Here is a 126,513-nt window from a genome sequence, read left to right on the forward strand (position 1 = left end):
ATGTCTGAAGAGGTTAAATATTACATGGCCATTCTACAGCATTGTGTAATTACTAGAAAACAACATTCGTTTGACACGAAAATTCCCATTGATTCTTTACCTAATTCAATCCCTACGAAGATATATTGTTGCAAAGAGAAAGCTGTAGCAAACAACCGACACATTTAATCTCTACTGCTGTTTGCTACGTGACGTAAACGAATAATATCCGGTTAAGAAGAATTGTCAGATATTAAAAAAACAAAGAAAAAAATATTTTCTATCATTTCAAGTTTTTTATTTCCTTCTTAAAAGTGTCTGATATATTCGAGATGATAATTCATTCATCCAACACATAGTGAAGTCAAGTCCCTCCCAACACAAAATCTCTCGCTCTTCTTCCTGTATCTCATCGAATAATTAACTAAATTAAAATATTTTAAAAGTAGAATTAATAATATAAAATAATAATTTATTTTTAAAATTATTATTTAGTTATAAATTTATTTAAAGCATTTTAATTCTAACTAAACTGTAATCTTAGATATCAGAGAGAAATGCTGAAATTTTTTAAAGTTTAATGTATTTATCGTTTATTAGCGTAAATAATTTTCAATTATAATATAATTTAAAGTAAAATTAGGACGTTTAAAATGAGAAATATGATTTATAACACAATCTAAATCTTTTACGGAGCATATATCAACGTACAGTCAGTTAAATAACTAAACATAATATTCGTTTGCACAATTAATTTAAAATGAATTTTAATATATAAATAATATATATTTCTATATATATGTATATTAAAATTTATCTTTAATTATCAAGAAGTAAAATTTATGGAAGCAAATTAATAAAATTTATGTTCGAAGATATATTATCTAGAAATATATTTTTCCTTATTTTTAATGTGTGTATAATTTAAAATCGTACAATTATTATAATAAAGTAAAAAACATATAAGGTTTTAAATTTTATAGCAATTTTTAAGATATACTCATTATTTATAATGAAGAATTTTTTAAAAGGATGAGTTTTACATCAAAAAATGATACACAATGCAGCGCTGTGTTAAGGAGAGGATGACTTTTGGAGGCTTTCTTTGAGAAACTAGCCCTTATTTAGATGTCAAACACGTGAAGAAAACTCGGAAAGATCCAGTGACCACCTGTTTAGCAAGGCACAACCTGCGAATAACTCAGATGAAATTATTATTATTATTATTATTACTGTATTGGGGTAGAACCTGCTTAGGGTCCTAGAATGAAGAAAGAAAGGAAGGAAATGAGATGAGAAAAAGAATAAAAAAAGAGGAGAGAAGATTTCAATAGGGTACTGAGCATATAAGGTAAATCAGAAAGTACAAACGAGATAAAAATAAGAAAAAATTTTTAAAAAGTAATAAAAAAACACGCATTAATTTGTTAAAACATTTATTCCACTCTATAAAAAATTTTATTTTATTTTTGTCTTCGTAGATAAAACAATATTTCACAAATTTGCATGTAAAACTCCATCTAATATACCATTACAAGTATGAATTTTTACCCCCTTATTCGCTACTTCAATAAGATTCTCACAAAAGCTTACTAATCTCTATTTAAAGCTTCATTCAAACAAAAAAAGGAAAAAAAATTGAAATCCTATTTGGAATATTTTATGTCACGAAAAGGATCTCTACTGGGATCTACATTTTATAGCACGTTGCAACAGTCCATGAATATAAATTCGTGTTCAAAATATTCATTATTTAACATTCAGAAATAAGTTCATATTTATTTAAACATTTTATAATAGCATAAAGGAAAAATATATATAAAATGAAAGTGTAATCTCTTATATATGTATATATAAATATTTCTAGAATAATAATAATTATTATTATTTTTAAAAGTAGGTCAAGCGAGTAAAGTTATAATCAAGGTTAAGTTAATATCAAACAGTTTATAAATAGAGGAAAAAGTTAAGAAATGTATCGTATCATTAAAGCATTTCACTCCATCTGACTCACTTGGGAATTAATGTGCAGTATTGTTACATGTAGCTACTTAGCGTGTGAAGGGAGCGAGGAAGTTGTCGTGTGGTTTATTTGCATGTGAAAGCACGCAAAGCTATCTAACACGCACGCGACTTACTTCTTTTTTTTATATTTTTGCTTTATTTTATTTTATTTTATTTTTTTTACCTTAACGTTCTACACGAAAGCTGTGGTTGTTACTATACTTTGCTACGGGTTCTTCTGCTTCGAAATGTAGTAGTAATGTAAATAGAGATACGGGATTGGTGTGAGTCAACCAGATGGTCTGTATAGTGAGAAGCCATTGGGAGTTGGTAGTAGAATTTACAATGGTAACATTAGAAGAGAGGAAAAAAAAGAGAGAAAAAAGAAAAAAAAATACAGGGAATGAAAACCCGCGAGGATTACATATATCAACACAAAGTTTCATTATTTATTTTGGTGTTGAATGACAAATGTAATGATTTGTCTTTCATGACTATGATTACTGAATATTTCATTCGGGTCATTCTATCGATTTATATATTGTTTATTCATATTTAATAATTTATTTGAATTTTACGATCATTGATATAATCGCTTTATAAAAATTTCAGCACAGCTTATATTACTTTTATAAATTATTAAAATGAATAACAAAAATATTTTTATGGATTTAGCAAGACTCGTAAATGTTCTTTGTATTGCTCTCGAAATTGTTTTAAAAAATATAATAATTATATATTTATTTTCATTTTATAAATAGAATAATCGTAAATTTTAAAGTATATGTTACAGTATAACCTCTGAACAACGGCCACTGAACGGAGCGTAAAAAGTTGACGTTATAGGAAAGTAGCTTTGTATTATTTCTACCTACCAAATCAATCTATTATAAGAAGATATTTCTTTAAAAGAATTCCCTCAAAGAAAAATGTCTGAAGTTAACACTGTACATGGCCTCCTAATTCAAATTTGTGTGAGCTCTATGAAGCTATAACGCGCAACTGCCTCTAAAACAGTGTTCCTTAACCTTTTTAGTAATCTGCACACTCTCGAAACTCAAAATACGGTCTTACACCCCCTTGAAAATTGTATTCAAGGTGTAAAAAGGTACAGAGAGTAGTAGTGGGGGTCCCAGACATCGTCGCAGTGTTTCCAGTTTATCGTGGACTATGAGAGTACCCAGTAAGTAGAGCCAAATTTAAGTAGCACAAGACAGTTTAAAAATTTTATAATTATACATAAAGGTTTAAAAAAAACCTATAGTTACCACTCTTTACAGCCAAAGAGGTTCGGCTGTAAAGAGTGGGCGAAAAATCAGTTTACTACGCGATTTACTACAATATTAATATACCTGGGTTAGTTATTAAATAAATAACCTGGTGTATTAACTATAACGAACGTTAGTTACTGAATAAATAAATATACAGTAACAGGAACTGTATTTAGTTACTAATTAATTATTATACTGTTTGTTCTGCAGTAAATTAAAGTAAAAAAACAATGTATAATATATATTAACAGATACGTGAAAAAATTCCCAATCAACAAAACTCTAATGAGTAGATCTCGTTCACTCTTCATATCGCGTGATTTTGTAGATTAGATTGTAATTATTTTGTTAGCGTGTGTATATATACAGAGGGAGGAGGGGTGGAAAAAAAAGGAGGAGAAGTAATTTAGAGCTTTACTTCGTTTGCATATAAATGTAAAGCAATTGCAAAATTTATATCTCGTTAAATTATTTTTCCATGTTAATAAATAACCTTCAATTTACAGACACTAAAGTACTAATTTGTGAATCCTTTTGGACACCTTAACGCAATCAAATGGATCTCTAATTAACAAAGTTAATTTTCCGATACCTGATGGAATTCACAAGAGCAAGTAGCTGAATAATAAAACCATGATTTGTCAGCGATAAAAGTTTTTGAAGAAAAATAAAAATTCCTAATAATCTTTAACGTATGCAAGAGGTGATGAATTTAAATGACTTTAAAACAAGGAATATTTTATAATAATCTCTCGGTTTTTACTTCTAAAAAATTAGGAAAAAAATCAAAATAACTATTAATTGCAATTATTAAAATTTCATTTTTATTTATGTATTTTTTCCTTTAAATCAAGGATTATTTTTCTTTCTAAGACATTAATATTCAGCGACGTTATTTAATACAGTTTAAGAAGAATTATATCTTACTTCATAAGCTTTATTATACTTGCTTTTTTATTTTAAAAAATATATCTATATTTTTCTGGGTGAATTCCAATTAAACAATGCACATTTTTTTTAAAAAAAAGCGAAAATTTATGATGTAAAATTACTTGATAAAATAATACTGATAAATATCAAGAGACGTTCTGTCAACATCGAATGTTCTTTCTTCAAACCAAGTGAAGTTGACGATAGTGAAGATGTCACTGAAAGCTTCTCTAAAGATCACCATTGACATCTTGAAGGCAGATGTTGGCCGGAGGTTCTTTAGCAAAGGACTGCTTGCCATGAATGGAATACAAGAAGAAAATTGAAGTTAGGAACATGGGGAATGTTTCTACCCACGCTAGACAGTTTCTTTCCATTCAAAGATGATCGTTGGAGTAAAAAGAAACGGATTACACTTTGGGAAATTTTATACAGCTATTAAAGAGTTGTATTCCTTTTTTTCACCGGGAATTCTTTACTATAACTTTAATACAATTTTTTTCTTTTATAGAAAATATCCAAATAAAGAAAAGTACGCAATTCCATCTCTTTCATTTCGACCACCGAAATCTACGGCAAATAATGCTCACCCCCTTTAAGAAATATTTAAGAAAAGCACTCGAGCTTCTTCCTCTTTTACTGTATTTTAGTTTAAATAATAATAATAAACTTTAGAATGCACCCTTTTATTCATCGGTGAAAGGGTTTTTAGAAGAAGTCATTTACCATTAAAATGTTAAGTATGAGTGTATGCAAATAATAATAAGTTTAATTAAACAGTAACATTTCTATGCAAGATTTGGATTGTGGGGCTACCTTTAGCCTACTGAAGGTCGTTCGTTAGCCTATGGGAGATTGCAACTTCGTATATAAGACGCAGGGCAATTTGTTTAAATAGAAATTTAATCTACATAATGGTTAATCGACTTTTATCTCATCTTGTTTATGTTTATATGTTAATTTCTATATAGGTATGTTAACTGTTGTAAAGAACCTCTCGTTTTGTAACTAAATATACCCGAAATTGGTACAATTCTGTACCAATTTTGTGTTAAAACTCAGTTTGCGTACGATTGACGCAAGACGTGATTAAGTGATTTTGGACACCCACTGCGTACGCGAATGCACCTGAAAATGCTTAATTAAAATTTCAAATTATTTAATTTTCTTAATTAAAATCAATACGTAATGTACGAAAAAAAATTAATAAATAATTCATATTTATAAGCATTAAAAGATAATTACTCCAATGAATTTAAAAAAAAAATTAAATTTCATTTTCCACAATAAAATAGTAAAATTTAAAAAAAAAGTCGATCAAAAATGATGAATATTTGTAAAATAATTTAATTTAAATCTTCTAGTTGAAATCCCCGAGATATTTACTAAGAACTTAATTATCAATTATAAATATTCAGGAGAAATTACGTTTATTTGGGAGTAGACCTATTACAAATTTAATTAACGAGATAAGTATCAGTTAAATGTGTTTATTATATTACGGAAACGGGTAGTACCAGATAAATATCTAAATATTAATTCCAGCAATTAGAGAAAATCAGCATTAAACGTGCGGATATGCAGACACACGCGCATAAAAAAAAGAGAAAATTATATTACAGTAATTGGATCATTTCATCAATTTTTAATACAATAGTACGGATAATTCCACGTTTTAATTGCTGAAATTCTTAACACGTGAACACACCAGGAAACGTACGCCCTCTAGAGATAAAAATATGAATTAAAAATGATTACCCCCTCTGTCTGTTACATACGAGCATCGTAACTGATACTTTAAACTAACAATTTGCATGCTTTAATGTTAAAGATATACATCAATATGGATATATTTGAAATTTTATCTGGAATTCATGTTGTATTCTAAATGATTAAACTAGAATTAATGTTTGTCTGTCTGTTTAGATGTAGGTAATTATTTGAAATGTTTTCAAACTAATTACGTTACTTAAAAGGTGGATTTACAATAATAAATAATATAAAACACTAAACAATTCTTTCAACAAATTATCTAAATATGCCAGTAACGTTACTCGAATGTAATTATTTTTTAATTAATTACGTGCTTAGTTTAAGGGGAGGGGAGGGTCTCGTAAAGTACATCATTGTATACAATAGGGAGGGAGAGGGTTGAGTCATTATCTACGTCATATACGAAAATTTGTTCTTATTAGTCTCGTGAATGAACTACAGAAACATTTGTGGAACCTTTGGAAGTCATTTCTTCAAAATTAGAAGGGGTTTACGAACTATTTTACACATAATAAAAAGGGAGGGAGTTCGTCAAAAGTATATCATTATATACAATAGCAAGGGAGGGAGTTAAAAGTGGCTGAAAAACTGTACAAGTAATCGATGTATGTCGTCTAATTCAAGTAGAACATTCCAAATAATTATCTAAATCAATAGAAAACAGGATAAAAAAGTTATTGTGACATCGTCACAATGCTGGGCTGCTGTTTTTAATCCTAGTTTTAATTTATTTAATTTAAAATATACGCTCTCGATCTCGAATTACTAGTGTCTTGCCCCTGTACATCATACTTTTCCTCATAACAACAGAGTCATGCCGGTTATCCATGTAACACCGTTCTCGAGATTAAGGAAAGACAGACAGACAAACAGTGGGAATTTATAGGTCTACGATTTTTTTCAAATTGCAGCCCAATTACTCAAATGTTTCCCACTTTTTCTTTAGATTTAACTAAACATCAAATTGCAAATTTATAATATCTGCTACCGAAAAAAACTTGGACATTAATTATTTTTCCAGATGAAAATGAAGATGAAGTAATTTACAAGATTTTGTTTAATTGTATTTCTATATTTCCATTTACTGTAATGATTCAATGAAGCACATCTGTTGTTTTAATTAAACATTAATATCCCATTATATTGTTGGGTTTAATAATTCTCTAGAGACCCTTTTGTCATTGTCTATTTTCCCATTGCATTGCTAACACTTTCTCTCGATTGTTCTGCTTTAATTTGCCATGGACCAAATTACTGGTTGTCCCCCAAGGTGAATTCTTGTCTTTGACCAAACTCGGTCCTATTCACTGATTGGGTCACTTGTGATCCTGCTGGGGATATCCTTTTCCTTGGTCGATATCAATAATAAAATTTTTATATAAATGTATACTGCACCCCTCTGGGATTTTCTTTTCTTAATTTCTAACACATTATTCTATTATTATTGTTGTTATTGTTTATCAGAAAATTTTACAAAATTTGCCAACTTTAATTGCTAATTTACATAAATAAACAATTCATTTATCTTACTTTATACAAGTAATTTAATTTTCTTTGAATTTTTAAGCTATTTTCGTTGTATAAATATTTAAAATTTATATATATAAAGTATTAAAATATGTAATTTAAACTTTATTTTCTATAAATTTAATTTATTTAAATATATTTATATATATAAAAAAATAATATTAAAAAAACAAATCAAATTAATTGTATTTACTTGAAACATTTAATAATATATAAAATTATTTCTTAAAGTAAATCATCTACTTATTTTTTAAAATAAAACTGTACAATATAAAATATTTTAAATTAATTTTTTAAAGAAGAAGCTTAAAATATTTTATAAATATTTTAACTTATAAGGGATTATGTATACTTTATATATATATAAAATTGCTGTATGTAGTAAATTTTTAAATATAATCTTCTTAAAAATTCTATTCAAGTATTTAAAATTTTATAAAATTAAAACAATTTTATTAAAAAATAAAACTAAAATTAAAGAAAAATTATTTTATTTTATTTATAAATAAAATAATAGATTTTAAACTTAAAATATTTAACAATAATATAATGCTTAGAGCTTACCTAGAGGCTACCCTATATAATAAATAAATACAGTGAAAGCTGTGTAAACCGAAATTGCACCTGTACGGAATATTTTTTCCGGTTTGATAGGTCCGTTTTGAACAGGTTTTTTTTTGACACAAAATCACTCCGTTCCGAAGAATTATTTTTTCCGTTTAGGCAGGTTTTCTTTTCTGCTTTGGGCAGGTTTTACTGTACTCTTGAACCTCCAACAACGACCACTTCTAAACAACAATCACTTATTTATTTATTCATTTAAGAAACATTTATTTCGAACAAAAAAATGCATATATAACCTTTGAAGAACGGACATTTTTAATATTCTAGTCAATGCGCGTTGTTGTGAGGTTCGACTGTAATATAACAAATATAAAAAAATTATTCCGTTTAAAATTGTAATAAACATTATAAAACGTAAACTTACTCACGCAAAACGTTGTTATAATGTGATTCGATCCAACAATAATAATTAGTTTTATCATCAAACTACTGGTTAGAAATTTTTTTTAAAAAATTGATTATTTGTTAAAGCAGGAAATCGAATTATGTTTTGTAAAATTTTGAAGGTTTTTTCGATAATAATCTTTCAAATAATCGATAAATATTCACGAATTTATCGAATTTTACTTCATTGAGAAAAAAAAATTAATAATTGTCTTCTTTGATTGATTAATTTTGAAAAATTTCAACAATTTTTGGTTTATTTTAATAATATTTAATGGTAAAAATCTATATAAATTAAATGTATAAATAAGTTCTGTATTTATTTATGCCTGTGTATAGAAACGCTGATTTATATCAATATCTTCACTTATTTATTATTTATATATACCCCCTTTATAGTGTTATAAGTTGGTTTCATCGTTTATAATCGGTAAATTTACAGCATATATAACGCTATTTATCCTTAGTGCAGCTTATCAATTCGTTATGTACGCTGTATAACACTAATTTACTCTTGAAGTGCTGAGAAATTCATAGAGTTGTATTTTATAGGTTAAAATGAAATTTTATACATGTTAATTATCGCGTATATAACACTTAAAGCGCTTGGTAATATATTGATAAATGTTAAATATAGTGTTATGTATGTGGGATAACACTTATTCACACAAATAAATTAATAAGTGATGCAAATATACACTTAAAATAAGTGTTATACCGCATATAATGCGCTCTCTTACCTTTTTACCTTTACATTTTAATACCTAGCAGGAATTACTAAGTAATTTCCGGAGTAAATTAGCGTAATATACATGATAATTAGCATAAACACTTACTAAGAAAGTTGAGTAGCCAATTAGTGTTATGTATAGTGTTAAATCGCGTATATAACACACGTTTTCTAAGCTGCAACGTAAATTTCTAAGCACACTCGAAGAATGAATAGTATTATATGTGCTGTAAATTTACAAATTATATTCATTTCTAAGCGATATAATGGACTTATAACCACTTCTTACAACGTATAACGCGCACGGGAGGGGGAGGATAATGTTAAGCATCCCCACTTTAACTCTCGTTTCTAAGCAGGAAAGTAGTTAGAAAAATTTTTTAAAATGTCATACGTAATTTCCTGCCTTTATAACATTTAAAAATCTAATTAGAAATGGGTAATAAAATATTCATTTACCATAAAAAGATTAACTTGATTAATATTCAGTTGATATGGTAATCATCAGGTTATAAATAAAAATTCATATTGAATAATTACGAATATATTAACCTATAATTAAATTTTTTTATAAATCATAAAAAATTTACATTAAGAAAGGTACAATTTTGTACAGTGTATTATTCCTTGAATATTTAACTATTCTTTTCGTTTACAGTAGAATAATTTAAATAGTTTAAAAGGCTTATACAATATTCTGGTAACAGAATTTTATATTATTCATTTATAAATAATTTTTTCCCTTAATTATTCACGAATGAATAAAATATTTGAATAACTGTTCACACCCGATACGAGGAACAAAATCCTATACGAGCTTTGCTTCTATCGCCATCTAGCGTTAAATATTCAAATTAAATGGAATAATTAAAAGACATAATTCTTCTAGAAGTAATTTTCGAACTAGAATTGATTGTAGAAAATTTATAGGAATATAAAATAAAATTCTACAAACTTTTATTTAATTTATAGCGTTTTAAAATTAGCGTTTAAACATTAAAAAATATATGTAATTAATATACTGCATGAAGTGAAACCTCGATTTAACGCTACCGTTTGTTCCACTTCGAAATTGGCACTAAATCGAGTGATGCGTTAAACTGAAGTACCTCACGTATAAGAATTGTATGTTATAGCGAGGATTGATTTTGAGTTTAAAAGTCACTTGATTTGATGATAGCAATGCTGTTCAGAATTCCAAACAATATAAAACATTTAATAATAGGAAAATACGTTAACGAATGGCGCTTTATAAGGGAGACGTTATTTCGGGATTTATCGCAATCACTGCGGCGATACAATTATGATGTGCCAAAGCTTAAACTGTTTTAGGGACACTCTGTAACTATCAACAATAGAGCTTCAAGGTTCCTCAAGGATTAGGGCCCTGAAGCTTTGAATCCGTTAATGAGTGGCGTTTTACAAGGGAGACGTTATATCGAGAAGATTTGTCGCAATCAGTGGCGGGCATACATTTTTGATGGCCCAGAGCGTAAACTGTTATGGGGAGTCCTTCGCAAAAAGTAACAATAGAGCTTCGATTCCCTCCGGGATTGGGGAAGCTCTATTGTGACGTTTCTTTACTGGTGACATTAACTTAACGTCCTTACGTCAATCTGACGTCATTTCAATAGTTTTATAATTAAAAACAAGCAGTAACGGCAACAATCTAATGCTTGGTATTCTACAAAAAGTAAAAGTAGGTAGGAAGAGGGAAGAAACTTCATAAATTGTAAATTATTCTTCACAGTGTTTTACTAATGACTTGTACAGGAAAATAGTATAAAATATCAGTATCGTATGCTTAACATATTATTTTATTTAAAAATATAATAATAGATAAGGTGAATTTCTTTAGAAGCCATCATTTCCAATCGACCATAAATGTTCTCGTTAACATCTCATCCCTCCTTTGGGCATCATTAACTTTGTTGTTAAGTCTTGCGTATCAAGAGAAATCTATCTACATACTTTTTCATTTCCATTGATTCATAAAACGTAAATTGAAATCAAGGCGATAAATATAAAAGGAATATATCAGTTTTGTATCATGCTTTTAAATGAAATTCTTTCCTTTTTTTAAACTTAAGCTTCTATACTTTATTTGCTAATAGGTAGCAGCAGTTTTGTAGTAATATAAATTTTCTAAAGTAAAAATCACGTGTATTTAGAGAAGAATTTATATATATTAAATGGATGGAAAAGACGATATCCTCTGTCAAATTTAATGACTTCTCTAGCAATAAACTAAATAACTTTTTAGTAAAAATGGTTTTCTTTTTTTAATATATTTTTTTTATGTAAAAAAAGTCTTTCAACTATCCATCATGTTAAAAGAGAAAGTTTATATTCATGAAAAGTTGAATACCTTGTATTACATGAAAAAGAATTGCTTCCATTTTGCCATGCAATTCAATGCTAGTTGCTCTTGTGAATGAAACACTATTACATTGATTGATTATGGAAGGTAATTCTTTGACTTCAATCTTATTACTCTACTTATTCCTGTATTTGCTGATATTCAATTTATTTTCAATGGAATTTTTTTTGTTCTTTCTATTACCTGTATGCTAAAATGTAAGTAAAAAATGCTTTCATAATTAACTAATTTATCTATTCTGACAGTTTTTTGAAAGGCCAATCTATGTTAGAATTAAATTAATCCATAACGCGAAGAAACCATTATAAAGATAATATTTTCTTCTTCTTTTTTCCCTTCTTCTTCTTACTTTACTCACTTTTATTTTTGTTAAACTGTAAAGCATGAATCAAAAAATATATATCTGACATGACACGATTTTCACCAGAACGTGTAGAATATTTACTGAACTTATAGTCAGGGGGTGTATTTTGATAGACAAAAATCTTAATAATTTCCGTTTTTTGGGTTTTTGGATCACTCTAAAAAATCAATAGACGTCATCGCGTGAATATAAAGAATATATTTTTTTTTTTTACATTAAAGTCATTTTTCTACGTTAGACCCATTTAAAAGATATGAAAATAGAATATCCAACGTGTACACTTGAGTATATAAGCATTGGAGGGAAATGAATATCACTTTAAAAAATATTTATTTATTTATTTATTTCTTAAATTAAAATCGAATTATTTTCTCAGAAATAAAGGGGAAATAAGCTATTTTTAAAATCTTTATTTATGTATTAAATTTTAATTCAAGTGTAATTCAACGTTTTATGTATATTCATCAATATAAGGCAGTGATTTAAAGAGGTAAATTATGTTTAATATTCGCGTATATTGTTTAAATATACATAAACGCAGGCCTGTATAGATATTTAAATATACGTAAACTTATATAAAGGTGTGTTTTTACAGGGTTTAAATGTTACATCAATTATAATATACAAGTGTTCACCGTTTATATGTATACGTATAACTGCATTGTACATATAATTAATGATGATATAAGCATACATAAACATGTAAAGAATGAAAAAAAAAAGTCACGTATATTACGAACAATATAAGGCATGTGTACCTCGTATAAACATATATTTAAATGTGTACGTATATATGTGTGCATATAATCACGTATTTATTGAAACACTATATTCTGCACACTTCAATGTTTAATTTCAAACAAATGTAAAAATAAAATATTCAATTAACTCGAATTATTTAACTAATAAACTAGAAAAAATTACATCTCCATCAGAAAATTTATCAAAAAATGATAGCACAGCTACGATGGTAGAGATAATCTATATATATATACATATATATAAAATTTAATATTATTATGTTAAATTAACAAGAAAAATCAAGAGAAGTGGTAGAGTAATTTGATTTAAAATCTTTATTACAACAGAGAATTTTTTTTAGAAATGGGTCAATAATGCCGGTGACAGAAGTAAAGAAAAGGATAGTGTTCTCTATAGTTCCAGACAAGAAGAACCAAAGTATCAAGTAAACTATACTGAAGATTGATACTGAAATATCCAAGGAACAACTCTGTCTCTTCAGTTATATATATATATATAATATAATATAATATAATAAAAAATGACAATCTCCGTAGAGTGCAATCAGTCGAGAAATTTCAAAACAGAACTGATAAATGTTCAAAGAAGTAGAAACCATTAGTCATTTGGACAAATAGACTAGAAATCATCAATATGATCTATCAAAGTAACTTTCTATCATTTAGTTACATTAAAAAATATAATATTATATATTTTAAAAGTTTAATTATAATTAATGGAATGAAATCTTTATCTTGATTTTTATACAGGGTGGCTCACAAGTCAGTTAACCATTCTAAACACTAAACCGCTGTTTTGTTCGAATGGTTAAACACTTATTTTAATATATTATATTTTTACTTCGATATAGCGCCGTTCTCGTTGCCGGTAAAATACTATTGAACGGAACTCCCCCCATAAATACTAAATTACAAAATAGTAAAATGTAAAAATCTAAAATTTTGCGTAGACCACGTTACTAAATATAACTCTTAATGTTTAAAGTTTTTCAGTTTAGCGCTACACTGAATTTAGTGAGAATTTTAGAGGCGAACAAATGGTTGCGTTAACTCGAGGTTTGAGATTATACAGTCGAATCTCCAACAAAAGCACCTCCAACTGCAGCCATTTGTTTTTGAAATGCATACGAAATAATCTTCAAACAACGGCCATTTTACTTTCCCGGTTCTGTTATAAATTCAAAAAATAAGATTTTTACATTTTTGGACTTAGGACACTTTGTAACGTCGAGAAGCATACACACACACACACACACACACACACACACACACACACACACAAAAAAAAAAAAAAATTGGGAGTAATTTCTGTATGTATAGATGTTACTGTGTATGTGGCGGACACAATATTGTTCACCCTCTTTGAAGCTTAATAACTTGTACTTTTTGTCAAAAATTTCTGAAATCTTGCAGGGAGGTTGGGGTATTAGGAGCATTGATTCTATTACAGTTCGGTGGTTAAAGATAGACGGGGTGGGGAGATACAAGAGAGGTCGTGTGTTGTATCTCGAGTATGATCGGACTTAATAGCGGTTTTACTCGTTATTAAAATTAAAATTTTTTTTAATAAAATTCATCCCTCAAAATTAAGCTTTTTGTTGTTTTATAATAATTAAAAATATAAAAAGAATTTTTAATAAAATATAGTAACAGATGGCCCCACACGCAGTTTTAAATGTCGCCGAGAAAGTTATGCAACTCGTTATGGATTTTTTTTATCTTCCTGTTTACAGGTGTGTATATTTATTATACTATTGTAGATTGATTTGTATAATGATGTGGATATTAATGAATTTTCATTAACATTTCTCTCTCCTTTCTTTCCCTCTTTCCCATCTCTCTTCTCTCGCTCTCTCGCTCTCTCTAAATTTTTATAATAAAAATTAATAATAATTTATAATTTTTCCAGATAAAATAAATTTTCTATTGACAATTCGATTTAATAATTTCGTAAAATAAAATTTTAAAAAAATCCAAAAATTCGATCGATAATGTCATCGATGTGTTACATCTGCTGCCTTTAAAGCATTAATTTTCTTTTCTAGAAAATTATTATAACTATAAATAAAAACAGTATTTCTTGACGCGTCGCTAACAGCTTGAAAGAAAAACAATATGAAAATAATTCTTTTATAAATTTCTATAAATAAATATCACTAAAAATACAGCATTTCGTCGCAATTTTCATGTTGAAAGTGTAAGCAGAAGTAGAAATTAATAGCACATAAAAATATAAATGTTGTATGTGTTTGTTTGCGCAAAAATTATAACGTAATTCTTCTAAGAGATGGCGATGTAAGTAAAGTGTTAGAGACGTTAATGTTGTCCCAACACCTACATAACTTTACATTGCGTGTGACGTAGATGACGGAATAATGTAGCGTGACGTAAGTATTTGGGTAACAAATGCGTTCCTATATATATATATATATATATATAAATACACGCAATCAAACTTCAATTTAGTGTCATCATTTGTTCGCCTCTGAAGTTGACACTAATACGATATGGCGCTAAACTGAAGAATTATAAATAATAAGAATGAGATTGAAAGTTTGAAAGTCACGTGGTTGGGATGACGATGTTCACCATGCAAAATCATACAATTTATAACATTTATGAAGAAAAACCGTTCATCAGCATTCATCGAGGATTCAAGAGAGTGAAGCTATTTAGAATGGCGCTATATCAAAGTTTGATTGTGTAGCTTTATATGTAAAAATCTTCATACAAATTTACGGATAATCGAATTTTCAAGAAAATCCATTGAATCTATTGCTGAATTCAATTTCAGAAATTGTTAAAAAATTATCTATTTTGCAGTATAAAAATTTGATTAATCATTTCTAATTCTTTTATTTAAAAAAATCTTAATTTAATAATGAATAAAAAAATATAGATCGAAGAATTTTTATTTTCCTTAATTATACGCAAATAAAAAAATTAAATTACTTAATTTAATATTATTATTAAATAAATAAATATTATAAATGTTAAAGGAAGCAGGCATTTTTAAAATATTCTTAAAATAAATACTAATAATTAAATCTTTCAGCATCTTGAGAAGAGAAGAGTTTACTTTTCTAAATTTAAATTGAGAAATTTGAGAAGAATTTAATGAATTTTTCTACGAAATTCTCAAATTTCCGTTAATAAAATAGAAACAAAATTATATTTTTATTGAAAAATTTAATTTATAAATCAATTCTTATGTATCTTAAACTCATTTCAACTACATTATCTCCCTCGAACACTTTTTTAAATTATGAAACAATTAAAAGCTTTCCACAAAAAAAATTAATATATTTTTAAAAAATTTATAATGAGAAATCTTCATTTAAGACTGAAAATTTACTTTACTAATTGACATTTAATTAAGAATCAATCGAGTAAACGAACTTTTAGTAACAAGAGCTTCTTCTTAAAAAGGCTATTAATTTAATTTTACTTTAATGAATCATGTTATAAATGGAAAAAATATGAATAATTTTCACGAATGAGCTAATGATTCACCTTAGGATTTATTATAGAAGTCATAAATAATCTGAGAAGCTTAACTTACTGATCCAGCAAAGAGTATTAGTCATGATATGAGAAAGCAAAACTTTGTCGTCAACTAAGTCAATTATCTTTAGTCAGGAAGGAAGGTTGTTGGAGTCAGGAAGATCCACTCTCTAGGTCCACTAATCCACAAACTGCTTCATTTGCTTCTTCATAATATTTCTTTTTCTGTTTATTGAATATTCTTACTCGTTTCCTACATCAATAAATTAAATATAATTGAGTTCACTAAGTGTGTTTTGTGTATATATGTTACAGTAAAAACCCGTTTTTAGTTAAAACGCGTTTTAACTAGTTGAAACTAGTTTTTACTAGATGTCACTGTTAAAACCCGTTTTGTCTAGTTAAAACTAGAATTTACTGCTGTACATGTTTTGATTTTAGATAAAACTAGTTTTAACTTTTAACATTAGTTAAAACTAATTTTAGCTACATAAATATGTTTGAGAGAAATAAATAAAGTGATGATTGGGATTAGAACATTTGTATTATTTAATACGATATTTATTGAAAATATTGGTCACACATCTGTGTTATTAACATTGATTAACCCTTTGTCCCTGAAGGCACCGATCGATCGGTACCCTAGCTTTTTAAGCAAAACTTCGAGGGTACCGATTCATCGTTACTTTGGTAAATATCGATTTTTGTAAAACTTATTAACAACAGATATAATCTCGTTCGATATGAAGTGAATAAAGTATAATAATTCATTATATTAGTTGATAGCAGTATAAAATTTTGATTTCAAACAAATGTTTGATATAATGTGCGATAATTTCACAACGAATAAACATACACGCATAAGTGTTATATCGAATTGTACAAAACAATATTCTACGTCTTTCTGGCTCAGTGACAGCAAACAACTATGTAACTAGACAATGTTAATTTTCACAAAATGTTACAAATTATCAAGTTTATGTGTCAGTTCTGATATATATTATTTTTTTTCTTATAAATGTTTCTAATAAAATGTATTGAAAATATCGTATTTAAAAATAAAGATATTAATAAATGTAAGTGATTTTTTTTTCATATAGATATAATGATAATTTGATTTTTGGTGACTTTTTAAAATAATATCGCCTTACTGACCTATATTGCCTTAGAAGGGATCGCAAATTAAACGTAAACAAGATGTCGGAGGAAAAGGGTTAAAGCGATACGAAATTCATCATACACTATAGGAACGTGTTAGCTGAATGACCTTGGTCAAAACAGTTTTTACTAAGCCATTTTGTTAAAACCCGTTTTGTCTAGTTAAAACTAGTTTTAACTCAAATTCATTTTTGACTAGCAGTAAATTCTAGTTATAACAATAACATCCAGTAAAAACTAGTTTCAACTAGTTAAAACGCGTTTTAACTAAAAACGGGTTTTTACTGTAACATATATATCTCAAAGAAGTTTTAGTGTTCTCATTTTAAAGTTGAGTCATTATTTAGTTTTATATTTCTGCCAAATTCTCATCTGCATAGATTTAATTTAACATTTACTGAAGAGAGCAACCTTCCCATAGAAGATCAACATTACGGGGAAGATCTATTATTTAGTAAACGTTCATTAATTATTATGGAAATTTGCTATAAATAAACAGAAAATAATCTTAATATAAAATATAACTTATGTTAAGTAACAAATTTAGTAAATATTCCTAAATTAATGTTGAAATATCTATAATGAATTTGGGTTTAGTTGCATTTTATAAAAAATTCAATTGTGTCAGATTCAAGAAATTTTCTTACAAGATAAAGAATAATAAATATTACATTTTGTAATAAAAATTTAAATTTTTGAAGCAATTTTTTCCTACTTTTTCAAGGTGAGAAATTTAAAAAAAAAAATAATAATACATTCCAGAAGAAAAAAATATACTTTATTATAATTTTCTCTACGTTAATGGCTATGAATTATGCAATATATTCTATTTACAATTGAAAATAACTATAATTATAAAGTTTAAATCTAGAATAAATTCATTTATTTTATTTATAAAGTGTACTGTACTAATATATAACCTCGTTTATTTAGAATTAGCATATAAAATCTTGAATCAGGTTTGTAGAAATATATTATAATTATATTTTTTATACAGAAAATATTATAAAAATCTTTAATTTTTTTAAATAAAATGAAGAGAAATTAATAAATTTGTAAGCATAAAAAAAGTATAAATATATTTAAATTATGAAATTAAGCTTTAGTTGTAATTGACTCGCCTCATTCATCCAGAATTTAATCATTTTTCTATTAATTTTCGCGTAGAAATTAATAATAAATATACAGAGTAGCCTAAAAATAAGTTTACCATATACAGCTTACATATTTAAGTACATTATTACTTATAAACTTTTAAAAAATTGCTGTATTGCTCTCCAGAAAAACCGTTAATAGACTATTAGGCCATTCTTTTTGGTTTGTATAGGCCTATAATTAATTATTTAACACAATAAAATTTAAATTTATAAGAAATCCAATACATTTATATCAATAAACCTAGAGAAGAAGGGGAGGAAAAGTATATATTTTTCTGCAAATGTTCTGCATTTTGTCAAAATATTTATACAATATGTATTCAAAATAAACCATTAAACAGAGGACATATAGGTGTTCGAATGCACATCTTTTATCTACAATATATAACTACACTATGAAAATAAATAAAGATATATCATTCTAAGAAAATCAGCATCAGTAGAGACATCTGAAGAAATGCACAATTCATCATCTTACAAAAAACAACAATTGATAGACTATACCATAAAGAAGCTCAAATCAAATAAATCAAACTACTCCTTTGTTTCAATAGAGTTATTTATTCAAATTTTATATATAAAATTATATACATCCTTAACTATTTAAAACTTTAAGTTATTCATAAATTTATAAATGTCTATTAAACTTTTTAAATTTTTATTTAATTATTTTAAATTTTTCTCCAAACTGGTAATAAAATTTTTACATAATTTAAGCTTAATTTAATAATCTTTTTTTGCATATGAAAAGTGTTTAATTTTTTTAATTTAAATTTTAAGTACAGTACTTAAATAGTTTTACAAATTATTAAAAGTTTCTTTAAAAAATAATAAAAATTTAAATTAATTCTAAAAAAAATTAAAATATTCAAAATATTTTTTAAAAAAAAATTAATATAGTAATGATTACCTGTATTCTATCTGATCCCTTTTAAAAACTAAAAGCAATTTTTAACATTATTGATATCTGGCAACATATTACTCCATTTATTTTATTACTGGGAGATTTTAATTCATGTATTTCTAACTTGATGGATTCTTGGTATGATGGTCTTAATTCCAGCATTCAGAACATTCGTGTTTCTAAAGATCAGTAGGCCTATACTAATAGACTTGGAATCAACTTAATCAAAATAATAACAGATAACAAATTATTCATTCTTAACGGACGTATTAAACCCGATTATCCGAGTGAATTTACCTGTCTGCAGCATAATGGAAAATCCACCACACACACAATTTGCTCAGAATACCTACTAGACTGTTGTTCCGAATTCATCACAACAATTGACGCATCTGATCACTTCCCAACTATATCTAAATTTTTAATATCCTCGCAAAAAGAAGCTATTAAACCTCCTAAGAAGTATCAAAAATTAGCTACAATACTTTAAGATATTTAACAGAAATTGAGAATCGTTTTTTTTAATATGACTATACTCTATTAATCGAATCTGTAATATTTCAGTCTATCAACAAGGATCAAACAAGTTTAAATCAGAATAAATATCATCCCTGGTACACCAATCTGCTCCATATTCCATCTTCACAACAATATATATCTAAATCAATTAATTTAAATGTGAAAAGATTAATAGCAAAAATACGCCTTAATAAATATTCTATTTACACCAACAACAGTTATATTAATTTTGCAAATAATCATTGTATTTGGTGCAATTCCGAAAAACTCTCACTGTACCATCTGATACAGGATTGCCAAAGCTTAACAAATGTGCGCGACTCACTCGATATCAAACGAACAATTCAATGTAAATCACTCCTTGAACTTAGAATGAGTATCAACAAAGATAATAAAAAAGTTTTATATAAACTATACAATTACTTTATCAAAATTACAGAAATGTTAAAAAACCTAACACAATAGTTCATTGTTTATTACTACTAAATAACTGTGATTTTATTTGTATTAATAACTTTAAGGCTTTGATTGTTATTAGCCAACAAAAATTTACTTGTAATTAATGTTATAATGATTATTATTTATATATGAAAACTGTTCAAGCGTTTTTATAATTTTCCGTATTAAATGTAGCACCCCCTTAACAGGGAAACTCTCCCTTTATGTGAATAAACGTTTATTATTATTATTATTATATTTAAAAAATTAAATAAATATTTTAGATATTTTTGAGTAAATTTAAAATTTAATTTTACAATATTAATTAAAGATGTGTTTAATATTTTCATGGATGTAAATTGATATAAATATTTAAATTAATTTATTAATTAGAGAAAATACAGTAATTTAATTTCCCATAAAGTAACCATTTATAAGAATTATTTATAATTTTTTTAGTATTTATTTCTATAAGAAAATTAATGATAAATAATTTTAGTAATTGGTTTCTAGTTTAAGTATTTATAAATATAATATAATATATAGAGTCATATGATAAATATATAACATATTCCATTAATATAAATTACATCAACTCAAAACTATAAATCTCGTATTGATCAGTTTTATTTATAAATATGAATTCTTATATTTTTATGTTAATAAATATTGGAATAATTTATTTAATTTATAAACTAATAAGCTTAATGATTAATATAATTATATTAAAATATTTATTATATTGAATAATATATAAAGTTGTATTCTAATATATAGAGATTTATCTAGAGAATTATTTTAATACATATATAATATACATAATAAATGTTATTTATACTATTTTTTAATTATTATTCTAATAAAATATAATATTTTTATATTTTTAAGCTAAAATATTGTGAAAAAAATCAATATAACATGACAAAACTGTTACATTCCAAGAGGTTTTCAGTTTTATAAGTCAACTTTGACCTTTATCCAACAGTGTTGAATACCGTTTTTTAAGCTGTCAAACTGTTCATGAAGGCATGAATTTAATTTAAATAATAAATAAATAAATTACTGTTATATTGTTTTAATTATCATCAATTCTATTTTAAAAAGAATTAATAAATTTATTAATGAGAAATGAAGTATTGCATTAACAGGAAAATAGTAAATGTATAATTAAAAAATCAATAAAGCAACAAAAAATATTCTCTTCATTTTTAAATTGTTTAAAAAATAATAATGATTAATTTTATCTGAGGATTCCAAAATCGATTCTCCGATTATCAGTTGTATTATCTTCTAAATAATGTGAATTTTAATGAGTTTTTCAACTATTATTATCAATTAGCCGAATTGTAAACATTAGATATTTTTTTGTTAATGCTTAAATTCTTTGTGTTCATTACATAATCAAAGAAATTGTTCGTATGCATGGAGAATTTATTAAATAATGTGTTGATAAGTAGGACCTAATTTCTGGTTTCACAAACAAGCATTCAATTTCTGTGGCAAAGAAGCATTCAGCCCATTGATTCTAATTTGGTGCTGCTGTCCTCTTAATATCTAACGAATTTCGGGCCTTTATTTGAATATTTGTTTCGTTAATAGAAGAATTTAACAAGAAACGTACGATCAAGCAAATTGAGCCCATGACTCTTCGTTTTTGGAAGAATAGTGAAAAACGTTATAGACTTCGTTTATACTCGAAATTCATTATATAACATACATATTAAAGGGACAACAGCGCTAAATTTCGTCCTAGTAGCTGAATTTTAAAATAAATTTTTTTCTGAAAATTACTCAGGACGGTATATATATCAAATTTGGTAGAGATTTGCCCAATAATTCTTTCTACAAAGAGCTCTAAACTCCTAATCTTTAATTATGATCTCACAACAATTTGATTTTTATTCAATCTGATTTGTATGAAGAATTTTTTAAGCATTGTAAGGCAAATTTACAAATAAATAATCATTAATATTAAGAAAATTTCTCAAATATTTTTGTTATTTGGGTTACTTCACATATATTTTTTTTTTTTTTTTGTAGGATTGATGGGATAAGATCTTATCAGGAATCGCAACATGTAGGCGATCTACCAAAGGAGGATGCATCCTTGGAGGACTTTCTATAAAAAATGGTCCTTATTTAGGTGTTACACACGTGAAGAAAACCAAAAAACTCCATATGGCCGCGGCGATGAGGTGCGTACCCAAGGCTAGTGTTCAGTGGTTTAATCCATTCTATCACTAATGGGCTCTGATTAAAAAAAAATTAATTTATTTACAATTTTTTTAAAATTTTGCACAATTCTTCAATTTTTTTAATTAATAACTTCTTAAAAATTTCTGAAATAATATTTTTTATTTAAAAACTGTTTATAAATTTTAAGTGATCCTACGATATAATGATAAATTTTGTATATTATATTTTGTATATTTTATATTTTAGTTTTTGTATAAAAATATAAATATATAATTTAACGAAATTTTATATCAAAATTTAAAAAAGAAATTTTATTAAATAAAAATTATACTTTTTTGGAAAAATTGACGAGTGGTTTTATTTTCTAATACAAGAGGGCGTTACAGTAAACTCTTGCTGGTAGAATGAAAGATGCTGGAGGGTGATATTTGGGCATGGCAATCGGATTTTCACAATCAAAACGAAATTGCTTGGGGCTTATCAATAAAAATACGATAAGTTATCTGCTCTGTTAATCTATCGAATAACTCTTATACAATTTCTTTAATCCTATTGTATTTAATCTCATCACAAATACTGTTAAAAAATTGATTGAACCCATATGACAGACTAAGTTATAATCGCTTATATTCTTCAAATTTAATTTTTTTTTAAAATAATAATAATAATAATAATAATAATGGCTTATATAGACTACAGAAAAGCATTCGACAGTGTTCCACACAGTTGGCTGCTACATATTCTACACATGTACAAAATACATCCATCACTCATTGCATTCTTTCAAAACACTATGCAGCACTGGAGAACAACACTACATCTCAGGGTTCAGTAACACTTCCATACAAACAAACCAAATTTTTATTAGGCGAGGAATTTTTCAAGGAGATTCCTTGAGTCCTCTCTGGTTCTGCTTAGCCCTGAATCCATTATCCAACATGTTAAACAACACGCAATATGGTTACAATATCAGACACGAAAAAACAACACAGTTTACACTGTCACATCTCATGTACATGGATGACATAAAACTTTATGCATCCACACAAAAACAACTTCATCAACTCCTACAAATCACACATTCATACACCAAGGACATACAAATGAAATTTGGCCTAGATAAATGCAAAACAGTTCACATAGAAAAAGGAATCCTGAAGAAAGAAGATTTTGCACTTGGAAATAGAGACATTATTGAATCCATGAAAGAGGGCGAGTTCTACAAGTATTTAGGATTCCAACAGGCCAAACTAACAGAACATACACAAATAAAGCAAAGATTAATTAAAGAATACCAAAGTAGGTTAAATGCTATTCTCAGAACACAGTTAAATGCAAAACACACAGTTAAAGCAATAAACACATATGTCATCCCAGTACTCACATATTCTTTTGGAGTTATACATTGGACTCACACAGATCTTGAGCAACTCCAAAGGAAAACAAGAACAACACTTACTAAGCATAAACATCATCATCCTAAATCCGCCACAGAAAGATTAACCCTTCCACGTAAAGATGGCGGACGTGGCCTGATTGACATAGTTAACCTTCACTACAAACAAATACAGTCACTGCGAGAGTTTTTCTACAAAAAACAATAAACATCACAATTACATAAAGCAGTAACTCTAGCAGACTCGAATAACACACCATTAAACTTACACTCACATCATATAGACACAACACAACATATAAAAAGCATAGACACCATTAAGCAATCGTGGGCTCGAAAGGCACTCCATGGCAGGCATTCTTATGATCTGGCCCAGGATTTTGTTGACAAAACTGCGTCAAACAGCTGGTTAGCTCAGGGATGCCTCTTTGGGGAGACGGAAGGATTCATGATTGCCATGCAGGATCAGGTCATAAATACTAAAAACTACAGAAAACACATACTCAAAGATGCAACACTCACAAATGACACAAGCAGAAAATGTCACATTGTAAAGGTCGCCTTTGGCGGCCTGAGTCAAAGAAATCGCCCGACTGAGATAATTGCTCCCACCTGGAGCTGGGGCCATAAACGGCCGGAAGGATCAAAGGTGGAGCGTCCCCACTTAAGGGTCAATGTGTTGGCCACGTGCCGGCCAGCTTGAGAAAACAAAAATAAATAAAGCACGGACGCAAATGTGAGCTACGTCGGCGGGAGATAGGGCGGACGTCTTGGAAGGCTCTAAGAAGGGGAAGGAAGTGATTGGTCGCAGGAGGCAGTGCCAGAATCCCTTAAATTGGAAGGGTGGCAAAAAAGCGAGGAGAAAGGGCGAGGGACCTGGTACGTGGCGGTCTCTAACAACAGGCAGACCTTTGAGGCGGATAGAGAGAGTGTTCTCCTCTTGGAAAGTCCTCTGGAGAAAGGTTGTTGTAGAGACGGACGGCCACGAGGTTAAGCCATCTCCGGAAGAGTGACTCGTGTTCCCAGGCCAGCTAAGTCGACGTGCTGCATCACAGCTTCGATACTGTAGTGTACGTAATGCTATTGCATAGTGTATATCTTTGTAAATATTTGTAAATAAACTGTATATAACTAATCATTGAGTGTGGAGGTGTGACTTTCCGACGGACCTTCTAACGGAACATTTGTAAAGATCACGAGACGAGTAAGAAGGATCTTCACTGGCGCAGTCTTCGACAGGATATTCTTGCAAATCTTCAGGAGATTCTCGCAAGACGACAGGAAAGTACTGAGCCCACATTCGAGATTTGGATACTTACGGAAGGAAGAGTAGCCGGAAATCAAGGCGGAACAGAACTCAACATTGGTAAGTTGTTCTTGATTAGTTGTATTCAGAATGCCGGGACGCGGAAGGACTCAAGGGTCAAAAAGGGGTATGCCATGCTCTGAGGATCAGGCAGGTCGGGCTGATCTTAGTCAATCCCAGGAAATGGATACGGAGCCGGAAAGGGAAATTTTGGACTCTGAGGTCGAGGTTACGGACAACCAGAATGAAATAGAGGGGCGTGAGTCTGACGAGTTAGAGAAGTTACGCTTGCAAATTAGACTAGCCGAAATAGACTCTAAAAACAAGGAAATTGAAAGGACGTTAGAAAGAGCGAAAAGGAAATGGAAACGCAAATTAGACTAGCTGAAATAGAAGTTAGGAAGAGTGAAATAGAGTTAGAGAGAGATCGTCTACGAAGTGATTCTAGGACTAGTAATAACTCTGAGCTGGGAGGTAACTTGGATAGCCTAGCTAGAAAACTCAGATGGGCTTTACCTAAAATGCCAGACAAGGAGGCGGAAGTACCGTCGTGGTTTCGGGCCGTAGAAGTAGTTTTACAAACGTACGATGTGCCGGAAGAACTTCAGGGGCAGCTAGTTTTAACGGTGCTATCGGAGAAATGTAAAACGGCGTTAAATAGGCTTACGGCAGACGAGATCAGGGATTACCAAACCTTAAAACAGTTCCTACTAGACGAGCTGAGACTGTCTGCTGCTGAGTACCTCAAAGAGTTCACTTCCGCTGAAAAGGGAAGCAAAGAAACGTGGCCCCAATTTGCAGCTAGAATGGAGGATCTGTATCGGTATTATCTAAATAGTAGAGGCGTAGATTCTTTTGAGCAGCTAACAAAATTAGTGGTCTCGGATCACCTTAAGACTAAGTTAGATGCTGACACTAAGCGTTACGTTTTGTTGCAAGAAGGTAAAGGCTGGTTCCCACCGGAAGAGTTAGCCAGATACGCAGATAAGCATGCGGAGGCTGTGGGAAAGGGTGACTTTAGAGTTATATCTGAATGCGAAAGGGATAGAACAGTCACTAGAACTGGAGGTATGAGCGCGAACAATGGAGGATCAAGAATGAGATGTTATGTCTGTGACCAAATGGGTCATCTCAGAAGGGATTGTCCTCGGAGACATATTAAGGAGGAAGGACCGAAGTCTAAAGCAACGCGAGTGGTTAAAATAGACGAAACAGTAGAATCGGACGAGCAGCTAGTAGCTAGGGTAAAGGTGAACAGGGAAACGATCAGCGGAAACGTACCCGTTAGTGTAAACAAAAATCTCCTGCTCGCTTGTAAAGGTAATAAATTTTCTGCAATAGTGGACACGGGGGTAGATATGACGGTTATTAGGAAGTCTGTAGTGCCTGTTTACGTGTCGCGGGTAGCGAGAAAGGTTAAGTTAATCAGCGCATTTGGGCAGCAGATATCAGCAGTGTTAGCGACAATACCTGTAAGACTAGAAGGGAGGTCGAGTAAAAAGAAAAATGATTACGCTCCAGCCTTGATAACTTGCGCATTAACTGACGAACTTAGCTGCGGTACAGATGCATTACTATCGGAAGCCGATTATTGCGTCTTGAGGAGAGTCGAACGGACGAAAGCGAATAGGCGACGGAAACCAGTCGTGAAGGTTACGGTTGCGAAAGAAAGCGGGGAAAATAGGACGAGCCCCACGACAAATAAAAAGAGCGATGCTAGAAAATATTGTAAGGCGGGTCATAGTCGGCAGGCAAGCGTTCCCCTTCGGCTAGTTGACCTCACGCCGCTTAAGGAACAATCGGTCCCTAGGGCATTGGTAGCGCGGGATAATAAGGCAAAAATCGCGCACAGAAGAGGGAAAAATCGTAATGAGATCGACGTACTATCCAGACGGGAAATCAGGAGCAATCCGGAACCCCCAGATCGTGCAGACAAGGCAGTTTAATTTCGGTATTAAGTCCTTCGGATAGATGTAATCAGTATCTACCAGGCGATTCTGAATGCAATGTGACGGGACAATTTGCCGAAGATGTTATTGACTGTGTAAAATATCTTTTTCCGTGAAATATTAAATACTGTATATTGTTAGTATAGTTTATTATTTGTAGTAACTTGATCCTTGTAATAAGAAAGGAGGAAGTGTAGTGTAGCAAAATAATTTGTACGGTAAAGATTGCTGTGTGTCGTGGCAGTATTGTTTAGGTCAAACCGGCTTTTGTTGAAGCGCAGTTTGAACCTTGTCAGTGGGAGGTGTAAAGGTCGCCTTTGGCGGCCTGAGTCAAAGAAATCGCCCGACTGAGATAATTGCTCCCACCTGGAGCTGGGGCCATAAACGGCCAGAAGGATCAAAGGTGGAGCGTCCCCACTTAAGGGTCAATGTGTTGGCCACGTGCCGGCCAGCTTGAGAAAACAAAAATAAATAAAGCACGGACGCAAATGTGAGCTACGTCGGCGGGAGATAGGGCGGACGTCTTGGAAGGCTCTAAGAAGGGGAAGGAAGTGATTGGTCGCAGGAGGCAGTGCCAGAATCCCTTAAATTGGAAGGGTGGCAAAAAAGCGAGGAGAAAGGGCGAGGGACCTGGTACGTGGCGGTCTCTAACAACAGGCAGACCTTTGAGGCGGATAGAGAGAGTGTTCTCCTCTTGGAAAGTCCTCTGGAGAAAGGTTGTTGTAGAGACGGACGGCCACGAGGTTAAGCCATCTCCGGAAGAGTGACTCGTGTTCCCAGGCCAGCTAAGTCGACGTGCTGCATCACAGCTTCGATACTGTAGTGTACGTAATGCTATTGCATAGTGTATATCTTTGTAAATATTTGTAAATAAACTGTATATAACTAATCATTGAGTGTGGAGGTGTGACTTTCCGACGGACCTTCTAACGGAACATTTGTAAAGATCACGAGACGAGTAAGAAGGATCTTCACTCACATCATGCCAGAAACTATACAACACATCACCTCTGGTTGCAAGCTCTTGGCACAGACAGATTATTTACACAGACATAACCAAGTAGCAAATATAATACACCAAGAGCTTGCAAAGAAACACAAATTAGTAGACATCCACAAACCATACTACAAATACATTCCACAGACAGTATTGGAAAACAACACGCACAAAATGTACTATGACAGAGCCATAATCACAGATAAAACAATTTACCACAACAGACCAGACATCACACTCATTGACAAACACAATAAAATCACATACATTATAGACATATCCATTCCAAACACTCACAATATACAAAACGCATGCACTGAAAAAATTAGCAAGTACACAGAACTCGCCCAGGAAATAAGGTGTCTGTGGAGGATGGATAGGATGCTTATTGTACCTGTTGTTCTCTCCTCTACAGGTGTCATACCACACACACTACACAAAAGCCTGGGCACATTAGAATTGAATAGAAACACATACATCACACTACAGAAGGCCACTATATTGAATACATGTCATATTGTGAGAAAATTCCTGAATACAGACACACACACTGATACACTTCTTTAATTTCTGTTTTGGTTACTATGCCTTGACTTTGGTCCGGCATAGTACACAGCCACTGGTGTTAACCGAGTATATCTCACTTAACCCAATATAATAATAATAAGTACATAACTCTCCCGTAGTCACCTTCTGGTCGTGGTGATCCATAGGGAAATGCAGGCTGGAGCACAAGCTCCTGGTAGGGACACCCATGCCATTAAGGTCTATGGGGAGAAATGAAGCTAAGAGTGACCACACCCACATTCTGTGGAGATATTTATTATGGTTGTAACCAGATCTAACTAGGATACTGGCTCGGACGTCGCCCGGGTTAACAAGGTCCGCGTTCGTAGGTTAGGCAGAAGCTCACGTTCGAAAAATATGCCACAGTCTCCCTTGGTTACCGATGGGGAAAGCAGCACCAGCCCAAGCGTGGCTACTGCAATGACCTCAACAGATGTGAGGAACTAACCTAGCTTTGGTGTTTCTGTGGCAATGCATCCACAAACCACAAAGGCTGGAAAACCACGCCAACGGATGAAATGGACAATAGAAATGAACGAGTTTATCATCCGTACTTACTACACCATCACAAAATTCAAAACAAACATGACAGCATACAGACAACATACAGACAATATAGATTCACACAACAATATCCTCATCTCACTGTCACCGAACAAAGGGTTGTTGATCAAAAAAGAACAATTATGTACAACAATCTTATCTCATAAACAACACTTGAACTTATCAAACAACAGGTGCTGATCAAATACATCAACAGACAGAAACATTTAACATTAATGAAGATCTAGTAACCTGCCAGGATAATCAGTAACAAGCATTGATAATAACACACAAACAACAATTACCAGTAAGGACACTACAGATATTTCCTCATCCTTTACTGATAACATAGTCATAGATTTAGTTAATACGCTCTCACTTATATTTCAGGAAACACTCACTAAATATACAGGTACAGATGCCACACGAAGACCACGAATACCAAAAATCAACACGTCATAGGTAGTAGAAAAATACTAAATTATGTAAACACTCACTTACTACCACACTACATTCATTCAATTTCTACACTCTCAGACATTCATACATTAGTTTATGCTGGGGCAGTCACAGTCGTAACACACCATGGACTCAAAATACAATCACAGACAGATACACAAAAAATACAGTTCTATCACAAGCCTGCCTGGCAGAGAAGAATAGAAACCCAAATAAATGACATTAGATAGCAATTAGGCAGGCTGACACAATACACTAAAAACAACATAACAACCAAATTAAAGAAACAACTCAAAAATATTTTCAAGAAAATCAAAACACACACATTACAGAATACATCGACACACTAAAACAAAAACTCGCAGCCAAAGCACGTAGACTCAAAAGATACAAAACATGTTCACTACAAAAACAACAAAATAAATTATTCACAAACAATGAAAAACTCTTCTACAGACTAATCAGTACCAAAACAAACAGTGATACACAGCACAGTGACACACCAACAGAAGAAGAACTCACAACATATTGGTCTTCTCTTTGGTCCAATGCTGTTACTCACAATGCTGATGCAGGCTGGATCGAGGAGGAGAACAGAAACTTGCACAACATACCAACTATGCCCTGTGTTGAAATAAACATACACGAATTTCCAATACACTGTTAACAGAACACACAACTGGAAGACACCTGGTGTAGACAACATTCACAATTTCTGGTACAAAACGTTTACATTTCTGCACCAGGAACTAGCTAAACATCTAACACACATCATTATCAATCCACAAGACATGCCAAAATTTCTTACTCACTTACATGAAACCTAAAAAACAACAATACCACAGACCCACACGATACAGACCAATTACATGTCTTCCAACACTCTACAAATTATTGACATCCTGTATCACAAACAAAATATACAAACATGTTGAAGAACACGCCATTCTCACGGAACAACAAAAAGGTTGCCGTAGAAATCACAGAGGATGCAAAGAACAGTTATTCATAGATTCAGTCATTCTACGCCAAGCACACAAACAACACAGAACATACACATGGCATATATAGACTACAGAAAAGCATTCGACAGTGTTCCACACAGTTGGCTGCTACATATTCTACACATGTACAAAATACATCCATCACTCACTGCATTCTTCCAAAACACTATGCAGCACTGGAGAATAACACTACATCTCAGGGTTAGTAACACTTCCATACAAACAAACCAAATTTTTATTAGGCGAGGAATTTTTCAAGGAGATTCGTTGAGTCCTCTCTGGTTTTGCTTAGCCCTGAACCCATTATCCAACATGTTAAACAACACACAATATGGTTACAATATCAGACATCAAAAAACAACACAGTTTACACTGTCACATCTCATGCACATGGATGACATAAAACTTTATGCATCCACACAAAAACAACTTCACCAACTCCTACAAATCACACTGTAGGGTATGGAATCGCCAAGGCGCGCGATTCCCACCCTGTTTTACTATAACGAACTTTCTTGACGGAAAAACCGTTAGAAACGGTCGTTAGAAAGAGCCGTTAGAAGATCCGTTGTGGTTCAAATCGACGACAGACGGACGATTGGCTGGCGGAAAGTGACCGTTTGCCGGATGTTGTGGAAACATTCGAATTTGGTTGGCGGAGGATTTAAACGCCGACCGCTATATAAGCAGTAGTTTCGGATCGGATAGGATCGGATCGGATTCGGATTTGGATCGTTATTATTGAAGTTCTGTCTCTTTCGTTGGACGTACGGAAATCTGGTGAAAGTGAACTCCAGTGGTTTATTACGAATTTGTTCCTGACTCGGATGTGTTGTTAATTATAAGTCTGTTTGTGGAGATCGTAAGGAGTTTTTCCTACGAACTTGTACGGATATAGTCGGTTGTCGTGTGGATTAGTGTTTGTGCATAATTAATTGTAACTCTAATTTGTATTATTTTGTACATTTACATTGTAAATATAAACTTTTTGTTGTGTTAAACCGACTGGGTGGTTATTTTGAACATTACTCACACATTCATAAACCAAGGACATACAAATCGAGTTTGGCTTAGATAAATGCAAAACATTTCACATAGAAAAAGGAATCCTGAAGGAAGATTTTGCACTTGGAAATGGAGACGTTATTGAATCCATGGGAAAAGGCAAGTTCTACAAGTATTTAGGATTCCAACAGGCCAAACTAACAGAACATACACAAATAAAGCAAAGTAGGTTAAATGCTATTCTCAGAACACAGTTAAATGCAAAACACACAGTTAAAGCAATAAACACATATGTCATCCCAGTACTCACATATTCTTTTGGAGTTATACATTGGACTCACACAGATCTTGAGCAACTCCAAAGGAAAACAAGAACAACACTTACTAAGCATAAACGACATCACCTTAAATCCGCCACACAAACATTAACCCTTCCACGTAAAGATGGTGGACGTGGCATGATTAACATAGTTAACCTTCACTAGAAACAGTTCCACAGAATTTTTCTGTGGAACTGTTTCTGCGAGAGTTTTTCCACAGAAAACAAGAAACATCACAATTACATAAAGCAGTAACTCTAGCAGACTCAAGTAACACGCCATTAAACTTACACTTGTGTCGTACGGACACAACACAACATATAAAAAGCATAAACACCATTAAGCAATCGTGGGCTCGAAAGGCACTCCATGGCAGGCATTTCTATGACCTGGCCCAGGGTTTTGTTGACAAAACTACGTCAAACAGCTGGTTAGCTCGGGGATGCCTCTTGGGGGAGGCGAAAGGGTTCATGATTGCTATACAGGATCAGGTCATAAATAGTAAAAACTACAGAAAACACATACTCAAAGATACAACACTCGCGAATGAAACATGCAGAAAATGTCACGTCATGCCAGAAACTATACAACACATCACTTCCGGTTGCAAGATCTTGGCACAGACAGATTATTTACACAGACATAATCAAGTAGCAAATATAATACACCAAGAGCTTGCAAAGAAACACAAATTAGTAGACATCCACGAACCATACTACAAATACATTCCACAGACAGCATTGGAAAACAACACGCACAAAATGTACTACGACAGAGCCATAATCACAGATAAAACAATTTACCACAACAGACCGGACATCACACTCAGTGACAAACACAATAAAATCACATACATTATAGACATTTCCATTCGAAACACTCACAATGTACAAAATACATTCACTGAAAAAATTAGGAAGTACACAGAACTCGCTCAGGAAATATGGCATCTGTGGAGGAGGGATAAGGTGCTTACTGTACTTGTTCTTTCCTCTACAGGTCTCATATCACACCCACTACACAAAAGCCTGGGCACACTACAATTGAATAGAAATACATACATCACACTACAGAAGGCCACTATATTGAATACATGCCATATTGTTAGGAAATTCCTGAATACAGACACAAACACTAAAACACTAATTTAATTTTAGTTTTGTTTTGGTCGCCATGCCTTGAGTCTGGTGCGGAATAGTACACAGCCACCTGTGTCAACCGAGTATAACCCAATAAACACAACAATAATAACCGCATAAATCACAATTTACTTTCAAACGAAATTTTAAAAATAATTTGTCTTGAATAAGAATTATATTTCCGTTATTCCTTTATTTTTGAGAAATTATAGAATATGTAAGACTACAAAAAGTGTAAGAATAAAAAAGATGACCCAAAAATCGATTAATCAATCGATTGATTAACTGGCTTTTTGGTCACCTGTGTGTGTTATAAAGATACAGGTGTTACAAACTAGTTTTAAGTGTTCTTAAAATAATCCTTACAAATATATCTAGGCTAACTGAATTTTGAGCACTCGATACTTTAGTTTGATTCATAAAATTGCGCATCTATTACCATTTCTTAAATAATTTAAAATTTAATTTTTATTAAACTGATGACAATGCTTTAATTTCAAGATAATTCAGCTTAAATTGATGAAAACAGTCATCAATTTTTTATTTTATAAAGCTTAAAATCAATTTACTTTGTAAATAACATTACAGAAAATACTTTCAAGATATCTTTTAATGAAGAATAATTGATTTAGAATATTTTTAGAATATTATCAAGAGAATTTTTAGAATACTGTCAAGAGCTTTTTAATGCTTAAAAAATAGGAATATGATTTATTTTTAGAAATTATGTTTTTATCTCAAGTAGAGATCTAAAATAATAATATCAATCAATGCCAAAACGATGGGATGTCAATACGTTTTGTAAGTCACATCACTAAGAAATTTGACTATTTATCAGAGTTTTTGAGAAATTTTACTCAATTAAATAAATCTGTAAGATATTTTTAAATTTTAAGATGAATATTTTAAAAGGAAAATATAAGATAAGCTTAAAATTCTTGATGATTCCTAGCTTTAAATCCAGCAGTTAATAATGATTTGCTCCGGATTTATCTTTAGGAAATTTATTTTTGAGAGAGAATTTAAATGTTATAAATGATTGAAGCTACTTAATAAATTTTATACAAGTTTCAAAATTTAAATAACTTTGTAATATTTTTCATTAGAAGTTATAATATTAAATAAATTAATCTTCTTATAATGCATGCCAAAATTGATAGAGTCATATAAATGAGTCATTCGTATGAAGTATCACATGATTGTTGTGTGATTCTGAAAATATAAAATACATAAATAATTCAAAGAAATGATAATATATATTTATATATATTTTTAATAATATTTTATTCAAATTAATTTAATAAAATTAAAACTAATAATAATATTTTTAAATCAAAAATTGTGATGCTGAATCCTTCACATCGTTCTGTAAAAAAATAATTAAAATAAAGTACACTTTATTTTAATTATTTTTTTTAAGAAACTTTATTTCTAGGGAGTATGTGTTGTCCGTTAATGAAGTGCTTAAAAAATACACGCTTCTCTCAGTTCTTATATCTAGAATAAATAAAAAATATTATTTTTCTAATTTAACTCTTTAAAAATTCACTTAATTTATAAATATATTAAGTATTAGTTGTATTATATTTATATTAAAAAAATTCTTAAAAATTACAAACACTTGACAACTGCAATTTAAAGTTTTGATATTTCTTATGCACAATATTTTTTTAATAGAAATATATAAAGAATTTTATGAAATATTATACTAAAATTTATTTTTAAAAATCTATAATTTTAGAATTTATAATAAAACAAATAAAAATCTTTTGAGAGAATATTTTCTGTATTATTTTTTTTTTTCTAAATTTTTATCTAAAAAATCTTAACTGTTCCGTAAAAAAATTATATATATATATGTAATAGGTAAATTAAGCTTATTAATTGAATAAGATTCTTAATTATTATTAATGTTTATATGTGAGAAAGACGATCATTATAATCGCACGTCGATTAAGAAATTTATAAATTTAAACATGTTAATTAATTATTATGTAAGATCTCAATGATTATGCCTCTAATTTAGTTTTTTTTTAATTTATTACGTAAAGAATATATTAGTTAAATATTGAATAATAATAATACTTTATTAGTATTAGAGGAAACCTTGTTAGAGGGAGTAATTACAATATCCTTTTAACTTTTTTAACAGTAAATCTTTCTTGTACTATTTCCAATTGATCAATTGATGATTATATTTTCATTTTATTTACATATATATGTATTTTTACATTTATTATCCATCAAGTATTTTAAAATCATTATGTTTACACATATTACTTTACATTATAATTTACACCAATAATTTTAGAAATATTAAATAATTATTTTTTTATTTTTATACACCAAGAAAAAGGCTTCGAATCGAATGAAACTTTATTAGTGTAAGCGAGTAATAACGATGGTAATAAGTGATTACAATATTATAGCAAAGAGGCAATTTCTTAAGTGAGCCAAGGCGGTCGTCTGATTCCACAAATGGGCTCTATGGGCTTCAAATAGGCTGCATAGACGACATATCTGGACACCAGGAGGACAAAAATAGTGTAGCAACGTGACGTATACATTCCTGGAAAACTAGGATAATATCTTTGACTACGTGGTACGCCTGGCATTCGAAGTTGTCTAAACAACAGGTGTACTGAAAATTCTGGATACATTGACCCTCTTCGAGCTTTTTCATAGGTTACTCAAGAAGCGATTTTAAAGCACTCTGTTGGTATTATCTGGAGTGCAATAGGACCACAACTGTAATCACTTACATACCTGTATCAGTCATATCTGTATACAAATATTTGTTTAAATTTATTTGTAAATCAGTATAAAAATTAAAATGTAATATTGAAAGCAATGTGTATAACTGATGAAACTCATGTGAGTTTGAACAGGAAATGGATAACATTAAAATTTTGGAGTTGATTTGGTTGTGTCGGATGGATTAGAGAGAGAAATAGGTTTGAGAAAGTCAAACTGTGACACCAAAAATTTATTGATTAACTTCTGGAACATTCAAGATCTTGGGGATAGACTATATAATCCCGCTGTTAGAGAATTTATAAACTCGAATTCAATTAATGCAAGTACAGAAACATGGACGACACACTTGTCTGAAGCAGAAAGTAACTATTTAGAACACGAAAATAGAATAATCATAAGTATAGCCCAGCGGAAAAGTAGGTTTGGTCGGTCTTCTCGTTGAATAAGTTTAAAATGTAATAAACTACTACCTAAATTCTACATTTTTGTGAGTGTTTCAAAGCAAAAGAAATTTCCCAAAATTTAGAAATAAGTATATTATCTAATTTTCCAATGAAAGTGAACTATATGAGATCTTCGATAGAGCGAATAAGAATATTATATTTAAGTTATATAATTACGTGAACCAAAATTCTAAAAGTTGGAACAATTTTAATGTTTAAGTCAATACGATATGTACTAAGTGTATGTTCTAACGATCATTCCTAAAGAAAAAATATATAAACTACTAGGGATAGTAACCCAATAACATATATTAAAGGGTGAAATCATATTTGCTATACTGTACACTTTAACTAAGTTACTGTTTAATTTTATAAATCTCTGATACATAGGCAGCTGAAATAGTGCTATTTAAATTTACTCTTTGTGGACTATTTTGTTAAGCTCCAAACCACGTCCCTTGTAACAGGCGAAAGCCTTTTACGTTAATAAAGGTTAATAATAATAATAATAATAATAATAATAATAAACTAATTCTCCCGTGGTCACAACACTGGTCGTGGTGGGAGAGCCCAGTAATTTTACTGATCCATAGGGCAATGCAGGCTGGAGCATAAGCTCCTGGTAGGGACACCCATGCCAGTAAGGTCTATGGGGAGAAATGAAGCTAAGAGTGACCACGCCCACATTCTGTGGAGATATTCATCATGGTAATAACTAGATCAAAGTGTGATACCGGCTCGGACGTCGCCCGGGTTAACAAGGTCCGCGTTCGTGGGTTAGGCAGAGGCTCACGTTCGAAAAATAGGTCACAGTCTCCCTTGGTTACCGGTGGCGAAAGCAGCACCGGCCCAAGCATGGCTACTGCAATGCCCTCAACAGATGTGAGGAACCAACCCAGCCTTGGTGTTTCTGTGGCAATGCATCCACAGACCACAAAGGCTGGAAAACCACGCCAACGGATGAAATGGACAGTAGAAATGAACGAGTTTATCATCCGTACTTATTACACCATCACAAAACTCGAAACAAACATGACAGCATACAGACAACAACTACACCATAGATTCACACAACAGTATCCTCATCTCACTGTCACCGAACAAAGGGTTGTTGATCAAAAAAGAACAATTATACACAACAACCTTATTCCACAAACAACACTTGAACTTATCAAACAACAGGTTGCTGATCAAATACATCAACAGACAGAAACATCTAACATTAATGAAGATCATGTAACCTGTCAGGATAATCCAGCAACAAGCATTGATAATAACACACATACAACAATTACCACTAATGATACTACAGACACTTCCTCATCCATCACTGATAACATAGACTTGGATTTAGTTAATACGCTCTCACTTATATTTCAGGAAACACTCACTAAATATACAGGTACAGATCCCACACAACGACCACGAATACCAAAAATCAACACGTCAAAGAAAGTAGGAAAAACACTAAATTATGTAAACACTCACTTACTACCACACTACATTCATTCAATTTCTACACTCTCAGACATTCATACATTAGTTTATGCTGGGGCAGTCACAGTAGTGACACAACATGGACTGAAAGTACAATCACAGACAAATACACAGAAAACACAATTCTATCACAAACCTGCCTGGCAGAGAAGAATAGAAACACAAATAAATGACATTAGACAGCAATTAGGCAGGCTGACACAATACACTAAAAACAACATAACACCCAAATTAAGGAAACAGCTCAAAAACATTTTCAAGAAAATAAAAACACACACAAAACACGAACATCACAACACACGCATTACAGAATACATTGATACACTAAAACAAAAACTTGCTGCCAAAGCACGTAGACTCAAACGATACAAAACATGTACACTACGAAAACAACAAAATAAATTATTTACAAACAATGAAAAACTCTTTTACAGACAAATTAATAACAAAGCAAACACTGATACACAGCACAGTGGCACACCAACAGAAGAAGAACTCACAACATATTGGTCTTCTCTTTGGTCCAGTGCTGTCACGCACAATGCCGATGCAGGCTGGATCGAGGAGGAGAACAGAAACTTGCACAACATACCAACTATGCCCTGTGCTGAAATAAACATACATGATTTCCAATACACTGTTAACAGAACACACAACTGGAAGACACCTGGTGTAGACAACATTCACAATTTCTGGTACAAAAAGTTCACATCACTGCACCAGGAACTAGCTAAACACCTAACACACATCATCATCAATCCACAAGACATGCCAAATTTTCTTACTCAGGGCATCACCTACATGAAACCTAAAAACAACAATACCACAGACCCCACACAATACAGACCAATTACATGTCTTCCAACACTGTACAAATTATTGACATCCTGTATTGCAAACAAAATATACAAACATGTTGAAGAACACGACATTCTAACAGAACAACAAAAAGGTTGTCGTAGAAACCACAGGGGATGCAAAGAACAGTTACTCATAGATTCAGTCATTCTACGGCAAGCACACAGACAACACAGAAACATACACATGGCATATATAGACTACAGAAAAGCATTCGACAGTGTTCCACACAGTTGGCTGCTACATATCCTACACATGTACAAAATACATCCATCACTCATTGCATTCTTTCAAAACACTATGCAGCACTGGAGAACAACACTACATCTGAGGGTTAGTAACACTTCCATACAAACAAACCAAATTTTTATTAGGCGAGGAATTTTTCAAGGAGATTCCTTGAGTCCTCTCTGGTTCTGCCTAGCCTTGAATCCATTATCCAACTTGTTAAACAACAGGCAATATGGTTACAATATCAGACACAAAAAAACAACACAGTTTACACTGTCACATCTCATGTACATGGATGACATAAAACTTTATGCATCCACACAAAAACAACTTCATCAACTCCTACAAATCACACATTCATACACCAAGGACATACAAATGAAATTTGGCCTAGATAAATGCAAAACACTTCACATAGAAAAAGGAATCCTGAAGAAAGAAGATTTTGCACTTGGAAATGGAGACATTATTGAATCCATGGAAGAGGGTGAGCTCTACAAGTATTTAGGATTCCAACAGGCCAAACTAACAGAACATACACAAATAAAGCAAAGATTAATTAAAGAATACCAAAGTAGGTTAAATGCTATTCTCAGAACACAATTAAATGCAAAACACACAGTTAAAGCAATAAACACATATGTCATCCCAGTACTCACATATTCTTTTGGAGTTATACATTGGACTCACACAGATCTCGAGCAACTCCAAAGGAAAACAAGAACTACACTTACTAAGCATAAACAACATCATCCTAAATCTGCCACAGAAAGATTAACCCTTCCACGTAAAGATGGCGGACGTGGCCTGATTGACATAGTTAACCTTCACTACAAACAAATACAGTCACTGCGAGAGTTTTTCTACAAAAAACAAGAAACATCACAATTACATAAAGCAGTAACTCTAGCAGACTCAAATAACACACCATTAAACTTACACTCACATCATATGGACACAACGCAACATATAAAAAGCATAGACACCATTAAGCAATCGTGGGCTCGAAAGGCACTCCATGGCAGGCATCCTTACGATCTGGCCCAGGATTTTGTTGACAAAACTGCGTCAAACAGCTGGTTAGCTCGGGGATGCCTCTTTGGGGAGACGGAAGGATTCATGATTGCCATACAGGATCAGGTCATACATACTAAAAACTACAGAAAACACATACTCAAAGATACAACACTCACAAATGACACATGCAGAAAATGTCACATCATGCCAGAAACTATACAACACATCACCTCTGGTTGCAAGCTCTTGGCACAGACAGATTATTTACACAGACATAACCAAGTAGCAAATATAATACACCAAGAGCTTGCAAAGAAACACAAATTAGTAGACATCCACGAACCATACTACAAATACATTCCACAGACAGTATTGGAAAACAACACGCACAAAATGTACTACGACAGAGCCATAATCACAGATAAAACAATTTACCACAACAGACCAGACATCACACTCATTGACAAACACAATAAAATCACATACATTATAGACATATCCATTCCAAACACTCACAATATACAAAACGCATGCACTGAAAAAATTAGCAAGTACACAGAACTCGCCCAGGAAATAAGGCATCTGTGGAGGATGGATAGGGTGCTTATTGTACCTGTTGTTCTCTCCTCTACAGGTGTCATACCACACACACTACACAAAAGCCTGGGCACATTAAAATTGAATAGAAACACATACATCACACTACAGAAGGCCACTATATTGAATACATGTCATATTGTGAGAAAATTCCTGAATACAGACACACACACTGATACACTTCTTTAATTTCTGTTTTGGTTACTATGCCTTGACTTTGGTCCGGCATAGTACACAGCCACCGGTGTTAACCAAGTATCTCTCACTTAACCCAACATTAATAATAAACTCATTGCATTCTTTCAAAACACTATGCAGCGCTGGAGAACAACACTACATCTAAGTGTTAGTAACACTTCCATACAAACAAAGCAAATTTTTATTAGGCGAGGAATTTTTCAAGGAGATTCCTTGAGTCCTCTCTGGTTCTGCCTAGCCCTGAATCCATTATCCAACATGTTAAACAACACGCAATATGGTTACAATATCAGACACGAAAAAACAACACAGTATACACTGTCACATCTCATGTACATGGATGACATAAAACTTTATGCATCCACACAAAAACAACTTCATCAACTTCTACAAATCACACATTCATACACCAAGGACATACAAATGGAATTTGGCCTAGATAAATGCAAAACACTTCACATAGAAAAAGGAATCTTGAAGAAAGAAGATTTTGCACTTGGAAATGGAGACATTATTGAATCCATGGAAGAGGGCGAGTTCTACAAGTATTTAGGATTCCAACAGGCCAAACTAACAGAACATACACAAATAAAGCAAAGATTAATTAAAGAATACCAAAGTAGGTTAAATGCTATTCTCAGAACACAATTAAATGCAAAACACACAGTTAAAGCAATAAACACATATGTCATCCCAGTACTCACATATTCTTTTGGAGTTATACATTGGACTCACACTGATCTTGAGCAACTACAAAGGAAAACAAGAACAACACTTACTAAGCATAAACAACATCATCCTAAATCCGCCACAGAAAGATTAACCCTTCCACGTAAAGATGGCGGACGTGGCCTGATTGACATAGTTAACCTTCACTACAAACAAATACAGTCACTGCGAGAGTTTTTCTACAAAAAACAAGAAACATCACAATTACATAAAGCAGTAACTCTAGCAGACTCGAATAACACACCATTAAACTTACACTCACATCATATGGACACAACACAACATATAAAAAGCATAGACACCATTAAGCAATCGTGGGCTCGAAAGGCACTCCATGGCAGGCATCCTTACGATCTGGCCCAGGATTTTGTTGACAAAACTGCGTCAAACAGCTGGTTAGCTCGGGGATGCCTCTTTGGGGAGACGGAAGGATTCATGATCGCCATACAGGATCAGGTCATAAATACTAAAAACTACAGAAAACACATACTCAAAGATGCAACACTCACAAATGACACATGCAGAAAATTCACATCATGCCAGAAACTATACAACACATCACTTCTGGCTGCAAGCTCTTGGCACAGACAGATTATTTACACAGACATAACCAAGTAGCAAATATAATACACCAAGAGCTTGCAAAGAAACACAAATTAGCAGACATCCACGAACCATACTACAAATACATTCCACAGACAGTATTGGAAAACAACACGCACAAAATGTACTACGACAGAGCCATAATCACAGATAAAACAATTTACCACAACAGACCAGACATCACACTCATTGACAAACACAATAAAATCACATACATTATAGACATATCCATTCCAAACACTCACAATATACAAAACGCATGCACTGAAAAAATTAGCAAGTACACAGAACTCGCCCAGGAAATAAGGCATCTGTGGAGGATGGATGGGGTGCTTATTGTACCTGTAGTTCTCTCCTCTACAGGTGTCATACCACACACACTACACAAAAGCCTGGGCACATTAGAATTGAATAGAAACACATACATCACTCTACAGAAGGCCACTATATTGAATACATGTCATATTGTGAGAAAATTCCTGAATACAGACACACACACTGATACACTTCTTTAATTTCTGTTTTGGTTACTATGCCTTGACTTTGGTCCGGCATAGTACTTAGCCACCGGTGTTAACCGAGTATATCTCACTTAACCCAACATAATAATAATAATAACTGATGAAACTGTTTTTATACTAATATTAGAGACATCATCTACTCGTAATTACATTTTAATAAATGATAATAAATGCATTAATATTATAAAAGGTTTATTTGAATAACAAAAATATTTCTATAAAGCTGAATAATTTATAGAGAACAAATGTATGTATTGTTTTCATTAGTTTATAATGTTTTATTTGTTTGAATTTTTTTAAGATATTGATTAATCAGTTAATCAATATATGCACATTAAGGATAATTGAACATCAAACTTGTCCACGTGAAAAATCCTGATTATGTTTCCTTTATTTAATATATTTCTCTCCCTTTCATGCATTTTAGTGAGGCGATATTTTCCCGGATTAAACAAAACATTAGACTTTTTATAAATAGAATTTAATCTGTGTTTTTTCGGGAGATTTGGGGAGGGACGCATCTCTAGATTGCCCACGTGTTGGGAAACTTGCCCCTGTTAGTTGTACAAACGTGTAAAAAAAACCTGGAAACTTCACGTTGCCAGACCGTTGGTAAAGTGCGAACTCACCAGTGTTTAATGGTTTTATCCACTCAACCACTACTGAGCTAATGAGTTTTACAGCGAATGAATAATTATAAAAATTTAACTTTTAATAACACTGTATAATTCTTATGCTGTATGAGAGAATATAAAAATATATATGAAAATACAACGTAGGACAAATTATTGTGTTTCACAAGAAATCTTCAAAGTAGGATATCGAGTCTGAGAAATCTTTTGAATTGAAATAACAACAATAAAAGAACAGAACCGCAATTACTTTTAAAAGTAATTTTTCTTAGTTTAATATCCTCGAATATTCTTTGAAATTAAACAAGTTACTTACTACACAAGTCAGAAAATTGGTTCAATAAATGCAATTTGGATAGCCTTTACTCATCCATTGAAACGAAAAACAATGAATAACCATTGAAATTAATTCAATTCGCGATATTTTCACCTTATTGTGGGCTATATTGTTAGCTTCAATTTCATCCACAATGAATAATTGTGATCTTAATAGATCGTAGTTTGAATGATGGATGGAGAACGAAGCACATTACAAATTACGCATGGAAGCTTACAAGGCTCTAAGTACAAATTCCTGATGGCAATAGAAAATGGCAGGGTGTGTAGCTATTTTGAAGTGAAACAGCTATTTCAAGAGAGAAAATTACTCTTTATTACATGGAAAAGTTATAGAACAATGATGATGAATTTTGTATTAACTTAAGTGTATTTTATATTGTTTATTTTAAAAATTAAATCAAAGATAAATTGTTTTATTTATAACCGAATTGTAAAGGTTACAGACGTAGAAGTTAAATGGAAAACATTTTTCATAGTCAAAAATTATAGATAGGATTATTGAACATGCTTCATCACAGAGATTAATAATTTATCCTTGAACATAAGTTTACAAATATCAGATAAATTTTTCCTTCCTATATTACAAAGAGACAAATAAAGAATAAAATTATAATATTGATAATAAAAAAATTAAGAAATTAAACAGGAATTTATATAAGATAAGATTAATCTAAACTATTATTGAAATGAGGCCAACAGAAAACAGATTTAGAGAATAATTAAATTTTTCAGTTTTTTACTTAATATACTTCAAATTATTCCTATTTTAATTAAATTTTTAAATATGCGGCAATTACTTTTTTATGTAATTAGTTTTAAACTTATAAATCCTACGAAACCAAACTTATCTTAGGAGGAAATTTTATCTATTATTTATATAAATATTTCAGAAATGTTTACAGATAAATAAAATAAAATAAAACATTTTACTTTATACGTAACTTCTTTTTAATTTTTTTTAATAAAATAAATAGAATAAAACATTCATTTATTCTATAAAAAATATTAAAAATAAACCGGATATAAAGTACAGAAAATTTATTAAAAAATTATAATTGTTAATATAGTTCAAATAAAACTTAGAGAATATTTGTATAAAACATGATAAACTAAAATAAAAATATTTTTAATATTAAATTGAATTTATACATAAATAAATAAATTGTTATTTGTAAATCCTGAATTTGTTATTAGAATAATTAAATAATAACTAGAGTCTCGAAAATATATACAAATTTAGAATTTAAAATATAATTAATATTACTTAATTAAATTTATATATAAAAAAATTAATTCAAAAGCATATATACATAATTTCTTACGTGTATATCGACGTAGCATTCAAAAAATGAATTTCTCCTGTAAATCCATTTTTCCTGCACAACGCATAACATGTTTTGCAGAGAAGCTGACATGCAATTATTTAAATTTTTAAAGATGAACTTCGTTTCTGTTAATCTTATAAATTTTATTACTATATTTTAAATCTATTTTTTAAGTAAGGAATATCTTTACGTGAAAATTTTATTTTATTTAAATATAATTTGAAGTTTAGTCATATAAAACTTCCGTTATGCTCAAATGATCTGAGAATCCTTTGAAGAAAATCATTAAGTGAGAAGATAAAATAAGATGGACTATGACGAGATGCTTTAATCAAAGCAGAAATATTCCAAATGATAAAGATTTTCGAATGGAAATTCCTTGTTTGTAATCGGATAAACAATGAATTTAAAAGAAAAAAAAAACTGCATGGATAATTTTTATAGAAGAGACGATTAACAATTATTTTAATTCTCAAAAGAATTAACAAGATTTGTTCATTCCGAAATTAACATTCCGCTTCTATAAATTTAATATTAATAATATATACAATCTTTATGTTAAGCACAACATAGAAATAACTTTGTTTTAATCAGAATTGTGTATACATTTACGTTAATTTGACATCATACCTTCATTTTTTGTGTAATAAATTGTAATTAATGACGTCAACTTGACGTAGATTGAAATTAATTCTGAAAAAAACAAATGCATCTGAAGAATATAGCATAAAAAATAAGTTCGAATATACTAGAATGTAAGAATTAACATAATATAAGAACAAACTTAAGAGGTATTTTTAGATAGGAATAAAAAATTAATATGAGTTGAAAAGAATTACTAAAATTAAAATTACGATCTTCAGAATATTCTGGACAAAATAAAGCTCTTTATAATCTCTTAGGATTATTTTTAAGTCTAAGATTATTTAAGATTAAAATATTACTTAAATATATATACCCTTATAAACACTGATGTAAAAGAGTGTCCGATTGGGATAGGATGTTAAAGGAAAGGCCTGACTCAATGGTATAGCCTTGGGAAGGAAAGGAGGATAGGTATGGGTAGTAGAGAGTGGGTGGAGTGAGGTGAGGAGGAAAAGAGGGGGAAAGGAGAGTTGTAGGACGTCAGCCGGAAACCAAGGGGGATGCAATTGAAACAGAAGGGACCGCAAGTAGAAAATAAACAAATAAGAGGGTAAGACGCGACAGTAACCAATTAGGGGGAGCGAGCTAAAGGAACAACCATAGCAGCAGGAGACCGGAGAGAGGTGGTAAGGAACAGTAAGGGATGGATGTCGGAAAATAATGCACCAAGATACAGGGTAAGACAAGGAAGTTACGTAGAACGGATGATAAATATAAAACAGCAGAAATTCAAAGACCCGTGGCCGATTGGGAGATAAGAATTGCTCCTAAATAAAAAAGATTTTAGCCTTTAATAAAATATATATATTTTAATTAATAGTTGAGGAAATAATATCGGGTTTTATTCTGAAATTTATTTGTAAAAAATATTTCTACAGACAGAAAATGATTCTAGAATTGAAGATATATAGAATAAAATTTAAATATTCGAGTATCAAATCCAAACGTACACTTTGATAAATGATATAATCCTTTTATAAATGTTTATATTTAAAAAATACGGATACAGATAAAGATAGTTTTTATTTCTAACATGAAACTTATTTTCATCCAGCAACTAAGCGTGAATATCGCTTCAGTAGACATCATAACTTCTTGTTCTTGAAGAATTTCTTTCGAGAAGGAATTTAATATTATTTGTCGGTGTTTTGCTGTTAAAATATGATTTAAATATGTTTATTTTAATGTATATTTTAATATATTACACACACTAACTCATAAGAACTCAAGTAAACAAACCAAAGTATATTTTACTTTACGGTACAATTAATATCAAAGTATATAATGAATGAAGTGTGTATTATTTAGTTTTCATGTGAACTTTATGAAAAATAATGAAATTTGTGATTAATTTTACAATACTTTAGTTGAAAAATTATTTAGATAATTATAAAATTTAGTTTCCTCTTATCCGCTTACTATATATCTTATGTATACATTTCTAATGATCCTATGAAAGTGGAACACCTTAATGGCCCTACATTATTTCCGGATTTGATTTCACTTTATAGAATAAAACGGTAAAATTTGTTATAAAATAAACAAAAATATAATCTTTGATGACTTTTTATTATATAATTAAATCATCAAATTTAAACTCTTAAACTTCACATTTTTATTGCTTCAGTTGAGATTTAATTCTGAATTTTTATATAGAAATAAAAATTTTAAACAATTAATTATAATGTTTTAATGATTTAAACTGGAAAATTATTCTTATAAATTAAAGATAATATTACAGTTAGAGTTTCCAGATAATTTAATTTAAACCAGAATAATTTTATATATTTTACTTTGAACAATTACTCACTCTTTAATTGATTCAGTTTAAGAAAGATTAATACATTTATATTTCTGAAACTTTCTGCAATTTTGTTTGCATCTAAGCTGAATTTTCTTTAATTCTAAAGTCATTATGCCTTTAATTAAATGATATTTATGTAATATTGAATTAAACATAGGTCTTTAACATAAAAAATCTATTCTTTAATGCTTCACTCATCAATTATCTCTATAAATTTCGAATTATATAGTGAATATTTAATATAAATTTATATGTTCACTAACTTCTACTTTAGTAAAATTGATTAATAAGTAGGAACTAGCGATTCAAAAAGCAAGCTTTTTACCTTCTAATAAGTTAATATTGACATAAGATCATTGATATTAATATTGATTTCTAGGATATTCAAGAAATAGGAATATTTTCAATGATACTTTATCATCATTCATCCAAAGAGTAATAACTGAATCATTAAATGAGGATAATATTAATTATTTGTATAAGAAAATAGAGAATGAAGCTGTGAATATCGCTACTAAATGAAAATCAATATAAATTAAATTAAAAAATAGGGAAATTTTAATTTTTTCTTAATATTTTACTGAAATTAAGCATAATGTTTAGCAGAATAACTCCTTCCAGATGTACTGGATCAGTTTAATTCATTATTTGAGCAGTTCAGAAGATGAGGAAGAAGATAAGATGATGCTGTAATGAGATGTTACATGAGATAAAATATGCTAAATTATTTAAGTATTAATTATGTTTACTTTAATTATAGATATATTATGAATAAAAAGTAAGTTCATTTACTAAATTTAATTAGCACTTTTTTTAATGTAAAAAGCAAGTAAATTATATTCATTAGCAATTTAAGTGTATGTGTAGAGTTAATAAATGTATTACTACATCCCTTAGATTTTATTTAATTTATTCTGCTCATAATTATTAAGAAAAGCAGTTAATATTTAAATTATCCAACTGTAAATTTTTGCATAGATAAACACAATATCTCTGTCATTTTTAACATGTATTTTTAGACATGTAAATTAAATGTATTCTTTGAATAATTCAATTTGTACTTTTATAAGTTCTGGTAACACATTCATGTAAAAAATACGTTAAAAATAATTGAATTCATGAAAAAATACATAAAAAAAGCATTAAATTTTTTTCAAAATTTATATTAATAATAAATTCAATGTGTATCTTTATAAATAAATAATGTTATATTATTAATATTTAGTGGTAAGCCATTTAATAAAATTTATTTTTAAGAAAAATTCATATAAATAAAACTAAGTATCAATAAATTTAATTCATATACTTTATAAAAATATTTAATAAGTAAATAATGTACAGTAAATTAATGTTTTATTCAGTAGATCGCGTCCTACTGATTGGGAAACCATATTTGTCACCTCTGACTCTTCTTTAATATGTAAAGAGTAATGTTTTACATTTTTCATATCTTTTAACGTTATTTATTATGTGACAGAGTTGTTTGTAAGCGTAAAAAATATGGAAAAAAGTAAATAAAAATTTATATTATTATGATTCTTGTTTCCTGCATTTTAAATAATCTTCTTATGAATTCTAACACATTTTATATAGCAGAATTCCAATCAATCTTGAATTCATAACAACAGAAAAATCCTGTGAATAATGAGAATAAATCGGGGTCTTTTAATATATTTATAAATAAATAAAAAATTCAAAATTAATGTGTTTATTTCCTATAAAATTATTATTAATTAATTAATGTAATTTTATCAATTTAAAACCTGTCTAAAACAACTTATTTATAATTTAAACATAAAGAATTCCAAGTTAAATTTTATGAGATTGCTACCAATCTTAAGGTTAAAATAATTTTAAATATATATTTTGTAGATAAATCAATTTTTATTTTTCCTTCTGTTATATGTAACAGAGGAAAAGTATCACGATCAGTCGAAAAATGACCCCTCAAGACTTTTATATTTTTGTACTCAGGGCACCTTGAAACGTCAAGAAATGCAAAAATATTGGGGAGTTTCTGTATGTTTAGATGCTAGGGTGTGTGGGGCACTATTTCGTTTACACTTTTTGAAGCTTAATAACTCCTGTGCTTTTTGTCGAAAATGTCTGAAATTTTGTGTATTAGGGGCATTGATGCTGTTAAATTTTCGGGGTTAAAGGTCGACAAGTGAGGAAATAGAGGTCATGTGTCATATCTCGAGTGGGCTCGGACTTAATGAAGATTTTACTCGTTTTTAGCATTTACAATTTTTTATAAAACTCATTTCTATTTTCAAAATCATGCTTTTTTCCATTTTATAATTATTAATAACATAAAAATTTTTTGAAAATAAAATCTCATAACAGATGGACCCACGTACAATTTTAACATTTTTTTGCCTGGAAAGTTACGCAACTCGTTGCTGAATTTTTAAACTATATTTATAAATTATTAGATTTTTAAGAAAAAAAATTAATTTTTTTTTGTTACCAAAACACTAATATTAATTAATTTATTGATACTTATTAACAAAAATAGGTGTGTCTAACTACTTATTTACAATAAAACATTAAGGATTTGGAATAAATTTTATAAGTTTATAAACTAAAAAAAGTGTTTTATATTAATTAAATCGAATTTTTCTAAAGTTTCAAATCATTATACGAAAGACTTTTGTTGAACAATTCGTAGAAAAATCTAAAAGAAGAAACGACTTTACTTTGATGTCTAAAAAAGATTTCGAGTCCTTTTCATACCTTCAATTCTATCAAGCAAAGTCCTTTGGATTATTAAAGAGAAAACCATTACGAATGCATTTTATTGGAGATAAATTGAAGCACTTACATGGATTGCAAATCAAGATGACATCTTCACAACTGAATAGAATTTTATCTTAAGAGGCTAATGAAATATTATATAAGTTAACTTGCTACAGACAAAATTCACTTATCAGCAAAAATTTTTTTCCTCTTTAATGCTGCTTAAATTATTAAAACTCTGCAAATTTACTCTTATAAAACTTCATTTTTAATTTTAAATGAAACGTATTTTCTGTTTTATAATTTATCTGTTTTTTTCCTATTAAATATACTTAATTATTTTTAAAATTTAAACGTATTTGTGTGTAATTAATAAAATAATAAATTCTTCTTAATTTAAAAGCAATTTAATGAAACGTGTCGGTAGGCGTGGGTTCGGATCTCAGTTTATTCAGGAATGCGATGTGAGATTTAAGCTCAGTTACTTCAATAATTCAGTTGTTGATTCGAATTTTTCTTCTAATTGTTCTTAGATTAATTAATAAGTTTATTAAAGGATGTGATTCGGATCTCAGTTGGGATCCGAACAAAATCCTTTTATAATTAACCAATCAATTACTACATAACTCGGTTGCTGATTGATAAAGATTGTAGATTTAGATTTTCTTTCTCATTATTCTTACATTAATTAACAGTTTTATTTATTTATTCAATGCAATTCTTAAATTAAATTTAATAAATTATATTTACAGTCAGGAATTAATATGAAATAAAAAGAAGCACAATAAATATTTAACGTGGATTTAATACTGTTTGAAATTTAAAAATTTCCTTTTTTTTAAATTTTAATAAGGACTCAAATACTCGAATATTTAATATATTTTATTGAATTAAATGTAAAAAGAGCAGTTGCAACTGATAATTTTCTTACAATTTACAAAGAAAATTTATAATCGATAAATGATGTTTACTGTTTTTAAATAAATAATTACTTATTTGAATCATTTATTAAAACTTTAATGTTTTCGATGAATTACAATAACTGATATTTAGAGAACAATAAGAAGAAAACATTTATACAAGTATTAGAGCCCTGTAAGTAAGAAGTTTTTATTAATGAACCCCTCATTAGAACTGAGACCTGTAATGAAGAAGGTTTCGCTGATGAACCTCCATTATGTTGAGCCCTGTATTAAAGAAGTTTTTGCTAATGAATCCCCATTATAAAGCTGTGACGAAGGAGTTTGTACTGATGAACTCTGATTATGGAACTGTAATAAAGGAGTTTTTACTGATGAACCTCATTACACAGCTATAATTCCCACGTTATCTCCTTATTATTAGAAAATAAAGAAAGCTGTTTATATAGATTTAAATGAATTTAAAAATATAATTTACATAGAAATCTCTTATATAATGTAATTTTTCTTGGCAAAAATCTTTGTTTATATCTATACCAAAACGAAGTAGAAAAAGTTCCAAAGTGCATGATCTTAGATGAGTTGTGTCTGTAATTGCATCCTGTTTGCCTCTTCTTTCTGAAGTGTTGTATCGATTGTAACATCTCTTCTTTTTTTCCATCAAATCCGTTCAATGACGCATCTTACTTTTGTATACTACCTCTATATACTTTCGTACAAAACTTTTACTTTGTTAACTACAAAACAAGCACTTCTATAAATTTAAACAACTCAAATTATAATTTAATTTATCCTTTTACTTATATAAAACAAACTAGAATTGAAAAAAATTTAATTATAAACTTTATCAATTACTTACTCAAATTTTGTCATTAATTAAATTGATACATCAATCTAAGAGTTAAAAATTGAAGTTTAATGAATGATATGTCACAGTTTATCTTACAATTAAATGAATTAAAACGTTATAATTTTTACTTAAAAATGGAGTTTTTTTATTAATTTAAACATTAAATATAATTATATGTAATGTTACAAGGCGTAAAATAATTTATTTATTATATAATATATATTTTTATTAATATTTATAAATGTTTATTAAGAGAAAAGGTTATAAAAAATCTATAACATTCTTCCACTTTATATCCTGTACTACTCGATATATTTGTGTAATAATTGGAGTAAAGATTGAAAATGTCAGACTGTCGATTGACTACTATTCCATTCTCTAGTAGATGCTCTTCCTTTCTCTTCCTCATCTCCCCTGTTTTCCAGCATCTTGGTATAACCCATTGCGTGTCCGCCATTTATCTCCACCTCTGCTTGATCACTGCAGCATGGCTGCTTGCTTTAACTTTTAACTATTAGCACATTTAAACTCTATTATCATCGTATAGTAACACGTTTATATTCACTAAAACTTGAATTATTTATTTCACAATATATTCCCTATTGAATACAACAGTTTCATCAAATTACTATACCTTAGAGGTAAGGTTTCCATAATTTTTCTACTAATGAACAATATACATTTATACGTATATACTTTTTAAAAATATCTTTTATTTATAGGGAAAATATATTAGAAAATAAATTTAGATATATTTTTAAAAATAATTAATTAATTTTACCTGATTAATTTCGTTACAAATAAATTTTTTAACCTATTTATTATTCATAAAAGTAAGCAGCTGAAGATAATTTTTGTGATATTTGCGGAATTTGGAACGTTTTTGAAGCAATTCTTCGAGTACTTTACATATTAAAATATATGTAAATCTTATTCTGAATATTCGATCAAAATATTTTTAAAAATTTTATATTTAAAATTATATAAATTCCGTTGATATATACTAATTTAAATAACAAAGCTCTTAGCCATTGTAAATGTACGCGATCTGAAGGATTTATAAATTACATTCAGTTAATTATATCAAGGATTAAGTTTAGTTTTAAAATATATTATTTATAAAATTATAATAAAATATAATATAAATTTATCATTGAATTAAATATAATATAGATTTACTTAATAGAATTTTAATATAAAATTTTAAATCAAGTTATAGGAAGTTAACAGTTATAGATCCTGCTTTGTATATGGATAATAAGTTATATGTATATACATATTTTTTTATATTTTATTATTATTTTTTCTGGTTTATTAACCTTCCAGTCAGTTTTTGGAGTTGTCCAATTGATCCTGTATAGTGATATCTTGGATTGTTTCCAAATCTTTTATTTCTAAAACTGAAAATATCAGGATACTTCTGCATTGGTATCTCAAATATTGTAGTTATTTCCATGTGAAAGGATCATTTAAACCAATGGAATTTTTGAATTCTATCGAGTCGATTATTTGCTTTTTTTCCATTCTTTATTATTGATATTATATATAGGTCAATCAACTTTACATAATATATGCCCTTTCATTTATCTTCTCTTCCATTTCAATCAGGAGCAGCATTCAAGATTGATGCTGCTTCAATGCTGCTCCTGATTTCTACAAATGCATTTTTATCTAATATTGAAGAATTTGAATAAGTTTTTTACACTTTTTAACTAATAAAACTCTTAGGTAACATATTATATAACGTTATTTTGTTATTTTTTAAAGAAAATTTATTTAATTTTTCATCATTTTTTGTCACTAATTATTTATTTAGATAATATAATCGACTATAAAAACTCTTAAAATTTAGTAATAATTAAATAAAATATCAAACTTTGTGTCATTTTTTAAAATATAAATTAAAAAAACATTTTTTAAATAAATATTCCTGAAAACTACTAGAGTTATATGTAATGTAAATACCGGTAATTTTAAGAAGAAATTATTAAATATACTTTTAATTTAATATTGTAATAGTTCTCTAGTATGGTACGTGTTGCTGATTATTATTTTTCAATAAAAAATTAAATATATATTATGTAAATCATGATAAACATAAAAGGAAACTATGTTGTAATCTATAAAAATTTATTATTTTTTTAATTATTTTAAACAATTTTACGAGGAAAATAACAGTGTTGTTCAGTACAGGAATTTTTCTAAAATTAGGAAATTATTTAGATCTATACAATTCACTTAGAGAATGATTACATAATTATATATATTTTATAATTTTTCAATGGATAAAGTGTTTTTTTTTGTTTACATTAAAAGTATTATTATTTTGGGCATTTAATATTTTGCATCAGTATATTGGGCATTGAAGTTATTCTCATATATTTGTATTAGTATACTTGAATGAATGTCTTCAATGTACAAGATACTGATTCAGGTAACTTTTTAAATTTAAATAAGACAATTATTCTGAATGAATTTTTTATAATTAATATCCATTAATAATAAAAATACATTTGTTGGCACATAATATTTTTTAATTACAGAAGAATGATACAAAACTTCTAATGGAAGTATTTGACATAAAAATATATCATACCTAGGAGATAGTTTAGGTGAGAAATTTAATATTTCTATTTGTGTTAAGTGAAAAGAGTAATTTTACTTCATTAACTGAAGGCATTGGTCTGTTTTTTGAATAACTTGCTTAATTGCAGTTAAAAATTCCTCCGATTTCTGAGAAATTTTTATCCAAATAACATAAGAAAATAAAACAGCCTTCTTGAGACAATTTATTCTAATTTACATACATTATATTAATCATAAAGCATATATTTTATGTCATATAATTTTTTTAAGTCAAAGAAATATGACGTAAAACATTAAACAGACGTCCCCGATACAAAAATATATGTTGTTTAGGTGAGAAGTTTAATAAAACACTTGAAGAATTTCTATTTAAGATAAATGAAAGAGTAATGTTTCGTCTCCACACCAGAAACAAGAAAAATCTATTTCTGTTCTTATTCTTATTCTGTTCTATATCCACTATACTACAAATTGAACAGAATTTCTCAGAGAACTCTCGTGGCTTGTAACAGAAATTAGCTACGAGAGTTCTATGGACTAACAAAAATGAATGACGATACTTTTACAATGCTGCATTTCTTGTTAATATATTTGACAAAGTTAACAACGAATTCTTCAATTCTCTACCCACCAGTAGCCGAGTGGATAACACCACTAAATACTAGTAGTTAGTCATGGGTTCGCACCTCACTAGAGCACTGGCCTTATATTCCGAGTTTTGTTTCCTTGTCTGACACCTAAATTGGGGCCAGTTTCTTACATAAAGTCCTTCCTGGATCCCTTCTTGGCTGTAATCAAGCCAAACCATGTTTTAACCTTTCCTTCAGCCATTTAATTTTAAAATCATTTCTTTAAGCTGTAGATCAGTGTTGCCAGCGATTCGAAAAATTACGTCACCAAAATATCGCTCTCCAATTGGTTTAGTATAAAAAACGGAGAAAATTTTTCAAATACGGAATTTCCAGACAGGAAGTGACATCGTTTCTGTTTCTGGAATATTTTTCTGGTAATGTGGAAACCAAACATTAGTTGATTAATTGAAAATTGACATTTGAAAACATTGGTTAGGCTTTGTCGATGAATAATTTGTTCAGTTTAGGATTAAAAATTCATACAATTCCTGTGAAAATTTTATCCAAATAACACAATATATCGAAGTTCTAAATTCTGTTTTTTAATCTTATTAAATAACTAAGTGATAAAAAAATCGATTCCGAATTTCAAAAATATCAAGTTCTTGTATATTTTCTTTAATATTAAACAATTGATGTCACAGAATTCTGTTATTTATTTAATTTCCACACGAATTTTTATTTGTTTTTTTGTACTTTTTAAACAAGATTCAAATTAATAAAAACATAATTAAATTTAAAATGACAGTATTTAAAATTAGATATAATAATACAGTTTAAAAAAATATTTTAAAAAATGTATAAAATAAATACATATTTAAATGTAGATTTAAAAATTAAATTTTTTACAAACATATTTCTGTAAAAATCACTTTTTATTAATTTTTTCAACGAAAATTAAATACCTAATAATTTTTTATAATTAAGTAGTATATAAAATACTTACAGCATCAATAATTTTCCACGAGAACATTTGATTCTATCAAAATTTTTAATTAAAAAAATGAATTTTTAAAATTAAATTTTTAATTATAAATCTGGAATTTATAATTTATTATTAGAAATTCTTACATTATATTGATTAAAAATCCTAATTATTGATTTAATTAATTTATTATAAAAAATCAGCAGAGATATTAATTAAGATTTTTTTTTATTTATTATTTTGTTATTTCTTACAATTGTCATTTAGTTTACAAGAAAATTAATTTGATTATTAATTTTACAGCATTTAATTTTTGATAAATAGCCATGATTTCTTCATTGCATTTTATTTATTTAGCGGGTGAGTATTGCCGATAATTTTTTAAATTAATTTATTAATTAAATTATAAAATTTTCTGAATTGATTTCAAAATTAATTTCTTTATTTTATCGTGTGCAGTTTTAGAAACAAGTTTAGGATATAGCATTGCTGAGAACAAAGAGCACGAACTTGGTAGTTTGACATATGATGATTCCTATGTATTCAGCTCTGTACAAACAACTGCTAATAGGATTAGTAGGAACATTCAATCAAGATTTCGTACAAGCTTCCACATAGAAAGCAGCACTTTAGTAACAACAGAATCGAATCATCAAAGGCCACCATTTGTTGCTCACTCGACTTCTTTTATCACGAAGTCTGTCATGCATTCAACCGTTCCCCCTCTTAATACATATCACGAACTTTCGTCTATGGGTGATGATGATAATGATGATGACAATTTGGAAGATAAAACACAACAAGAGACTTGGATCGTTAATAAACACCTTTCATCATTGACTAGAGATATTGATAATAATAATAAACTAATTGGAAAAACTCGGAAATTTAATGACAGTGTTAATTCATCAATTGGTAGATGTTTGCCTGATTTTTCTGATAATATTTTGTGGAATGAAACAGAAGCTGGAACTTTAGCAGTTGCTTCGTGTCCATCAGAATATCTGGGGACACTTTATCGTTCCTGTTCTATGATTGGAAAATGGGAGCAGATCGATTATTCTCAATGTAAACTCGAGTATTTAGAAAAAATGGGCCATCTCGTGAGTTTTCTTACTTGCTTTCATTTTATTTTAACCATTTATTTTCTAAAAATAACTTGAAACAAAGCAAGACCTTTCATCCTTTCTATCTTTTCCATTAAATTAAATTGTAGAATTTAAGCTTTTGTATTCGAGGATTACAAATTAAAAATATAAAAATTACTTATAGATTATTGTAATTTAAAAAAAAATTTAAACTTAATTAACTGTATAAATGCACAATTTTTTTCCTTTTAAAGAATTAAATTTTTCTATCTAATCTTTTCACGTATTAACATAAATTTTTTAATGTTAATTAACAGATTTTTGGCATCGTTTCTTAAAACGCATTATTTCTATTAAACTATGCCAAAACTTTGATTTAAAACCGAATCAATATATATTTAGTCCTATAATTATTCATTAATTTTTAATTTTTAACGGAAAATTTACACGAAATATTTAATATATTAAATCCAATTAAAGAACTACCGTTGAGGAATTACTTCAATATTTTCCCACAAAGTGATGCTTCAAAGTGTAAAGCTGGCTAATTAATCTTAAGATAATTAATAAAAATAGCTCCTTTAAATGAACTATATTCAAGTTATTCTTAGATTAAATATTATTTATTTATTTTTTAAATGTAATTATTAAATTAATTTTTAATAGAAATTTAAATTAGAGAATTTATTAGAATTAACAAATGTCAATTATTTCTACTTATTTGAATTTTATTTAATTATATTTAGATTACCTACCACATTGAAAAGAACCATTTTGATGGTCTAAGGCATTTAGCAAGTGAATTTGCTGATTATTTAAAAGATAAGGCCTTAGTCAGCCCTATAGATAGACTCCAGGCATTGAATATGTTAAATGATATATTAAAATCTAATGGAGAAGTTCAGATAAAAAAAGAAAAAGATCGAAAATATGTTCAAGTAATTTCTCATTATCTTTTTTCCCTTTTAATTTATTAATAATAACTACTTAAAATTAGTTTTTTAAGCAATTACCGAGTACAAATTGATCCATTTTATCTTCTTAAATGAAGCAGAAGAATGGAAAATAATTTAAAAAATATAAGTTATTGGCATATTTAAAATAAAGAATTATTAAATTTAAAAAAATATATATTTAAAATAAAGTGATATGTTAAATATATTTAAAATAATCTGATATGTTAAATTTAATAAGAAATATATATAAATAAAAGTAATAACAATTACTCAAATATTTAAAATGCAAGAATCTTATTAAATGATTGAATTTATTAATAAAAAATATATAAATTAATTCTTTAAATTTTATTTTAAGATATTTACTTATTAAATATTGCATTAATTGGGTTTTATTTATTTTTTAAATTGAAAACAATTGTCAAGTATGATTTTTGCATGCTTTGAATAAGTGAATTTATATATTTTTAAACTTTTTTTTTGTTTTTTCACGCAAGAGTTATTCGTGTAAAAGGTAATTTTATTGATATTTTTGATATTTTCATTCCTTTCTTTCCACTTTCCACTCTTGTTTTTTTATATAGTCAATGTTTGATTTCTTCTTCACGCTATCTTTAGACATCAAACAAAATATATTTCTTATAATCTATACTTCTTATATATATATATAGCCTACATAATACTTTGTATGAAAATAAATCGTATAAAGTCAAATTTTCTTCTTATATCTTGATACCTTATTGATTTTTACATTGAAATTTGATATTTCTGTTTATTTACATATAAAAATTTTATTACTTGATAAATTATATAAAATTATTATTTATATAATCACTCATAAAATTATTCTATTTATAAATAAAACTTAATCTCTTATATAATTAAATTTTGCCTAAAATCTCATTTGTAAATGTATTAATCAACCTTTTTTGTATGGAAGGAGCAAGATATAATATATGAATATAATTCGCGCCACTTGAAGGGGTCGCGACCTACAGCTTGAGAATTTATGTTAATGTATAAATTAAAACTTTTCCAGTGGCTTTTTTATTTTAATATAAATTAAGTTGAATCTATTTTTTAAATTGTTAATTTTATTAATATTTTATAGTAATTATATATATAAAATTTGAAGCAATTTATAGAATATTTATTATATTTTAGAACACGTTTTTAAACAGCATTTTTGTGAAAATAAATATATATTTTTCTAAATTTTATTCTTTATACGCTGTTTTATATAATACATTTACTTATATAATTTTTTAAAAATTATAATGATAAACAAATTAGCTATCGCGTAACGTAGTAAATTATTTATCAAATTTTACCGAATTACTTTTATTTACGTATAAAATGTTAATTTAATTCAAAAATCAATAATATTCTAAGCTATTATATATTCAAATTTTCGCGTAACCTTATTTTAAGAAGTATTAACCAACTTTTTTTCATCGAAAGAACATCGCATAACAAATAAATACGATTTGCGCCACTCGATGGATCGCGAACCCCTAGTTGACAAACTAGAATTACAATGAATAATTTCACTCGCTGTTAATGGTTTCGTTTAATTTTAATATAAATTAAATCGAATTTATTTCTAGAAAATCGTTAATTTTACTTATTGTTTATTGATCGGAATTTAGAAGCAATTAATAGAAGTATATAGATTATTTTTACATAATTTATTTTATTCTATTTTTTTATTAAAAAATAACTTTAATTTTTTTGAATTAATTCAAATTAAATCGTGAATATTTAAATTTAATTTTTTAGTAATATTTATAGTATTTGATTAATCGTTTTTCGCAGTTTTTATCCAAGAGAACTCAAAAAAAAAAAAAAAAAATTCCTGCATTAAAATTGATCTAATTCTTTCAAAAGTATCTTAATCACATCAAGTTTGACGTATTTTTATTTTAAAAATTTATATAAAAATTTTAAAAAATACGTCTTTTATTTGCTACTTCTTAATTCTTTAATTTTAAATCTATTTGTTAATATAAATATTTGTAATTTAAACATTTTAAAGCATTTTAAGCATTTATTTTAAGAAAACTATTTTAAGCATTTATTTATTTGCAAAGGGAAAATTTCCCTCTAAGGGGGTAGTACAAATACAAGTATTACACAAAGAATTAGTTTACATGATAAAAATACATAAAACATACTTTTGTAACAATTATTAATTAACATAATTTAAGCATTTATTTATTAAATCTATATTTAAATTTTTCAATTTTTTAAAAATTAATTTTAAAATTTTTGTATATTTGGAAATTTAATAAATTCTTTTTTAAATAAGTAATTTTTAAAATAATATTTACCATAAAATATATTTTTTACATTATTTATTTATTTATTTAAGAATTATATATATACATATTTAAAAAATATAAGTTTAAGAAATAAATAATGTTTTTGATTTTTTAAAATTAAATTAAATGTTTTAAGGTTTAAAAGGCTTAAGGTTTATTTTAAAGTTTAAATTTAATCTGTATATAGTTTAAATTTAAGGCTTTAAAATAGCTCTTAATAATTAAATGAAAGGTTTGAATTTAATTAAAACCTGAAAAGTCTAAAATATTAACAGTTAAAATTTCAAAATAAATAAATTTATTTATTTATTTATTTATTAGTATATTATTGTTAACTATTATTACACTGATTTTTTAAAATTATTTTTAAGGTAAATGTATTAATTAAGATAAGCTTGAATTAAATTTTTCTTTATATTTCAGAATTTACTCTAAAAAATGTATTTTTTTATTAACATGAAACAACTTAGTAATTATTATTATTATTTTATTTTAATTTTTCAATTAAGAAATTAATGAATATAAACAAAGAATTTAAAAGAATTTATTTTATTATTATTATACTCAAAAAAACATGAATAAAGTTTAGATGGTTTTAGATAAGGATAATATAATTTTTAGAATTTATTAACAAACAACAAAAAGCGAAATATTTTTTCTTTCTTACTCCTCGTACTCCTCATTTCCTGTTCTTCTTCCTCTTCACATCCTCTTCCTCATTTCCTCTTCTTCTTCCTCTTCTTCTTCTTTTCCCCCTCCTCCCCTTTTCTTTTCTTCTTCTATTTTCTCCTCCTCCTTATTTTTTTCTTTTCCTTTCTTCTTCTTGTTTTCCTCGTCTTCCTCTTTCCATTTTCTTTTTCTTCGTCTATTTCTCCTCCTCCTCCTTCCTCTTCTTAAATTTAAAATGGATTAGTAATTAAAATTTTTGATATTTTTAAACTTAAAAAAAGCACAATATTTTTAAATTAATAATAAAATAGCTAATAATTGTTAAGAAGAAAATGGTCTTTAGTTAAATATATTTTTTACTAAAAAAGCAATTCACTTGTTTCATTTTCTCAAAATGTTCTTTTGTTTTCAATTTACAAATAAAATTTCGATTTTCTTTGTACAATAAGAGCCGTTTTAACGTTTTTTCTTTGTATTTTTTGTGTATGTTTTGAATTATAAGTAATAATTTTTAAAAAATTCTTTTCTTATTCAAGTTCTCAGATAATTGTAATTTTCATTTTTCTTATTTTCTTATATTTTCTAATGAAATTCTTTTGAAGTTTAATATTTTATAATACTTCTTTTATTGATTTTTAAATTATTTTCTTACATTTCTGTCAATAAAAAAAAAATAATATTTTAAGCTCAAAATTAACTATTGATTGTATCTATAACTATTGCTCTTCGTTATGCTTTTACCTTGTTAGAACAGAATATCAAAAATTGTGTTGATTTAATTATAATTACATTTTTTAAAATTAAATTTGTGATTCGTTAAATTGAATCAGAATTCGATGTGAAAATTGGATTGCTTCAGTTAACAATTATCTCATAAATTGAAGAAATATGTGATAAATATGTTTCATAATTTAATAAATAAATAATTCTAAAGATTAAATTTAATTATTGTGTTAATAAAAATCTATAATTTAATCGAATAAACAATCAATTAGGCGAAAAAGTCAGTTATCCAAAATATTACAACAGCAAATAAGTCGGTTTGGGTCGCTATGAGTACATCTTTTGCTCACTATTTTAGTGTTCAAGAAGATTAATAGATAAATTTTAATTGAATTTTTAGTCATAATTGTTCATTGTTAATTGTAAAAATAAAGATGTTTGACTAAAAACATCTTTATTTTTATATTGCTAAAATTGCTGAAACTCACGATAATAAGTGATAAAATAGGATACAGATTGGCCACAACTATATCCCCTACTTTAACTTAAAATAATAGTATTGAAATTCATACACAGTAAATTACATGATATTAGAAAAAGTATCCTTTGATGAAGGATTTTAAGTTTCACTTTATTTTTATATGAAAGCCCGCAATGTTGACGAACGTCCTCACGAAGCGTATTCTTTTTCTCGAAAACTTTCCACATTTAAATTTGAATTAGTTGATCCCATATACAGTGTTGACTTCACTTCTTCACTTTCCTTCGTGGAATTTTTGGGAGAATTTCCCCTATTCTCGTATCTTTTTAACACGACCTCTGTAGTTCTGCGCTGCGCTTGCATCACACCGCAATCTAGGATCTCTAAATATGGAGCCAAATTTAAATTTAGATTTTCTTACTACATCAATGAGTTTGTAAAAGATTGGTTTGGGTCCCCTGTAGGTGGGGGGTCGAGGCAATTGTCCTTTTTGTCTATAGGATAACGCACCTCTTGGAAGGTCGGAGATTTGGATGATTTGGGGCTTTTATTCCATTTGCATATGAGGCAAAATTTTTTGTAATATCATACTATAATTTAATGTGCACGAATTACAAAAAGATTGAATTTATATAAAAAATGAGACATAATTATGGCCCACTTTGTATATTTTTGAAGCATAAAAAGTAATTAATTATTATGCCTTTGTGTCCTTTTTAAATAGACATAAAAAATAAGTTTTGCATATTTAAGTTTTGTTATATTTTATCTAAACACACACACTACACATAATACAACTTTTGAGTGTTGTATCTATAAATAATTGTTTTAAAAACATATATATAAAATTAAAAAAACTATAAATAATATTACATAATATTTTATTTAATATAAAGTTTTTGATGAATCCGATTAAAAAACCATTACCTGAATATTTTCCTGACATGTTAAAGTTTTAATTTCATTCTTGCAATTTCTGAAAAGTGGAACAAGGTTATTTATTCACATAAAATGAGTGTAGAGAGGCATAATTCAGATTTAAAAAACGGCCCAAACACATTCATATTTAATTTTTTGAATCTTGGCATTTTCATGGCAGAGAAGAAAGCTTTCATCATCGGCATCATCGGCGATGGTTGCAAATACAATAAATATACATTCACTAAAAATAGAGATGTTGAAGAACTGTGCTGAATAAGTTATGTTAGTTGATGTGCTGTCATTTATATCCATTGAGAGAAAAATTCTTCTTTCATGCTTCAGACGATTTTTGCAGTTACTTTCGTGCCGAAAACTGATCTATTTTTGAACCCATTTAAAGTCTAGACTGTTCTCTTTAAGTTGCATTTCTTCTTTTTTATAGAAAAATACGAGAACATTTTCGCAGTTTATGTGTATTATACGTAACCTTTACAAATTACAGGTATGAATCCACTGATTTTTTGCAATGAAGAGAGAATATTTTGTCCTATTATAAACTTAAAAACATAGACAAAATTTTCTTTAACCGATGATAATCGCAATATGTAACTACCGGAAAATGAAAATGCGCATTGCAAACATCATTATTAGTTGTACGGCTTGTAAAAGAATTATATCAAATATTGCAATTCTTACAATAAATTTGGATTTAGATTTATTCTATTTTAAGCAGAATTTATCTTAAAATAAAAGCTGATACGGCATTTTTCTAGTTTTCTAAAGGAGACAGATTTATATGTGTACAAGTACTTCGTACAGTTATCTTGAGGATGTAGATAATTAAAATTATTTCTGTATGAGATTGTATCTCTTTATACAGCTCTGTGTATATATATACATATATATTCAGAATTAGTTCCATTCTTTAAAGCCACTTCCACTCGAGTATTTTACTGTTTGAAAGAGATTTTAAAAACAATAAATGGGTATTTATATACTACAACATCCTTTCATTAGTCTATAGAATGACGTATTTCCTTATGTTTTAATTTTTTGATTAACACAAGTATTAAAAAATCAGCTTTAATTTCTACATTTTTGAGATACAGCTTATCTTCATTGGATGAAGAATATCAATATTTTTATTCCTCAATTTATTATCGTCATTGAGAGAGGAAATAGTTACTATCGATGCTAATGAAATAATACAACTAAATTTTTTGTTCTTTCCATAGAAAGGTGGCCTAGAAGTTAATTTTAAGTCCTGAACCTCCTGTGAGTATTAACCTTAAACTATATTTAGCACAACTGTTGTTTTTATTACATAGAATTAGCCTTAACATAACAAAAAAAAAAGTATGAATAACTACTTTTAAAAGACAACAGAAGACTTTTGGGCTACTCCGTAAGCTTTAAAAGGGACTAAATAATCTCAAGAACCGACAGTTGACAATAGTAATGATTGATTCCGAATCAATGTTTCATCAGATTGATTCTTTTCTCAAAATATCTATTTGTAAATCGATCATCGGAAGTAAGATCGATCCAAATTTCAGATTCATAAACAACACAAAAGGAATATATTCAATTACAACTGAGGCCATATCATTTTTGATGCGTGTATCGAAATAAAAATTGGTTTATATAGAAAATATACGAAACATTTATTTAATATATATCTGTTAACGATAATTGACTTCAAAAATTTGTATCTAATTCAATTTTAGTTAAGAATTTGTAAATTTGTGATCGAGCTTTCTATAAGTTTGCAATTTTCTAATCACTGGTTCACACGTGACATTGGTACGTGGAGTCTTCCAGGATATTTTTCACATGTATAACACCTAAATAGAGGCTAGTTTCACTTAGAATGTCCTCATTCCTTGGAAGATCGCCTAAGTGTTATGTTGCCGTATCCCATCAAACTAACCAACTAATTTTCAAAATTTTAATGAAGATTTCAGCAATTTATTCTTTAATCAAGAATAAATTGTTGAAATCTTCAGTAAAATCCTTATAAATTCGATAAGAAATAAGTTGCATATTGTTTTACGTGAATAAAATTAATTTTAATACACTCAAGCTTCGATTTAACGCCATTTGTTCTCCTCTAAGATTTGGCATTAAAACGAGAATAGCGCTAAACTAAAAACCCTCAGACAATTAAGAATTAGACTATTCGAGGCCCACATACAAGTTTTGAGTTTGAAAGTTTGGAAGTCACGTGGTTGTCGTTTGCAACTTAAAATCTTGCATTCAAAGTTCATGTAAGGTTCTCTATTTACGTGGAAGATCCATTAACGATTATTCATTAGCGCTTTGCAAATGGTGGCGCTATTTAGAAGAATGCTATATTGAGGTTTGAATGTAATTTCCGATTTAGGAAAATATAAATTTTCAGCAATTACAACGTTTTATACACTCTAGTTGCATTAATGGAACGATCTATATATATGAAATCTACAGCAAAATTCATGGGTACAGTGTATTACGTTACAAATAATTAAATTTTATTGAACTTTGAATCAATCCTAATGTTTCCGGAAATAGTTACAAAATTTTCGATCCAGATATCATCCATCAAACAGAAAAATAATATCTGTAAGCGTGTCATCGAACGATGATGCCATCAGCAATCATTGATTTTTTAATTTATTTTTTTTATTTCTAACCACATCTTTTGTTCGAAAATAAAGTTAATTACATCAAAAAAATATTCACAATCAAATATTTTGTAACGTTATTTAATATTAAAATTATTATTAATATAAAAATTTGTGTAAAATTAAATTATTTGCTTTCGCGAGTCAACACGAAAAATTAAAATTTCGCATTTTAGTTTTGCTCTTTTAAGCTTTAGAAATCTTGAAATAAAATAAAATAAATAATAAAAAGTAGATATTTGTTTTAATATTTGTTTTTATAAAGATTAATTTAAAAATTAATTTTTATGAGAAAATTCAGGAAATTAGTGAAGAAATCTTCAGCATCACTAAGGATCAGATGCTGTAGAGCTTCTGATCTTTAGTGATGCTAAATTCACTTAAGTTAACATCCCATCCTGTGAGAAATATGAAGATCCTTTTCAGGCTTATCAGGTATTCGGCTAGGACCGCAATGAGGGCGGATGGAAAGGAACGTGGCCCAACATATTCGGGACAAACCACCTTCCGAAAAATTTAATTCAAGATTCTCCAGAACGTTATGCTAACTCCTTAATCCAGCCGTCTGATGTCTGACCGTAGAGGGTCAAAAGCTATTTGGTCAGACAAAAGAATTATTCTTTATCAAGTTAATAAACAGAAAAGAAGTTGTTTTGTGTCTTACGTACATAATTTATATACATATATACATTATTCTACATAAATAATCGTTTAAAATCCCGTGAAAGAGAAACTAAAATGAGGAAATTAATGAGTTAATTCGACGTTTTAAGAGTTTTTTTTCGAATTTCTCCAATTTGGATTCATATTAAGAAAACCTTTTTAAGTAAAAAAATGCTAATTTTATGAATATTTTTCCATTTTTAAATATTTAAAAAAATAAGTGTACAGTACATCCTTTTTTTACATAATGCTTATAAACATCTGTTAGCTTTTGTCTCTTAAAACTTATTGAATATATAACTTAATTTAATAAATAAACAAGAATTTTTAATAAATTTCTTCCATATTTTAATTAACTTAAAACTTAATTTATTTAAAAAATTTTAAAAATGCTTTTTGAATATTTTTTGTTGTAAAAATTATAATTTTTAAAATATTTTTTCCCTTTTGTTTTCGAAAGATGAGATAAGAAATTTAAAAAAGAAATTATTAAACGTTTAATATTAATTTGATAAAAATTACATTTTTCTTCATTTTATAATTAATATATTTTTAAAACATGAAGGAGTTAATTCATTAAGAAGTAATCACATCAAGCATAAATAGTGAAGAACAGCATAAATAATAACTATAAATTCTATATAAAGTATTTTTATATTAATTAATATAAAATTATATTTAATTTATTTAATTTTTTAATTATTTATAATGATATTAATGGGTTAATTTAGTTTATATATATATTAAATAATTTATTTTCAAGTATAAAATGTGAAAAATATGTATAAAAAAGTAGTCTTTTCTACTGTTTGAGTGCTGAAAATCCATGATTTACTTGATTTTTTAAGCACTAAACTATCTTAAATTTGTTAATATATGTTCAAAAAACATCTTTAAATAATAAAACGTTTAATTTTAAATGTTTTTATTACATAAAAAATATATATTTTTGGTATTTATGAAGGTATTGACAGTACCGAAACAATTTTATTACACTCTTAAGTGTGTAGAAATGTAAGCAATAAAAATTTATTTTAAATATTTATCAAGTAACTAATTAAATTGTTTTAAAGTTTTTTTTTAAATATTTATATATATATATATAAATATAAACCTTGATGAATTTCATGAGAATCGACCGCTGAGAATTTTCTAACCGGGACGAAATTTGTTCTCCTTAATGGAATTCCTTTAATGTCCCTTATATATAAAGAAAACTTTAAATTATATTTTAATATAATGTAAAAATAGAAAAAGGAAATGAATTTTAAAAATATAAAATTTTAGATATTTTACCTTTTTTTTATTATTATAAAACTTATAAATGTTGAACTTCGTTTCCTAGATGTATCGATTGATAAAAGATAAATTTAAGTGTATTTCAATTATAAATATATTTATTTCCTTATTTTTATTATAAATCATCGAATATTTAGCTTAAATAAGCTAATTTATCTAATATTTATGTTAAATTCTACTTAAAATTTATTTTGCCTTTCACTATAATGCCCTTAAAGTGAAGTTGTTTGTGTAATTAAAATTATTATGTAAACACTTTCCAACAAATTTCTTACTTAGTCTCATACTTTCTGATTCGCCCTATCTGCTTAGTACTTTACTAAGACCTTCTGTATCTTTTTCTCATTCTCTTCAGCATAGACTTGTGAGTAAGTATTACTCCCTAATGATAAATCATTGAAAAATTTTGGATTTTATTGAAAATCCTCACAACTTTTACGTGATATAAGTTTTAAATCGCATTTTAACTATAAATTATATTAAAATATTCCCGAAATTCTTATATTAAATCCAAATTTTGAACTTGATGCACCATTACTCTAACATATATTGAATTTAGCCTATTCGCTGATCAATACACTTTTCCAAATTATAATATGAAAAAAATTATTTAAAACTTAACTGTTTTTATAGGGAAATATATAATCTTTTAAATAAAACCATTGAAAATAATTTTATACATTAATCATGCCTTGAAAGCATGACATTACTCGTTAGTAACTGCTTAAAAATGAGATTTATTTTCATTTTAAATGCACGTTTAAAGCAATATTCTATAAAATTTCACATTCTAGATATAAAATAATAAATATCTTATTATATTATAATAAAAAAGAAGTGAATTTCATGCTCTAGAAATCATAAATTTTGAATTTTTCAATTCCAGGCACTTCTAAGAGTATGTGACATTATCCTAGCAAGAAATATTACATTCACTTACGAAAGAGAGAAAAATGTAAGAACTTTTAAATAAATAATTCAATAAGAAAAAATTGAATTAGGTCATGCATAAATTATCTCCCTTATGTGAATTTAAATGTAACACACTTGAACTGTTCAATAAGACAAGTATTTATTAGCTTCATACCTCATTTAGTTCGTATCTATCGATTTTTGCATTTGTCAAAATTATATTTTATCTTTTTTTTTTCTTTCTTTTAAAACCTATTTTTCAGGCTTTACTTAGAAGAAAAGCTGTAGAAATTTTGTTAGATTTAACATTTCTTGCTGATAAAATACTTAGAGCTTTGTCACGTGTGAAGAAAAAAGACGTGGAGTTCTTCCAGGCTAATAATATAGGTAAGAACCTTCGAATGGTAGCCAAAGGTCAGTTAACCACTGTGAAGACTAAATTTTTTCCTTATTTAAGTAGCGAACTACTCATTAACTTTATGAGAATTGTTGAAAATGAGCTGTTTGGCACGCAAACGAAACGTGGTTAAGTGATTTTTTAGCTACCTGTATTTAGAAATTATCCGAAATTTTGAGTGAAATGTTATGAAAATTATTTATATTTTACTTAAATAATGTTCTAATTTAATTCTATTTGGTAGAGATGTATATTTTTACTAAAGAATTAAGTAAAAATATCAATTGGATTGCTGAAAATGACAGTTTAGATATGGATCTATTCAACACGTCTTTCAAGTTAAAATGTAAGTTCGATATTAAAAGTTTTTTTTAAAAATAATATTTATAAAATTATATATATTGTTTTATCAAATATTGTTATATATTGTTATAAAAATATATTGTTTTATCAAAGTTTAATAATTTAATATTAATTTAAGTAGTAAGTTTTTCTCTATTTTTTAATGTTAGAATGCTACCATTTACAGTATAAAATAGTGTAAGTAACAGAATGACGTCAAAATTATGTCATTCCTTTAATTTTTTAATATAAAAAATATAAAAATTACGTTAAAATGACGTATTAATAAGTAAACTATTGTTTCGAATCTATTTGTAAACACAGTAATACAGTGAAGACCAATGTAGTGAATAGTTTTGATGGTTCTTGTACTTTATGTATTTAGTGAACTCGATATAGTGAATGCTTTATCTCAGTTTATTATATTGGGAGTTTACTGTATCTGGTTTAAAATATAAAATTATTGAAGCACAAAACATGTTTATGGCCATTATACGATAGTTTGTGAAGTTCAGAGATTACAAGTGCATTCTAAAATCAAGACTTTTCCTCTAAATCTAATGAAATAAATAAATAACAGTAGAATTCAAAGGGAATTATTTATTGTGACATCGTCAGAATGCCGAGCTGCAATTTTTAATCAACTTTTCATTTCAAAATCAAGCGCTTCCGGTCTAGACCGGAAGTTGCGAGATTTTCGCATGACTTCCGGTCTACCGGAAGTCATACGAAATACAAACTTTCGGTCTATGTATACGAGAAGTCATTATATATATAGTTAATCGGAGCCTTCAATCCCCGTGCCAGGTCTTGATTTTTATCTATCTAACTCCATTCTTGAGATTAACGAAGGACAATAGACAGCCAACAGTGAGATTATGGTTGATGTTCCCACATGGATATGTGATATAAAATGGGCGAAATGTTCAAAGTCACGTTGGAATATTTGCTTATTTAGTGTTTTATGGTCGATTCACACGAGATACAAAATTAAGACCGCAATAACCATCAGTTACAAGCTCAACCAATCGTCTTTGACGTTTGTCAAGTTGTTCGAATTTCGTCTCATTGACGTCATTCTTACAGTTTTCTTTTGAGAAAGTGTGATGATGACGTCAATTTGACGTAAAGGCGTACACTACTCAGTCAAAACGAATGCGTGTAATGTCAAAAGTGATAATTGGTGGAATCAGTCTTTGTCTTAGTTCTATCGTTTGTGCGCATTAATCTTTAATGTGCAACGGTTTGTATACGTGTATTGTATAACCGGTGTGACGTTTCTCTAGTGTACGTTGTAAACTTTGTTGTCTTAATTGATTTCCTGTCATCACAGAATTATGCAAATCGTAATGCAAATTTGATTTCTTCCCTGGATGTGCCTTTGTTAAACCACTTAAATTACAGGAAAAAAAATTACTTTTTATATTGTTTTAGATACAAATTAGATACACATTAGTCACCTTGTTTGGTCGCAGATTGTAGATATTTTTAAACTAAAACAGAAAATTGCGATCAACACACAGAAAAAAGCAATTTAACATTTCCTGGAATGTCAAAACAGATAATTAAAAATAAATTCTCAAATTTTTTAGTCTGAAATGTTTTTGTTATAATAAAAAAACGTGCAAATGTTTTAAAATTTTATTTCTTTAATACTAAAACTATAAAAAAAATGTAATTATTAATGAATTCTTTGTTCAATTATGAAAGAAATACATTAAGTATTTTCCCAAAATAACTAATTTTTTTCTTGAATAAAATATTTTTTGACGTTATTTATTAGTTAAATGGTGTGAAAATAGTAAGAATATTTAAAAGATATATTAAAATAAATGCAAATGCATATAAATATATACGTTCTGATATAGCCTGACTAGGACCCGTTGTAGATTTGTTGAGGCCCTAACCAATAGCATTTAAAAAGTCATTTACTTTCACAATAATAAATTTAAAAAATTAAAGTTCTAAATTATATCTTCAACCCCCGATATAACGGCGTAATGAGAAGAAAACCATGATCTAGTAGTATTGTCTGGTTTAACTGAAGATGTTATGGTCAACCTTATGTGAGATGTGATACGACAAGTAGCCCTATATTTATTTGTCAAAATATAGGGCTACTTGTCTCATCATATCTCAAGTTATAAGGGAAACTGACACAACATTCTTATTACTTTTACTTTCTTCTGTTGGTTACAATAGTTTTATTACTCCCACTATTTATGTTAGGTACAGTTGAGATGAAGAAAATGTTGACGTTGATGGTTCTTGGCATAGTTAAAGATGGCAACAGAAGTGTTGGTGGATCATTTGGAGCCTTCAGTAGAAATAATAAGGATGAAGATTCAAAATCCAGAATTAAAAAGCAGCTTTGAGAGAAGAATCATTTAGAAGAATATTCTGAAAAAAGGTCATAAATATGACAAGTGAAATTAGATGCCTATGAAAGGGGGAGGGGGCTTAAAGAATAGAGTCAGTTTTGACGGAGAAGTAAGATATTCAAGTGTTAAAGTCATGAAGAGCCAAGAGGCAATATCTACTTAGTACAGTCAAATTGAATATGAAGAAAGATATCTCTGGGAAGACAGTAAGAAAGTTGGGCCGGAAACACAGACATGTGTTTTATGTTGAGAGCACAGAAGCGAAAGTACTGTAGAGAAAAGTACAGTATTCGGCTATGCCAACGGCGACAGAGCTGTTTGTAGTAAGTAACACAAGGGCAAATTTGCAATAAGGCAGAATAATGGAGTTTTGAGTATGGTTGCGCAGAAGACCGTACACCATGATGCTGCGTAATTATGGAATGCCCTGTGAGGAGATCTTTAGTAGCGGCTCTGTGGCCTTTATTACAAAAAACTTAGGAATATGTTGACATTTCTTTTGATGTAGTTGATATGGGCGAACCAGGTAAGTGTTGAGTGATGAAGAGCTAGTAACAGTAAAAATAGTGGCTGCACTGATAATTTAAATTGAGAAGAGACATCTATTATATTCTTAAGGGCAGATTTATTGGGGTTTATGAGGTAATTATTGTTAATCCAGTTGTGGAGTTGAGAAAGGTAATGATTGTAAGGGCTCGCCAATGACCCTGGTCTGGGGGACCGCTGTGGGGCCATAAAGAACGATGGGTCATAGTTTTCTACAACGTCACTGTGTTTCTTAGGTCTAATGATGCAATACAGTAGATAATAATACAGTAGGAGTGTTCTTTATGAGCCAGGGAATTAAACAATAGTCCCAGATGCCACCTACAGATTATGAGAACAACAAACTCAACCAATCTTCTCTGTTGTTTGTCAAAGTCAAAAGAAACGATTGGTGAAATTAGTCGTTTAAACTGATTGGTCATCTTAATTTTGTCACTTGTATGCAATGATCAGTCTGGTATTATCAAATATTGTATTTTCGTTAGATTGTTGCCTCGAAACAAACGTTTTGATTCGTTGTTTCTGAAATCCGTTATATAGGGGTCCGTAAAATCGAGCAGTAAAAAATAATTTTAATATGTATTTTGTAATATATATATTAATAATAAAAATAATTTGATGATTTATTATCATTTTTATGCTCAGCTTATGAGAGATAATAAGTTATTTTATTGATTCACTTTTATTATATGAGAAGCCGTAAAGTATTAAAAAAAATGCGGCATAATAGAGGGTTGTCTCTTCTAGACAAAATAGAATTAATTACTAAATTAAAGTGTTAAAATTTGCACTTTTTGAATTTACAACGCTCAGACATATTCAGTTTCATGATTATGTTGAATACTCCAAATACAAATTCATCTGGTGAACATAAAAACAAAACACGGTCAACTAATTTTTGGGCAAATTTATATGATTTTAAATTTTTTCTCGGGTTTACAATTTTCAAATTATATACATATACATTGTCGTCCGTCTATCCGCCTATCCGTCCTTAATCTCAAGAACGGAGTTAGATAGATGAAAATCGAGACCAGATACGAAAAGTTTATCCCAGATTAACTATGTACGAAATTCCGGTCTGGACCGGAAGCCACATGATTTTTTAAATTAAAAGATGATTAAGAATTGCAGACTGGGATTATGACGATATCACAGTAAATAATTGTTACTATTTACACTCCATCTGTGTTTATAAAACGAACATGTTGTATTTATAAAACGAATAAACAAGATGATTAAATTAGAATTCTAGAAGTAAATCTTACACAATTCAATTAAGAGATTTATTTGAGCCAAGATAAATTTGATAACTGTTTAAATAAATAAAATAAGATTTAATTGAGAAACAGTTTAACAATAATTTTTGATTTGAAAAAATCCTTTAACTTACGTAGTTTTAACATTGAAGAAAATGCATCTATTGTTTAATTCTCATTTATTTATTTTTTGCTACACTTAAAATACTTAAAGAAAATAGTTTAAAGGCATTCTTTATATCAAGATTTATTTATTTTTCTAGAAGTTCTTAAAAGAACATTAATCATTATCTTAAAAGACCATTAAATCACTTGATTACAAAGTTTGAACACAATTGCTCCACTATTTGCTGAACTATAACAGCTGTTTCTTGTAACAGATTTCAAATCAATTCTAAAGAAGGTTATTTTTTATATATATATTTTTTCTTTTTTACTTCCTGAGTGCTTAACACTCCAAAATATCTTTCCACTTAAGTTATCACAACAGTGTTCAAGCCTATAAAATTAAATACAACAATGTGTTTATTGTATAAAATCTTAATTTAGATCAACGGTAATGTATAGCTTATATAAACACTTATGCAGTTTTTATTTGTGAATTTAACAAATTTTATCGAATATTAATTATTAATTGTTTAATTGGGATTAGAGAAATGACTTTACAATTGATAATTTTACAATAAAACAATTTTAGTGGAGAAAAAGTCGTTACAGAACTTGAACCCGTCGCTGAAATCTAGTGAAAAATATTAAATATATGCAGCTCATCCTCGATATAACGGTTTACTATATGTAGTGAAAGGTGTGGCCCGTTAATAGCGAATCTTTGTTTAATATATGCGGTTGTAATTTAGTGGAAAACTACAGGTAAATGTCTAAATTAAGTATTTAAAATAATAAATAAACAACAATTAATTTCCTTAAAATACCGTTATTTCCTTTAAAAATATACAGCAAAGTTTCTCGAATTTATTCTGTACAATTATTTAATTTACTCCTGTTCGGTGTAAATAAATCTGAGATATCTGGGGTCAGACTGTATGTATCATTTTAATTATAATAATTTTCCGCCTTTTCTTTCGTTTAGTTAAAGAAAACACATGTAAAGGCTATCATTTGTTTAATATTCCATAAGTACAGAGCATAGGTAAAGATGTAGAGATAATATACTACAAAATAAAGTTAACAATTCAAGCCTATTCTAGAGAAACCAAACAATTTACTAGGTTCAAGCCTATTTAAGTAAAACAAAACCATAGTTTTAGAAAATGTATTACTTATTACTTTCAATATTTTTACCAAAAATTTCCAGTTTACTTTGAAAGAATTCTAGAAAATATCTTTGCCTTTACAAGCTTCTGTCTACCATTACATACTATTTAACACGCATTTTTTACTATATCAGAGATTAAACTTGTGTTAATGTTTCAATAACGACCTTCTTAATCAAAGAGTTTAATTCCCATATAAATCACAGATTTTCACAGAATTTTTCTGTTTTTATTGTTGATATCTATATGCATCCCGAAGGATAACCTTGCATTCAATTGGGTTGTATTCAGTGTTGTCCTTTGGGATACAAATGGACATAAGCGTGTATAAATAGACTGAATGCAACATCATCTTGTGAAAAGATATTTTTATCCCATTTATTTGATTAATGTAACATATTTCGCGTGTCAAATAGAGAATAAAATCATAAAAAAATATTAATTAATTCTACAGAATTCAGCAAAATATGATCAAAATTAAATTTGTTATTTTATAAATTGTTCTTCGATATTTTAATCAGTCGTCATTAAAGCAAAATTTGTATTATTTTCGTTCTGATAATGATGTTTTGATCTATATTGCATCTAAAGTTATGCTGTCTTGTTTATGTGCTGATCTAACGTGTTAATTCCCATAAAAATTATGGGAAGTTTTAAGTACATGGTAATCAATCAAGAGTGAAAATTGCTTTTCGCTATTTAAATAAATAAATTATTATAAATCTGTATAAAAACACAAAATTCGTATGTATGAATGCATGTGTTCAGACAAAATGTACTGTTACTTCTGATGGAATCATAAATAGCATCCTTGAAATGAGTCACGCACGTGTGTCGTATATTATAAACGTAATGCAGTTTAGAAATTGCTATAATATTGAATTTTTGTATTAAAGAGGAACGTAATTCGATATTTACTGTACGGAAATTGTATTCACTTAAACCCCTAAATAACCCTAGAAAACTTAACAGATAATAAAAACTTGAGCATTTTCGTCGTTAAAATATGTATGCATGAATTGATTAATGAATCGTATTATCAATTTTTTATAATATTATATACACGGGTAGTCCGAAAATCAGTTATTCGACTTTTCTGCAAGCAGTTCAGCAATTTTTACATAAAAGTTATTTATGAAAACGTGTTAAATCAAGGAGAGAAGAAGAAAAAGAGAGAACAAAGATATTTGCAAAATTCGCAAGCAATAACAGCAACTTAGCCTTTACAATGTTTAACTAACTTTTGGCCCATCCTGTAAAAATATACTTTATATATTATTAATTATCTAATCGTCTCGTAATGATAATACACTTTAATTATATTTTATCCATTAATTAAATACGTTTCTAAATATAATTAAAATTGTAATTTATTAAATTTAGTTAAACATCATTCGAAAATGTAAAGGGGATGAGAAAATTTCGATTTTTCATTCGATCATTGCTCCATAAAATGAATGGTGTGCGTCATCAATCACTTTTCATTTTCTTCTTTGAATTTCTTGTCATATTCATTATCTTCGATTTCACCACTCCATTAATTTTCTTTTTAACGAATTAATATGTCTGTAACTTATTGAATTACATAAAATTTTTCTCGTGGATTGATATATTTATCAAATGATAATTGCTGAGTAATTAAATTATATATATACAATACTGGATCGAGAATTCCTCAGTGTTTTTAATCAATTTTAATTTAGAAAAAGACTTTCCTCCACCGGAATTTGAGACCAATAGACAAAGTATCCGTATATAATGCGAACTCCATTTTGATCCTTTTTCCATGAGGAGATAAAATAAACATTCGAACATGAAATTTCCTCGAAACTGGATGATTTTCACACAGTGGAGCATTATCTTACGGGCAATGAGGCAATTGTCTGGGGTCTCCATAAACAGGAGGCCACAAACTAATTTTTTATAAATTCATTACTATAGTAAGGATGTTGAAATTTAAATTTGGGCTATATCTGGGAAGTCAAGATTACCTGTGTGGAGCGGCCGAAGGAGAAAAGAAGATTCCCCAAAAATTTCACTTAAGAAAAATGTTTAAAGTCAACGCTGTATGCGAGGCCTCCTAGTTCAAATTTGCCTAGTACATGAAGCTCTAACACGCCACAGTTTTCACATATTTCTTCATAAAGCAAGACTTGTAGTATATTTTCCTTAGGCACTTTAAAAATTTCTGTTTTCCCGACTGTCAGATTGCAATTCATGATTAAATCAGCAATCTTTTCAATGAAGGAAGGAAATAACCCCTGTTTCTCTTTGCCTGAACAATTCACTCCAGCACAATAGAATGATTGATGACGTGTTTTCTAGTGATTAGCGTACACACATAAACACATTTTAAAATTAGTTTAGGGTATATGTAAGTGATGTAATTTTAATATTTGGAATACTTGTACCAAATTGTTTTATTTTAAATAATAATAAGGTTGCATAAATATCTAGAACTATTGAAAACCCCTACTGGAACTGTTCATATCTCATCTCCATCATAGTTGAGCCAGAAATTTCTGGACCTTAACGTAAAAATATTTTATTAACAAATCAAAATCAGTCCAAAACACCAGAAATTACGTGTATTTTAGAAGTTAAATGTTAAAATATAAGTAATTTCTGATATTTTAGAAGATATGGACTGAAGCAGCGACGGATTGCACGCGTTATCAATAGCTCAATGATTAATGTTGAATGCCAAACGTATAAAATTACGACCGCTGATAAATTCGTTATGCAGTATTATTCATGATACTGCATCATTCATTATGCCCCGTTATGCATTTTTTTTCTCAGGAAATTCCATATATTATTCTGTGTTGGAATCTCAAGGTTCCTCGAAGCCAGTTTGAAAAAACTGATTTAAACACTGGTTTGGTTAATAATAAATACTTATTTTCTACAAAACTCTTATTTGTTTTTATTAAAATTAAAATACCATTTAAAAATAGTTTAAAAGCATCAAGTTTTTTCCTCCTCTTTCCGCCCTGTGGGCACCAGAAGGGCCTTTTTGCCATGACCATTGTGGATTCGACTAGACTCACAATAGGGGTGGCTTTAGATGTCTATAGACCGGATTTAACCCTGGGTCTCCAGACCCGGTCATCCGGCATCAAATACTTTCATTTAACGAACTTGTTTATATTTTTGCGTCTGTATTCTCATATATTTTAAAAATAAATGTTTAAGTTATTTTTAAATGAATGAATAATCTCTAATTAATTCTAAAATAGCATAAACTCCCGCCGACCAGCAAGTATTAGAACAATTTTCCAATCTTTCGTTTACGATTTGAAGCTAAAAGCGTACAAGTATATATATATTGAAGGAAAAGCTTTACAAATTTTGTACAAAATTGAAAAAATAAATTTATTTCTATGGGGAATTCCCATGCAAAATTGCCAAAGGATTGGTCTCTCAAATTCTAGCGTGCAGCGTGAAGTTTACTATATTTTCCAGTTTTCATAAGATTACCCCTATAATTTAAGAATAGAAGATTATGCTGTTTTAAAACTTTGTTACTTCATCACATAAAACTTCAGCTCTTCTTTTACAATTTTTTTCGAAAAAAATCACCTTTCTTTTCATCATTTCTACAACTTCTTCACAAAGGCGATGATGTTGGGTAGGATATATTTCTTCTACCATTTTTTTCTCAAATTTCTCAATATGTTCCTTTAAGAACGGATCAAATTTATTTATTAAATCTAAAATTTCAAAAAAGTTACTATTCTGTGTTGAATCTCCTCCTCTTTTAACCTTTAAACACTCCTCTTTATCCTCTTCCTCTTCTGGTTTAGAGGAATTAATTTCTCTGAGCAGTGAATCTTTTTTTTTTTGCTAAGAATTTTATTATTGTCAGTGTAATTTTTAATATTTACGCCAATAATTTTTACCATTAGAAAATATTTACACTGCAAATGAGGCGAGGCCTCATCCTGGCCATTGTATAAATTTTATCACATTCCTCAATAAAGAATATTCAATAATAATACGACAAAAATTCTCAATATTAAAAAAATAAATATTGGTGGTTCGGTTGCTTATATTAAATATTTGGATATTTTATTTATTTTTTTGTGATCTTTACTATCAGATTATATTTTATTATAAAGAGTTAAGCCGTTATTAAATTCTAATTTTCTCTCATCGTAGGTATCCTTATTCAAATCAATTAATATACTTGATATGAATATAATCAATTAAGAAGTTAATAATAAGTTGAAGGACTAGAAATGAATGGATGAGTAGCAAATTGATTGCTAATGAATGCGATATTTATCCCCTTCATTGCTAGTAATTTCTCCTCCAAATTCGAACGTTAAACATGGAGTAGAATTTGTTTCAAGAAATTTCAATGTCTACAAAGAATCATTGTAGCAGTTTCTGGAAACTTGTTTAGCTTGAGCCAAACATCTCGAGATCTACAGCTTATGATGATCACTAGTTTCCATTAACAGGGAAAAGTTATAAAAAGCTTTAACACGAGTAAACCTTATCTTTTATACTTTAAATTTTCAAAATAATTCAAGATATATCATCTACAAAATTCTGTTATTGAGAGATATTAGAAGCACATTGCAACAAACAAAAAGTATGTTATTTTTACAAAAATTATAAAAAATTCATTACTCTATAACAAATTTTGGAAAAATAAACTGATAATTAAGAAAAAATGCTTTAATTTCCATCCGTTAAAGCTTAAAAAAGTAATAATTTGCCTCTCATTTTATGAATTTTCTCCACTTCCATTTCCATTGCCTTAAGAAATTCTCCCCATTTTATATTCTTTTTACCTTATAGGAATTTGTAAGCAGTTTAAAATACATCATTTATTTAAATAAAATTTAAATAAATTCAACGAAATAAAATAACAAATAATTAAATTTAAGAGTAACAAAAAGTACGAATAGAAATCAAGATAGTTACTTGGAGCACTACCTCTAATCTTAATCCAATTTTTCAATTATCTGAAAGTGATTCTGTATAAGATTTTGGTTAGATGAGATCAAAGCGAATTCCAAATTGTTAAATTAGTGAAGTTGATCGATTGATTGCCGACAATTTCCTGTTTATTTTATCGATAACAATCGTTATTTTAGTTCCACCCTAAACATGTTTCGTAATTTGGAATTTGTAAATAAATTACAACTTTGATTTCTCGTAAGGAACAGAGGAAAATATATTGATTTTTCTTTCTGATTTCTGTTATTTTTATGTCATTAAAGAATTGAAAACAATCAAAGTAATTTCAAGACATCTTTTAGATTTTTAAATTGAAATGTCTGTTATTTTTCTCGATGAATATCAGCACTTTATCGTATTACTTGCCAGTGGGGTTTTTAAGTTATTTATCCTTAAAAAACCTTAAATTAAAATTAATTAATATTTAAAATCCTACATTAATACGTCTCTGAATTAAATGTTTATTTTAATTCCAGATTTTAATAAAGAAATGTTTCGTGATTTTATAATAAAAAAGGAGGATAATCTTGTTTTCATTAAGAAAATTTTTAATAATAAACAAGAAAAAAGATAATTTTTATGAAATTATATTCTTTCTTGCTCATTTTTTCATACTTATTCATAATTAATTTCAAATTTTTGCATATTTAAGTGGAAAAAATAAGATGAAAAAATCTGAATTGTAACTTCACTGAGAAAATTACTTCGTTAAAGTAAAATAATCTTTTTTTTTTAAATTGTTAAAAAAAATAAAATTTGAATTTATTTCTTATGTTTGAAGTTTTTCCAGTCATAAATAAGTTTATTTTATTTAAATAATTGCAGTTTGAGTCCAGATGATATATGAACTGACGTCTTACAAATCGTTTTAAACATTCTAATTAAGTGATATATTGTAGAAGTGACTCAGTGACAGCAAATTCAGTGATAAATAATTATTGAGTTCGGATTCAGTTAGAATCTGAACACCCTACTATAAGATGAGGTTCAGACCAGATATATTATTATTTGGTACATTACGAAACGAGATAAGCGCATACTATATTCAAATAGTTACTGGATATGGGTACAAATTGGTCCGAACCCACGTCTCTTCTATAATTTATTAAATACTCTATTAATCGTTATATTACAGAAGGCAGCGAGGTATATTCTCTATGCCTTTTATAACATATCATATATTCTAATTATATCTGTCGGCCATTTAATGGATAAACTAAAAAACTGTTAATGAATGTTTCCTGAAAATTATTTATACAAAGTTAAAAATATCCGTATCATGTGTATTTTAACATAGATACACAATGTTAAATATGTGTCTAGAAACACAAGTCCAAACACATATTCAAGTTCAATTTTTACACTAAAATTATCAGTAATCTGTTTTTCTTTCAGCTCATTCCTAGTCTTTACAGAGGCAATTTTGTGAATTTTACTCAAAAACAATAGTTGTGTTTTCTGCCCTTCTTTCTGTCAAAGCATTTAATTTACTTTAACAACATAATTTCAGCTGCCTTATGGTTAATGATGGCTTTGTAACCGTTGTCAACTTCCTCAGACTTTCACACTAGTTCTTCATCGATTTTAAGTGATGAAGAACTAGTGACAAATTGAGAAGCGAAATAATGAGGCATAAACATGTGCTGCTATTTACTGTTTCAAATTCATTCAAAGAAAAATATATCTTTTGGGAATTGATATTGCACTATTACTTAATTTTATCCCATCTATGGCCAAGTGGATAAGACTATAAAACCCTAGTAGTCGCGGGTTCGTGCTTCACCACCGGACTGTCCAGTGAAGTTTTCGGTTTCCTTCACGTGTTTAACACCTCAATAGGACCAATTTCTCATTGAAAGCCCTCCTGAAAGATCTATTCTATCCCATTACTCCATTACTTAATTTTAATTAATTTAAGTTTTATTTTCTATTTTATAAACATTACTATAGTCGTGTTCTTTCTATAGAATTATTAATATCATGATTAAATTTAAATATTTATATTTAATAAATTAGTATCAGATAACGAAGGAGAGATATACATTGTGATCTGGTTGAAAAACCTAGGAGAATTGTTAAACATCAAAGATTATTCGGTAGTCAGTGATATTGTTATTGTAAGAAGTATAAGTACCACTGGATATACAATGTCTGCTCCTTTTGATTTAATATTTAAAAAGATAACGGTGAGTTTGTTTCTGTTTTATTCTTGTTTTTTTTTCCTGTATACATTATAAATATTAATGACTCAAGAAGATACAAGAAATTCATTTTTCTTATTTCTTATAATGAATTATTTTTAGAATTTTTAATGTATAAAAATAAGATTAATTAAATGTATTTTCATAAGAATTTTTACATTCTTAAAGGATAAAAAAGATTATAATTTACCAGAATGTGGAATATTAGAGACACTTAAAAAGTAAGAAAGATAAATTGCTTCTAAAATTGTTATATTTTTTGAAGGTTTTTTTGCGTGTTTATTTTTACTTTTTATTAAATAAATTCATTAAATCAAGATTTACAAATTATAATAAAGTGTCTAGAATATTAATAACGATAATTAATATAAAAATCTTTAAAAGTTTTCAAGTTTTACGTATAAAAAGTAGCGTATATGTAATTTTTCAGCTTGAACATTTTACAAGTTAAGACACTTTAAAAATTTAATTTATTTCATTACGCCGATTGGCTGAAATCAAAAATCGTAATTTCAGTTTTAGCCAATAGTGAATATTATTAAGTATAATGCATATTAAATGGATATTACAGATGTTTTGATATTATAATTAATTAATTATAAAAATACGTTGTGTTTTTAGATTATGGAGTAGTGAGCACTGCACATTAACATCACACACAGATATGTTTTATGTATGTAGATGTCATCATATTGGTGGTGCTGTCACTTTGTTGCAAAAACCTGCTGATTATGTAAGCTTCCTTTATATTAATTTTAATTAAATTTATAATTGTTATAGTATATGTGAAACATTACATTATGGTTATACAATTTATTGTTCTTTTCTCATTATATCATAATAATATATATGTATACTTAAGTAATGGTTATGGCTATATGATGATATCCATCCATATACACATCACGATCATTTGCATTACATAAAGTATACGTTTACTATGATACTATATACTATAATAATAAATTGTTATGACGTTTTATGGCATTAGTCATTAACAAACGAATTCATTGTATTAATCATTACAGATCATAACAATTTACGTATATAATAATACTTAGTGTAGATGGTATACTGTCATTCAACTTTAAATGGCAATATATAATTTATTGATTAATTTATAATGTAAAAACTGTTATATCTGTGGTACATAGCGTATTTACTCGAATATAAGACGATCTCGCATATAGGACGAGGTGTGACTTTAAAGATCAAAATAAAGAAACTTAAATTTATTAATACAGTTCTAATTTTATTTCGTTTAATCATAAGTAAACTATCAAATAAACGTAAATGCACACATTGTCCCGCAAAAATTACTGGCATTTTAAACTTTAAGGAAAAATCTTAAAAAATCGACAACATAATTTATTCATGTAAAGCTGGACAATCGGAAACCTTTTTTTGCCTATTCTTAACAGTCGAATCCACTCTCCGTCGATTACACTTACGAGTTTCTCTGAATTCTGATTGCCGAATAATCATCCGTTTTCACGTGGGAATGAATTAAAACTTATATCGGGCTCCCGTGTGATTTTGGAATTTCAATCTGGAATTCAAAAGCTTTGCTTTTTCTATTGCTATTCGTCTTTACCCCTGATAATACATAAGAACGACTTAAACGATCCAGATAAAATACTTATGTTCTTAAACACCGGAGGGTGAGCATCCGGTAAAAAATGCGAACACACGGTTCACAAAAATTATTGCAAAAACGCAAAGAACTTTGCTCGTGCGTATAGGACGACCTAGGAATTTGAAGCTGTGGTAAATGAATAAAAACCTCGTCTTATATGAGAGTAAATACGGTATATCGATTTATAATCAAATGTATACCTTTATTATCCATGTGCATTCTCAATTTATAGAGTATGGCCAAAAAGCCGCCTGGCAAATGTTGAGTAATTACTCTTACTGTTTCAGGTGTAATAACGAACGGAAATAATTATGCTGGCCCCTGAACAGCGAGGGAAGTTTGTTTTATTGTGTTTAGACAATCACAAAACGAGAATCTGCACAAGAATTCCATTAGTGCCACCCAGATCTTCATGAGCCTTCACATCAAGCAATATCCTAGAGAAAACATTCAGTGTCCTGGATGAGAACAAACTCAACTCACTGCTTAGGGAGTCAGCATGATTATTTCCAGTCACTATTGCACTTGAAATAATAAGAACAGTAATTATATTAATAAACGAAGAATTAGAGTATTATATTATAAGATTTTGCACATTTAAAATATAATAAATAATATATTTTATATTCTTATTTTATAGTTCCATCCATTATCTTTAACTGTCATTAATAAACCTATCATGTTGAGCTGTGCTATTTCATTAGCAGCTGTTCTCTTTACTCTGGTTGTCCATGTTTCTCATTTTAGGTAAGCTTCTTGAAATTTTTTCCTGTTAAATTAAATATATAATGTTAACAATTTCAAAATTAAATTAATGAAATATAGAATTTAAAAATTACATTGCTTTGTCTTCAAAAAATTACATTTAAAATGAAAAATTTTATAATTATATTTTATATATTATAAAAATTCATTTCCTTTAATATAATGTATATCTATTATAATTTTTGGTTAAATTTAATTTTGAAAATGGATTTTTAAATTTAAAATTAAGGTAAAATTTAAATATATAATTCTTTTTAAAAGAAATTCATAAAATATTCTTTTAAATAATTTTATAATAAATAAATTTATTCAGCAAGATGATAATTAAAAATATCTTTAAAAATGATTTAATAAATTAAATTTTTTCCTATAAACTCATTATTTTATAACAATAAACTTGTAGAAAACATTTCTTTTTATTATTTTATAATAAAAAAACATTAAAAGATTTATTTTTATTTGATTAGTATTAATAATTTTTATTGAAATAATTTATAAAATGATTTAATAATAAAAATAAAACATTTGTATTACTGTGTAGATATTGTTAAATTAATAAGATTTTTGGCTTTAAAATAATTTATGTTATTTATTTGGCAATTTTTCGTCACAATGCTGTTAATTTCAGTAGTGTCTTGCCCCTGTACATCATGTTTTTCCTGTTAGCTACAGAGTCATGCCGGTCATATTATTCTTATTCTTTAGGATTTAATAATTAATTTATTCATAAAATCGTTAGTAATATGCGAATTAAAATTAGTTTTAAATACTAGAAACAATACTTTGTGTGTAAACCCAAATAAATTATAAACTATTGATTTTGTGAATAAAATTAATTTTAAAAAATTTTAATTAATAATATATTATTTTAAAGATTATTATAATTTAAATTATGTACTTAATTTGTGTTTTATTATTTAGTAAAAGCAATTATGAGTAAAATTATCTGGTAAATGCTGCCATCTATCGATGATAATTTTAACTTTTTTCTTCATTTTGGGTGTATATACACATAACACGTGCTAAATTTTTAAAGTTTCATTTAATTTGCAAGTATATTATACTTAACTATTGTTTAATAATTAAAATAATTATAAATTACATTTTATAATATTTATTGATTAAAATTAGAATCACTTAAACCTATAAAAATTTAAATTAATATTTTAGAGACCAAATACATTTAATTAAACATAACAAATTTCTATGTATTTTTTAAGTTAAACTTGTTTAAAATCGACGCATTTTCTTAAAAATAATTCACTGGAGACAAAAAATAAATAAATAAATAAATTCTGATAAGTGTAAAGAATTGATTTGCTGGTAACTTTTTAATTAACGAGATTCGGCCAATCATAACGCAGTATACACGCTTGTTAACCGCGCCTAGTATTACGCTTTTATTCTCACCCAATCAACCATCGAGAAATATCAATTTTTAAAATGCCCTAAGGTTTGTAGATATTCTGAACCAAAAAATTTCACTCGATAAATCTGTCGAGATGTCACTTATGATTTATGAAGAGTGACATCGACAGCTTGTGTATTTATAAAATATTTTATATCATATTATAAAATCTATTCTGTAAATAATAAAATTATGTAATTTTTAAATTTTAAGTAAGTAAATATATAATTTTTTTAGGGAATTGCCAGAATCATCGATTATATTACTGAATATCGTTATTACTATAGCTGTTACTCAAGTGATATTTATGACTGGAGTGAACTCTACTGCCAATCAGGTGAACATATTTTAATATGTATTATTATTATTATTATTATTATTTTAATGATGCGTTTAAAAGAAGTTTAAGGCAGCATGATCCATGTTTTTAAGTCTTACAGTCTCACTTTACGGCTGCTCTGCTTTATAGAAATCCGTCGTAAGGCGAGCTTATCTTTGTCATAGGATTAATGCCAAATTCTTGCAGATAAATATTTTGATTTATATATTGCTTTAAGTACGACATTTCATATAGAGATTTTATACTGGTCGTAAAGCGAGGATTTAGGTTGTATATTTTCGAGTTAATATGTCACTATCGAAACTTCATACGTGTTGTACGAGTATTTTGGTCTGAAACATTATAAATTGATTATTTATTTATGATTTATTAAAATAATTAATTGATTTATGCATATTCTGCTTTTTCATACTCTAGCTTGGATAATTTAGGGAGAGTAAACAGGGACATTCTTTCTCAATTCATTCTCGAATTTCCTTGTTGAATCTGAGATATGTTTATTTACTTCTTAATTTTATCGGTCTCTTCTTTCTCCGTCTCCCTTATGAACTTATTTGGTGAGTTCATTGACTTGGTCATGATCGAATCATTTTAGTTATTTTCTTTTTTATTTTTGTTATTGATGTCTGACCTTTCTTTGTCAACACTATTAACTTTATCTTCTGATTTTCTCATTTATGATGTCATCTGTATAGGGAGTGCTTAGTAATTTTCTGTAACGTTTCATCTTGAAAGCGAATAGTTTATTTTCGTCATCAATATGAAGTTTCCAACTTTTTGTTGCCATAAAGAAGTACTAAATTTAATCAAAACATCAATTGACAATTGTATCTTGTTTAGGTTTAGTCTCACAAAGGTTTAATCTTTGTAAACTTGTCTAGATGTTTTTCCTGCTGTCTTCACGAACAAATACTTCCAAATGGCAAAATCTTTCCACTTCTTTCAGTGTTCCTTCGTCAATATCCGCTTAACAATTCACATCTTTGATTTCTTTTTATGTAAGAATAGCCCAAAATTTCTGATGGTATTATTTAACTGAGTGGAACACGTCATGTTCATTCTCTTCCGATGTTAGTTGAGGAACAGTTGTAACACGATCCATTGTTTTTTATTTATCTCTTCAAATTCTTTACTTTTAATTTATTAAAAGTAGATTTATCATCTATTGGTTGTAACATATTTAAAATATTTGAAATAAAATCAATTGCAATGAAGAAATAAATATAATTTTTAAATATTATTTTAAAACGATCAAAGAACAGACCCCGCTTTACGACCTCTGGCTTGAACTCCCGTCTTGTATTACAATTTTATGATTTATAGAATGCTATATTTAAACCCCTATATTGATATAGTATTGTACAATTAAAAGTTCATTTCCAAAAATTAAATTCCAATTTATTATGCCAAGTCTACGAGTAATTAGATTTCGATTTACGACGGAGGGTCTTGAAGAATTTTTGTAGTATTAAATTGAAAATTATATTTTATTAATATTTTTGTGAAAATTTTGTTATATTTTTATTATTTTATTAATAGATTATTTTAAAAATACTTTTTTTATAATTATAAAAGTGTATTAACATTTTTTATTGTTCTATATAGCGACTATTCTTGTTTTTAAAGGATAATTTTCGTCAATACGATCCAACAATAAATTGATCTTGAATTTTTATTGTTATTTTTATAGAGATTGAGGTAATTTCTTCCATTCTCAGATTTTGATTCGATTGATAGAAATGCCTTGGATTACAAATTCAATTTTGTAGTTCTTCCTTTCGATTTTTTAGTTTTACTTGTTGTTTCCTACTCGATTTCTTCGATTTTGCAGTATTTCTTTTTTAGATATTGCTGTTTTTTTAATAATTTTTTCTTTATTGTAGTTTTCCAACTTTGTATTTCTTCCTCAATTTTTGTAGACTTTTTGAAACTCTTTCTTTATTGCAGTTTTCCAATTTTGTAAGGTTTTCTGTAGACTTTTGTGTGTCTAGTATTGTAATTTTTCAATATTATAGTTCTTTCTCTAGATTTCTTTTTAAGTTTTTCTACTTCTTTCATTGCTCTACTTCTACAATTCTGTAGTTTTCTTTGATAAGACCATAGCCAGTTGTAAAACCATCTGTAAAAGTTTACACTGATATTTAATATTATCCTTCACTGTTTACCTTCCTAATCCTTTAATTCCTAGCTGTAATTTTTTAATGATTAATTTCATAATTTAAATTTATGGTATTTCTATATAACATATTTCTTGTAGTATTCATATTTATTTTTAGTAAAAGACTCGAGATCCAAAGTGTTTCACAGTTTTAGTGACATTTGTATCTAGATAGAGGGATTATTTAATTACGTTTTCATGGTAACGTATACACAAGTAGCTTAAAAAGTAAATAAATAAAACTTTTCCTATCTTAATGACAATTTTATAATTTTTCTTTGAAGCACCCTGGAAACAGAACTCTCTTTGTAACACGCAACTCTGTTGTTTGATTTGCATTATCAAACGATTTATAGAATATTCACTTCGCTAAGAAGCATAAATAATATTTATTTAATAATTGTTAAAATAATAATTACGTATAATTCCTTCTCTTATCTACGGGAAGGAATCTACTTATTTGTTTTGACCTCGTTCGGGGTCAGGACGTAATTGTGACAATTTAATTGTTGCTAGGTACTAATGCATATACGACTATATGCATTAGTACCTCGCAACAATTAAATAACCAACAAACAATAATGAGTTTGTATGCTGATAATTTTATTTTAATCGAATTTGAGATGGTCGGTTGATGCGTATTATGTTTATCTAAATTTCTTTCTGCAATTAATTAATTTAAATAAGTACTACATCTAACGAGTAATACACCCGAATTACTTTATATTATACACATCAGTGTACAAGAAAATACATCAATAATTTCCTCTAATTTTAGCACAGCAACTTTATAATTATTTCGTATCCAAATCTACCAGTCAGTAGTTTTTCTAGGTGCGTAGCCTGAGGTAAGAAAGAAACCCCATTCACTCTCTTATTAACTTATTGTTGATTCAGTACGCGATATCACTTTCATGTGATGTTATATAACAGAGGGAAAGTATGGCGGTAGGTCAAAAATGACTCCCCAGTTTTTTATATTTTTGGACTCAGGGAACCTTGAAATATCAAGAAATGCAAAAAAAAAGTCGGGATTTTTTGTGTAATTTGTAGATATTATTTTTAAAAATACATTGAAATTACTCATTAAAGCAACATAATCTTGTAATATTTTAATTAAATACATAATTTTTTACGTAAGAAATATAACTGTTTTGTTTAAATTGAGGTTGACCAATAGGAAAATTATTAAAATACCACGAAACTATTTAAGTAATTAATCGCAATTTTAATCTTATTAAATGGTCGATAATTTAATTTTTAAAATATCCCGGTGAAGATTAATTATAAACACACATTAAACGTTAAGCGAGAGAGAAATAGAGGGAAAAAAATTAATCAATAAAAATATTAAAATCACTTTATATCTTCACATTATTAATCGAATTTGTCATCTGCACTCAACTTTCATTGAGTTATAATTAACTCTGATTATAATTTAACTTAAAGTACATAAAACTAGTTAATTTTTTTAAAATCTTATTTATTAATGAACATTTAATTAATTTTATTAGAAAGCTGTTATTTATTTACTGTGCTTGATGTTAAAATAATGAAGAATTTTATTTATTTATTTGTTTTTTCTTGAATTTTCTTCAGAGAGTTTGCCATTTTGTAGCATTGACTCTGCATTATTTTCATTTGGTAACGAGCTTCTGGTTACTTATCTACAGTATGCATTTATATCGTCGATTAAATCAATGTCAAGATTCTCTTAGTCGTGGATTCTTTTTTATTTCATGGACATGTCCTCTTTTTATTGTCATCATTTCATTTGTTGTCAATCCTAGAGGTTACGAAACTTCCAGATAGTAAGTAACAAATGGATGTTATTATATAATAATCTTCATTATTTTCTCTAAATTATCAATTAATTTATAGCTGCTGGCTTTCGATTCATCGTGGGATGGTGTTATCATTTGTTGTTCCTGTTACCTTTCTAATTATGGTATGGTTCTTTGAAGATTTCTGATATTTTTTCTCCTGTTCTTTAGTATCAGATATATACTGTATTTGTGAATTATCACTTGCAGATAAATACTGTTATAATGGTGATGTCTCTGAAAACATTTTTCGACCAAAGACCAGTTATTCACAAGTCTGAAATCGATAAAATGAGGTAAGATGGAGGTTTTTTTTAAATGGTTAATGTAGTATGGCTTTAAGTTATAGAACAAGATCTTCCAAAATGAATTCTACCATTTAAATTACTTTAATTATGTTAATTATTATCGGAAAGGCATGCGATGTACACTAATCGATGAAGTAATTGTCCGAGTTTCATCTCCCATTTGCGTTTAAACGTCTTGCTGTTTATTACCTGTAGCAAGCGCCGTAAACAGTAAAAGAAAATGGTGACTCCTGTAGAGGCGTTTTGTGTTTCTCAATTTGTAAAGTCGGAATCACTCATCATTGTGTAACGTGCGTAAATTGCAGCTGTAAAATTGTGGCTGCTATGGAAAGAGTGACAATGGATATATAGCAAGTTAGGAAGAATTTGAGTATCGGTTGCAAGTGTGCAATGTGACACGGGTACACATTGAGAAATTCTAATGGACAAATGTAGAACTTGGATACAAGTTTTCCAATGTTTTAATATACATTACAACGTTCTCAGCATTCTTTATGCAAGATCCTGTACATTAGAGGCCTTTCTTACCCAGTAAATAATAATAAAACACGAGGTCCTAACTTAAACGGTCTTTGTACAGTGACATCCAGCTGTAGCTTGTTTATCTTATGTGTAAATCCGACTCTGCTTACATGACATTGTAAAAAAAAATTACTGAAAAAATTATTATTTTTCTACAGGATATCTCTGCGTACAAGTGTAACATTATTGCCTTTTGTCGCCATTAATTGGTTCTTTGGCGTACTGTCACTCGAAGCCACCTACACCAATGTCTTCCAATATACCTATTCTCTTACTAACAGTGCTCAGGTAATTTTTATAATAATATACAGATTAATTATATTTAAACTGATTTTATAATATAATTCTATCTCCTCAAAGTAACTAAGAATATAATATAAAAATTATATTTTGCATTTGTTCATTCCTCATATCATTCTTTAATAGAACACAAAAATTACTGCATTTTCAAGTATAAATTTATTAAAATAACAGTGAATAGTATAAATGTGGAATAATATATAAAGAACAAAACAGTTATTATTTTCGTAGTCAATATAGTTAATAAAATTCAATGCAAATAATTTATTTTATTTTTAAGAAATTCATCATACTCTGTAAAGTACTATGTTGATATCCTGTAATTATGGCCAATACGAGCAACGTTAAACAATTAATATATTGCCTTTGGCACTTTTCCCATATCTCTAATTGTGATGCATTGGAACAAGCGAAAGTGATTGTTTTTCCCCTCAACTAAAAGTGAACAAGAAGAAAACTATAAGAAGCAAAAACTAAAAATATTTCCAGCAATCGTTTTTCATTTTTGCGAGTAAATTCGAAATTATTAATGAAATATATTGGGGAAAGCAACGGGCCTACCCCGATACTGTCGATACCACTATCGATACTTTTCCCCGGGTATCAAATCCAGTATCTTTACATTTTCCATCCGAAACCGGATTTTGCAAACGAATCAGAAATTGAAGTGGAATTTTACACTATTTTCGGTTAAGTTAAACTTATATAAACCAGTAATATAAAAAAAATTTTTAAAGTCAATTCCTACTTAGGTCAACAAAGAAAAATTTTATTCTAGTTACTTTTTATTAAATAATACTGTACAATTAATATAAATATGTATATACATATGCTAAATATCTTATATAAGAGAAATTTTTTCTCCCATATAAAACTAAAATTAATTAATTAAATTTAATTAATGAATTAATATTTGAAAAAACTGTATTAACATCAAGTGTCATCCACTACAAGTTTAAAAAATGTATTTGAACTTGAGTGGATGAATAAAAAGTATTTTAGAAACAATCCTCATACCGGTACATATGATATCCATTATACCTTCTTAAGCCTTTTTTTCGAATTTCCGGTACTAAGTACTAACATTAACGACCACTTAACTAACGTTTTCGATCGCCTCCGCGATCTTCCTCAGGTTTTATTCGACGGTTTTCGAGAAAGAATGCAATAGAATTCTTTCAAAGTTCAAACGTTCGAACCTCTCACCGCGTGCCATAATTGCGAACGATCCAACTTGTTTTTAATGCCTATAATATAATCGTAAAAATGACTGCGTACATCCGTACATGAATAGTACACTACTCTGATATGCTACCATTGCGGGTGTACTTCGGAGACATATCTCCACGCATATGATAAAACGTTTCCATCTTTGAAATTAATGCATTTCCCTGATTTAGACGCCTTGTAAATCTCAAGGGTCTCCAAGGCCCTGATGCGGTCCGTGTCGAATGATGTTTTAATTAGGCTGGTTTTATCAAAATCTGCCTTTATATCGGGGTCGGTGGCGTAGGTCGAGAGGGCGGTGGTGTGTCTTTTCTTGTTGACGTCATACCTGTGTTCCGCGATCCTCTTTTTCACGGATCTCTTAGTAGATCCGATGTATATTAAATCCGTTTGGGACCTGTGATCCCTTATCGGGATACTGTACACCCCCGGTGCTCTTAGAAAATCCGGCTTGTCCTTGGCGTTCCTGAGTAGCGAATAGATCGATTGGGTTCTTGAGAACGTCAAATCGGTGCCCTTCTTCCGCGCTATTTCCTTGTATATGTCATGCATACCTCTGTTGTACTGGACCACCGTGCGCTGGTTCGGCCCCGACTTCGACCTATCCCGTGCCCTTGCGGCGTGATGTGCCGCGTTTGTATTACGGAAGTTACGCGCTAATTTACGGACTAGGCCACGTCTGTATCCATGGCTAGCGGCTATGTCTTCTATGTGTGCCAGCTCTGTGAGCGTGTCCTCCCTTTTAGAGTTATGAGTGTACGCCCTCCTACTAACGCCCTGAACGCCGCAATCTTATACGGATAAGGGTCTTCAGACCCAGCAGGTACGTACATAGGTATGTAGTCGGGCTTGTAATACACCCGCGTTTCAATGTTGTTTCCTCTGAGTTGTATGCTGACGTTAAAGTGGTCGTTAATGTTAGTACTTAGCCTACCGGAAATTCGAAAAAAGGCTTAAGAAGGTATAATGAAAAGTATTTTATTAACGATTGAAAATTTGAACAAGATATATATATATTATATATATATATATATATATAATATATATGGAGAGTGTGAACTAATAGTAGGAATTTAAAAATATTAATAGCCAAAAAATTAATAAATGTATTACATAAAATTTTATTTTCCGAAATCTATATACGATTATTCCATTGCTTCTTTCTTAATTCGTAAACCAGGTGATTTTGGTACAGATCTATTCCGAATTTCAATTGTCTAGAACCGCAACAAACCAAGTAATTACGATAGCATTTGACACGTTTATTATTATTATTCTCTCTCTAATATAAATGTATTTCGATCACACCGTCTTAGTGATCCCTCTTCGTTATTATATCTAAAAATAATACAATACTTTTAAAACATAAAACTAAATACAATTCAGGTTATTCTTGCTTTGTGCTATGTCTTCAAGTCTTGGAACTCAAAGTTTCATCCATTTCTAATTAAGATAAAAGGCTGAAATTTTGAGCACATACCTAAGTCTAATGACAACGCATTTTAATTATATTAAGAGGTGGCCCACCTCTATATCCTCCTCATTCCGAAACCCCATAAACATAACCAAATGTAGAATTCAAATACATTCAAAGACAGAAAAAAAGAAGTTTAAAATTAATTATTTCATTAAAAATTATTCATTTAAAGATAAAAATGTATTTAATATAATATAATTTTATACAATAGTCCAAGTTATTATACCATATGGGAAGAATTTTACGAAGTAGAAGTAGAAACGAAGTAGAAGAAACTGCTACCAAGATTTATTGGAGATTTAAAGATTGTGATTTATTGAAAAATACATTTGCGAAAATATTGATTTTAAATTAATGGATTTTTCTTCTGATAAATGGATATTTGACCTGATAATAAAGAAACTATATATTGAAAATCTTGAATAATCAAACAATGATTATTCAATATAGTTGTCAATATTACAGTAGGACATGACGATCGAAGTGTCATTCTGATTTAGGGTCAAATGATCTTGAAAAATCATTGTGTTCAATGTGTTTACAAATACAGGAAAATTAAAGCTTAAGATTATTGAATATAAACCAATCATAGTAGAATAGTTTAATCACATATTCAAAAATTTTTTTAAAATCAAAATAGCAAAATAGATAAATAAACATATCAAACCAGCTCAATAGTTCAAACTTTAACAACTTTTTCAGCATAAAATTTTTCTCTAGACTTAATTAAGAATGTATGGGACCCCTCAGAATTAAGTTTTTATCAAAATTTATAAATTTATAAATTTATTCTCTTAACTTTTACTCTAAAATTATAATATTTAACTTTAATCCAAGCATGATATTGGAATAACTTTTTAATATATTTATCTACATTATTATAAATATATTCTTATGTGATAATTAAGTTATTAGACAAAGAATCTTATTCTTGAAAGACTGTAGTTTTCCAGTTCTGAGCTATTGAAATTTTTTTTGGGATGGAACCATACCAAAAAATGGAATCCTGGCTGTTTGAAATCCATCTGTTAGAACATTCCAAATCTTCTTTACCCTATTCAGGTTCAAAGATCTTTCTGATCATTCCATTTATTCTGTTTTATCCATAATTCATAAGTAAGAAATCCAGATAACGAATAAAAGCTTAATTAAGGTTCAACGATCTCATCTTTATATTGTTGAGTAGTTAGAATACCTTCATACCACCATAATTTCTCTTTATACCATTAAAAAAATCAGTTATTCTTCTTTTGAAATATTCTATTAATTGATGAATGAATTGGTGAAAACTGTTTATTCCAAGATAATTTTTTTAAGATAAAGACAATTTAAACCTGGGTTAACCCATATAAACTATATTTTTTCAGTCATCGTGGAATAAAATGCTCTGTTAATTTAATTTATTTAATGTTTTACTCTTGCTGTTTATTATTTATCATATTCATAAACATCTAGATATTAAAACGATATTTATAGTTATTCTAATAAACATTTCTCAACAAATATATTTATTTTTTATACTTGCAAATTCCTTCTATCTTCTCAGCCTTCCCTCCTCCTTCTTCTCTTCCTCATCCCTCATCTTCTTTCTTTCATCATCCTAGACCTTTGACTATGCTCAATCCTTACTACTACTAATAATAATAATAATTTAAACAGTAAAAAATATTTTTAATCACATTATTTCTAATTTTAAATAATGAAATTAATTTCAAAATAATTGAGTCTTTATCTAAATTAATTAAAATAAGATATAAAATTAGTTTATAGAATTAATTATTAAATTCTTTAAAACTAATTTTAATTTAATTTTTTTTAGGGTATTCTTATATTTATATATTTTTGTGTCTTGGATAAAGAGGTAAGATGATTATAAAATGTTTAACCCCTTCGTACCCGCAATGAAGTTGTTTAGTGAAATTTGTTAAAATTAGTTTAAATAAAATTAGAGAAATCGATGAAGTAAATAAAATTAATGGCTGATAATATGACTTCTTGCTAAACTTAGTTAATAAATATTATTTTAAATTATTAAGAAATAAAATTTACACTAAATATTATTATTGTGGAAATTATTTTAATCAATTAAAATAAAACATAATTAATTACTCCTTACGAAAATACAGAATTTTACTTAAAATATTTAAATGTGAATTAGTTAATTAAGTTTTATCGTAATTGAAATAGAATATTTCAGTAATAATTTCAACAATGATAACAATATTTAGAATAAATTGTCGGTAATTTATTAATAAATTTAAAATAGTATTTATTATTTAAACATGAACACTCAAGAACCCTTAAAATCTAAAAAAATCCCATACAGAATTGTTTGTGTCAAAGTCTATTTTGCATTATATCTAAGGACTGGATGAACCAAAATTTTTGAAACTTGGTAGGGTTATTTCAATATATGGCGCATTAATTCTATTATAAATTTTGGTGGTTAAAGGTTAAGGGGATGGGGAAATAGAAAGGATTGTGTCTACCGTGAGGACAGACTTAATGAAAATTCTACTTGTTATTGTCATTTACAGTATTTTTAAAACTCATCTCTACCCTCAAAATTAAGTGTTTTGCCTTTTTATAATAATTAATGATATAAATAGTATTTTTTTAGTAACAATTTTATAACAGTTGGAACCACACAGAATTTTAATTTTGAATTAATGTGTCTTAGTGTTTTTAAACTTAAATATTTTTAAAATAAAAATTTCTGTGTTAATTCAACAGAATTATTCATTTTAAGCTTTTCTTATTATTTAAATTTTATATCGTAGTATAATTGAAAATATAGGACTTTCTGGTTCTAGTGAGGGGAAAGTCCATCAAGAATCTTTGCCAGCTTCTCTCTAATTTTAATTTAATGCAATTTTAATAAATTTTATTAATTATGTTTAAAAATTTCATGATTATTCATTTATAATGGCACATATTCTTATTTATCTGTCTGATGATGATATTTAATGCATTTGAAGCTTCATGTATCTGAAGAATTGGCATTTGAATTAATGTTGCAACGAATAGTTTATTCGGCCTCAGGCTGAATACCGAATATTCGGCCAGGAGCGTGGCCGAATAGCTGAATATTCGGCCAAACTATTCGGCTTGATTAACGCACGTACGAAAAATTGGTGCGCAAACCGCATTATGGCAAGGATCGCGCAACCTGCTCTCTATTGGCCTATCTATCGCGCAAATCGCGTTAATTCTTGACAGTTGTAGCGGACAGACAAGAGCGTCATGGCAGTATGTGATAAGTGATTATATCAAATGTAGATAACAATGAAATGGTCTACACGTGTAAATAACAGAAAAAGAACAGAGAAGAACCGCGAAGTGAAAATGTGAAAATAAATATGAAATTGAGTTGATAACATAATCGAACAAGTCGAGGCAGCTTATTGGCGCGAAAATCGTGGCCGTCAATGCCAAATAATTGTTCTCGTAGACTTCGGAAAGCTAAATGCTTGTAATGAAAGTCACTTAGCGAGCACGGGCGAAAGCCTGGGGCCGTTCAGGCTACCAAGCTGTCTCGAATCTGTGAAATCATAACTGTGACTTATACCGACGTCCTATCTGTCTCTTTTCTCCGTTATCACCAGGCTATGAGTCGTGTAATTGTAAAATGGGAAATCTTTTCTCAGCACGCCTAAACTTTACAAAAGGAACACACCCTCAAATTTTTAAGTTTCTAGCACCAGTAGTTTTGGCTCTGCGTTAATTATCCTCTCAGGACTTGTTCTTTTATATACGAGTATATAGATGACTAAACTATATAATAAGTAGATAGTTTTCATTTGATTTGTTACCTGTTTTTGATCTCTTAAAAAATAACTTAGTTATGTTATTTTTCCTTTGATCTTTTAGATAAATAAGCAAAAAATTGCGCTTTGTCGAACTTGAAATGTATGTTCAGCAATAATAGAAGTTACCAAAATGATTAATTTACTGTGTTTTTGTAATTTCTTACTCCTGTTTTTAGGTATTCGGTATTTGGCCGAATAGCGAAAAATAGGCCGAATACCGAATAGTAACCGAATATTTGTTGCATAACTAATTTGAATATCTTTTAAAATAATGAATTAATTAAATAATATATAAATAAATAGTTGAGTAAATTATATAGTAAAATATTTAATTCAATTTAAATTGCAATTATTTTAGATTTATTATTGAAATACTACAACTGAAACAGCAAATTAAGCATGTATGGTCATTGAAACTAATGAATTTCTGATATCAAATTCATCATTTCAGCAATTTCTACATGTTGAATTTGACGAATTTACTTGTTTTTCTCAACTTATTAATCCAACTGATGGGTTTACATAGAAAATAATTGTGATAATAGAAAAAAAAAAAAAAAAACATAATCAAACCATAAAATAGAATTAATCATTTATTATCTCTTATTTGTTTCTGTTTTAATCATCTTTTCTTACTTTCATTGCTATGTATTTTGATAATTAAGTATCCTTACACTTCTCTTGAAGTTTATTCTTAACAATATATCATTTGAATGACTAACTTTCAAAAAATTTCTCTATGGTATTATCCTTCAGATTTCATTACACTAGCACGAATTGAGGTCAGTTGTACACGATGGTTAGCTTTACCTAAAACTACATAAACAGGGTGATAATTTGATATTAGGCAATTGTATTTCTGACAGGTTCTGTGCAAGGACCTTGTTTTGAAACAATTCAAAAGACATTGTGAATAATAATCAGTTAAATTTTAATACAAGTAAAATAAAACTCAATAAAGAGAAAATTAAATACTCAAAAGTGACTATCCATTCTATAATATGAATATAAATATTATACTATATATTTTATATGAAAACAAGATTTTTAAATTTTTTAGAAGACAGAATGTTGGAACTGTTTCAAGAAAATTACATTAAGATGATTTTTTAAATATATTTTATAATTTAAAAAAAAAAGAAAATTCCATCGATTATTTAACTGTAAAAATCTCCAAGGTTGTGGTATTTGGTTTCTTTTTATAGTATATTTCTAGAAAACTTTCTCTAAATTTTATAAATTTTTTATAATTTCTTTAAATTCATTGAAATTTATATTTCAATTATTCATTTTCTGTATAATAAAATGAAAACAGAATGATATTTCTCTATTGATATTTAATTTTATTTATTTTTTCTCCTTCACAGCATTTATTGAGATAAACAAGAAAATATTGTAAATAAAATTAATAAGAATTTATAACTTATATAACAACTATAATAAATAATCAGAATATTTATACTAAAATCTCAGTTTAATTTAATATTTATTCTCTATTCAATCTATATGTTTAAAAAAATATTTACCCTTTCTATAATATTAAAACATCAGCAAACATGCTCAGAATTACAAATTCACTTTATAAATTATACATTATACAATATACATTCTCCATTAATCACAAAGAAATATCTATTTTATTCTAGAATTGAAAACAAAAATTACTGACTTATATAATTGTTCACTGCATTACAGCATTGCCCTATATATATATATATAGTATATTAATCTCCTATAAAGAATAATTATAGATTAATTTATGAATTTAATTAATTAGGATAAAAAGGTTGACTTTTTCTGTCTAAATATTTAATAGGTATGAAGTTCCTACTGTATTATTCTATACAGTAGAAACTAGAAAGAAATCTTTTATATAATTTGTTTACTATAACAGGAGGAAATGTTACTAGAAAATAACTCTGTTTTAAAAATGTATAATTTATACTTACTTTTAAGAAATTAAAAATATTAATTTATACTTACTTTTAAGAAATTAAAAATATTAATTTAGGTATTTTAATATTATATTTAACTTTTTAATTATTTTAAATTTATTTATTTAATATTATTTCATAAATTATATTTATTTTTCTCATTATATATTCAAAATTTTAAACTGAAAATGAACTTTTTAAGATATATTTACACTGTTTTAATGTGTAAAAATCATTGTAAAATTGTAAAGAAAAATGAAATAATTCATAAATTATGTCAATAATGTAGTGAAATGTCACCTTTAAATAAAAATATAATTTTTTTTAAATAAATAGATTAAGAATTTTAAGAGCATTTATATAAAATTTGAATTAATTTAGATAATATAATATTTTTATAAATATAATTTTGTAACTTATACTGATAAAATGGCTCTCAAGTAAGTATGTTTTATTTATAATAGAAATGAATTGCAGTTTAAATAGATTTATAAAGAAATTTTATATAACATTACAAAGTATTTTAAATTTAATTAAATTAATTCCAGATAACACATAGCTGGAAAACAAAATTGAAATGGAGAAGTAAGCGGAAGAAGTTGACGGCAATGAAATTAAAAAGAACATCAATACTTACATCAAAACCATCAAATTTAGCCACTATTGACTTACAAGGTCGTGACTCTCAACCATTATTAATTAGTGCTCCTGTTCAATATGCTGTCATCAATGATCCTTGTTGTTCTAATGTTCGCACCTAAACAAAAAACAAAACCAAACACACGAAAAATATACTTCTTTGTGCCAAAAAAATGAATTAAGCACTAGGTGTTGAAGCCTTATTTCTTTCAAATTCTAGAGAGGAATATTTTAAAAACACAAAAATAAAAAAAAATGAAACTTTCATCTAGAACCCAATTTCCCTTTTAAAAAAAAGTAAATAAAATAATTTCTTGTCATTTTATGTGGATAAAGAGGAAGAAAGTTGGATAAGCTTACTTTATAATGGGTTCCAGTACAGTCATTTGAGGGTTAAAAAAAACAAAAAATTCAATTTTATTATATAATAAAAGCCAAATTTTGGTTTTAAATATATTAATATATATGTATATATATATATAAATTCTCAACTTTTAGCCATTTATTTAAATTTTAAGAAGACAGAATTAAGAAAAAATATGAAACAATATATATATATGTAAAATGAAAGGAACAGTTTATAAAATATGCAAAATATTCAAAAAATTGTTATACAATAAATATAGAATTGCATGTTGCTAGATATTTTAAAAAAAACAGACAATTCTTCATATTGTAGGATGAAAGGATAATTTTGTAGATTGACATTTTGAATTGTGATTTTTTTCAAAAGCAATCTATAAAATTCAATGTAAAAAAAAGTCACAAAAAATTACAAAAGTTTGTATTATGGTCCTAGTCTGTGATAGTTTTTCTCTATATATGATAAATGATAGGATTGAGTTAATTATCCCTGTGATATATATAAATGGAAATTAAGTGATATAATTAACAGATTAGTGACCAAATTAATTATTTAAAAGGAAAAAAAATATTAATTTAAATATCTCTTATGATATTTAAAAGGAGTTTCTTAGAAGAAAATAAATAAAAAGTGTCTTATCCTAGTTCCTCTTTCGAACAAATGAAAACAAAACTACTGCTCATTTCACTTATTTCACTCAAAAAAATCCATTTATAAATCTAAAAAAAACTCAGTATATAATATATATATATATAAAATTTTTTTGAAGTTTACATCATCAATTTCTGCACACACAAACAAAAAAAATCAATTGTATGTTATATAAATTTTAGAAATTAGATGTAAATAATTGACTTACTTTTCTATTGAAAATTGTAATCTTAAGGCTCTGCGTTGATCATTCTTATCACTATTATCTGTTTAATTACATCTTAAAAAACAAAAAAAAGTAAAAAAATTCATATATATAAATATGTATATTAATTATTCTAATTGCATTTATTGTAAATGCACTTCTTTTATCTTATGTAAATGCTCTGTCTTCTTACACATATTTACTATTATAATTACAAGAAAAATTGTTTGTAAATGGAACTGATAGTAGCATTTAAAAATACTTATAATAATATTAATAAAATAGTTTTAAATCTTTCATATGATTTTTTAATTTTATTATTATTATTATTATTATTATTATTATTATTAAATTAATATTTTTAATTACAAAAGATGATTTTTAAAAATAATTGTCCGTGACCAACTTTTCACTTATTTAAATTATTGCTTGAAAGTAAAATAAAAATTTTAAAAACCTTCACATGAAATGACTTTATTTATAAATAGGACATCTCACTTTCATTATAATTTTTCTTTTATAAATTATTTGAAAAATATAACCAAATATTGATAACTAAAGAAATTTAATTAAATTTATTAATTTATAAATCAGTTTTATGTATAAGAGTTTAATTTAAATTATTATATATTTTTAACTCTATAAAATTTAAATAGGTTTAATATAACTGGATAAATGTATTAATTACATATTTAATTAATTTTAGTTTTCTTCTTTGAATATCATTTTAAAATTACATTCATAAAGCTAAACAAATTATAAAAATGATTTATATGAACTGTAATTTATATTTTAAGTTATTTTCTTTACATTTTATTTGATAAAATTCAATAAAACCATTAAAAAAAGACAATTTTATATCTCGTATGATTTATCTTCATTACAAGCCACATAAATACAAAATAAAGTAATTTTTTATAAAATGTTTTTTGCTTTTATAATTAATTTTTCAAACTATTGATTCAAGACTTATATATAATAAAATTAGTAGCAAAGAAATTAGTAAGAAAATTCGGGTTAAAGTTCAAGTCAAAATAGACAATCCTGTCCTACTTCCATGAGGTATCACTAACCTATATATATATATATATACATATTTGTATGAAACATCATATGCTATTATATTAGCAAAGCTTCAGTATCTAAGATTTAAATATGCACAAGTATCTTGTAAGTATTATTTATTATTTTTTGAATAAAAATTTACTTTTTTTAAGCATCTTTTCATTTAATTTTTTGATTTTTATCCGTTTTTTAATTATTAATTATCTTTTTAAAATACTATTATAATTGTATTAGTTCAGTGGGGTTGTTATTTATTGTTTTATCATTTTTTAAACTTTAAAAGTAACTTTATTAAAGCAAAGAAGGAAACATAAGATTTGCTATTTCTATTTCTTTCGCTCTTTCGATACTAAAATTTACAAAATCTGGTCATTGATGTTGATTTTTTCCACAAAATCCAATTGAAAATTAGTTAGAAACAACATTCATCAACGATATTCTTGAACAGTTTTAACTGGATAAGCTGGAGGAATCCATGGACACGAAGATTCGAAGAATAATTTTCAAATAGGATCATTAGAAATTAAAACAATTCGTTCAACTTCTCTCCATAAATATATTTATATAAATTTGTATAATGCATGGTTTATTTTTAATATTTTCGGTTGTTTTTCGATCGTTAGATAACGCAATTCATCAACGTGATTTATGAATCACCTCCCACACGTAGCCATTTTGTTTCAATGCGCAAATTTTGGAATATTTCCAAAATCGTCTGAAATTACTGATTGTAAGAACCGCTAAGTAGATGTTTCGGTGATTAATGCTTAAATTATTGTCATTTCTATCACATTAATTTATTCACACAATTACTCTATTGAATGCCCGTTACTCTGCCTTATAATCTGGAATGGTAATCATAAAAATTCTGTATTTCATTATCCACATGATATATTCATTAAAAACTGAACTTTTATAGTGGAAAACCTAAAAAATACTCTGATTATAGCATGAAAAATGTTATTAATTACATATTTATTATTGGAATTTTTACAAGAAAGAGTCATACAATAATTAATAAACACACATAAACAAAAAAATAATAATGTTATTTATATATAAACTCAATAATTAATAATTAAATCTTAAAAATTATTTTTTTAAATATAAAAACATTCAAAAAATATTTTTAATATGTTATGTAGCCTACAGTTTCATTATATTCTATAAAGAAGAAACTAGGTCGTAGAACTACATCCCATTTTAAGTAGATTCAAACTTTTTTCTAATAAAATATTTATACAATTAACAAAACTGTATTAGCCTATTTTTTAAAATATTTATTTAAAAATTTAAGTTTTTACTTTATTTTTTAATTAAATTACTTTTTAAAAAAACTTTTCTTTTCTCTAAAGAAAAAATCCGGCAAAGTGGTGGAGTCCTTTATACTCTAACATGCATTTTGAATCTCTAAATATACTCTTAAAATCTTATTTAGAGATTCAAAATTAAAATTGATGTGGTATAAGCTTTGTCTATTTTCTAAAAAGAGACTTTCTGACTAAATATTCATAATTTTTCTTTTATTATAATGATTTCCCAATTTATTTTTAGGTAATATTTTTAATATTATCATTAATAATCGTTTCCATTGATGGAACCGGTTACGGAGGAGGTGGATTTTATGGAGGAAGAGGAGGATACGGTGGCGGATTTAGAAGAGGAGGAGGAGGAGGAGGCGGATACGGTGGTTTCAGAAGTCACGGAAGAGGTGGTGGAGGGGGATTCAGAGGTTATGGAGGAGGAGGATTTAAGAAGATCATTTCAAAGTATTTCGGATAATCACAATAAGAATAAATTTTATGCGATGCTTATGCTTATAAATCGTAAATTTTAGAGAAGAATTCGCAAATTTATTAATAATTTTGCATTTTATGAAAGCATGTGACAATAATTATAATAATGTATAGAATATCATAGAATGCAGTGCCATAAATCATAGAAAGATGTGTATCCTAATGTACGTATTATCATAAAAGTATGTAACATATAATTACATTATTAAAAAATGTTATAAATGATTTATGTAGAAGTCCTTAAATAAATAATATAATATATATATATTATTTTTTTTTTTTTTCTGATAAATTATAGTTTATTTCCCCGGCTGTTATACTATAACAGAGGGGAAAGTATGGCAATCTCAATCAAAAAATGATCTTCCCAAAATTTTTACATTTTTTCACTCGGCACTTTAAAACGTCGAGAAAATATAAAAAAAAAAATTCGGGTTTTTTCTGTATGTATCATGTTAGTGTGTATGGGAAGTCCCGATTTTCTTCACTCTCTTTGAAGCTTAATAACTTCTTTACGTTTTATCAAAAATTTCTGAAATTTTGCATGGAGATTTGTGTATTAGGGTAATTGATGCTATTAAATTTTGGTGGTTTAAGATCTACGGGATGGGGAGATAAACGGGATCGTGTGTCGTATCTTCAGTATTGTCGGATTTAGTAACGCTTTTACTTCTTATTAGCATTTACAATGTTTTAGAAAGCCTATCCCTACCCTCAAAATTAAGCATTTTACCATTTTATAATAGTTAAAAATATAAAACGTTATTTTAAATAAAAATATAGTAACAGATGGCGCCACACATGCAGTTTTAAATTTTGCCGGGAAGTTAAGAAACTCGTTGTTGGACTTTTTCATATTTTATCTTTAAAGACAGCCATTGTGTTTCAACTTAATTTTTCTCCAGAAAATTGCGTTAGACGGATTGAAATATAATAATAAAATTTGTAATATAACAGCTAAAAATTACTTTAAATATACAGTATTTATTTAATAGTAAAAAAATATTTTAACTTGTTAAATTCATATCAGGTAGGATACCTATAAATGCAGACCTATGTTTTTAAAGTTAGTTTTTATAACAATTTTTTGTCGTAAACTACAATATCTCAAAGAAATTGTTTACTTAGATGAAACGGAGCACTGTATTAATCGCAGGAAGTCTATGAAATTTGTCTATATTCGTTTCACAAATTTCTATGAGTTTTGATGATTTCATTATTAAAATAAAGTCTTATTCCATTCTTTTTACAAGGTAAACGAAATTTTTAAAAAATAGCTATGATAGAGCTACAATAAGTATCTGTAATATGATCTCTTTATAAAATAATATCAACCTTCAAAATCCTTGGTTCGAACTTAAAGATTTTACATAGACCAGCATTATAATTTTAATGAGAATCATAATCAAGTGACTATCTTATCATTGCATCGAATTCTGTACAATACAACTGCAGTAAAGTGCTATGGTCATGAGCATCAGCAGAAAATTTTCCAAGGAGGGTCAAAGCTTGAAAACAAATAATTACATCAATAAATTTTTCGTAATTACTTAATCTTTTTGTATTTTTTCACAATTAAATTATAGAATACAGTGTAGCATTAATTAAAGCAGCGCATGTTCGAGGGTGTAATGTTACATATCTCAATCACTTTTATGCTTATAATTTATGGAATATTCTACTCGATTCTAGTGGAGAGCAAGTGCCCCGTTCGCTCCTTCCGGACAGTTATAGCTATGGTGCACTCTATACAAAAGATGGATTGCAAGCATCCTTTTTCACATGAAAACTCAAATTTTGACGTTTTCTTTAGGCAGCCATCCTTATAAGCTTCATTAGAACGGGACCAAACAAAAGTTCCAGCATCATCTTCAGGATCAATGAAAATCCGTGACTCATCACTGAATATAATTTTCCTCCTGTTCAACAGTCCACGATTGTTTTGCTTTAGCTCGTTCTAATTTTATATATAGCCTACATACGAGTATTTTAGTGTCAGTGTTGGTTTTCGTTTGCTTTTGTATATGAAAATCCCATTTCCTTCACGCAATTTCTCACTGTTCTGTTACAGATGCTAACTCCATCTTTATTTCACTTCTTATTCATCTCCTTTGTTGTTGGCCTAAATTTTCTATTTTCAAGACATATTAGCGAAATTGAGGCCGAAGTTTTAAACGCGAAAATGTGTACGTCGGACGTTCAGCGCCGCTTTCCTGTAAGCCTAGAAGTTTGACAATGGCGTTTGGAATGTCAGTGTGTAAGGAACTGAGTCCGAGCTGTATTTTTATTTTATCTTTTTTGTTTTCGTTATGAGTGTTTTTATTTTGGGGTTTATGTTTAGTTAGGGCGAAAGTTCCCCACTCACCCTCCGGATAAACAAAATTTAAAAAACCAACTTACGGTCACCGACGAAGCGCCGAAAAACAAAACAAACGCGCCATTGCGCGCCCGATATCGGAAGTCGGACGGACGATCCGATTGGAAAAAAGGGGGAGTCCCCACATACACGTAGAAAGTAAGAATACTAAACGACTTAAAAAGACATCTCAAGGATGGAACTACTTACTATTAAATATTTTGTAAAAGTCTTTAGTAAATTGTAACACTCGCTGCCCAGATAAAATTAAAGTATTTGTTAGACAGTAAGTATGTAAATGAGGGGGTGGTTTCAGCCAACAAAGTGTAACGTCACCGTACCACTATAAAGCCAGCGAATTCCGGCAACAGAGCGAGGTGAGCTTTCCCTGACTACGAGAGGTGTACTATCGAGAGAGGATCGAACAGCTGATTCCAGATTGGAAAGGATAAGAAAGTTTCGAATAGAAGAAATTGAAGAAAGGATTCGGATAGTGGAGGTGACGGATAGATTTAGATTCTAGTTTTGCGTTGTAAATAGTTTAAATTTTGATCTTTTGTTGTCGGAAATCTCAGGGGATTAGTTCTAAGTAATAATTGATAAGTTTTCTTTTGGTTGTCGGTTCAATGGCATGTCCTTTATAGAATAAATTTGTTTTGGACTTTAATTAGTTGTGTAGTATTTGTTCAGATTAAAACTTGACTTTATTTTACTTTGTTTGACTAATAAATTTTAGATATAAGTTCCGTATCCGCGAAATCCAGGCCTGGCTTCATCTTTCGCGAACCCACGTAAAGTACCCGTTTGGTCTTAAACATAGTGATTTCGTTATTCGGTGATAATTTAGTACTTTACAAGTGGAATCATGCTTGACGTTCCAAACGCCATTGTCAAACTTCTTCTAGGCTTACAAGAAAGCGACACTGAACGTCCGACGTACACGTTTTCGCGTTTATAACTTCGACCTCAACCTGGCTATTACTTTTAGTTTACTATCCTGACAGTCTGACTTTCGGATTGACCACTATGTTTTCCTTTTATAATATTTCCGGTTTGTTTATACTTGCACTAAATTTTAAATATGGGTTGTTCACAGTCATTTATATCTTTTGCAACAGTTGAATTACCTCTCTTAAGAAGTTTCACCATCCTTTCCCTTGTTTCAACGGATAATTCCCTTCTAAGTACCATGATGTTGTTACATTAACAGAGTAAATAATTTGAGTGACTATAAGCATTCACTTTACGTTCAGACGAACAATACAACAATTTTTTAAATATGATAAATATAAGATTAAAGTTAAATATTCCGATAATCATACAAAGAAAAACTGAGAAAACTATGGCACAATTTAGTAGATTTTTCTCTCAACAGATGGCAATACGTTAACAACTCATTTCCACTAACTCTTGTTTATTTACTTTTTTTACACATTTAAATTTATTAATATTATATCAGTTTTATACTACTTAATATCGATAATTATTATAAATGAAATTAATAAAAATAACTTTAAATTTTAAAAATGTATATTACTTTTAATTGTCAAAATGAATATTTGGGATTAATCTATTCCCTATTCATTAATTGTAATTGTAGTGAAAATGCAAAAATAATGAACAAATTATCAGCCCAAAATATGTGTATGGCTATTTAAATTAATTAATTTTAATAAATGTCTTTGCAGATATAACATTATTAATTTTTAAAATCTAACCGATTAAAATGATATTTGATTTTCCTTCCTTCCTGTTAATGTATAAATTCTAGAACTTTAAATTTTGATTAAAAAAAATTCAGCAGATGGCGCTAATAACGAGATACATTGGGCGTGGCACATCGCTTGTGCAGTTGGATAAGCAAACCAATGACATAGTCCGTTTCAAATGAAACGGACTGTCATTGGTTTGCTTACTCAGTTGTATCTCTATACTAGGCGAGGCTCCCATGAACTTAACAAGCAGTCAGTCTTTAAATTTTTTATCCTGATTTCCAATACAGATGTGAGGGTCTGGACAGGTCCGAACCCTCACTAAAATTTATGTTAAAATATTTTTTTAAAAAAAGAAAAGCCTGAAATGCTTTTTTCTTTGTTTTATTTGTTTTGTATAAAAAGCGCGTCACGACGTGTAAACAATAGGAAAATGCAAGTCCTAAGATCAGCCATCCCCAGATGGGATCTAATTAAACGTAGACTTAGATCTCCCGCGATCTAAGTAAACACTTATTTGTAAACAACGAGTGACCAACCGCTTAGAAAGCAAGAACGAGAAAAAGCGACTGGAGACAGAAAATAATAAAAACTCCAAATTTCAAGGACGCGAAGGCTTCTATTAAGTTCGATATACGATTAAACAAAATTGTAACACGAGTCAGGTGTGTTTGTTATCTAGCGTCGATGTACAGTCCACAGCTCTGTCACACGTATCAGGTGTTATGTGACTGTAGACTTAAGAATGCGGGGTGAGATCTTCCCGCCTAGAGAGGGTGAAATTGTTCATTCCCTTTGGTGTGTCCGGTCAGTGCTGACCAGAGTGTAGCTGTGTGACTGGAAAAGAACCAGTGTTGTGATTATTAAATTGTCGGGTGCCTGAGTGTTGCTCGCTTGTGCAGTTGCCAGTTGTTACTTGCTAGTGTAGAAATTAAAGTTCAAATTTGTTGTTGTTGTATTATAAAGAATCTGTGGTACTGTTTTAGACCGTGTAAACGGAACATTTTAAAACACATTTTACAGCTTCTTCTCCTGAGAATTCAAGTGTCAAACCGATTATTGTGGATATGTCTCATATCTACCTTCTCCTTTTCTCAAATTCACATCTTTCCATCACCGGAAGTCGACTTCCCGGTGCTGCCTAAGGAACTCTCACGTCTCACTTGTGAACCAGGGGGTTATCTTGGAAAGGAGAGGAAGATCCAGAAACCACCACCGATTTTGACAATTCAAGCCATTTTCACTAGTTAATGAGTCTCTTTTGCAAAAAGTAAATGATGGCAAATGACATGTCATTTATTTTCATTTAATATTGTTTCCTGATAATTAACCTCAACTCATGACATTTGAAAGCATTTATCATTAGCAAATGATTTAAAGTAATATTATTAATAGACCAATGTCAATGTTACAGTAATATATATATAATCTAACAAAAATATGCCGAAAAACTTCAGAATTTTAACTGATCTGTAAATCTAATCTGTAAATAAAATAATGACTTTTTTGAAGAATGTCTCACTGTTTCATATAATTGTCCATTAATGATCGTTAACCGATCACCCACTGTATATATAACAAACATAATACGTTCCAAGGCTTTGTTCGCTATCCGAATTGTTCGTTAACCGATTATCGATTTACTATAAGTTTTTATGGGAATTTGATTAATTCGTTCTGGAGATTCCAAAAAATAAAAATAAATAACGTAGTAAGAAAGTATATATATGTAATAATAAAAGTACATTAATAAAACTGCAAGACTGTGTATATGTCATGTTTTTTTGTTTGTGGGGGTTAAAGAATCTGTCTAATGTCGATTGCTTTTCTCTCTTCAGGATTTTTCAGAATTAATTAATAGCATTGTAATTGTAGAGATCCCTGAGCCTATTACCCTCAACCTGGTTTGGATGCCATTCTAAGCCGTTGTTCTGATATCTTTCCACTTCTTTAAAAGATTTTTAATAGCAGATATCGGCATTAATCCTCTTCTTCAGAAGAAAACATACCTCGCCGAGTTTCTAACGTTCTTCTGTCGTCAGATCAGTTTCAGGTTTCATTGTGAGCTCTTCAATGTTCTTTATTTCTCAGATGTGATTTTTGTTACTCCTTTAGCTGATCGAATCATCTTGATTATACTGTATCTTTCTTAGGTAAGATTGAACTGCGGCCTAATGTAGACCAGTTCAAGCCATACTGCCCAGCAACATCAGACATCTGCACACTCTATACCTTTGCTATTATACTCTCACCTTTCGGAAATAAAGACCCACGCAATACTTAACGAGTGCCCGCCCGACAGTTTTCGAATACTATAAAAGAATTGTTTCTGTCAGAAAAATAAAAGGCTGGAATTACAAAAGAGTTTTAAAGTTCGGAGAAATACTATCAAACAGTATTCGCGTTTTTCATGAACTATAGAGGGCGCTGTATTTTTACAAAATGGCTACTTTATCCGGGTCGCTTGTGACTAGTCAATGTAAAGTGAATTATGTATATTACTATCTGAGATAATGAAATATGCTGCTTGTAGCAGTTCATCGAGAAAATTTTATAGGAGGAGAACAATTATTGCTAGTGGGACACGTCATTTTATGTGGTATTATCGAAAAAAATGAGCAAGATCGTTCTGTATATTTTTGTGCTCTTTGTCTGCAAACATCAGGTTTGACATCTGTCCCACACAAAATTACTGGAATTTTAGAGGGGGTTGAGCGTCGATGTCGATGTCTCCCGCGCTTCGAAAAGTTGCAAATTGTTGTCTGTAGACAAGGGTAGACCAATCGGTATTCATTATTATACGTCGCTTCTTGTGTTTGTTCTGTGAGGTATTGGTTGTCCGAACATATAAATCTTTCGCAAACCGAACTGTTCGTTAACTGATCACCCACTGTATATAGTTATACAATGATTATTTATTATAATACAATAATTGATATTTACTTTTTCATGTTGGTACTGTATTTACGTTATTAACGAGGTTGAGGTCGAAGTTTTCAACGCGAAAACATGTACGTCGGACGTTCTGCGCCGCTTTCCTGTAAGCCTAGAAGTTTGACAATGGCGTTTGGAAGTCGTGGAATCATGTTCGACATTCCAAACGCCATTGTCAAACTTCTGGCTTACAGGAAAGCGGCGCTGAACGTACGACATACACGTTTTCGCGTTTAAAACTTTGACCTCAACCTTGCTGTTATTTTAAATTAATAACTTTTGCTTGTTTTCTTCAAAAATTTATTTGTTTTAAGCATACTCTTGATATCCATCTACATATCATTTCCAGTTACATTGTCCGGATTATTGGTGGATATTGACTTTCAGAGATATATTCATTAATAATTATAACCACATATATTGATATTGCTATGAGAACTTTCAGCCAGTTTATTAGATGAATCCTATGGAGAATTTGAGGGTGAGAGCATTAACCTTTCCTTAGCATTTTCCTTAGCATAACAATATTACCAGTCATCGTGCAACTTTGTTATATTACGATAGAATTGAGGCAAAGCCGGAAAGAAAGAAGTGATCCTTATACTTGCTTCCACGGGCATACGATCTTAGCTTTGGCAGCTACGAGGGAGGTGGTCAAAGAACAAAACAATCGACGCCGATTGATTTGTTCTTGTATTTTGTTCGTTTTCGCCCCTATTATCCGCTAGACACGTGCAATGCAGTTTTTCCCCTTAAATTCCATTAGGCGCGCAGGGAGAATGGACATTATCACTTTGACCCCATTTGTGAGATTCCAAAAACGGGTTGAGATTTAATAAATTTCTGTAATAAATGTTTAAACAAAACTGAAAAAAACCTTCATTGTTAAAACCGATCAAAGATCGGATTTATTGTGCTAGTCATATGAAATCGAGACCAGAAAAAAAATGCTATCAATGTAAAACATGACGCAATAAATGTAAACGACCGTCCTTCAGTAGAGATGGACGATACGAGCACCTTTGACAAGGCGCTCGTATACAAGCAATTAGAACAGAAAAATTTTGAAAAGGGGGAATTTCCCCTTTTTCAAAATTTTTCTATGTTCTATGTTTTCTATAATTAACCTTTAAGGTTCATTATAAAAGGGGACATCGCGTCGAATCGTTAAAATTCTAACGTCATAGATTACTAGACAACAATGAGGGAATATGAGCGCAAGTTCAAAGTCCCATCAACACCTTCCTTCTAGGATGGTGTCGGGTAGATTCTCCGAAGCTGATCCTTCTCGTGACCCGTGTTTCATCTTTCGCTTGGGAACGGACGAGGGACCAATCGGGGAGCAGGAAGAAAAGACGTGGAACCAATCAGAATGGACAAAAGGGAGAGAACGGCAATTGATATAATCTCCGATCGTCAAGATCAGGGGCCACTCACTCAGTGGAGTTCGAAGAGAAAAGACGCTGTTTGTCAACGCACGGAAGACAGAGTTTTCCGCTCTTGTGCCCGTACAGAGAGCCGTGCCGCCGACTCCAACCGACGAATCTCGTCATCTGCCGCGGCCCCGGGGCCCAACCTTCAAGCGATATTAGAAAAAACATCCTCGACACTTCGAACTTTCAAACCTTCAATTGTTTAAAGAACTTTGTGCATAGTGTAAATTATTTCCTGCCAAAATAAACGGGGTTTTTGTAAGATACTTGTTATCTTTTTCTCCTCCGCCACATCCACGAGACGAACATCCCTGACGCGGGATTAACGTTCCTTCCCTAAAAATCGGCTAACTTACACACTGTATCTCAAAAATAAATCATAGATCACCATTTTATTTATTATTTATTTATTTATTACATTCTTCGATTCCTTGGTATAATTAATGCAAAATGGCAAATTTTTATCAAAATCGATCGATCGAATTTTGAGAACGAAGACAATCTTGTAAGCTATACAGAAGAGGCTTCGCCTCAAATATACAGTATATGGTTATAGTTCTAAATTTAAATATCTCTGGAAATCAAGATCCACCAGTAGTCTCCCCAATCAAGTAATGTTTCAATTTCACAAATGTGCATTTCATTCTGATTTAATTAATTTTTTAATTAAATTAAACAAAGAAAATACCCTAAAGGGAACTAAAGAAATTATAATATGACTTGCCTAGTCAGATTAAATATCAGTTTAATACTGAAGCCGTCGACTAAATAGCTATTTGGCAGGTGAAATTCATTAGATCAACACATTACAACGCGGGACATTTCTTAACTATGCATTTGCTTTAATTTTGTTTTATATCATCGTGAGTGGATTCGTTAAACCAATATATTCGTATTTCCATGTCGCACCAGCGCGGATCAACCTCCGGTAACATGACGGCACGAATTCTTCGATCACGATCACGTAACCGTAGCAATGTGGCTCAATTGCTAAAACAAGTTTTCTTCGAGACGACGTTACCCTGACGTCAATGGTAAAGCGCCAAAACTTGCTTAATACCAATTGGAGAGTCACGTGGTGGTCATTCTAATATTTAATACGATCTCTATGTATTTTGTCATACACATTTTATCGATTTTAATTTATATTTTTAATTACAAAATTATTGTTTATATTAAAAAACAAAAACAAGATTAATTTATTTTTCGGCAGTTTTCAAGTCGCCATATTATGCAAATTTCAATTACTTCAATCTTTCCTCATTGGATATAATTACTATATAAAGTCGCCATCTTTATTCGGACTTGTTAAGGTAAATAGAGTTTCCTTTCATTTTAAGTATTACGATAATTTAATATAATCATGATAGTCAATTAACGACAAATTGTAAATACGAGTATTAAGTAGCGAATGAAATTTAAATAACGGATTTGAATTGAGTGTGCTCATTGTTTTCCAATAATTAGTTATTGGGTTATATCAGGGATGTCCCACTGCATCCTAAATTTTTTAGGTATATTTTCATTTATTTTAGTAAAATATGTCGTAAAACTTATTCTCGTTTCACTGGATACACTTTGATATCATAAAGACGTAATTGGTGTTAGAAAATGTGGTTAATGTTACCTATGGTTCCGAGATGGCGGCTCGTCTGATTCCAGCAAGGAAACAATGGGGACGCACGTTCTAACCTAACCTAACCTATTCTAATAATTTTGTTGGTAATAATTATGGTAATTTATTAGAATAGGTTAGGTTTAGAACGTGCGTCCCACTGTTTCCCTTCTTCTCTATTTGCAGGAATCAGAGACGAGCCGCCATCTTGGAACCATAGGTAACATTAACCGAAAATGTTTTATCTAGAGAACTGTTATGCATGTGGGGGTAGTACATACTGTTTTGATCAATTCTCTTAGTGCATTAAAACCGTCGAAACTGCTGAAAGAAATAGGTTGAGTGATTCCCATTTAACTAACATTTTTAGAATTAAATTAGTATCATAAAAGCAGATATTGACAATATTATAAAAGGAAAGCAAAGAGTCTGAATGATAGAGATGAGTGTAATATTAAAATCCAAAATGTGCCGTTCTCTTTTGTTCCGAGTTTTAAATATCTTGGGACATTTGTCGAGATGGGAGGAGGATTGAACCCTGAGGTGCAACATAAAATTCAATGTGTATGGATGAACTGGAGGAAGCTGGGCGGTGTGTTATGCGACAAGAATGTCAGCTGCAATTTAAAAGGAAAATTGTATAAATCAGTTGTTAGACCTGCAATATTATATGGAGCTGAGACATGGGCAATAACAAGAGCCCAAGAAAGAGAGATGGAGATGGCAGAGAAGAGAATATTGAGATGGATGTGTGGAGTGTCAAGGAAGGATAGAATAAGGAATGATTTTATTAGAGGTTCTGTTAAGGTGGGCCCCTTGAGCAAAAAGATGTAAGAATGTAGGTTGAGGTTGTTTGGCCACGTAGAGCGAAGAAGTGACAATTATGTTGGAAAGATCGGAAAACTGGTAGTAAAAAGAAAGAGAATAAGAGGAAGACCAAAGATGCGTTGAAAAGATAAAGTGGAAGAAGACTTGAACCAGAGGAGACTTAAGAGAGAAGTTCTTGATAGGGAGAAATGGAAAAAACGTATTAGAGAAGGAAACGATGACCCTTCCAACGCATCTTTGGTCTTCCTCTTTTTTTTCTTTCTTTTTACTACCAGTTTTCCGATCTTTCCAACATAATTGTCACTTTTTCGCTCTACGTGGCCAAACCACCTCAACCTACATTCTTGCATCTTTTTGCTTAAGGGGCCCACATTAACAGAACCTCTAATAAAATCATTCCTTATTCTATCCTTCCTTGACACTCTACACATCCCATATAAACATGGGAAAAGGCGAAGATGAAGAAGAATGTCAAAAATCTCATTGAATTTATTTTTATTTTGTGTAAGTATAATTTCTTTTTTACTGTCAATAATACAGTATTTTTAATATATATATTTTTTATTAAAATTTGATATTCACATTTTGAACTTTTTAAAAGCATATATTTATATGAAGTACTTTTGTGGCCCGTTGAATATACCTAAATTTCTAATTTGGCCCATAAGGAAAAAAGGTTGGACAACCCTGTGTTATATCAATACAAACAGCAAAACAGTGCTAGGTATAGGGCAGAAAGTCCCTTTATTCCTACAGAAAATTGAGTAATCGCTTAAATATTTAAGCGATTATTTAATTTATACAATACCATTAAGAACCGTACAATACCATAACCATACCAAGTAACTATACCATTTAAAGAAAGAGTAACTTCAAGTTATTGGATTTATGAAAGGGAAGGAACAGTAAAACAATGGAAGAGGTGCCTACAGACTTCTGGCAAAGGTCTATAAACACATCATATGGAGCCGCCATATTGGGTCCAAAGCCACTGTATAGATTTCATGCTATCTACGTGTTGTAAACTGCCACGTTCCTTCGAGTTTGAGCCACGGAATTTCCTTTATAATTTCAAATAGAGTATCTCTTCATTTAGAGGTTACTCTGGCATATAATTAATGGCTTTAACTAAATAGGTTTCAAAATCAAAAGCTATGTCAACGGTTCGTATTATAAAGTACTAGGATAAACTTATTTCAGAAATTGAAATGCAAAATTACAGAACTTTGAAGATAGTTCATAAAATAAGAATATATTTAGTTTTCTATATTCACATGCATTTTTGCATTACACAAACTGCAAATAGGTGCTCAGAGCAAACTTTTTTATAAATTAAAAAAATTTGGTTTTCTTTCCTCTTAATCTTTCTCACAAACTTTATATATTAAAGTTTGTGAGAAAAATTTAATATATATATTTTAAAGTGCCCCGGGCGCCAGTTACGTTCGCTACGCCACTGCTTATGTACACTACGCAAAAGAAGCTCCAGATCTCTGCTAATGGGCTCTGCGGAATACATGAGATAGATGTGGATAAGAAATCGTTGGTGAAGTGGTAAAACGGCGTCTTTACATTGCAAGTTTTTATTGTGTTTAAATTTTACAAATGTCAGTGCAAACAAGTAGACTGTCGGATTGCCGAGCGGTCAATGTGGCAGCTTACCATTTTTGGAAATCCGGGATCGAATCCCAACGGTCCGACGAATATGTCGACCCCCGTTCCTCTCCAGTCGGACGTCCCATTGTGGGCCTCGATGAACCCATAATGGACTTGCTAAATACAAGTCCTTTTAGTGCCCACAAGATAGAAGGAGTTAAAAAAAGGGAAGTGCAGATAAGTATATACAAATTGTAGCTCATTTTAAACATGTTGATAAACAAACAAAGGTACAGTACTGCATAATGTTTAACTAAAATATTTATAAATACTAATCAGAACGAAGTGTATTATTTTTATTAAGCATATGTATTATAATAGGACGTATATATAGCAATGTACCCGTCACCAGCAGTTAAATGTTAATACTGTTGAAAATCCTGTGAATATGTCAGATATATGTCTGATTATAAGCACTAGAGTCATCAGAAGTACTTCACCTGGTGGTTAATTGTCAAAGTCTTCGATTATCGCATGATAGATGCTTCAGTTGTATATATGACTATACAGATACTGTAAACATCAGAAGTATTCTACAATAGTTAAAATAAAATAGTTAAAATTGAAAGAGTAAAGATCAATCATTAAATTTTGTTACAGGTTCAATGAAAATGCAACCGAAAAAGTTTCTAAGTTCTTTAAGTGCCATTGCCCTGTGTACGAATTCTAAAGCTCTACGTGACATCGGCCCACTAACTGACTCTCCATCAGCCAAACTTTATCGTCACTTCTGAGTGAATATCAACCTACCGGGACTTTCACCGGACTCTGTCTATTACGGACTCGTTAAGAGGTATGAGCATATATTTGTAAACTCTCTCTCTCCGGACCCCCTTTTTGTTTATGAGGGTAGACGTGTAGACGTGTAGTTTTGTTCGTTTCGAGTTTAATAAATCTTGTTTTGTTATAAAATGGTGTCTTTCGTGACTGTCGGCTTCGCCTTATCGTCGGCCCCAATCTTCCTCCTCATCCACTCGCGTAACGCGTAACGCGCCGACAACGTAACAGCCATCCTTGACAAGTGAGACGCCGGAAAAAGAGGTACGACAAACTCTTACCCCCCGGGATCTCACACATTGGTGACAATCGAGAGGGGTTCGACTTATTCGGCACCCCCCGATTTCACACATTTATTCCTGGTAAGGACAGTGCACATTCCACAATTTTTAATGCGTTATTGTATGGAACATAGTTTGTTTCAAAATGATGAAATATTTCTATCCATTTGTTCTCTGTTGAGATTTTTGGTGATTCCAAAGATTTAACCTTTTCCTTATCAATATATATATTTTTTAATAATGATACTTCATTAAAAAGATCATTTTCGGAAATATTGCTATCTGGAAAATGTTAATTCATATGATCGAATGATTTTTGCACATCTTTCCAGTGGCGTAGCGTAGTGGGGGCGGCAGAGGCGGCACTTTTAGGGGGCGGCAAAATTTCACAATAAATAATAATAATACAATACACCTGTACAATACACAATAATGATGATTGTTCTTGCCGAAAAGTTCTTTAGAATTACTGTATATTTTAGTCTTTTAAATTGAGATACCTAAATAAGGGGGCGGCAAAATTTTCCTCCGCCCCGGGTGGCTGACACCCACGCGACGCCACTGCATCTTTCCAATTAAGTTCTTGTTTTAACATGACCCAATGAAAATGTTCAATACCATGTAATGTCCCGGCAAAGAATGCCCATTGTTCACACACACAGCCCTCAGGTTCACATTCCTCTCTTTTGTTCTAACGGGATTGGTCCAGTGGCGTAGCGTGGGTGTCAGCCGCCCGGGGCGGAGGAAAATTTCGCCGCTCCCTTATTTAGGTATTATTATTATTGTGAAATTTTGTCGCTCCCTTAAAGTGGAGGGATTGCTACGCCACTGGATTGGTCACAACCACCCAAGTAGGAAGGGTTGGGAAGGAAACTTCTACAAGGGATAGAATATATATCTAATATGGCGTATAGCCACAATATGAAACGATCTTTACCGAAACTTAAACATGAGACGCAAGTTTGACACATAATTGACAAAAATTTAATCCTTTCAAAACGTCGGGACTTTTTTAAAACGCCGCGAGACGCGGGACAAATTGTTAAAAATCGGGACTGTCCCGCCAGAAGCGGGACGTCTGGTCACTTTATCCTAGGGGAGTCGCGAGACGATACCCACAGGTCGCCTGCACGCGACGTAATGAATGAGTGCGCGGCGCATGCGTCTCATCACCCCGCTCCTCCATTTTCCCGCTTTTTCGTTCAGTCTTTTGTTTTCGTCGATACAAGCGTTGATAAATCAGTGTTTTGATTTCAAGTGTGTTGTATTTAATTTACGCATCGTAAAATGGATAACTTTATTTAAATAAATAGAAAACGTGTCGAAGACTCGGGAAAGAGTACAAAGAAAACTTTAAAAATACGAAAAAAGTACAGAAAATATGATGACCAATATTTAGATTTTGGATTTACCTACGTTAGCAAAGGAAATGTGGAACTATCCCAATGTGTTGTTTGTCATAAGGTGCTGGCAGCCGAAAGTATGCTTCTTAATAAATTGAAACGTCATTTAGAAATAACTCGCAGTAATTTACAAGGAAAACCGCGAGATTTTTTCTAAGAAAATTGCGAGAACTGAAAAATCAGTCGACATCCTTGTTTTCCAAGCTTCTATTCCCTCTAAAGCACTGCTCGCCTCTTACAAGGTCGCTCAACGTATTGCCAAATGAAAAAACCACACACGATTGTTGAAGATCTTATTTTACCTGCGGCAATTGATATGGTATCAGTGATGATTGGAGAATCGGTGGCTAAAGAAGTAAAAAGTATTCTTCTTTCTAACAATACGATTAGTCATCGCATTCAGACATAGATGAAGACATTAATGAGCAAATCCTGGAAAAACTTTTTGGTTTATTTGCCATTCAACGGAATGAAGCGAAAGACCGTAATAATGACGCTCAATTAATATGTTACGTGCGGTACATGGAACAAACAAATGTATGTGAGGATTGTTATTTTGCAAAGAAGTGACTGATACCGGAAAGGCTAGTGATTTGTTTGCGATCATAGATTCATACATGGAAGAAAATAACATCCAATGGGAGAACTGTGTGGTGTGTGTGCGGATGGAGCTCGCGCAATGTCAGGGCAGTATGGAGGACTTCAAGCTCTCATTAAAACCAAGGCTCCAAATGCAAAATGCCCTATGTATGATGCAATGTGTCCACATTGCATCATACATAGGGAGGCCCTGGCTACAAAAAATATTTCACCTGAATTAAATCTTGTGTTAGATATACAGTAGACCCCCCCCTATAAGACGGTAGATACGTTCCGTGTTATATGAATCCGTGTTGTACGAGTCACTTAAATACATGAGCCAATCACAGCCCGGCACGTGTGCAGTTTAGGGGTTACGGCTGTTTGAAAGGGTTTCTTCCATAAAATTAATCGATTCTAGACTAATTTGACTCAACATTTCCAAATCACGTATAATTTTTTGGGAATAATCCATATAAACTATGCTATAAACAAAAAATTGTAGGATTACTTACCGAGTGTGCACCGTTCGACGCCGCCATTGCTTAAAGCCTGGTACTCGCATGCTGCAACGGATGACGGAAACCGTCGACGGAACTGCAAAATGACGTCACTTTTGCCGTCGAAGCGGACGGAATACGAAGTTCAAAATTTTCAACTTTTGCTGTCGCGGAAAGCGGAACGGCAAAAATTAGACCAATAGGAAGGCCGTTTAGCAATGTTGTCATAAAGATCACGGACAAGAGCATTCGAACTATGGCGGTCGCCAAGCTAAAAAGCTTTATTTGTACACTAATATGCTAATATATTTCATTTATACGCTATATTACTATACAATTTAAATATTAATGTCAAATAGACGTAACTTACTGCGTAAAGTATTGGGAATGGCGTAATTGAAATTCGGTGACCGAAGCTAACTTTCGACGATTTAGAATATTTTTCCTATCCAAATTATCCGTTTTTGAGGTTTTTTTATTTGCGATAAGATCAAAGGCAAACTTAAAAAGTTTAATTGATATAACAAAGCAATCCCGTTAGAAGCCATTTTCGACTACTGGCACGTGGCCTACCTACTATAGCAGCTTGTTTATATTTACGGCTGGCAGATGGCGCGTTTCAATTGTAGGGTAATTTCCGCATGTGAGTACAAGCGACACGGAAACACGACGGAACGGCAACCGTTTCCGTCGTCCGTTTCCGCATGTGAGTACCAGGTTTAATCTTGTTTCCGTCGCGAAGCGGCTCATCGAACGGTGGACGCGGGTTTCCTGATCAGCGAATTTTTCGCAGAAAAATAACTTAACTTTGGAGACATCACTAATAAAAATATAATTTTTATGGCCGTTGAATAATAAATGTTTTTTTAGTAGGTCCAGTGCGCGTTTAAACTCAACGGTTTGTACAATGTCCGCTATCGGTCCAGATACAACCAATCCTGTCGCGACACGAGTCAGCGATGACGTTTTACCGTGTTATACGAGTCTCTTTTAGCGTGTTATACGAATACGATCGCAATTTTTTCGCCGTTTTATACGAATCCGTGTTATATGAACCCGTGTTATAGGGGGTCTACTGTAATTATTAAAGTGGTAAATTTTTTAAAAACAAGACCCGTGAAGGCAAGATTTTCCAAAAGCTTTGTGAAGATTTGGGTGCCGAGCATACAACTTTACTTTATTACTGTAACTCTCGTTGGTTGTCGAGAAATAACGTACTCTCTCGTGTATACGAATTAAAAAATTAGTTGTACACGTATTTATTGATCGAATCGCATCGTAACGCAGAAAAGTTTAAAGATACTGATTTCTTAATAAAAATGGCGTATCTTTGCGACATATTTGAGAAATTAAATGCCCTTAATAAATCGCTGCAGGGAAACGAAACGCATATATTGCAACTGGCTGATAAAATTGCGGCGTTTAAAAAGAAGTTGCTGTTGTGGAAAAGAAAAATAGAAGAGGAGCAAGGAAATACTGACTGTTTTCCTGTTTTAAATGGCTTTCTGCAAGTAAAATCTATTCAACATCTGGAGCTAAGTTTGCAATTGATATTTATCCAACACTTAACAACATTAAGCAGCCATTTTGATACATATTTTCCAAAGAATCTAGATCAATACGATTGGATTAGACACCCATTCCAATCGACCCCACCCCATCTACACTTTCAACAGTCGATGAAGAACATCTGTTAGAACTATCTTGTGATACAAGCCTAAAAATACGATTCGATAAAGAAAAACTATTTGAATTTTGGAGAAAAAAATCCCAAGAATATCCTACTATCAGTACTACAGCTTTGAAGGTTTTTTTACCGTTTGCTAAGTCGTACTTGTGTGAAACTGGCTTTTCTGCAGTTGCAGTAATCAAGTCGAAATACAGGTCAAATAAATTTAGAAAAAGAAATGAGAGTAGCCATTTCAAAACATCAGCCCCAATTTGAGAAGTTATGCTTAGAAAAGCAAGCTCATCCTTCTCATTAATTGTACTGTTATGTTTTCTAATAAATAATAATTATTAAGATTCTATTTTCTTTGAATAATAAAGTAATTTTAATGTCTGCTAGAGGCACACGTAAGTATCTTCTTTTAGAAGGGCGTCGCAAAAAAAAAAAAAAAACAGCCTGTAAAGGGAGTCACAGTATAAAAAAGATTGGGAACCCCTGGTGTAGGCTATATTAAAATCTTGCATGACAACAGTAAAAATACAAACAATTGAAGTATAATAAAATGAAGTGTCTTTAATAATCAATATAAGTAGTTGTTTTAAAAGCATATACAATTGCCTGGATAATATAATTAAATTGATAAACATAACCTTTCCGTACAGTTTCATCATTCTAATTCTAAAATTTTGTGAGTTTACGGTTAAAGCCTAGATGTATCTCTATAGTTCGTGTACAATGTCGCAAGTATACACAAATATTAGCAGAGTTGCAGAGTTTTCAACATTTCTCATGCACAGAGTTGTGTAAAAACTGATATAGATTAAATATAACAAGGCGATTAATTCATTTTATTTAATTCGGATAACATTTGTGTCAGCATCTATTATTTGTAGTTTCTCTTACAGATGCCTGTTTTAATTTTCTCTGTACTTGTCCTTTATACGTAAAATATATAAGAGAAATTATTGTTAAATCTAAACATTGATTTTTTAAGGAATATTTGAATTATCTATTATCAAATCTGATTACTTTGTAAATGACATTTATGTTGATAAATTAAATATTGCATATCCATAATAACAGAATGGAGGCGTAATATAAGAAGACAATTTGCTGAACAAAATTTGTTATTTTCACGCGATAATATTTACACTGCTGATTTTCAAAAGACTCAATATCGAGGGCGGAAGTTATTAACATTTTTCCCTTATTCATGCCACGTGCGGCCATATTCATGATGGACCCTATTGAATGGCACTCAGACATTACTAAATGGATTCACAAATGATTACATTAGATTTCTCCGATATCACGGAGTAAAATGCCACATAATTAATTAGTTATATCGTTATACAACATCGTTTTTTATCTATTATTATGCAATTATCTCGTTAATTGTAGTAAAATGATGTATGAAATGATAGATAAACTTTCCATTAATTATCATTTTCCTGTTTTGTTTGAGGAATGAATACACAGTTTTTGATCTTAATAAAATTTTCAGGCAATATCAGAAATTTTAATGTAAAATTTATTGAATCAGTATTAAAATCTCTTAACCTTGAGCTATTCTATATTGCATAAAATTATATATAACTATAGACTATTGTATTTAATTGAATCCTCTATTTTTACTTATTTTTTTCGTAGTCAGTATACTTAGAGGCATCTTTGAATGTTTCTAAATAGCCGTCGTTGTAGTCATTAACAACAGTATAATAATTTGTATATAATCTACATCTATAACATCCGTTTGTTTATGTTTAATGAATATTTTCTTATTGTTTCCAGATTAAACACTTGTTGGATAACAGTATTCTGAGTAGAAGAACCAGCTGATTTGACAATTTTTAAATTCAGACTAAGGTATTTTCGATAATTTGAATTTTATTTTTTAAAAAATTTAATTTTTTTATGAAATAATATAGATTAAGTACGAAATTTCGTCGATCTTTGAATTTTTCCTTTATTTTTCAGATTTAATGAAATTATAAATATATACTCAAATATATAACTTATAAGGTCTTCAAGAACTGAAAATTTTATATTGTATTTATGTACGTAAGATCTTTATACAGGCCTACAAATATACATTTACATTTGAAGTATAAAATATAGATATGTATATGTGTTATATATTATTTAATTTACAGTATCGTAAGAATAATATAAATAAATATATACATTACCTATATACTACAAGTAGAGTTTTATTTTTTAATTGTGTCACTGAATATATTTTTATATTCAGATATTTTCATTAAATTTTAGCTAATTTGTATTATTCACCTCAATTTTTTCCAGAAAAGTTATTTTTAGCATGAATCTATTGCGTGAATAACTGAACACTTCAATAATAATAGGTACAGGAAATTGCCCAATTATGTTTCCAATATACAATATCTGTTTCAGTGAGTTAAAAAAGTTTATACACTTTGATTAAATATGACACAATTACATAAAATTTAGGATTATTCATAGGTTTGTATAAAAAAGTATTTCAGTCTAAATCTCTAATGTTGTATAGGTCTAAATCTTTACACCAATACCAGTTTGGTTTATTTGGTTGCGACACGTAGGCAGTCTACCGAGGGGGGATGCCTTCCGGAACGACTTCTGTGGGAAATTGGCCTCTATTTACGTGTTACAAACGTGAAGAACACCAGGAAAGCAGCACGTGGCCAGCCGTCGGCGCGGCCCGAACTCACGACAACTGCCAGTATTCAGTGGTTTTATCTACTTGGCCAGTGATGGGTTTTACTAATACCAGAATACACGTAAATTCATGCAAATAGAGAGTTGTATAAGTCTGTTTAAGCTTTAACACACAAGTCCAATAATGTATCTTCAAGATTTCTATATAGAATGTATGAAATATATTTCCACAACTCACTAAACCCTAGTAAAAATGTTCATTTGCTGTAATTTGAAAAAATTGCACACTTATAAATTCCCACTGTCATCCGTTTGTGTGTCTTTCCTTAATCTCGAGAACTGTGTTAGATAGATAGATGAAAGACGAGACCAGATATGGAAATCTTAGGGGCAAAAACTTGTGATGCAATCCGAAAGTCATGTTATTTCAATTCAAAACTTTTCCCCTGAAAGCATTTAATAGGTGACCGGCATGACTCTATTGTTAAAGGAACAGTGTGATTACAGGGTAAGACACTACAATACTAATTTCAGGCGGAGAGCATATACTTTAAATTAAATAAATTTAAAATATGATTAAAAATTTCAGCCCGTTTTTGTTATGATTTCTTGTTATAAGTTAATGTATTATATGAATATAATGGTTGTAAATTAAACATATAAGCGTAAAATGCAATTATCCTGTGAATACAAACACAGGTATTAAGTTACAGACTTGATAACTACAAAAATATAAGAATATTTAAATATTGTAAACGAACAGTAGTTGTGAAAAATGTGTAATTAATTTAAACAGCAAACATAAAATGAGAATTGCTACGTCGAATCTGTCGTAGTAGTATTGAAACGCAAAATTTTGCTTGCTACTTTGTGCTCAGTAAGACAATTATAGAACATTTTTATTTTGTAAGAAAAATGCCAGTCAAGTTCCATTACTTATCAATAAAAAAATTCTTTCGATTATAAAAATTTGGAGTAATTTTTCCATATCAAATTCTTTCAAATTAATTTCTTTATATTCCTGTTTATTTGTCCCCACATCAAATTACATTACTTTCCCTCTGTTAGAAAACCGATTATATATTCTTTACAGGAATAACACGTTTTTTTTTTTTTTGTAAAATAGAAGTTTAATTATAATAAATAAAAAGTTAATCATTGTGTTTTCCACAACAGGAATGGTATGAGGCCCTCGTGGACCAAGGAGGTTTGCATCAGTTTATCATTCTAGTTGATCCGGGATCGAATCCAGGCGCCCAAAATAACCTCAGGAATTTTTTGGGGTGGTCTATCCCGGATATATTGGGCCCCCTCCCTCATCATCGGCCATCTCATTGTGAGTCTTGCCTAACCCATAATAGACTCTGAAAAAGACCCTTTATGTACTCATGGGGCGGAAAAGAATTTTAAAAAATAGCAAGAATGGTTTAACAATTACAGTAAATCTACAATAATTAGAAATTCATTAGGATAGAAGAAATATTA

At 29.2% G+C, this 126,513-nt stretch overlaps 1 protein-coding gene across 1 annotated transcript; it reads left to right on the forward strand.

Annotated features, from left to right (window-relative positions):
- The first annotated feature begins 52,451 nt into the window (after positions 1-52,451).
- On the forward strand, positions 52,452-100,738 carry LOC136989276 (adhesion G protein-coupled receptor L4-like). The gene is made up of 18 exons (XM_067287395.1): positions 52,452-52,634; positions 56,440-56,496; positions 56,596-57,239; positions 57,971-58,162; positions 68,807-68,875; positions 69,096-69,219; positions 69,474-69,575; positions 82,019-82,188; positions 82,372-82,424; positions 82,825-82,936; positions 84,480-84,586; positions 86,250-86,349; positions 90,110-90,321; positions 90,392-90,458; positions 90,544-90,629; positions 91,322-91,451; positions 95,987-96,028; positions 100,459-100,738. The coding sequence occupies exons 2-18, from the start codon at positions 56,463-56,465 to the stop codon at positions 100,669-100,671; spliced, it is 2,457 nt and encodes an 818-aa protein (XP_067143496.1). The 5' UTR covers positions 52,452-52,634; positions 56,440-56,462; the 3' UTR covers positions 100,672-100,738.
- The last annotated feature ends 25,775 nt before the right edge of the window (positions 100,739-126,513 follow it).

Source organism: Centruroides vittatus, unplaced genomic scaffold (assembly GCF_030686945.1).
Source record: "Centruroides vittatus isolate TY-2023 unplaced genomic scaffold, ASM3068694v2 scaffold_464, whole genome shotgun sequence".
NCBI classification, from domain to species: domain Eukaryota; kingdom Metazoa; phylum Arthropoda; class Arachnida; order Scorpiones; family Buthidae; genus Centruroides; species Centruroides vittatus.

Excerpts from the sequence above, each read along its gene's own strand:
- LOC136989276 (XM_067287395.1), top strand. The coding sequence starts at position 56,463 with ATGATTTCTTCATTGCATTTTATTTATTTAGCGG. Across the intron at positions 69,576-82,018 it reads CACGTCTTTCAAGTTAAAAT|TATCAGATAACGAAGGAGAG; the intron begins GTAAGTTCGATA and ends TTAATAAATTAG. Across the intron at positions 82,425-82,824 it reads ATATTAGAGACACTTAAAAA|ATTATGGAGTAGTGAGCACT; the intron begins GTAAGAAAGATA and ends TTGTGTTTTTAG.